At 36.0% G+C, this 106,724-nt stretch overlaps 2 protein-coding genes across 11 annotated transcripts; both read left to right on the forward strand.

Annotated features, from left to right (window-relative positions):
- The first annotated feature begins 1,644 nt into the window (after positions 1-1,644).
- Atg9 (autophagy-related protein 9) lies at positions 1,645-21,518 on the forward strand. The gene is made up of 15 exons (XM_028187264.2): positions 1,645-2,182; positions 2,724-2,994; positions 3,173-3,293; positions 3,470-3,594; positions 5,197-5,324; positions 6,157-6,341; positions 7,283-7,461; positions 10,629-10,760; positions 12,043-12,217; positions 12,649-12,795; positions 13,173-13,239; positions 13,890-14,053; positions 14,821-14,934; positions 16,295-16,510; positions 19,631-21,518. Exons 1-15 carry the CDS (start codon positions 2,011-2,013, stop codon positions 19,739-19,741), a joined length of 2,307 nt encoding a protein of 768 aa, XP_028043065.1. The 5' UTR covers positions 1,645-2,010; the 3' UTR covers positions 19,742-21,518.
- A 17,717-nt stretch (positions 21,519-39,235) lies between these two features.
- Positions 39,236-82,687, forward strand: LOC114252681 (uncharacterized). 10 transcript variants are annotated; one of them, XM_089730633.1, is made up of 11 exons: positions 39,236-39,356; positions 39,593-39,698; positions 69,621-70,295; positions 70,654-70,836; positions 70,911-71,578; positions 73,910-74,010; positions 77,712-77,833; positions 78,972-79,109; positions 79,584-79,758; positions 81,016-81,177; positions 81,981-82,687. In XM_089730633.1, the coding sequence occupies exons 2-11, from the start codon at positions 39,673-39,675 to the stop codon at positions 82,194-82,196; spliced, it is 2,466 nt and encodes an 821-aa protein (XP_089586759.1). In that variant the 5' UTR covers positions 39,236-39,356; positions 39,593-39,672; the 3' UTR covers positions 82,197-82,687. The 10 variants fall into 10 exon arrangements, with proteins under 10 accessions (XP_089586759.1, XP_089586756.1, XP_089586776.1 ...); XM_089730630.1 differs by having other exon boundaries at positions 77,715-77,833; positions 78,969-79,109; XM_089730650.1 differs by having other exon boundaries at positions 77,715-77,833.
- Positions 82,688-106,724: the final 24,037 nt, after the last annotated feature.

Raw genomic sequence — 106,724 nt, forward strand, 5'->3', positions numbered from 1 at the left:
TATATTCTTTCAACTGATACACTTTAGTTTAGGTTGCGTGTATGCTACCGCCTTTCAAAAATACATAATTTGTCAGTGATCTTTTTAGAACGGAGAACAAAATCAAATAAATTAAACCTATGACTGTTAATTTAGAAAATGGAGAAACTGCTGCTTAGTTATTTTTAGTAAGAGATGAGTTTAAGTTTCTCACGATAGTTGAAAATTTGGACAATCATTGTTCAAATACTAAAATTATAGCAAAGTGCTTGTATTAGCTTAAAGTACAATATGCAGATTGTCAAAAATAACGTGGCGCAGTTACAGCTCTAGAAATCGAAGTTATTAGTGAATATCTGCTTATGTAAATGTCAATTTCTCAGCTCCTTTTTGGTACCACTTCATTTTATATGAAACCAAACAGTGAAAAGAAAAGAAAGAAGAAAAGAAGAATTTTTAAAGGTGATCCCGAAATTATTATAGTAAAGAGTATTTTTTTGTTCTACAAAGAGAAGAGTTCACGGCTCTGGTTTTGACATGGATACCGGGTTCTATCGACATAGCATCGCGCAAGTCAAGTGGATAATACATAATAAATTAAGCCACGAAGTCGCAATGACTAGGAAAAGTTTTTTGATTCATGAGACTAACCATAGTATAATATTATTGAAACTAAATATACTAATATTATAGGTGATAGAAAAGTCAAATAACTAATATCGCACCTTTCTGTTGACTTAGATAATAATATTTCTTGTCTTCATAGCAAAAACATACGTACAATTGCGAATATGTTGGACGGTTAAATTTGAGGGAACTGGATTCTGTAGGTGAGAGGCGATTTAATAAACACTCTGCTTCATGATAAATATTATTGGAACGAAGTTCCTTATCGCGCGTTGTGAAAGGGGGCTAGACGGAAAAAATTCTTACGAAAAGTTGTCACGACACTTTTAGATCCGCCATTCTGACCAATCAAAGTGTAGGCGCTTATCGCGTGACATTGCTCGTATCCGATTGGTCCGCGTAATGAGTACAGTTTCTCGAGATAGCGTTTCAACAATAGTAATTTAGTTCATAGTATTGTTTTTTTCTTCTTCATAATGCCGTAATTTATTATTATAACTTAAAAAAAAATTACAATTCCTTCACTAATTAATCGAAAGGAACTTCGTTCCATCCGGGTGTCCCTTGACACCTCTAAAGTTTTTGGAACGAAGTTCCTTATTAAATTTATTTAATACCGTCGCTACTTCATTGAGCTTGTTATAATTAAATTACAAATACTTTGTACACTATTACACCATTATAAATATTTTATATTTTTATAAAACTCTCAGATGTTGCTCTGATCGTGTCTAGATGAGAAGTTCTTGTCTTCACAGACGAGAAGATAATTATATGTTTTAGACAATTAAAATAATTCCATCGAAATCTGTAACCTTTCAAACAGGTGTCAAGTGTTGCCGGCCATTACTTTTATATTCAAACTCCAACAGAATATCCCGGAATTGTGTCTATAGATTCAGAGATAAATTGTTGATTTATAGTTTTATGAATTATGAATACTGTTAATAAGAACTACATTAATAGTATTAATAAATTCATAATCATAACTTTTTGAGTCATTATATTCGAACTCCTATGCCTTAACTAGATTAGAAAAAATCTAGAGAAAAATATACAAAAAACACAGTTCAGCTGTCACTCGTGGTTTATTTTCGTCATTTCATTTGTTAAGTGTACATACACATTTCAACCTTTATTGTTCGGAGACTTACAAAATTTTTGTATCCTTGAAATTATTATGTTCGTTTTGATAAAGGTAATAACATTGTATAAAATTAGGGCTAATTACCAGTTCAAAAACAAAGGATTTGAATTTTTGTTTGAAATTAAGTCGTAATGTTTTGAAAAGTTATACTTTACGTTTCTGAAACGTAGTAAATAATGTGTAGATAGTACATGGCCTCTTTAAAACGCAATAAGGCGTCGTAATCTTAGTTAGACATAATAAAACGTAATTTAGCAATGGCTTACTTCGGAAGACGCGATGTTACGTATAGTGCCCTGAGCAACGAAATCACTCCACCTTTAGGTGGATTAGCTGACAATGTGAACATAACGTCGCCTAAGGGCAGTGTAGATGCTGATCATGAAGATTACAGTAAGGTGATCATCCACGAAGTGCCAAAAACGAAAGGTAAACCACATTGAAAGTCATTGTCTTTGTTCAATTTTTAATTAACAGCAAAATTTGCAGTATAATTAAATAAAAATTAAAATACAAAATCAATTAAATAGCTTCAACTGTGCTAGAAATACAATAATTTACCCATATTTAAGAAATGTGTTCTGTGCAGTGCTATTATGACAAAAACAAATTTCTTTAAGTTAACTAACATTCAACATAGAAATAGTTGCAGCAAATTAAATACAAAATGATTAAAGCTGTCCCTTTTTATTGCCCTTGATGACAGGCAACCATACAGCCCACCTGATGCTAAGTGCTCATTATTTCCCAAACTGACAACAGGTTCAACCAGTTTGCCTGACCGAAATATTGAGGATTGTATTTATAATCATTACATGGGCCCAGAGTACAAAATTAACTTACTTTTTAAACTACCACTTTAATAACATTGCCAGAAAGTTAAATGTTTATGGCAGTAGATCTATTTTGTACTTTTTATTTTCTAATTTACCTATCACCAACCATTAAACAATTAAATTATGTATTACAGGAGGATGGAATCACATAGATGATTTAGATTCATTCTTTGTCAGAATGTATAGATATTATGTGAGAGGAGGCTTTTATCCAATGATAATGTCAGATTTGTTTTGTCTGCTACAATTGATTTTTATCATGTGGTTCTCAACATTTCTCGTGCACTGTGTAAATTATCCCAGATTGTTCAGGAATGATGAAATCGCAAACCGAAGTGAAAAACTCAGCTTGAATGATGTAATATATCCAACAGATGAGTGTATTGAGAGCATATCATGGAAATGGTAAGTTGAAGTAACATCTAAAATGGCTTATATTCTCCGTGTTTAATTCTACAAAGTGGCAGAAATATAATACTAAATTGTTTTCTTTGTCATAAATGTAAAAAGACTGGGATTTGTTGTGATAACCTAGAAAAACATTAATATTAAGATTTTAATTTTGATTTTTTATTTCTTTTAGGTGGTGTCTCATTGTTTTATGTTCTGTCATATGGATTATGAGATTGTTCCTGTCGATTTACCAATTATACTATGCATATGATACAAAGCTATTTTACAACAATGCCCTCAAAATTAACGAGGTAACAACTGTGACTTTATTACCTACACGATTTACACTTGAAGTGTTATAATAGTAGTTTATATGAAGCTGTAATAGCTGGGAGGCAATTAGCTTAATTTTTTTTTGAAGCTTAAGTATAACCAATTATTTAATGTCCTTTTTCATAATATTATCTAATTAATATCCTTATTATAGAGTGATCTGGCCTGGGTGAACTGGTCAACAATACAAGATAGGGTACGGGAAGCGCAACCTGAACATCACATGTGTGTTCACAAGCAAGAGATAACAGAATTAGATATATACCATAGGATACTCAGGTGAGGAAAATATGCTAATATCGCCTTCTCGCATTAAAACTGTATAATCTCAAAACTTACTAAATATTACAGGAGAGTGTTTTAAAGGTTTAACAAGTGATATTTTTAATATTAATCATCTTTGCAACATTAATTTTTTTGTTTTTACCAGTTACTTTATTTGTCTTTTAAAGTAAGATAAAATTATGTATTAATTTTGTTAATAGTAATCAAAATATAGGTAAAGTAAAAAAAAAAAAACTAAATTTAAACTATGCTCTTTTGACAGTATTTATGAGAAAAATACTGGTGATACCAAACGATTCTGCATATTAACTGAATTTTGAATATTTTTGGAAATTGTACACTTTTAATGCGAAAAGAAGATATAAATTTAAGAGATATAAAGGTTTTTTTGTGAAGTATCTTGGAAAATAAATAAATGGTTCTTAAATGCCAAAAAGTTAAATTGTAAAGTTCAAATATGTTGAAAAAGAAATGAGTCATAACCAGATGATTCTATTATGTGTATGTAGTCTAGGCTGCTTTACACTACTACTATCATATCTCTATCATCAGTCTATAATTGTGTTTTCACATCTCCATTTTGAAGATTATGGGTAATCAATATATTAAAGCATGTGTTACAAATTGAGCTTTAATATCTATAAATGCCGATAAGGCCCATTTCTAGCAGTATATAAGTGTTTGCATATGATGACCATGATGATGTCTGTACATTATTTTCCAACATAATTGAATCTTTGAATTCAAGGATTCGATATTCACATTGTAGTGCCTGTGGGCCACATCATCAGCATAATAATGTAGTATTATTTTTATTTACTGATATTTAATTATTCACTGATTAAAATATGTATAACAAGTAACTATTGAAAAACCAGGCTGGGATCTGAATCTTATAAAGAGATTATAATTGTTGTATTGTAAATTCTCTATGTAGACAGAAGATCTTGGTGTTCCTGTGTTTAATGCATAATGAATTTAAGGTAACTAACTCTAAAGATACAAAATTATGTACGATTAATTAGAATTTAGTAGGTTCCATATAAATCTACACTCCATTAAATTGTTTATCTATACTAATATTATAAAGAGGAAAGATTTGTTTGTTTGTTTGTTTCGAATAGGCTCCGAAACTACTGGACCGATTTGAAAAATTCTTTTTCCATCAGAAGCCGACATTGTCCCTGATGAACATAGGCTACTTTTTTTAATTTTTTTTTAATTTTATTTTTTTGGTTTCATGTGTGTTTTAATGTTTCCGAAGCGAAGCGAGGGCGGGTCGCTAGTTACAAATATAATGAAAATACAAAAGATGATAACAACAATATATTCATATTGGTACCTTAACATTGAATTGTGGAGTACTTTTGTAAATTTCTTGTATTAATGTACAAGTGTCCCCTTATGTAATTTTTAATAGTTTAGTAAAGACTTGATACAATTTTTACTGATTGAAGGACGAAGATTCAATTAAATTATCGTAATATTTCTTTACCAAAGTTTGTGTTAATATTCTACAGCACATATTCGGATTTCGAATATGTAGTGTGTATCTTGATTACCAAATTTTCATTGGTTCAATTATCATTGTTACAGGTTCACAAATTACATGGTGGCAATGGTTAACAAGAATTTACTGCCATTGCAAATACATATACCATGCGTTGGTAACTTTCATTATCTGTCGAGAGGTTTGAAATGGAACTTGGAGTTTCTCTTGTTTTGTAAGTACAATGCTCTTGTTTACATGTTAACTCTGTACGTCATTAATCTGTTAATTAGTTTCCTTTTATAATATTCTTGTGCAAACTGCAGTTCTATCAACTCATCTGCCATAGACGCAACCTAGTGGATCGCGATTCCGATCCGGTAGTAAATTCGGCGAAGTACTGCTTTTGCTAAAGTTAGTGCTAGCAATTCTCCCAAGTTGAGTCGTGAGCTCACCTACCCGTCCGCGAGAAAGCCGGATTAGCCCCATAAGCTATCAGAGAGTAGGTAGGAAAACAAAAATCATCTTAGGACTCCTCTGTAAGTTAGATAAGAAATAATCTGAGCAACATTATTAGATATAAAATAAGTTCATTATATTTAGTTAGACCAAAATAATTTTTAACAGCAACAAACATAGCGTCTTCTTGCATTAAAACTGTATAATCTCAAAACTTACTAAATATTACAGGAAAGTGTTTTAAAGGTTTAACAAGTGATATTTTTAATATTAATCATCTTTGCAACTTTTATTTTTTACCAGTTACATTATCTGTCTTTTAAAGTAAGATAAAATTATGTATTAATTTTGTTAATAGTCGTCAAAACATAGGTAAACTAAAAAAAAAAACAATTTAAACTAAACTACACTCTTTTGACAATATTTAATTTTATGAGAAAAATACTGGTGATACCAAATGATTCCGCATATTAACACAATTTCGAATATTTTTGGAAATTGTGCACTTTTAATGCGAAAAGACGATATGTCAATTCTAGAAGTTAACATTTGCAAAAATTATTCTTTAAATAATTTTTCATGCATGTAAGTTATTTTTGTTTCAATAGCTAGTCCGTGGAGTCCATGGGAGAACTGCTGGCAGCTCCGTAGATGCTACAAGGAACATTCAAAGAGAATGATTCTGGCTCGACAACTCCAAAGGCAGATTGTTGTTCTTGCATTACTCAATTTTCTCCTTGCACCATTTATTCAAGCCTGGCAAATATTGTATTTCTTCTTCAACTACGCTGAGGTATGTATTGTGGATTTTTAGTATGATTTGTGTATGTATTGTATTTGTTGCAGCTTTGTGACGTATTTTACGTGTGACGTATTTGTGACGCATTCGCGCGTTTTGCTTGCGAAATTATTTTTTTTTGTTAGCTTTTTGTTGATTTATCCAGTTCCGTTTATTAAAAGAGAATTTATTATTTTTAATGTATGTACGCGCAAAAATTTTGAACTTAAGTTATGATGCTCTTTTTGCTCTTTGTTCTTTGATGACGATGTGCTGGAAAAAATATGTATGTTTAAAAAAAAATTGTGTGTGTATGTGTATTTACTATATTAGCTCTTCCTAAGTTATGGTATATTGAGTTTATAAAGCAGAAAAGTCTCAGAAAATATTTGATTTAAAACAAAAAAAGAAATTTAGAAAAGAGGAAACAATGATTAATATTGATACATTTAAAAAAGCCACATTTTAGTACCTCGAAAACCAACTTAAATGTTCCTAGCTGTAGCAATTTTGTTGCAATACGCGTGCTTCAGTTTTCATAGATCACTGCGAAATTTTAAAATAGGCACTTTCTAACGAAATACGTACTCAACAAACGTTCACGATTGACTTCCACGCTGAAGGAATAACATGGTGTAATAAAAATCAAACCCGCAAAATTATAATTTGCGTAATTACTTTACAGGTGGTAGGACCTCTTGTGAGTCCGCACGGGTAGGTACCACCGCCCCGCCTATTTCTGCCGTGAAGCAGTAATGCGTTTCGGTTTGAAGGGTGGGGCAGCCGTTGTGACTATACTGAGACCTTAGAACTATATCTCAAGGTGTGTGGCGCATTTACGTTGTAGATGTCTATGGGCTCCAGTAACCACTTAACGCCAGGTGGGCTGTGAGCTCGTCCACCCATCTAAGCAATAAAATATGTACATAATATATGTAAATCGCATGTTATTTCAGTTAATAAAGCGGTCGCCTGGATCGCTAGGGCTTCGTACGTGGTCTTTATACGCTCGCGTCACCCTGAGGCATTTCAACGAGCTCGAACACGAACTACGCGACCGACTGAACCGAGCCCACAAGCCCGCGACGAAGTACCTCGCCAGCTTCACATCGCCCATAACTACTGTTATAGCCAAGTAAGTGTTGATACGTATCGACACTTGAAAGGCAAACGCGACTAAGCGACAATAACTGCTTTGTACGTAAATGATAGGCAATAACCATACTCGATGCGCAAAATAAATATATTTCTAGGTCTATTAAAATCATTTCAATCCTACAGCTAGATTCGTTAAAATAGATTTTTTTCAGGTATTTCAACTTTAAATTAGTCTACTGTAAAGTTCACGCATTGTCGCTTAGTCACGTTTGACTTTCAAGCGTCGATATGTAGAATGTAACGTTGGAAGGTCACTCTTTCGCATTAGAATCCATCCGTGAACTATCTAGTATAAATTGATAGACCTCATAATGTGTACACCACTAAGTTTGAGATACACAAGATCGAATTCTTGTTTGCATAACCGCTGACCCACTCTTCGATTTCATTGCGGCAAAAGTAAGTAGGATGGTGGTACTAATTCGTGTGATCTTACAATAATTAACTTTTACATCATACGCCGTATTGTAACTCCGCACAGGTGAGTATTGCTGTCCTGCCTCTATCCCCGTCAAGCTTTGTGGGCTCCGGTCTTAAGAATGAGAGGAGTGATATTAATATATTTGAGACATCGATCTCATGCTTCCAGAATACAGTTTCATTTATTTAGGGCTCTGGTAACCACTTTACGTCAATTACGTCAAAAACAAAAAAAAAACAATCAGCCATTATTTTTTACGAGTGGTCCCCCAGAAGTCGAAATTCGATAATTATTAATTTAAATCATAAGTTTGAATATTATTATGGTTCTATTGTCAAAAACTTTACTTCTATAATCCATTATCGCCAAGGCTACACTATAGACAAATAATATTAAAGATCAACAATATTGGTCTCTTCTCAATCAGATCAAAGACTTAAACAATAAACAAAAGAGTATGTATGCGTGCGTGTGTGTATCAAATACAGTGTGTGTAATGTTTTATTTATTGATTTAATAATTTTTTATGCATAATTTTAAAAATATATTAGCCTTCTGCACTCCTTCTCTTTATCTATACTAATATTATAAAGAGGAAAGATTTGTTTGTTTCTTTGTATTGAATAGGCTCCGAAACTACTGAACCGATTTGAAAAATTCTTTCACTGATTGGAAGCTAGTGTGAGCCCCGAGTGACATAGGCTATAATCTTTTTTGAAAAAAATTAGGGATCCTTACTAAAACTCCTGTAATGTAACCCAAAGTGTAAAAAAAAATACCTAAAATATTATTTATATCGCGTTCCCTGCGAAAACTATTGATGATAGAATAAAATATGTACTACGACTTTGTAGAACACATTATTATTTACAAAAAGTGTCGCGACAGCATATGTCAGCAATCACGTTCAATATACTTTTGCTAAACTGTAGAATTAAATATCTTGAACTATGGGATTTCACGATTAATATGCTCGCTTATATCATTCTGCTTGATCGGGACTGCTTAAACAGATAAGTGTCAATCTCGTTATCTTATTTGCTATTTGTAAAACATTCATTTTCAGAGTTCATAAGTTATCATTTGAAGATAATTTTGTTTTAAAACAGGTCACTTTTGTGATTGTACAGTTAAATACCTAATCAAAACATTGCACACGCAATGTACGTATCAATCACATAATCAAATCCGACCCGCTTTGGTCTTTTGGCGTTTCGATTTTGGTTCGATCACCATCAAATTCACAGTATCACCCGCTAAGACAATCGAAATATTTCCTGGAAATTTCAACGAAATCGGCCAATAGCCGGACTCTATAGAACGCGACTTCGTCCGTGTGGAATAGTTACTGTGGCATAACGCAAAATTTTACCCCCTCTTCATTTACGTAGAAAGTGAAAATACTTTTGAATAATAGAATGATAAGGAACTATTTAAGGTATCAAAATCACGCTTTTTAACCGACTTCAAAAGAGGAAGTTATCAATTCGACCATAATTTTTTTATCTATGTATGTTCACCGATTTCTCGAGAATGCCTGAACCGATTCTGATCATTCTTTTTTCTTTTTTTTTTCTTCGAAAGGATAGTCTTCTGGAATGGTCCTGTTTACATCAAGATGATGATTGGATTTTGGAGAAATCCAGAAAAATCTGTAATTATCAAAGCCTATCTTGAAGTGATTTGGGTGTTTCAATGTTGTAATGAATAACGTATTTATTTGGATAAGGATTAATATCAATATCATCTTTACACCTTCACAAATAATGCGTTTTTTTTAGAACAATTTTGGTTAACATAAAAAACGTTATAGTGAGCCAACCTTAATTTATAGAAATATGCTGTCGCGGACTTTTTTAGATCTTTTGAAGGAGAACAATTCTCTAATACATTACTTTAGCGAAACTTTAACCGTTTCCATAGCGCAGGCATTGAAAGCTCCCAAAAGGAAAAAAAAACCCGATTTGACACATTCTTTATAGGTGCTCCGCTTGTATTGGTCTTAGCGTGATATTATATAGCCTATAGCTTTCCTCAATAAATGGGCTACTTAACATTGAAATAATTTTTCAAATCGGACTAGTAGTTCCTGAGATTAGCGCGTTCAAACAAAAAAAAAAAACTTCAGCTTTATAATATTAGTATGTAGTATTATGTATACTATAGTACTATAGTATGTGTAGTAGTATATAGTATGTATGTAGTAGTTTTGCTTCTTTCACTTATTTTATTTTAAATCGTGTACAAATATAGTAATCTATACCATACTAATATAATAAATGTGAAAGTATGAGTGACCTAAATCATGAAATATTTTGGCTCACGCTCAATGAATTTGGAAGAAATTTCTCATACAAATAATTTGCAACCTTGATCACACAAAGCATAGTTTACACGTACGATAGTGTGTTCATTGGTTCGTGATATTACGTAATGGATCTATAAATCGATTGGTAATTTATAGACATGGGAGAGTGACGAAAGCAAGTTTTTGTGTTGATATAATGCAACGTGTTTTATTTTGAATAACAATTTTAAACACAGATAAAACCGGCGCTTGCGTCTTGTTAAATATTTATTTTTTATTTATGTTATATTTTTACAGTATGTTACAGGTTTTATTGACGTTGTTGATCAGGCGTGTTTAAATCGCGTGCAGCTGTCATCAGCTAAAAACCAGGATGTCTAGGATATTTTAGAGATATTGTTTTTTTTTTTTACAGAAATGTAGTGTTTCTCTCGGCCAGCGTGTTGGGTGTTTTGGTCTTCCTGTCCGTCTATGATGAAGACGTGCTCACTGTGGAACACGTGCTCACTATCATAACGGTTCTCGGGTGTGTTGTGGCCGGCGCAAGGTAAGAGTAGTTAAATACTGTTTTATATACTTATTTATTTAGGCATTACTTGATTTCGTGCATACCGATAAATACTAGAAGAACATTATACATGTAAGGATCGCTTAATATCATAAAACCTTATGTACACTTAGATATAATGGATATAATTCCGTTTTTAGAATAATATGCGCTCCCTTGTTCAATAGCAGTAACAAAAAACAAACAAGAACCATGTGGATAAGAATTGTTTGTCCAATATTAAATAATTATGTGGGAACGAATCTAGATTTTTTTTTAAAGTTTTTCCTAGCCAGTCACCTGACCAGACAGTACAAGTATCCGTAGTCTCATTATAGACCACCTATTTTTTATGTGGGATGGACGGTATTTGAAAATGATTTAATAGGATATGTGTAATTGATGTGAAAATTATATCCATTTGGATTGAATAGTTTAATTTCTGTAATAATCCCTATGATCCCAATTCAATAATTCCAGTGCGCATGATATCTTATTTTCTCGTCAATTGTCTCAGCAGGATTCGAGTTATTAGAACTCAAGCCTCAAACATCAGCCACGGCCAAATTTAATTAAACTAGTGGTCCTGCAGTAGTCGAAATTCGACTATAATTAAATGAAATAATAAGTTTAAACATTATTATAGTTCTATTGTCAAACACTGTTATACTTCAATAATATAATCTTCCATAGATAAATAATATTAAAGACAAACAATATTAATCTATTCTCAATTTGACAAAGACTTTAAACAATAACTAAAGATTGACAATTGCCAATAAACAAAAAGTAATTTATGTATGTGTTGTGTCAAATATATGGTGGGGTGTGTAATGTTTTTTTTATTGATTTAATGTATTATTAATGCATAATTAAAAAAAAAATTAGCATTCTGCTCTCCTTCTCTATATTCGCTATAAGTGGGGGAAATTTCATACTCCTCCGTCCGCGCAATTTTCGTTAAAAAGAGGTACAAAGTTGTTGCTTCACGTATTAATATATCGACGCTTGAAAGGCAAACGTGGCTAAGCGACAATGCGTGAACTTTACAGTAGACTAATTTAAAGTTAAAATACCTGAAAAAAAACCTATTTTAACGAATCTAGCTGTAGGATCTGAATGATTTTAATAGACCTAGAATTTTTATTTTATTTTTTCGCATTGAATATGGTTATTGCCTATCATTTATGTATAAAGCAGTTATTGTCGCTTAGTTACGTTTGCCTTTCAAACGTCGATATAGATTTAACCACATGGATTCGTTTTGAAACGTGGTTTTTAGGGCTCTAATAGGCGACGAAGAACGTCTGGGCGGTGGTTGTACGGGCCCGGCTCGCGGCGAGGAGCTGTTTGTTCAAGTACTGGGACACGTTCACTATTTGCCAGCCGCGTGGCGCGGTAGGGCCCACACGAAGGACGTCGCTGCGCATTTTCAACAGTTGTTCCAGTTTCGGGCGGTACGTTGTTTTCCGAATTTATTATCGGTTTTTTTTTGTTAATTTGGATGCCTCCGCTCGAGACGGACTAACAGATCGGAAGTGTGAATTTCGATTGGACTGTGACCAATCTAAATAATTTATACCAATTTTTTTTCCTATATACTGATAGCCTTGTGCGGCTATTTCAGCGTAACCTTAACTAGTAGGTGAGCTCACGGGGCTCAAACCGGAGAGTTGCTAACACTGACCCTATCAAGGGCAGTGCTTCGCAGAATCTACCACCGGATCGGAAACGCGACCCGCTGAGAAGATCTGGCGAGAAACTCAGTGGGCTGTGTCTGAGGGTTAATTTACTCGTGGAGCCCTTCGTCGCAAGCGACGGATTCGAAATTGTTTAATGTGAATTTTTAATATCGTGTTTTTATTATTTATTATATCTTATACTGCAGGTTTACATAATATTCGAGTTGTTAAGTCCTCTGCTCTGTCCTCTCGTCCTGTTGTCGCTTCGAACTCGAGCACTTGACATCGTCGATTTTTATAGGAACTTCACAGTTAACGTGCTGGGCATCGGCGATGTGTGTTCATTTGCGCAGGTAAATAAATATCTAACTAATATATACATAAATAATATATATAAAAAATACGTTAGGAATATGTGGTAAATAACATTTAAACGTAATAAATTCTAGTTACGACGTTTTCTTTAATTTTTGCAAAAGCGCTCATATAGTACCCTATCATCAGCCTCCCCAAATTAAATAAAGATATTATTGCATAATCACTATAATTGTTATAAAAATATATACATAAATATAATTTTTTCCTAAAGAAGTTTGTCCTTAATTTTTCAGTTCATAAATTCAACTAAGTGTGAAGTCGGTATTATTTATATATTTATATGATAGAATTCGAGACAACATTCAACGTAAAAGTCATTTAAAAAGAAAAGCATTTTTGAAAATCGTTTCAGCTGGATATACGACGTCACGGTCATCCTGAATGGCAAACACCAGGGAAATATGCTGAAAAAATGAATGGTTCGTTGTGATTATTATTTTTTAAAATGAATAATAGAGAGGGTAGTCCACAGATGTTCAAATTTGACCATAACCAATGTGAATTGGAACTAAAATTTTTATTAGTTAAGTTTCTCGTTTAAAATATTTTTTGAAGATTTTAATCAATTAATTAAGTAATTTATTCCAGTCCAGTCCAGTTTTATTGCTCTTCTAGGTTAAGTGCTAATTTAATACTAAATCGTTTCTTGAAATTGTAAATAATCAGAGGGTCAGTTTCTACGCTGTGATTCTGTATAAAGTATGAATTCAATCAGATAGTAAAACACCATTTATTAAGGGATTTGCAAATTTATTTATAGAGGAAAAAAGTTTTAAACCATATTTTGCATAACTCATATTTCTGGTGGTATTACTGGTGGTAGGACCTCTTGTGAGTCCGTGCGGGTAGCATTTCTGCCGTGAAGCAGTAATGCATTTCGGTTTGAAGGATGGGGCAGCCGTTGTAATTATACTTGAGACCTTAGAACTTATATTTCAAGGTGGGTGGCGCATTTACGTCGTAGATATCTATGGGCTCCAGTAACCACTTAACGCCAGGTGGGCTGTGAGCTCGTCCACCCATTTAGAAATAATAATAAAAAAATCAAAATATTTACTTATCCCGATAGGCAGTACGCAGTACGATCAAGGTGAAGGTGGGAAGACTGAGTTGTCTCTGGTAGCGTTTTCATGTCGCCACCCAGGCTGGCAACCCACAGAGCCATCGCAGAGGTACTTCCTGAAATCACTGAAGCAGAGCATGTACCAAGCGATTCCTTCCAACAATCAACTCGTAAGTGTAATATTTTAGACTAAACACTTTACAAGCTTATTCTCTCAGTGTGTAAGCATATAATTGGTCGTATGAATTAAAATTAAATAATTAATAAATCTCAAATATTTTTAAGTGGATTAGAGTATAACACTATAATATATTATACTTTGTGGTTAATGAATAATATTAAAATATTATGAATATTTGATTTGAATACCAACAATTTAATGAAATATACACATCTATCTATTTATTTTGTATAACTTTTAAGAAGTAAATATATTTGTACAGCTGTCATCTGTACATCCAAAGTTTTAAAAAATAAAACGGATGTCAACATTTTCCTTTAGATGCTTAGGTACATTTTTTTCTGAATAAATGGACGTATCGCAAATGTAAGCTTTACAGAATGAACCTTCTGTAGTTTATATTATATTGTTAACACTTTCAAATAAATAAAAAATAATGCATTTTAATAATCTAGAATAATGTAAGGATACTAATGAATTGTTAATTGAATTAAACAAACATGAGACATTCGTTTGAATTCTTAGTTTATTCACGCGTGCTAAATATTTTTTATAATATTTACAAATATGTATGTTTACAAATTCTATAATACATATTTACAATGGAAATATAGCTTACATTTTAAATTGGTACAAAAAATTATAATAAAGTGATAACATGGAGACGATTAAATCACAAATTGATGCAAAGCATATTTTACTAAAGTCGAAGGCTGAATTTTTTTTTTTAACAAGAACATCTTTTTACACTTACAGAATAGAACCATGCTTGGTTCATATATCCAGCAGAGTCTGTTCGGTGCTGTAACTCCACTTCCAGCCGTACTCTCATATTATCCGCAACAGACCAAGCAGAACTACAGGTTACCAGTAAGTAAAACAGACAATAAATAATAGTTTAAGAAAACTAAAGAACACGCTTTATATAAAATTCAACTAAAAATAGGAAATAACGACTTTTTTTTACACTATTTTCAATTTAAATTTATTATAATTTATTTCAATTTTTTGAATATTGAATTTTATATAAAGCGTGTTTTTCAGTTGTTTTAAAGTATTATTTATTTTTCATTTTTTAGTTGAATTTCAATTTTGTAAATTTTTTTTTAATGTTGAATTGTCATCGATACTCGATAAATCTAGAAAGTTTGAATGAAATCTGGCCGTTTAAAGTGGTTCAAAGTCGCGTCTAAAGAACTCAGTTACAAACATACAAACATACATACAAGTAAAGCTAATAATATAAAGCGTGTAAAAATAGATTTAATTTCAAAACGCCCCATCAATAGTTAGCACTACACCGATCGGACTTTGTATCGAAGTTTGACTACACGTACAGGATCGGCGTGAAACGTAAGCTCTCGCTGATCACCAAACATATTACTGTAGAATTTGAATTTCATTGAATTACTACTAATTCTTATTGGAATAATTGAGTCTCATTCATCTGGCCAGAGATTAATTACTATATCAACGGTTTCAATAAAGAGCGGACGGTTATCGTGGTATGATGGACATGTGATGCGTATAGAGAAGATGCATGTGACTAAGAGATGTATGGAAATGGTAGTGCAAGGTATAGGAGGAAGAGGTCGACCGAAGAAGACATGGATGGAGTGTGTGAATGATGTTATGAGAGAGAGGGGAGTGAGTGTTGAGATGACGGCTGCTAGAAGAGAATGGAAGAGAAAACTTAGCTGTGCCAAACCCATCTAGACCCATCCCATTAATAAGGTGGAGAAAACGAAGAATATTAACGGTTTTTTTTATTGTTTAGCTGGGTGGACGAGCTCACAGCCCACCTGGTGTTAAGTGGTTACTGGGGCCCATAGACATCTACAACGTAAATGCGTCACCCACCTTGAGATAAGTTCTAAGGTCTCAGTATGGTTATAGCAACTGTCCCACCCTTCAAACCGAAACGCATTACTGCTTCACAGCAATCAATTTTTTTTCGAATAATTTTTATCGAAAAGTTGTAAAGAGCTTAGTTTTTTTTATTGCCTTTTTGGCAGACGAGCATACCGTCCACCTGATGGTAAGTGGTCACCGTCACTCATGGACGTCAGCAATGCCAGGGGCAGAGCCAAGCCGCTGCCTACCATAGAACATAATATTGAACATGGATAGAAAGATGTAAAGATTACGATATTTTCCCCTACCATCGATTTCAGTAAGAGCGAAATAACTGATAAAGGAGAGTATGTCTAATCGAAAGATACGTTTTCAGGAAATGGACGAGTTGAGTGATGAAGAGGAACCGCCGATCCCCGGGCCCGCTTCACGTTCCGCAGCTCGCTCGACGTCGTTAGGTCTCGCTGGTGTCAGTTCGGCTCTCGGAGTCAGCGCCGTGGGGCTCGCTCCCCAGCAGCAGCAGAAACCGGGCGATGACACGCACGACATGTCCGTCAGCACGCTACATCTGTACGACTTGCATCTGTCGAAGGTATGTGTCGTGGCGGGCAACCTCTTTGATAAAAAAAACCCTTTTAACAGGTCATAAGAACTACAATTTTTTTTTTAAGGGATTTTATGACCTGGTAACCAAGACCTTTAAGTCATGTCTTATTTTAATTTATATTCTTATATTTATGAAAAATGATAATATGGAGTGAAATGAAATGAAATGATAAGAAATGGTATGGGATGAAATATAACCTCAGTAAAATGGTGGTCGTTTACTGAAATTTTTTCAGTTGACTTTATGGAGGATCCCAAGAAGTTACATCCAGCGACTTTGTTTCATTTTCCCACATGTTTGCACTTTCACAGATATTAAACAGTTAATAAACCACCATTATTACACATTTAAACCTGAAGAAACACTAAACAGACAAAATAAAACAAATCACACTACTTCACTCCTCGCGTTCCCGCCAAAAAGTCCTAAGAACTACAATGACTAGACATAGACACAGATTAAGACAGACATTTGACAAGAATTCAAAAATAAAGAGTGTAATGGAACGAGGGCGTACGTGACTAGCGGCAGGTGGTACATTTTTTGACTTCCTAAAAGACGGACACAAACGAGACGACAAGGAATGAATTGACCGTTCTCATCTATACTCTATACTAATATATAAATCTACAGGGGTTTTTACGGATGTTCCGTTATAATTACTGAACCATGCATCCGATTGACTTAAAACTTGTTATTCATGTAGAAAATACATGTACTTAATGGACACGTTAATATTTATATGAGTGTTGGACTCTACACCAGTACAGTTGCGGGGGCGTTAATGATGAGAATCTTTGTGGGGGTGAGAAATAATAATGTTAAATTTAAATGCCCAGCGAAGCGGACGGGTACAGCTAGTATACATATAAAATAGTCGACAAAAGAACGAATCGACCGTTCAAGTGGTCCTCCGACCGTTCAAGTGATCCTTCGACCGTGCAGTATGAATTACTTTTCCTTTACCCGATAGTCCCAAATATAGTCCCAATAGCTAAAGAATCTGAGATGCTAAGACGATATAAAGATAATTCTCGGTACACGATTATGTCGCTTCTCGATTTATTCTCGAGAGGTCCGACTCAACTGACTCGTCTGTAATTCAGTTCTATGTATTAGACGAGATCACAGAAAATATATATCGAGGGGTGAAAGGCTATTTGATTTAAGCGAAATTTCGCTTAATACGAGACATTTATCTTTGTAATTAAACGTCGGGCTTTTTTCGTCGGGATTTATTTTTTTCCGTCAAAGGTGTCATTAGTACTATCGTCTGTCTTCATTTTTGGAAGCGGTCTCCTAACACCCAGTATATCTATATATTAATACGTGACGCAAAACTTTGTACTCCTTCTTACGAAAATTGCACAGACGAAGGAGTATGAAATTTCCCACACTTATAGAGAACATAGAGGAGTGCAGAATGTTAATATTGTTTTTAAATTATGCTTAAAAAATACATTAAATAAAATAAAAAATACATTACAGACACTACCATGTATTTGACAAACACACGCATGCATTCTATTTGTTTATTGCCAAACTTTTCTTATTGCTTATAGTCTGTGGTCAAATTGAGAATAGATTAAATAAGGTTTGTCTTTATTAATATTTTTCTATAGTGTAGTCTTGGCGAAATTTGTGATTACAGAAGTATAATAGTCTTGGAAAATAGAATCATAATAGTGTACAAACTTATAATTTCAATGAACTATAATCGAATTTCGACTACCGGGGGACCACTAGTATATACCTAGTCAGGTCATAAATTCTGTCACATGTTTAATGTAAAATAATTGAAACAAGTTTATTCATTATGTAACCATTCATATACTAAAATGAACTTAACAAAACATAGATTCTTATGACACTAAAGTTTATTCAAAATGACCTCCGTGATTTTGAATACAGGCCTTCAATCTGCGCGGCCTGTCGTCTATCGCAGCACGAACGAGGTCCATGTTAATATCGGCGGCTGCCTTAATCAAGGATGTCTTGAGTGACTCCAAATTGGGATGAGGCTTTGAGCACGCCTTTTCCTCCAAGTGTTGCCATGTCTTGTAATCTAACGGATTCAAATCTGGACTGGAGGAGGGCCAGTCTTCGTGCCGGATGAAGTCGATTTCACGCGCCGCCAGCCATTCTTGTGTGCTCTTCGCTCTGTGAGCTGGCGCCGAGTCTTGTTGGAATACCCAGTGCCTGTTATTGAACATGGTATGAGAAACAGGTTCCACAAAATTCGTCAGGACTGTATTTTGATACACAACTGCATTCGTTTTTACACCTTTCTCACAAAAATGTACCTCTGTTAAGCCCCAATAAGAAACTCCCAACCATACCATGAGCGAGGATGGAAAATGACCTCGTTGGACACGCGGAATACGGTTGCTTGCTTCTTCACTACTGTGTGCGTACACCTTATCATTTTGTTAGTTGTAGCTCTCTTCTACGGTAAAAATTTTTTCAGCCGAAAAAAGAATTTCCCGATATTTTTTTCCCGCGTACCGCTTCAACAAAGCGCGGCATCTCTTCAGTCTCAGTTCCATTAGACGAGCATTCAAACGATGTCCTGTTTTCGATATGCCCGAAGCCCTAAGTCTTCATTTAACACCCTTTTCACCGTGGTTCTGCTTAACCCCATCTGAAGGGCCAACAGTTTCTGCTTACGTTTGGGATTTCTTTGAATTCGCGCCTTCACAGCTTTTATCACTGCTGGAGTCCTAACAGACCGAGGGCGACCACTTCTTACCTGTCATCTACACTAGAGTCTTCATTGTATCGTTTGATGGTACGATAAACGAATCTTTTGGTTATATTCAAATTTTTCAGTATGTTAAAAATTTGAATTGGCGCGCAACCGCAACGATGCAACGCAATAACTGCAACACGGTCTTCTTTAAGCGTCCACTCCAAATTTTAAAAATGAGTAAAATTCTAAAAGTATACATTTTTATTTTCATGAACAATTCGAAATTCGAATTCAATAAACTTTTTTGTGGCCAGCATACTAAAAGAAAAGTTTTTACTGTGTGACAATACTTATGACCTGACTAGTTATATAAATGTGTGTGGTATATGAATATTAAAGTTATCCTAATATTTCAGGCTGGCCCAAGTGAATCCGCGTGCTGCACTAACAACTGCAGCGGGCGACAGCGTGACGAGGGCCCTTACCACTGGGGCACCGAAGAGACGCCTCTCCTACACCGTCCCTAACATTGGACCTTGTCCTCGCCCTGCGTCCCGAAGCATCCAGTCTGGGTGTAGAACATCGCAGCGCCGAGGCAAAATCGACGACCGGTATACTATGTTAGTGTCTATTTTAGATAAACATGAAACCGTTATTTGCGTTCTTTATGCCCTACCATACGGGTCTGGACTCTAATACTGTTTTTATGTAAACGGTAAAATGTGTGTTTTTGCGTTTGGATGCGCCATTATTTCATCGTTAGTCGTCTGATGTATGACGATTAATTTGGTTTATTCGCTGTTATGATACGACCGTTTAGAACGTAGCTGTGGTCTCGTTTGGATTAAAAAAGAAAAAAATATATTTTTGTTTTGTTAAATTTTCATTTATATAGACCGGTGGTAGTGGTGGCTAACAAGTTGAACGGTAAATGTTATTAAAATTATTAAAAACTGATAACTCGGGGTTAACGTTCGTACATGTGGGGGGGGGGGGGTAAGCATTCGCCAGCCTTCATGCGAAGTTCATTAACTGAGGTTGTTGACTTGTAGGTTTTGTACGTTTTCCAATGACCGCTCCGCAAAATAAAAAGTAAACTACCCTGAATGAATTAGTTGACTCCCAAGTTTTGTACGCTTTCCAATGACGGGTTCGCGAAATGAAAAGAGAAGTGATAATGATATCGATTTCTGGATTAGAATTAGTACTTTGTTTTCTTTTTTTTGTTAAGGTACCATATTACTTGAGTCTTGTGTTTAGGCCCGGTTTCTTTGCATTCTGCGTTTTAAAGGTAATACCAATATTGCAAAATAAAAGTTTAACCGTACAAACATTTAAAATCTGTAGCAAACGTATAAAAAAGCTAAAGCATTTTTATTGATACAAAATGAATAATTAACAGATTTCTAATTTTATTTCTATCAAAGTTGCCTTACTCTGACTTGTTGCTCGTCTTACCACTATCACTAAATAAAAACAAAACAGAATTGCACGTGAGCTCTTTATGTCAGATTCTTGTTTGTATTGCGAAGTGACGTCACCAGTTTTGGCCAACACATTGGTGAGCTTGGCCAAATCACGTCACCAAATTGATGGGATCGAGTATTTTTCTAGCATAATGCAAACGATACTAACAGGTCCGCATTCTAAAGTCGTATCGTAAAACAATATGTAACATTGATGAGGTTGGTTACAGATTTGCGCGCCCCTATTTAGAATGTGTTTGCGGATAAGCATACAAGTTTGATCCGCTTCGATTTGCCCAAAAGATTAATATATTTTTTGAGTCACATTGTGAGGTGATTTTTTACCATAAAAGTGGTCAAATGACGACGAAATTTCTATGAACCCAACCACGGATAGTAAGGTCGATTGTTTGTAAAGGAATTGTTGCATGACGTGGATTTGACATTTTGATGAATGCTTTTCAAAGCTGGTACTCAAAGCGCTTGGCTTTGTTTTTCTAAACACGTTATTTATGTATTTATGCAAATCTGTAACCACAGTCTGTATTGATAACATTTTGAAAAAAATGAAAAAAAAAAAATGAAAAAAAAATATATTTTTGTAATTGTGTATTTTTCGTAGGTTTTTGATTTGATGGAACGCATCTGTTGTTAAAATAGCGTATAACACAATATGACGTTTGCAAGTGAATACTCAATTCAAAGCCGGTTTGCATAATACATTCGTGTGTGCTAGCTCTTGGATGCTGATCAAATTGATTTATGAAACAGGATAAAAAATTAAAAAAAAAACGTTCTCATGATTAAAATGTGATAGAAAAAGTGAAAATAAAAAAAAGCATCTTAATATAGAATACGTAGTTGTTACATATTTTTCGTATACTTCTTTTAATATATATATACTCATTCCCAAAGAAGCGATGTAATAAAAATTATAAAAAATTACTAAAATTTATTTCTTTATATATTATGGCTTTAAAGAAACAAAAATGATTATTAAAGCAATATTAGTCTAAGTGTAGTTTTTTATAGTAGTACACGTATTTGAAAAGCTAAACATTGGCTCAGATTTTTTCACATTTCTTATTGAAGTGCGAATATTAGTAGACAATGCTACTCTTACATTCGTTTAGAATGAATATGTTTAATTTGTTTAGTTGAAAACCGATGCAGATTTTAATAGATAAAAGAATTTGATTACTGTACTTGGGAATTTTTAATTTTTCCGTTTTGTTTGATGCTCTATAAAATGTAAACACGTCAAGAAGTGGATTTAAGTAATTCGTTCCTTTTTTTACCCACAAAAATAAAGAATTCCTAATTTTCTAAATCATGAATCAAGTTTTTTTTTAGATCACTATCGCATTGTAAGCTACGTTTGCAAAACTAAATTATTCATATGTCAACCTCGTTCAGCATCAAGTCTAAGAACTAAATTGATTCAGGGATACAATATCCAAACAATGGTGGCCACAAACAGTCCTACTCCAGAGTAGGTTAATTTCTGGATCAGCACTTTCGCCGAAAATTTCCTCAAAGACATCACATTAACGTGCTACAGCTAATTCTTAACTAATTTTATTGCAATAATACAAACTTTTATTAAACGAAACTGATTCTTCGGCAACAATAACACTAATCACCAAATTAAAAATTGCTCCTTAGAGTTAAATCAGGATTACCACGAATTTCCGCGACAAAAAAAAATAATGGTGAACTATATGTGTGATATTGGTAGGCACCGAAAATTCGAGGGCTGTCGTCGAGGCCAAGTCTCTTAAAGATTAGACACTAACGATCTATTCCTTCTTTATAACACCATACTTGACACAATTAAGGCCATGAATGCCCACCTTTTGGTACTTAAATCGTCGCTATACCAAAAATACGGCACAAGTCAAGTTTGCTTACTTTTCAGCAAATAACCGAAGACACCTTTAAAGATTTTTCAAGTTACAAGTGTTTGCTTCTCAATAGGTAATGTAGCGTAATATTTGTTGAAGTGTTTGTCTCTACTGAAAACTAAGCAAATATGAGTGACGGGTTGATATTGTCAAAAATTTGCATCACAAGATGACGGAGTATTCGTTTCGATTTTTGTTCTAAAATGACACCTGTCAATAAGTAGAGATGTGCAAACGCATTTCTATAATACTATTATTATGAACTAAGAACCGATACTAAAATATATCTCCTCTGGTGTGTTTCTGCAGTAGGTATTGAGACAATATTTTTCACTCATCTCATGCTCTGTCGGTTGGCCTTATTTATTCGTTGTGATATTTTCAGTCGAACTTGTGATTTAATACTTATATAAATGAGTACTTATTCTACAAAGATCGGTTGGCAAACAAAGCGAGCGATTTATTTCAAAATTTTGCATATTATCGTGTTTATGAAAAAAATATGAATACTTATTTTTGGATACCTATGAATATTTTTCAAAATTTTTGCAATCTTGAAAACTTTGATAGTAAAAAAAGGTAAAGTTATAAAGGAAATAATATAAGAAGTTTTTGTGGAATTCCTTTTTAGGTCACAAATCGTGTTCATAGAATCTGAAGCAATGTTATATTAGGTGATTTTATTGATAATGTTAACTCTTTTTTATTTCGACACTTGGGAAAGAAATGATTGTTTGAACATCAGTAGGGAATACGTAAGAACGTAGGGTGTGTATAATGCTGCTTGCTCGCTTACGCTAAATGCTCTACTTGGAAATATAAAAACGATATCAAAAAATTAAAAAAAGAGGTATTTGTTCGTTTAAATATCTTTTTTATATCCATGTAAATTTTAGAAATATTTTAGCAATTACAGAACGAAAGTTATGTTTGAAAATTATTAAACAAAAACAGTGATTACGGGAACATTGTCAATTTCGATTTGCTAAGATGTTATAAAAAAAATAAACTTTAAAGCTACGTAGTACGAATATGCTTAGTTTACTTTTAAAATTTATAATGTAAGGTTGTGCTTAACAATATTTCAGTACAGCGAATATGTAATTGTAGAGAACACGAAACCAAATCCTATAAGATAAACATTTACGAATAAAGACAAGGAAGGGCTTTGAAGTATGTTCTTGATTCAAATTTAGTATTTGTGTAAATATAGTAATAAAAAAAATTTGATCGGGCATTATTTTAATTGGGCTGTGAATTATTTGATATCGAAGTTGAAATTTTACGTACAAAATAGCTTTATCTGGTATTTTATGAGACTTTTTATGTATTGGAAGTATAATGAAATGATAGAAATCAAGCTAGGGCAATCAATATAGGTGTTTCAGTGGTAAATTAAATGAGAGTATTACAGCTTCTGTGCTGATTAAAGATTAAAGATCTCTTTTTTTATTGGAACCCATGTTTGACGAAAATAAGTGCATTACTCTTTGAATAATAACTCTATAATTATTTATTTCCTTGCACTTATGCCTTATTGTTGTGCTGTTGCCAGTTCTCTCTAGAAATATTTCTCTTTAATATAGTAGTCTGTGGATTATTAACCTTAAAAGAACGATACTACATGACGTATTATAAAAAAAAAACTGTTTAATTTTGATTATGTTGATTTCGCAGTCTGTCTTTTTCTAGTAATGCACAAACGTGTTTATTCGTATATTTAGTTAGACATTTGGCGTGGAAGATTTGTAGTCGTAGTTTTATTATTAAAAAAATATGTACATTTTTATGTACTTAGTTGATTTTATTTTTATATTTTTTAACAATGTCATGTAATGGAATGGAAAGGAATGTTGTTTGTGATGTTTTATTTTTATTTTGTTGAATCCATGATGATGAAGTCCATCATTTAACTATGACGGGTAATTTACTAACAGTGTCTAATGTTAAGTAATTAAAAAGTTAGTAATATCTCGGTAATGACAAATTATAATAATACGAATATGTTGACCGTTACAGTTAAATTTTGAATCTCATCCTTTAGTTTTAATGTTGAGTGTCCATTTTAATTAAATATCTAAATATACATGCGCCTTTTATATCGAATTCTCCCTTTAACTAACGTAATGTATAATTATATTTCAATCTTAATTGTATATTTATAATGTTCTATGAGATTTATTGTAAAAACAATGTTCGAAAATTCCCTTAACTGAATTTCATAGTTACGGCATTGAGTCTTCTTGGTTTTAATCGGTTTATTAATTCAGGAATAGTAAAACATTTGTCAAATAAATTAAATTCGATGTTTATTGGCTAAAAGCTGAGCCGAGTAGGCATTACTCAACTACGCAATATTATGTTATTCAATGAAAATGAAAAATAACCAATCAGATTAAATTATGTACTTGCACGAATAATCAACTACATGAGCAATACGTATGCGCAGGCGTTTGACAGTATTGCCATATTCGTCGTTTGGAAATGTTTGTTGCTACAAGACAAAAAGACAAAAGTTGTGCAATGTTGTCTAATGTCAAAATTTGAAATGTTTAACCAAGTTAGTGTATATTGGCGATTGGTATATTATCAAATTAAATTATCTAAATTAGGTTTCGGCGATCAGTGAAAAAAACAACTGAACAATTTTGTTAACAAAATAACAAAATCTTTAATAATGTTGTTGTGTGCAGCGGCCGATCATCGCGAACTATGATAATTTAGATTGGGATTTAAGAACTTGAACGACCATGCCGTTTATAGATTGCGTTTTATTCGTTAAATAGCTTTCATCACATGTTTTCGAACGGTTATTCTTTGAAAGGCTACAAATTGAAACAATTTAGAGCTCTTTAAAAAAATAATAATTGAAAAGCTTTCAGTGTTGGTTACTTGCTTGGATTTGTCGAATCGCGCGCGTTATCACGAGACGTCAAACTTTTGAAATGTGACGTAAGAGTGGTGACGTAAGAAACGCGGGTACGGTGTGAGTAGCGATCAGGATAGTGGCTGACAGCATCAAACTTAAAGTTATCCGTGTGTGTTCATGTGGAATTAGCGGCGGACCGCGCGTCGTGACTACGGTGCTTTGTCATTTCAACCGGTTTGTTCTTGTTGCCTAACGCCTCGCCAAGAGCACAGCGCTCGCGATCTATACGCTACCAAGCACTTGAACGTAAACAAAAAAAGTATTAAATTATTTTTATGAAAATAACAAACAAAAACGACCAATTTCGAAATACATTTGCAATATTTAATCTACCTCTTTAACTGTACTAGATAGAACTATATTATATTTATATAATGACGTTTATGTATATTTTTTTAAATGCGTATGAGCGAAGCCCTATCCGATGTAGGTCGAGTCAGAGTACAATTAAAACGTCATAGAAACATATAAATACAAATATCGATAAAAACGGTTGTTGTGAACGTTTCATACACTTTTGGTCAAACATTATTAGTAATATATTCCGACATTTCAATTTAGAACATTATTTATATAGGAATTATTAAATTATAGAATTCACGAAGTCACATGCATGTGAAATGTTTAATGCATGTTGAAATATAATGTTAAAAACTTAACATTTAATTATTTGAGGTTATTTTTAGTGGTGATTTTATAAGCAATATTAGTTGGCGCTGTTTATAATCGTAATGTTATGCGTAGCTTATATTGACGTGGAGAAAAAAGAGGATTGTGGATTTAATAATAAAATGTATTTTCATTGCACCCGAATGCAGGAAAATTCATGAGATTGTTGTCTTTAAGCACTAAAATCCGATATAAAATTTTCGAGGGTAGTTGTCATTTCACAACAGTATTTATTTTAATATAAACGATTGACTAATACCATTTGGGCTGTATCAGCGATAATCTCTAGACGGCTGTCACAGTTTAATCGTATTTTGTATTATTTGTCGACGATATATTTAAAAATTTCATAATATTTTTCTATTTCTTCACTATAAACTTTGCGCTGTATGTACTCTCAATTTTAATAATTACAATTACATTTTTGTAGAGTACTAGCAAAATGTTATACTCAATAAAGCCATTTATCAAGCGTATTAGGTATTAATAAGAAAAAAAATATTTAGCGAAAAGCTATAAATAAATACAAAAAAAAAAAGATATGTACGAATAGCTATTATGGTTTGAATATTATATTATATTTATAGATTAGTCTTGTGATGTGTTCATTTTTAATATTTTAGTGCCATTTTACATTGGCACGTTTCTTATAATATGTGTGTAATTATTTAGTAATTTTCGTCGGTTAAACTGTCATGTATGTGCGATTTGTAAAGTTTATTTGTAATCAAACAATATTTGTGATTGAGGAGCGTCTAAACAAAAATCAAGACATCAAATATCGCATTATTTTTTGTAATTATAATATAAAATAATCTTCACATATCTTAAGAATTTTTGATTTTAATATGAACGAAATCTACCCGTTGTTGATAACACAGTTACAGATTCTTGATTCCGTAAAATTTGGATATTTATGTTCAGATCAGTGTGATGAGTACGTAAATACGGAATATTTAAATTGCCACAGTTAAAATTAAATGTCAAAATATAATTTGTCAGTTTTTGTTCCGACTCTCGTCAATATTACTACGTACAAGGCGTATTGGGAAGTGTTCTTGAATTCCTAACTGAAAATAAATTGGAAGTATCATTAATATAATAGAATAGGGATAATTCGTTTTAGTAAGATCCGGTGAGTTCGTGTATCGTAGTAACTCCAACCTAGGCGTATTCCGCCTCACTACGATCAGTTACATGACTTTCGAAAATAATAAAAATAGCATCAAAATAATAAAATTTACGATAATGTTTTTTGCAATCAACACTTTACTTTATTTTTTTATAAGAACCCACACCTTTCAATATACCCTGTATTATATGCACACCTATGTATTTAGTATTAATGTCTTATAATAACCAGATAGGTAATTTCAGTCAATCTAATTTTATGAAACTCGAAGGTGAAAAAAAGCAAATGTTTTGGTACCTTTGCGACGTTTTTTTATTTTATGGAATAATTTTGAAATTGACCCTTTTTTTTAAATTCCCCTTAAAATAAGGAAAATATGTATTATTGCACTTTAACGTAGATAATTCAAATAATATACATAAAATTAGTAATAATCATTCTCTTTATTGTCTCTGGTATTGCGTCATAAGGCTATGCAAAACTAAATGCTTTGTTTTACTCCGACGAAATGAAGGCGGTTATTTAATTTTTGAATGAAAAAAAATGACTGAACAACTTGAGATCAAACTTTACAAAAAATATTAAAATGAAAACGTTCAAGTACAAGATAGTAATGTGTGAATGGAAAGGAATTCTAGAAATTAATATTAACGAAAGAAAGATAAATAAATGAAAAGCCACAATTATGGTATTGTCCTTTTTACAGCGATATATTTACATAAAAATTCAGTTTCAGTAATTTTATTGTCTATTTGTTTTATTTTAATGTCAATTTTATTGACCGACTCAACGATTAATCCAAAATTGGTTTTGTATCATCTTTGATTGGAATCATTGATGGATGCGCATGAGCAATTATTACAAGTACAAAACTAAAATTGAGGATTTTTTTTGTTTTTGTTTTAACGTTAATGCAAATTGAAATCGTTAAACATTGCTCTCAATTAAAAAATATTAACAGTTTTTCGTTGATCACGTAGTGTTGATTGTATTGTTTGATTTCAAATTGTCGTTAAACTTTTTCATCCGATACCTGTAAATATTTAGCGCAATTTATTTAATTATAGAAAATTTAATAAGTTTATTGTGATAAAGATTTTTATTTCCGTGTGAGTTCGTCTTGTTTATAATATTAAAAAAAAAAGTAGAATTGTATTAAGAAACTTGAATTATTTTGGTAACAATAATACAATAGCATTGTCGCTATGTATCACGACGTTTAATAAACATAAATTATAGTAATATCGATTGTTTTTATTTTATTGAACCTTTCAAATTTTGCTCTTATATATTACCCACCCATGTACTTTATCGTCAGTTAGAATAAATCTATAATTCAGAATCTCAGAAAAGCGTTATAAGATGTTTTTGTTCTGAATCATTAGGAATAGTCATTTCGTATTAATTTTGTTTTTTTATAATCAACTCAGGTCACGAAAACGTATAAGCTCGCTTTGCCATTGATATTATGATGTCTCGAATTTGAAAAGAGATTTGATGCTTTATTCACGAAAAAAAATTTAAATTCAAGATAACTTTACTCAAAGACCTGCAAATGCATTATTTCCACTTCTGAGTCCCAACTTATTCACTTAGCAACGCGATTGTTTCTTGCAAAATATGTATTATTTTTATTGAAATCCATTGCAATTTTATCATCGATTTTTAGAAATTTCGGGAAAAAGCCTGGAGAGGAGTTATCTATGGTACGAATGATCTCTAAATAAGCATTGTGAATGAACAATGATGTTGAGTGGTAGTTCCTGGTAGTGCAGGAACAGTTATTAAAATTATTATAACGATATTATATTATTATTATTATCTTATTATTAAAACGAGATTGCATTGATAGACATAATTTCGACATCGAGGCTTTAAATATTTTTTTCATTGTAAGCACCAATGGATAATGTTTTTTCCTTTTTAATTATTTCCTTGTATAATCAAATTAACTGTATATTTTCAATGTTAGTTTTTTTTATTGCTTAAATGTGTGGACGAGCTCACAGCCCACCTGGTATTAAGTGGTAACTGTATCCCATAGACATCTACAACGTAAATAAGCCACCTTGAGATATAAGCTCTAAAGTCTCACTCAGTGTATTTACTACGGCTCCCTCACCCTTCAAACCGAAACGCATTACTGCTTCACGGCCGAAATAGGCGGAGTGGTGGTACCTACCCGTGCGGACTCACAAGAGGTCCTACCACCAATAGTTACGCAAATTATAATTTTGCGGGTTTCATTTTTATACACGATGTTATTCCTTCACCGTGGAAGTCAATCGTGAACATTTGTTGAGTACGTATTTCATTAGAAAAATTGGTACCAGCCTGGGATACGAACACCGGTACATCGTTCAACACGAATGCACCGGACGTCTTATCCTTTAGTCCACGACGACTTACAAGATTATGTTGTCAGTAGTAGCAGTAGTAGTAGTAGCGGTAGTACCTACACTATTTGCCTTTAATGAAGTAACGACACTTCATTTCGTGGTCTGTTGTTTAGTGGATGCCGGACGTCAAATAATTTACAGGATAAAAATGTCCTGCAAGTTCATCAATAATCACTGTGCAAACTTAATGAATGACGTTTCAATGGAATTCTGCAATCTCACCCGTTAGAGCGAGATTGGTTTCAAAAATTTTCTCGTTACCTCAACGAGCACTCAAAACTAATCGGTGTTGTCGCGCTATCATTTTCTCGTCCAGGGTTCTTATAAAACCTAGACAACAAACGATGTCGCGATTTAGTATTTATTTCCAGTGCCATCTATTGGCGGCATTCTCAATTGGCAAACGCTAATATTTTGGCTCCAAATCATGTAATGTTGTAATATTAAATATTATAATTATCAGAATTTTTATTGACTTGATAAGAAGAATATCCAGCTAACTTTACCCTAGATAGTTTAAGAACATTATGTGTGTTATTTAGTGCATTATAATAAGAATGTAGTTACTGGAATTGTCTTTTTCGTTAATTAACTGAAGATCCGGATTAAAATGTCACCTCGTATATAGTTGAATTCTCAATTTTTTTCTTTGCGTTCTTTTGTCAACATTCGGCAATTATTAATAATACTTATAAAAAGCACGAAAGGTCTTTGATTTATAAAATTTGTGATCGTCCTCATTTCGTCCCGAGCTCTAAAATAACTTTATTATTAATTTTAAACTGTCTCCAGATCGTCTAGACGAGAAAGTTCTCAAAAGAAAAGGACTGTGTTCGTTTTTAATTACTAAAAAAAATAAAAATTCACGAGATGAGGAATGTGTTACGTATAACTTACTGTATATTTTTGATAACGAGAAACTTAGGTACCAGAATATTTTTTGCATTTACTGTAGATTGGTTACGTAAATTATTATTAATTTTCGACTCAATCTTACATTGCTAAGAGAAAACAACTGTTATAGCTTAATTAGCTTATTACCAATACTTTTTAGTTCAGTTCACTGTTTTAGAATTGAATTACAAATCCTTTCAACCTGTCTAGTCCGGCGTGAAGGGCTGAGGGTGACCGGGGAGGGGACACCCTAGCCAGACAGTCGTCGGTACATGCCCTTTAATCGATTAAGTCGTGTTTAGAATTCCTAGCGCTCATGCTTACTAATTTTGGTTATCATTACTTTGATAGTAAACACTGCTTTGCAGTAAAGTATTATCACCGTCGCACATAAGGAAGTACAGTGCAAAAATATGTCCACAATGTGTATTCATTAAAGTTCTAAAGGGAAGTTCCTTATCTATCTATTTATTCAAGTATTTGTTGGTATAGGATTGGATTGATCATTCTATATAACCTTGGGAATTAGTTAATATCACGTTATGAAAAATGTGAAAATAGACACTTATCAATACTTCAACTTCGTCGTGCGTTCATTGGATTTTTGATCGTAAGTATGACAAGTATAGACTGGATATAGATTGGATAGTATAGATTGGAGTGAAATAATATTGGTATTTTATTATTATTGCTACGCAAAGGTGAAACATCTCGCGAACTCCAATTTATTAGTTGGTTAACCGTACCTCATGGACATAGCGTGTTTGTCTCCATTCATCTTGAGACACGAGGTTCAAGTACCAATGGTATAAACGCAGTCCTAGCCTTCAAACTGTAGCAGCACATTACCGCCACGTGGCAGAAATAGGTAAGATATAGGAACCTATCTCTAGACTAACAAAACAACATAGCATATTATTAATATCAGTGGTGTGGATTGGGAGAGGCCTATGTCCAGCAGTGGACGACTGTGGGCTGTTGATGATGATGATGATGACATGTGTATGTAGCTAAATTACTAAAAATACACGCTTCAATAACAAACCGATCTAACAATTAATGTTCTACCGATAATCATTTTTATCATTTTGATACTGGTCAGGATATTAGAGTAATAAAATTGCGGTATTGTGATCTGCGTTTGATTTGTGTGCAAATTTTCAAGTTAATAGGACTTCTTGAAAATGATCTTCAAAGGTCGCGTTACATATAGACAAACAAAGCAAACTTAGAAATGCGTTTTAGAAACTACTTCATACTACTGTGGATTATAGTATTACTAGATAAAAATTGCTAATAAAAATAATTTTTTTTTTTTTTTTTTTTTTTCATGTGTTTAAGAGTGTAATCTATATATTAATACGTGAAGCAAAAACTTTGTATCCCTTTTTACGAAAATTGCGCGGACGGAGGAGTATGAAATTTTCCATACATATAGAGAATATAGAGAAGAAGTGCATAATGCAATTTTTTTTTAAATAATGCATAAAAGATACATTAAATCAATAAAGAAAACATCACACACACTACATACCATGTATTTGACACACACACGCATGCATACTATTTATTGTCAAACTTTTGTTCTTGACGTCTGTTGTCAAATTGAGAATAGGTTAAATATTGTTCGTCTTTTTAATATTTTTTATAGTGTAATCTTGGCGAAATTTGTGATTATAGAAGTATAAAATACAATCATAATAGTGTACAAACCTACAATTCCAATAATTATAGTCGAATTTCGACTGCTGCGGGACCTCTAGTACAAATAAATTAAAGAGAGCTATATCACACCCAATTCTGAAAAAATGACTCACATAACAGAATGATGTCAACAAATATAATATCTAGATATTTTTTACCTCGGTTACCACTTGTCTGTTGTAATCTAGTCCATGAGACGTGTAAAGGCAAAGTTTTTGTTTTGTGCTTTTTGTAAACTAAAATGTGTTTGTGAATAATTTACAAAAATGAGCATGACTAATAGGTTTTATTGAGAGTGTCTGTGTGTGTAAAGGAATTGAAACTAAGGATTTTAAATTTTAGATATCTGCGAAGATTATTACTTTTGATTGTTTCTATTGTACTCAATTATATAAAATATTTTTATGGTGTTATCTATTATAGTATTATGTATTTTAATATGGCCGTCGCCGAAATCATTAACATGACATTTTAAAAGTGATGTATACTAGCTCCGAACAGGGCTAATGATGAAAATCTTCACGCTTTGGAAATATTCTTCAGAAAAACTTCATGTTGTTTACTTTGTAACTATGTCGCAAATAAAATTAAATGGTGAGGAAATCGACAATGGTCCCTTTTATTTCTAGCTATCTTCTAACGGTTACGATAGGCTATTCTGATTTCTCCTTTACTGGTGGTGAGCTCATGGGGTAAGCCCCAAGGCTAAGGCCTTAGAGATCTTACTAACATCTGCCCTAGCAAGAGCACTACTTCGTTAAGATAATAATTGTGATCCACTGAGAAGATCAGTAGTAGGCTGTGTTTATGGATTAACCCTAATAAGGCTAATGAAGAACTTTATTTCAAAGTTTGATGATTTTTGTTTTTTGTTGCCCTTGTAGGCAAACGAGTATACGGCCCACCTGGTGGTGAGTGGTTACCGTCGCCCATGGACTTCAGCAATGCCAGGGGCAGAGCCAAGCCGCTGCCTACCTCTAATGCTTTATTCAGAAATAAAAATATAAATAAGTCTACGGCCCTTTCGTATGAGATTCACAAGATATACCGCTGGACCTTTACAGGAATTTCGAACAATCGATCCTTTTTTAAATTAGTCTATTTAATAAAATACCCGTAAAACTAAATAAGTAAATACATCAATTTTAAATATCCATGTTTGCAACCACAAACCAATTTTGTTTTGTTTTATTGCATATACAGGACGTTTTGTCGTCTCAGCCAAAGCGGGTAGGTGCCACCAACCCGCCTATTCTTACCGCGAAACAGTAATGTGTTCGGTTTGAAGGGCGGGGCGGAATATTTAGTATTAAGTACTAGTATTTTTACAGACGATCATTGGATCCATAAGATTTGAACTAATCTTCTACATTACAATACAATACAAGCAATAAACAGCGTCTATGTATAGTGATTGCTTCAATTTGGGACTAATGTTCTTGAAGAGAGTTCGTTTTAAAGCTTTAGTGCTAGGAATAACTACTTACTAGACAATGAGCAGGCTAGATTTTACGATACTTACTTACCTATAACTTTTAATAAATTTTCTGAGTCAGACTGTCGCCATTCTCTGGAATATTTTTTGTAGCTATTAATCACCCACAGGATACGCTGTATGTACATGTCCTTATATAAATACATACATAATTGTTATTTTATTCCATACTAGCTGACCCGGCAGACTTCGTAGTCCTTCAATCGATAAATAAAAGACACATCAAAGGAAAAACAAAATTGTTTGTTTTTATGTAATTCCGAGCTTTTTTTATATTTTCTCACCTTTTAAACCTTCCCTGGACTTTCACGAATAATTCAAGATCAAAATTATCCAAATCGGTCCAGCCGTTCTCGAGTTTTAGCGAGACTAACGAACAGCAATTCATTTTTATATGTAGAGATTATTATGACTAGGTCTCTCGCTTTTAACATTACAATTTTGTAAAAGCATAGGTATTTGTTATGTAATGTCTAATAAAAATCCATTAATGATATGGAATATTTTATGGAACGCCAGCAGTACTGCGTTGCAAGTCATCAGAGAAAGCATGGTGGTGTCCACTCATGGGGACTGACAATAAGCTCTTCCATCACTGTAATTATGGAGAAAATAGGGGTACGGTGAGAAATAATTTTAGGAATACCACAGGAGTTGACCAGTCGATTTCCGTATCTCCTATTTCTTCCAGTGATTTCGACAAACTATTATCAGTATTAATAGAATTATCTGAGGTAAGTCTGGTACAAACGCTGTTATTTATTCGAAACAGGACCAGCTTCATGGAGAACATGTAATTTTATTGGAATTCACATTTTCTCTTTACTAGAATAAAAATGTTTTTCATTTTTTTTATATGTACGTACATACGTCATACTTGCCTTTAACAAAGCTGATGCGTTACTAAAAGGGTACCCACGTGTGAGCCACGAGAACACGTTTCGCATCATATTTCTGAAATACTGCAAATGTTCTGGTGGAGACTTGGATTTCTGACTAACGTTTCTTTGTTGCAACCTCTTGAATGAGAGGCAATAAATTAAAGATGACAGGTTTATTAGTCCTTGCAAAAATCTTCTTCGGTAATATTTCGTTTCGATCGTTTCACCGGTAATGTCTGATTTACAACATCTCATGTGCAGAACTCTTACATCAGACGACGTTTGGTGACACAGTTGAAGTCGGAGCCTGTAAAGTGAAATACTTCGTAGTAGGTTTTCACATCCTTTCCGTGAAACATGATATTTTTAGTTCCACGTACGTGGCTTTTTTTTAACGCTTGTGAATCATACTTTACGCATTGCTGGCCATGGGTATACGGGGAGTGTGTTTCAGACTCCGGCGTCTCGAATGAAGAAGAAGACACAGAAGAAAACGACCAAGGCTCCCTCAGCCAGACTGTGGCTAGACTTCCACGGGTGTCCCGCTGCCACTGGCTTGATTTTCGGCGCCCTCAGACGTAGCTGTATCTTCTTTCTTCCTTCTCGGGGGCTTGACGCAGACCTTGCCTCCGGAGACATGGCTCACCGCTTTCCCGTCAGAGACACAGATGATGCATGGTCAATATCGATAGATGAAATGTTGAAAATGCAATCTTTAAGTGTCACATAACCAGAAGTCAAGCTCGTGTTCCTAGTAAAGGATCGAGGCGACTCAATTATTATTAAATTATTTTAGTTGTTAGTTTTATATTTAACAGTTTTCATCTTAGGCCTTTTTCTTTTTTTTTTTTCTTGTAGAGGGCCGAACCTCCTACGAGGTCCCCGCGCAAAAGGGGCGCGCGGGGTATGTGAGACTCTACGATCTGCATGGTGTTGTGAGCAGACCGCGGGCCCAAGGATTTTAGGGCCCATCCACTAAACGACTCCCCTGCACTCTTACACCCGACGTCCGATCCCCTCCGAGGTCAGAACCCGGATGAGGTAGGGGGGCTACCGCGGTCAACACTACAACCAGACGGCGCGGCTCACCCCAAGGACGCCCAGCCGACGGAGCCTTCGAGGCGAATCGAAGGCTCTGAAACGTCGGCCGTCTCGGTACGGCAGCCCGTCGGGCCGCCTAGACAGTGCCAACCATCATGATTTTATTTAGTTTATATTTCTATGTACTATACCAGAATAAATGGTTGAAGGAAATTCATGTAACAGATTTTACAAACTCAAATCAATTTCTATCAAGTTGTTATGTCGTAAGCTTTAGATTTATTCTCTATGTTATTCTCTTGTATTTTTTATTGCTATAAAAATACATTCATAGCATTAAAATTTGTTCACAGCTACAAAAAAATAAAATCGATTACAAAAAGAAGAGAAAATGGTATTGAACTGTTCTGTCTTTGCCTATTTGTATATGGATTAGTCATTACTAAATTTGATTTGAACAAAAATTTACTTTTATTTGATTCGACCCATTTATATTTAGTTAAGTCGTTGAATTTTGGCCTAAATTATGGTATTAAAATCAAAACTAAAATTATTTTTTATGTAGATTCATTTTGAAGAAGACAATCTTGATTTCGCAATAAACAGTAATAATAAATAAAACATTATTGCCAAAAAAATTAATCTTCGTTTTAACCTTGGAATAGTTATAGCGAGTTACACCTATTACATTATGGTCAGTGCTATAGAAAGCCACAAAACACGTAAAATTTTCTAGTAAAAATAGTGATGATAAATTTTGATAGCATGTTTAATGAAATTCCGCAAAATTGCCAAATATTTGACAGAACTACATTCTTATTTTTATTATCTTATATTTTATATTTGGTTGCTCAATTCACAATTATATGCGATCGTAATATGGACTGCGATCTTGACCTTTCGATGAGCGAATCTCCTATTACTTCAGTACGTTTGATTATTAATTACACTTTTTTTATTTTAATATCTATTTTTAAACCCAAAAAAGCTATATTAAACAGCGGCTGGAGCGACTTTATTAATTGTCTTGAAAACAGTTTTTATAATTATTATTATAGTAGGCGATATAAATTATTTTATCGTTCCTTTAATATATTTTGTACCAACTAGTGTTTTCATAAGAACCTCTATATTACAGGTAAAAACTCATTGGAAATATCTTAAAGCAATGTTTATTGACGAATGACGAAATTATACATTAGGTAAGGCATTATGTCATTAGAAACTCATATCTTTAGCATTTTTATCACGTCACGCTTGTATTGTTAAGTATTTTGGCACATGGGAGCGTTAATGTCGAGATGTCGTTATGCTAATACAAACCGAAGAGGAACAAAACGAGTCTGGACAGATAGGCAGCTACGTCCGACCTTGACTTTTGATGCATTCACGTCTCGATGAAGCTATAAAAGTGCCGTATGTATTCTCGATTCTTAAATTAACATGGCTCTTGTGACGGGCATTTTAATTATTGGTTAATTTGTTCAATTTTGCTATTTTATTTATATATCGAGGTTTTCTTTGTGTTGCTACCTTTGCTTATACACATCAATGCATATACCTCCGACTCAGCCTAAGTCTCGAAGTCTAAATAAAACCGAACATCATTAGACCTTAAAACAATTAATTAGAGTATATTTTACAGCACGCGAAGAAAAACCTTGAGCTTAAGAAGAATCTTTCTCAGTAGACTAACATCAGCAAATCCGCTTGCTATTCGGCAATTGACAATACACAAACATTGTTTAAATCACGGTATTGTTTGTTTTAGATTTTTAGGGATTTATTTATTCTATTAATATGCAACTATTTGTGATTGAACAAAAAAGAAAAAAAATGTAATGACAGTCACTCAAGGGATCCGGGGTCGTTCACCTGTATAACCTGAATAGTAGCTGGACAAATAATATTTACAAAGGTACTTGATCAAATTTAAAAAAAAAACAACTAAAATTAGTATTTCTGAGTATTCGAATGATTTTATTTTGTCCGTGTCCAATCGGTTTTCCTTAAGCGAAACGTAACGACCAAAATTCGCGCAGTCAACTTGTACCTACATACGACCTTTAGAAATTCTCGTGGATTTTTTATAAGAGATCTTTGCGATAATTGATTCTGGTGTCCAGATGCTGCGGTGTTCGCATTTAGTGGTTGTTAAACTGGTTACAGCCCTCTCGAGCTTGGCTTGTTTTAAAACACATCTGCTTTCTTTATTAATACAAAATTACAACGAATCTACTCATTTGCTTTTGAAGCTCGATCGTTCAAGAATAAAAATAATTTTTGACTCGATCAATGCAAAAATTACGCGAACAAACCCCCAAAGGAGAAACCAATTTTTGCTTTCTGCGTATTGTACCTAAATGCGTGCCTGTGACACATGACTTTAACTATGATTGAATAGTGACGTGAATAATAATCAAAAGGTCGCAATTCACCATCAGATTACACTCGTCTTACTTCTAAAGTAATAGATAACGTTACTTGTCATAGGAGATATTCTTAGCTCGTACGCGTATGAGTGTACGCCATTATTGGCTCAAAACATACAGAGGCCGTTAAACAATACAGTTGAGACTCACGTTGTGATATCTAAGAACTACAGCAACTACTGAATATCAGACGAGTCGTGAGCTTGTGACCTGTAAAAATGACGCCTATACGTATGTACCTAGTACTGTGGTGACAGATTTTACCTTTGTAATGTTCAGAATATGAATCGAGCCTGTTCTGACAAACGAAGTGATGAGGTGTTTGACCTCTGATGATGAATTGTCGCTTTAAGGGCAAGCAACGCGTGGCACATTTGTTTCCTTGTTGCGAAACTGGGCGTTTGAACTTTGTATCCGACACGAATAATGCGGTAGGCACGCGATAAATTATCCTAACATTTTTTTTTCATGCCACTGCATAATGTAAATAAAATTACGTGATGTTACGGAAATTGCAATAAAAAAAATACAGCACTTGGATATTTTTTTTTGATACGTTCATAAAATTCAATGTGTTAATTGTTCTTGGTCGTGATTTTTATTAATCGTTACTGTAAATTGGAGTTTATTTTAAAACAATTATACGAAGTGAGAAGCGATGTTTTTTATAGTTACAAAAACAACAATGCATGTGCCGTAATAACGCATCGAATACTTTGACTAGATCGTGTGTAATTTATGAATGTTTGCGTTGGCGCGTTGAAGTCTTTAATATTGAACGCGCAATGCACGTTTATTGTGTGGCTATAAAACAAAAAGTGATTCCCGAATAAGAAATAAATCGTTGCATTGAAACGTGATTATGGTCACTGAAGGAATTTTACAGTTAAAACTATAAAAATATTTGTTGTTAAAATACCGAAAAAAGTACCCAATTTTTCATTTAAATTCGTCCAATTTAGTTCTTGTAAATTAAAACTTTGACTATTTGGAAAGATAATAGAAAAAGCTGTCGTGTAGCGCTCTGAAAGGCCTGAAGCTATCAGAAGGGAGCCTCGAGTCGGACAGGGTTATAGGAGAGGATCCAAGGGTGTAGTAGTTGGTGGGCATGCGGCTATAAGTAAGAGGTGCACGCGCGGCGGCGAGGTTAGTCGCCGTACGGCAGCGCGTTGGTGTCACTCCGTCACCCCCCTCCGGTGCGTTTCACCCCCGCGGCTCCCGCACGCACAGCCTTTCTCACACGATAACCGGCGATCTTCGCTTGCGCAACTTAACTAGAAACCGAAAGGTCGCCGCTATTGGCATTTAAGCGCAGTCTGACATTAGCGTTGCATTTAAATGTGCGATGCACAGCTTCCTCGTTGAGCATCACTGTCGCAACTGTGTGTCGTTTGGGAAAGGCGCGAGTGCTGACGCGAGGTCTCTGTTGCAGTCAGCAGCCCGATAGAGCCGGGCGCCGAGCGCGCACTCACCACTCCTAGTACCCGCACGACCTCACGTCACAACAACGACATGACCGCGTGGCCCGCCGTCGCCCTGTGAGTACACGACAAACATTAACTTATCCTAATACCCTGCATCATGTAACTAACAGATGTATTTGAAAAAATACACGATTTTAGGACCCGATATCACCTTGCGTGTGTTTTACTTGTGTGCCTGTCTGTTTGCTTGTTCTTTCGATCATCGAGATAAAAATGCTTGACCGGTTTTGACTCTGTGATCTGAATTAACGAGTGTATTTTTTGTCTTGCTATAACGAGCCCAATTTTTTTTTGTAAATCCACATTTTTACACAGACGAAGTTGAAACTATATTGCTTACTAACAAATAAATTGCTTTTTTTTATATAAACATTTAAGCCGCCAAAAAGGCAAATCATCTGTGAACATGAAAACTATAAAGTAATCGAAATCAATCATATGTAAAAAGTGTCTAAGGCGTTTGAATAAATTGATTTCAATTTGAACTACGACTCGCGATAATTTTCAATAAATACTAATTGCATAATCAAAAAATCAATGTATTATGTAGTAGTTATTAACGATCCGTTCTCTAGGAAGTTCGTAAATAGCGGACCCGCAATCTCTAGCGAAGGTTAGCGATCAACCGCTCCTCACGTCACCTAAGATGGTTGACACCGCTTGTCAACTGAATCTCATTCGCACTACATTGCCTACAGTCCAAAAAAGTACCAGTAAATATATTTTAGGTGACGCTTATTTTTATTTTATATGAATATTTCAGTTACTATCTACATTTTTAGAAACGTTTCCGATAGACTTAGGTACAATATTTTTTGCCATGAAAATCAACGTGCAGATGTAATGTGTCACTCGACTACTTTCTAATATTGACTATAATTATTATGTGCTCGCACATTGACCAGCGTACGGCTTGACTTGGCTGAGTCCGTCCTTGCGGCGATTCACTTTCAACTTCGGTTTGCATCTATGACGTCCGCGGCGTCGATGACACTGCGTTTCGTTTATAATAAATAATAAATATCGATAAAAATCTGTTCCGATACGATTTCTCGTGTGGAAATCAGGTTTCTGTTGCTCAACAACAGCCAGCCAACTGACATCACGAATGGGGGCGCGCATTTCTCAATGCAAAACATTGCTTATAAAATTATTCACGACTTGCGCCTGTAGTGTACGGATCGTACGCGTAACGCCGCCTGCTCTTGGTTGGCTGCTAACTCACGCGACCAAAATATTATTATTAACCCTCTGAAAATGTCTCGTAGATTCTCCATGGAACCTTAGTATAATTATGTACTTAATAGTTGAGAACAAGATATCAAATGCAAAAGGGTTTGTAGGTTTCTTCATTCTTCCGCAATGGAGTAACGAAACAACGTATTTTTCTGCAAAGGGATACCTTGTAGGCTGGAGAATATATCCTAGTATAGGATATCTTGTATATCAGAGAAATTGCTTATTATATAATTCTCAAATAGCACAGCGAAAACATCGGATACAACTCTGACCACAAATCTATTCACTGATTTATCTTGATATTGTTTTATCTAAATACATTCGGAAACATGGTTACCCATTGTGAGATTTCTTTCTCGTGAACAAATATTCATTTCTGTTCGTATATCAGTAAACGCGGCGACAGTATTATTATTCAAACAACGACCGCAAACAGCGCGTCTTTCACGCTGCGAAACACAACTTTCAACCAGACCCGGGGTGCTCTCGTCACGTTCCGATGTTGTCTCTTACAACAATGATAACATAAACAATATATAAATATAACTTACATCGTTTATAGTACAAAAGCGTTCGCATAGTCGGCATCTATCAAAAAGTATTCATTCCCACAGAAGAAATTAAAGCTTGATGTTATTCGATGTTATTCCTTCACTGTGGAAGTCAATTGCGAGCATTTGTTGAGTACGTACTTCATTAGAAAAATTGGTAACCGCCTGGGATTCGAACACCGGTGCATCGCTCAACACGAACGCACTGCACGTCTTATCCCTTAGGCTACGACGACTTATAAACTTCGAAGAGCGTTGACAGCTTGTTAATATAATTAATAATGTAGATTGGACCACCTAATATCACTAATGGATTTTTAATTAATTTGAATGTACAAAACACAGTTCCTAAATATTGCTGATCGCCCTATTATGTCCGATTCTTCTAAACCGCTTTGTAAATGACATATTTAGACGCAGGATACACGTGTCTAATGTGCATTATCTAACACGTTCCATTGTCAAAGCTCTCTCTGGTTGCGACACAAAGTGTTAAGTAGATGCGCGAATGTACCCACGTACGTTCGAAGATATCGCATTATAATAAATAATAGATAAAGAATACTTCTTTTGCATTGTGTGACCTAACAGCTTTCAGCTTGTATTCAGTCAAATAAGAGTAATTAAACTTAACACTTTTTTGTGAAGCTCACTAATTCAATACAAGTTGTAGTACCCTATAATAAGAAGACCCACGTTATATATAAAAATGAATTGCTGTTCGTTAGTCTCGCTAAAACTCGAGAACGGCTGGACCGATTTGGCTAACTTTGGTCTTGAATTATTTGTGGAAGTCCAGAGAAGGTTTAAAAGATAGATAAATATGAAAATCCTCGGAATTAAATAAAAATAACAATTTTATTTTTCCTTTGATATGTCCCCCGTCGGACGGATTCCTTTTGTTTGTTTTAAGTTTATTTTATACAAAAGTTTAGGTCTTTTATTTATCGATTGAGGCACTACGAAGTCTGCCGGGTCAGCTAGTCGTACATATAAAGCAATGCCGGTATTCAAATTCCACAGGTCGTTATCGACTGTTAAGAAATTAAAATTAAATAATAACGTAATTAACATGAAGTAATGACATAGTGTAATCAGAAATTAATGTAAAAAAAAATTCGTTTGATTATGACGATTCCATTACATTGTTTTATTATCTGCATCATTGAAGATAAAGGAGAGAAAATAATTTAGAAATTTAAAATTCAGCACTAGTTTACCTTCCGATAAAAGACGATGACAAAATCCCTAACTTTAATTTAAAGTAAAATTACGTTTTCGGCTATTTTAAGATAAATTCATAATTACATAGTATGTTTCAGTCATTGCTTTTTAAATATGTTGGGCAAAATAATTTTAATGGTTCTTTTTTTGCATATTTTTTTTTTATATTTTGTAATACATTTCAATGTTATTAGTGTCGGTCACGCTAATGCGGTCACGCTTTGTTATATTTATGACAAAATTTTACATGAAATTTGCATGCGTTCAGTATACCGACGCACTGCCCAACTCGTCATAAATTATTACTTCACTGGTGGTAGGACCTCTTGTGAGTCCGCGCGGGTAGGTACCACCGCCCTGCCTATTTCTGCCGTGGAGCAGTAATGCGTTTCGTTTTGAAGGGTGGGGCAGCCGTTGTAACTATACTGAGATCTTAGAACTTATATCTCAAGGTGGGTGGCGCATTTACGTTGTAGATGTCCATGGGCTCCAGTAACCACTTAACACCACGTGGGTTGTGAAATCGTCCAGCCATCTAAGAAAAAAAAAAAAAAAAAAATAGGGCCTATAGGAACTACAACATTATTACTGCTCTCCTCTTCGAGACCTGAGGTGGTATATTGTACTGTAGTGGTGTTCCACTCTTTAAGCAGCGGGAATGTACTACAAGTTTATCTTGAAGTTTATCTTATCTCCAGCATAACATAATTTTTTAAATGGAGCATCGAATACGAACAATTTAGTTCGAGATATAAAAAAAATTAGTAAACATATTTTATGTAATATAAAAATGTTATAATACTTTGTTTTATGTTTAATAAAAATAAATAAATAAAAGACATAAACCACAGATGCGATTACCTTAAAAGCAGTTGTCTGAATTACGGCTGATACAATCAGTTTCCTTTTTTCGTTCTAAACAAATAAGATTTTAAGATTTTATCTGATTTGTGTCGCCCACAGTAATAACTACAAATGGTCTTAAACCACACAAAGTATCATTTTTTTTTGTTTTGCCTGTCATAAAACACGGACCAAAACGTGATGTTAAGTAACGAAGTTTTTTTTTGTAAAACTCGAACTGCATTTACATCTCAAATTTGAAAAAAAAAGTATGTAAATCTGTTTAGAGCATTTCGAAAAATCCGAAAAAAATTATTAAAAATATTTTTCACACGAGGTCAAGTGAACTCTGCAGAAATATTCTATATCATTCTCTCGCAGATCAAAGCCTATAAACTGTCCATGTATGTCAACGATTGTCTAGTTTCATTTATTTTTTCATCTACGCTCAAATCACGACGATGATAAGAAGTTATCACTTTAAAAAACGTTATACTCCTTTACTTCAGTCTTGTAACCTAAAGGTGTGACTAGGTCATAACCTTTCTGTCAGAACCGATCATTGGAACAGTATTGTTACGAAATTCTGTCATGCAATTGTCAAATAATTTACGTAACCATGCTAATAAGTAATGACATTAAGAATGTCTTATAAAAAAATGTACAAGAGTAAATAGATTTAATTAGCAAGCCTTACTGTCGTTACGAAGAAAGTCTGTCGTGTATCGTGTGGCAATAAGCTGGTGTCGATACAATTATTTCAATGCGTCATGTATGTCCGTGTTCAATAAAACACCTAATTCAGTAGTTTCAACATATTTTTGTCGAGATTGCAAGGATTGTTTTCACTTTCCCTTTTTAAAAAAAAAAACATTTTGTTACGTGTCTTCGTAACTAATGCGAAATTCGTTTTGGCTTTTGTTTTTCGAATACAAATTACGATGTAGGAATTTCTCCGTGCTATAGATTTTCGATACGATGATAGAGCGGTCGTGAAGAAAAGAAAGTTGTATTTACTGAACGCATTTATATCGTTATTGGACGCGTGCTTCAACTTCAAACATTTCAATTTATAATGAGTAGCGGTGTCTTACGTTTCATGATTGTTATAGTCAAAGACTTCCTTCCTATAAAGAGTTTCACGTTTGTCTGCGTTACACATATACAATGTGAGATGTATTTCTAAATAACTTAAACCTTTCTAATTTTAGTGCGGTTTTTTCACTGAAATCATGTAATTTACCGTTTTCAGGTATATCATATGGCCATTGTCAAGTTTTAATTATCTCTTTGGCAACGTGTGCTTTCGTCATATACGCGTTGTCAATTTTTGTGCCAGCCCAGTAACCAAGCCGGGCTATTGTTTATGAGCTTGCTCTCATAATTAGTACGTTACCCAACGTGATGTTGCGTTGTCCGGCTCACTCAGACAATGCCCAGCAATGAGTTCCCGTGACGTCTGAAGGTAAAATTGTCTTGAGTTAAAAGACATTTATGATACGGACAATAATGGTTGTTTCATAATTCTTCTGACTAGTATAGTTTTACATTAAATGGGATATTGTTTTCTTATTTTATTTTGGTTGAAAGTAAGATTGTCATTGCTTGTTAAATAAATCGATTGATTAATTAAGTTTAATTTATAATTTGATCCTGTGAAATTGCGAGTTCAATATAGGTTAAAAATTAAAGCACTAATCACATGACAGCGATCGAAGGTAACGAACTATTATTGATGGCTTATAAAATAAAAAATAATAAAGACTCACTAAAAATAACGGGTAAGAAAACAGAGTTGTTGATTTAGTGAGCAGGATGTAGGTGTATATGTACCGGAGTGACCGGTCCGGTGCTTCGTCCACGGACGCGTCATTGCGATGATCCAAGACATCTTCGTGCGACCTTCACTTTCGCTTCATGAGAATTATTTATTTAAGCTCCGTTTATCTATACTTAATATTATAAAGAGGAAAGATTTGTTTGTTTGTATTGAATAGGCTCCGAAACTATTGAACCGATTTGAAAAATTCTTTCACTGTTTTGAAGCTACACTATTCTCGAGAGACATAGGCTATAATATTTTTTGAAAAATTTAGGGATCCTTACTAAAATTACAATAATGTAACCCAAGGTGTAAAAAAATTCCTAAAACATTCTTTACATCGCGTGCCCTGCGAAAACTATTGATGATAGAATAAAATAATGTACTACGACTTTGTAGAACACATTATTATTTACAAAAAGTGTCGCGACAACGTATGTCTAACTATTATAGTTATGCCGCAATTAGTGTTTTTTTTATTTAAAAAAATAAAACAACGTCAAAAATCGTTGATTTTTTTGTTAAAGACCCGAGCGGAGCCGGAGCGGGCCGCTAGTATTTTATAAAAACAGTCTGGTTCTTTTAAAAAAAATGTATAATAATATGTGCAATTGTATTATATTTTATCCGTTTCAATTAATTAACTTAATATTGCGTTATGTGTGTGTGTGTGTAAGTGTTTTTTTTAATTATGAATTTCGAGTGAGTGTGAGAAAATAGCGTAATTAAAGTTTATGTTTTTATGAGCAATTACAAACTATTCTTAACCTCAATGTAAACCGGACTTAAGATGGTTCGTGTGACTCTATGACCCCGTCGGAGTCGTTTCGAATAAGAAACTTGAAACTCTTGAAAGCTTTACAAGTTTTACTGTTGTGAAACCCGACTCTGCCTACATTGAACACGTTGCGTGCTATATAAATAATGTGGAATCCTTGATCGCTTCTTTCGGTCTTTTAGATTGTATCTCATTCTTTGTCTACATTTTTTTTCCAAAGTCGTGTTTTAAAAAAAAGGTTTTATGCCAAATGAAGTGGAATTAAATTAAATTAATTTGTTTGTAAAATTGTCCTATTGTTTTTTTCTTTCAAATGGATTTACAAAATCGCGTCTATGTTACTCCGTAATTACTTAATGAATTATATTTGTGTTAATGCGCTGAACGCGGATTGCGCATGATGTGTCTTTAGGGAAATGCATATTTCTAGCAGCGGACGTCTTCGGGCTGATGATGGTAAAAGGCCTATAAATTAATTTTGTTCCGTAAAAAATATTATAAATTTAAATTCATTAATTGTATCATAGTCTCGTCGTAGAAATCCCTTCGCCGTCCGATCTTATATCATCGACCGCATTTAGTCCGTTCTAAGTCCGACATCTCACAGATGTTACATCCGATCACAACTTTCGCTTTTCACATGTTACCGCAGGAAATGTTGCGTTACAAATACATAATTGCGAAGATTCTTATTGGATAGCGCGATTGTTTATGGGAATAAATCGAAATCAAAATCATATGCTAATCAATCGTAGGCTGTATGAAATATTCAAAAATAAATGTAAAAATAATTTGAAATTCTAGGGCATAGAACTAGAATAATTAAAAATAGTTTATTGCGTAAGCACAAAACAGTAAAATAATATACAAAAAATATATCATATAAACAATTAATTTAATGAAACTAAAAGAATATGCAAAAAACAAATATTATATCGATAAACTGGATGAATATGTTAAACCGAAAAAAGAAGAAGTACCTAAATAGAATATTTAGTATTATCCATTGTTAATATCAGTACAATATCATGGGAAATATACCTAACCTTTATAGTATATTATAGTTAATAACGGTAGTATTGAATGCAAGGTAAACAGCGGTAGGTTGGCACGTGGGAAGCGACATTGGACGTTGCTACAGAACTAAGTTGTTAGTGCGGGCCAGGGGCCTTTTCTAAGCTTTTCAAATTAATATTTAATTTAGTGCTCACGTGGAGTATATCCGACAACTCTCAGAAATACAAAAACAGTTTCGATCTATATGTTACAGTCAAAAATAAATGACACAGGACAAAAAGGCACTAGAAACCGTTTGAAAGTATTCTTGCAATTAAAGAGTAATTAGAATTTACTTTATGCTTCTCCAGTCGACAATTTTTGGTCGAGAAAACGTGAGCGCTTTGTGATTTGTGAACTCGTATAGGTTATGTTATTGTCGCTCTATTTCCGCCGCCAAGTAATAATGATCTGAAAGGATAGACGTTATTCTGCTGCTACAAAGACTTCGTCCTTGTTTTGAGGTGAGCGGTAGCATTCCTCACACGGTGTCTGGGCCCCGATAACTGGTAACATTAGGTGGACCGAGGAATAGTCTACACATATAGACTAATAAAAATACAAGATATGTCGTTTATTTCACAACGTGCGTCAAACATTAAGTGTCCTAATGTTTTTTCAGCACTATTGAGTACTACCGAGCAAGAGGCTAGGCTTGTTACATAGAGATCCGCCGGTAGCCGGTTTGTGCTAAGCCGAAATATCATCCGAAGTTTGGCGTCGAACGCTGATGCTTTGCACTTTCTACTTCATACTCGATATGTCAAGGGCAACTGTGGGTCACGACCTACCACCTATTCTCTTACTGTCGTTAATCGCTAATCAAATAATGAGTTGACGAAATATTCGACGAAACTTCAATGCTGTTCGCTTTCAAAAATTATGTGTCGTGGACTGAAGTTGAATTGTGTAATGCCTGATTTTAATTATTTTTTTGTTGACTAGAAGTTCGAATGACCTAAACATTTTAGTTCTGCTATTTTTTCTATCGAATTTACATGGTAATATCATATTGCGTACCGGCCACGATCATAGGGCATCAGTTTCAAAGCGCCTATAAAATATTCTCGTACTAGAACTAAACCAATTAGAAGGGCAAGGTAAAAGCGAAGATAATGTTCCGTGCTGCGGGAGGATTGGGCTTGAAGGTTAATGCAAGACTCGTGACTAGCACCCATGAATGGAGTGCACAATTGCTATAAATTTAGATCGAGAGCTCGGCGAAAGGGAGAGTCCATTCATTCTAACAATAATAACAATTTAGTAATTGGTCATTCGTGATTAAAAAGGCGTGTAACCGTTTAATTGTTAGACACGGCGTTACTAACGGTAGTGTAATTAAAATATAAACTTTTTTCGAATCTTTGAAATGCATCAAGGTTTTTGGACAGCAATAATTTAATTATGATCAGAAAGAATTTAAAGCTCATTGTTTTAAAGAAATATGCAATAATAATTATTTTTGATGTGATTAAATGTACAAAATATACCTACGTCTCCTCTTGTTGTGAAGCGATTTGGAGTCAATTTCACACAAAAGGCCCACATCTTGAAGTCATGAAGACGAAGTCCCATTTCGTAAAAAATAAGGGCAACCCTAGACCGTATTGCGTATGTATAAAACAGTAACATTGATCCTAGATATTATATCCGCGTTCGATTTGTAAAAATCTCATCAAAGAAAAATCATCACTACGGCTCTACGAATAAATAAGTCTACGGCTAACACGTTATTCGTTTTTGGTTTTTTTATATTTTGATCCGCGATGTTTTAAAACAGTCGACCAAAGCTATATATAGTCATATCTGATTGATTTGATTAGTTGCCATTTGCTTCGTGCATGACTATAAACCAAGCATATTTCTATTTTCTACTACCAGTTTATATAAGTATTTAAATGTATATATGTATACATATATTGGAGTTAAGAATACAAGACGGAATAGAATGCAAACCATAGTTTTTGAAATCGTATATTTTTAAATAGTACTAAATAGTTTTTATTTAAGTAGCACGCTTATTAGCGATATTCTATTCTGTAAAATCGAATTAATTATTTCGATATTACGAGTAATAATCGTATTCATAAATTTTTGTGACATTTGAACTAGACGGGTCGACTTGAACTCGGCAGGTTTTTCTAGTTATGTACAAAACAGATTATTATAATAGGATTTTTTTGTATTCTACGATGATTCTTGATGAGACCAGAATGTTAAGTAACTGTGATATTTCGCAGCAATAAAAATAAATTGTGTATTAAGCGATACGAAGGCCGTTCAGTACTAATGACAATAAAATGTCATTTTCTCGTAGATTATAACAACTACATATATACATATTCATTGACTTTACAGATTTTAATGTTATGACGAAAAATTTCGTAAGCCAAAGAAGGGAGAACCGTTAAGTATTAAGATAAAATCTCAGAAAGTACCCTATTCATTACATCAACATACACCGGATCTGGGTTTGATTTTAATATAATATTGTATTGATAATAATATTGTATTAATTGCTAACATATCACACATGGCCCCCAACTGGGATCCCCTGTAGTATGGGAACCATACTTACATACGTTAAAGTTATATAAATATGTTGATGTTAAACATCCAGACATTGAGCCAACAAACCTTTTCGTCTCATTTTTGTCCTGACGCGGGAATCGAACTCACGGTCCTAGGTCCAGCAGCCACAGACGCCAACCACTGTGCGACTTGGTCATTCAATAAGCTGTCAGCTTGAGTATAATCGTAAATTTATGTTCGTCTTCTGTTTTGTAAGAGCCACTTTCGTGTTCGTGCGGTTTCACTTTCCTGCCGATGACCTTTCGAGGAATTCGTTATGAGATAACCAATGAATAAAACATTATGTTTACTTAGACGTTGTAATTATGATAAGCCGTGCTGATCGACTAAAATACGCATTACTATGAATGTCCGATACCAATGGAGATTGGTCTATTTAGAACGTGTTCAATCTAGAAGTGGTGCAATATTTGATGACGTCATCGGGTATTTCTGCCCGATCGTGTTCGGTACGTCAGCCGTGACTAAGATCCTTCTTCAGCGAACTGCTTTTAGAACGCTGGTATCTGACCTTGGCTCTTTCTATGTCCGTGATCTGCAACGTATGTTACGAAATATCTATCGGCAGCTCTGATAAACTGGCCGTTCTATCGCTCAATCAGCGCGGCAGATTAAATATTCTTGGCTCATTGAATTGTTTGACGAAGCTTTTTAATGCTGTTCCGAAAATATTTATATACTAGCTGACCCGGCAAACTTCGTAGTGCCTCAATCGATAAATAAAAGACCTAAACTATTGTATAAAATAAACTTAAAACAAACAAAAGGAATCCGTCCGACGGGGGACACATCAAAGGAAAAACAAAATTGTTATTTTTATTTAATTCCAAGCATTTTCATATATACCTTTTAAACCTTCTCTGGACTTCCACAAATAATTCAAGACCAAAATTAGTTTTAGCGAGACTAACGAACAGCAATTCATTTTTATATACATTATATATATACATATATATATATCTATATAGAAGATTTAAGAGCGCCTTAACGTTTCATCGGTCGTTGTAGACGAGGAGCCCTCACATTTCGAGATTAAATTATGTGGTTAAATCGAAGAAGATATGAATGTACTAGCACCCGTATTTATGGTGTGCGGCTGCATGGCAGTTCCTGTGTAAGAAACACGTTTTAAGAGCCGTCATTGTGGTAAAAGTTGTATTTCGGCTTCGGGATCGCATTCGGCGAACGAAGGCTGGGACCTTGACATGCGGTTTAAAGACCTCCGAGTTCGATGGTTTTTTCGGGAAATTCACACGATTGAGACATTCGACACGACGTCCTTGCATTCCATACGTTTTCTATTTAGAAAATGTCATGTGGATCACGTTGAGTTTATGAATCGACAGTTAAAATATTCTGCGGTTGTGTGAAGGTAATATGTTCATGTCAGACGTGGACAAGACGGGTGCGTGCTGTGGATACCTCATTGATCCTGGACATGAGGCGCGTGATAAATGTACGTAAGTGGTGCTTATCGCGTTTTTGTCGCTACGATCGCATTGCAAGGCTGCCGAGAGAGACTACGCCCACAACTTAATTTAATAATTCTTATTTCTATATAACTTAACATATTATTATTCTAATAGATTCTTTTTGATTACGTATGTTTAAATATTAGATTCCACGCGCAACTATAATATAATCAACTGTAATGTACATAATACGTAATGACCTTTTGAATTATTTAATGTCATGGTGTTTTTGAAAGCCGCGTATTTTGACCTAAAGACATTTGAATATATCACATCACAAATATTTGAATTGCGTAAGTTTCAAAATTTAGCAGATGTATTTAAGCAGCTCGGTGTCTGTTTGGTCAGTCGTTTTAACTATATATAAGGAGTGCCGCTATGTTTTATTTTGTATATATGCATAATAGATATTCTTGATAGCGGTTCAGGGTCATGATGATCCATGTTAACATTTCGTACATGTTTTAGTGGTTTCATATTTGTCGGGGATCCTTATCTTTTTTTCCTACCCTTGCTGATAGCCTTGAGAGGCTATTTCAGTTCACGGGGCTCAAACTGGAGTGTTGCTAACACTGGCCCCAGTAAGGGCAGTGCTTCGCAGAATCTACCACCGGATCGGAATCGCGACCCACTGAGTAGATCCGGCGAGAAAATGAGTGGGCTGTCTCTATCTGTCTGTGATCTGGCTGTGTCTGGCTCGAACCAGAGCGACGGGTTCGCCAATGATGGTGACCGGTGCTTGAGGCTCCTTATCTTTAAGATCTTACGTGATCTTAGTTAGTTGTTCGCCTAGATGGGCCATTACTAGTGACATTCGGTGATTTAATTTTTAATTCGGTTTTTTTTTCGTTTTCAAATCTATTCGAGTCAGTCTAATCAGTTACGGGTATGCAATAATAAGAAATTTTACGTTACATTGCAAAGCGTAATTTATGAGTCGAAACCAAATCAGTTTTAGGTACGTATACTCATAAAAACTTAGCAGCATACTGACCTCGAAATATGAAGAATTATTAAGTAATCATATCGGATAAAACAAAAATCAATAGAATTGATTGAACGAGCTCAAAATAATGATTAAAGTAAACGATCAGTTTGGCAAAAGGCCACCAGCGAATTCCTTCGCGGATATCTTAGGAAATAAAAAATACTATGCTACCAACGATGGTATTATGAGTACTCAAAAATATGAATTGAATGGAAGGTTAAGGAACGTTTAAGAGAAGTATTAGAGGCCAGAGTCGGCATGTATAAAATAAAATACCCGTATTCTCTTATTAAGTTTTTTTTTATTACTTAGAAGTGTGGACTAGCTCACAGCCGACCTGGTGTTAAATGGTTACTGGAGCCCATAGACATCTACGAGGTAAATGCGCCACCCACCTTGAGATATCAGTTCAAGGTCACAGTATAGTTACAACGGCTGCCCCGCCCTTCAAGCCGAAAAGCATTACTGCTTCACGGCAGAAATAGGCAGGGTGGTGGTACCTACCCGCACGGACTCACAAGAGGTCCTACCACCGGTAAACGTTCTAGATAGACTATTATTTGAGGTTACTCGAAGGGAACTGGTAGGTTAGTAAAAACAACCGTGCATGGCGCTAAATATACTAACAATCATATCCAGTTCTTATCAATGTAAATGTAAAGAAAAAAAGTGAGCAATTTTCGCAGTAAATTGAAAGTTTCGTCAATCTGTTAAGGAAGCATTCGCTAGCGGTTCTTTTGTTCGTGTGCATCATGTACACTTCCTCAGTGTAAGTCACAAGTTAGAGGGTAACTCGCAAATTAAGAAATTAAATACATTAAAATTGTCCTTTGTCTCTATTGTTTAGAACAATCGTGATTAGGTATCTTAGGTCTTCATTGTCTGTGGTATACGAGTACCTACGTGTGTTTTGCCGTGAATTTAAAGGCATTGTGTTAACAAAACAACTTTTTATTTTTTTATTATTAAACCATAACATATGGCATAACATTTGTAATTAATACAACAAAAAAATCACAAAGTCTTCTATACAGTGAATGATTCCACGCGTTCACAAAAACAACACATCAAGGACTTGATAGGAAAGAGAAGGCTTTAAGTTTGTGCTTAAATTATATAGAAATACAAACTCCTTAGATAGCCCCCTGTTATCAGTAACGACGTAGATATGTACATAAAATTTTGATAGTTTAATTTTTATCACACGATGTTATGAAATTATGAAAGACATTATGAAAGTCATTAGTACCCACATGTAAAGTAAATCACGCATGTAAAATCGCATCATTTAAAACGTATAAGCCGGGCGTCTTATTCTTTAAACGGACACAAACAAACGTTTCACACGTTTATTTTAATGGGCATTTCAAAAACGGACTTCATTGACAAATCGATGCCTCCAATGAACACTACGCTAACTCCAAATTCGTAAGTTAACAGGAGAAGCGTTTAAACGAAAAAAGTTGATAAAATCTTCATTATTGCAGATGTATTTATGATTTTTTCTTGTGTAACTAGCCGATTTACTCTTTCTTCGAACCCCATCAAAAATGATTTGTAATAGTTTTAAAATAGTGAAGCGATTTGTGTGAAAACGAACATTTCAAAATTTTTAGTTAGAGTAGTGTTCATTTGGAGGCGTCGAAATAAGAGTCGATACAATATGATTAAACGTTCAGTCCACGGCTTGTACGTGATCGTAATACGATTTTCATTAGGGTTGTTGAACTACGTTACCGTTACGCATACATAAAGGATTACTGTACAAATAACTATCCACTCATATCCGCAGGACGGCGTATTACTCAGAAGATAATTTAGTAGTAGGCGAATCTGTTTAATAAGCCGTAACAATGTGGAATACGCTGGCCAAGTTTCATGAAACTGTTACGAATGCAATTACGTAATGGATTTTGTAAATAAAACCTAATACGCATTATCTATTCTTATTATTATTAAGCTTACTAACTAACTCAGTAAAAGAACAATAGAGTAATAATATTGCGCTGTGTATAATCTCAGCGTTAGAGTTCCAAAAAGTTAGTAAAACGTTGGTTCTATTCTATGATTAGTATAGTCTTGACTGGTAACTAAAAAACAACCGTAGGATATACATTGAGTGAGAGTTTGAAAACGTTTCACTAATAGCTCTGATGTTTTTAAAACTAAAACTAAATAAATCTCTTTATCCGTTTTCATTTTGTTATTTTGTGTGTGTGAATAATTTTAAGTGAATACCTAATAGAACCGATGCAATAACTTATTTAATAAAAGAATGACAAAATCAGCTATTTGTACAAAAAATAAAAAAAACAACTTCAATAATTTGATTCAAATGTCTTCTGTGTCAAAATATATACAGAATACATATAGATATACATAGAATATAACATCTTATGAGTCCGCACGGGTAGGTACCACCACCCGGCCTATTTATACCGTGAAGCAGTAATGCGTTTCGGTTTGAAGGGTGAGGCAGCCGTTGTAACTACACTGAGACCTTAGAACTTATCTCAAGATGGGTGGCGCATTTATGTTGTAGATGTCAATGGGCTCCGGTAACCACTTAACACCAAGTGGGCTGTGAGCTCGTCCACCTATATAAGCAATAAAAAAAAGAAAACAGAATGTATATGTAATTTTGATCAAAAACTATTGAAACGATTTTTTTTTCGTATCCGTTGTTTTTATTGTGGAAGCAGGCAGTGAAAGAGCAAGCCGTGTCCAGTCAGCTAAGGACTATTTGATTACGCTCGTATATTTGCTGTCGGACATTCACTGGTGACCTCGGAGCTCGCGTCACGAGCGGCTGTCGGACCTTGCGCAGGGACAAGCTTCAGACTAGCCCGTATTGTCACCGCGCTCCTATTAGGAAGTTTCCTTCACAAAAGTCACATGCACTCGAAATCAACTCTTACGTCTTTCTGTTTTAGGTAATTAATTGCATACTTTTCGTATTTGAATCGATTTGATAATCTATCGTATCGTATGTCGTATCACTCTTGTCAGAGCGGTCGTGGTCGTCATCCAGCATCATTGTTGTGGGCAGATGTTATGCGCCTCACGAGCAATCGCCATTCCTCCCGGTTTGTGGTGAGCCTGGTGCACTCATGCAAACAGCCGCCAACTGCCGACTTGATCTGGTCATTCCATCGCAAGGGCACCCTCCCACGCGGTCTGGTGCCTTCTACTTTGCCCTGAACGACAAAGCGATAATGATAATCTATACTATTATATAAATCTACAGCGGTTTTTACGGATGTTCCGTTATAACTACTGAACCAGGCATCCGATTGATTTGAAATCCATGTAGAAAATACATGTACTTAATGGATAGGCTAATATTTATATGAGTGTTGGACTCCCTACACCAGCTGCGGGGGCGTTAATAATGAGAATCTTTGTGGGGGTGAGAAATAATAATGTTAATTTTAAATGCCCAGCGAAGCGGACGGGTACAGCTAGTATTTGATATAAATGAACATGAATGTAAAACAGCACGACCCAATTTCAGCGATATCAGAATGTTGTGTAAACATTTAGTATTGGGGACACATTTTTGTATTTTTCCAGTTTACCTGTGTAATTATTATAATATAATGTTTCTTTTAAAAAAACACATAAAATCTGACCTTAACGAAATAATTGCTTGAATGCGTGAATCACACCGAATCTTATGCTTAAATAATAAATAGTTCTGTAGAACATAATGAAACGAAAAACTGTTTGTAAGTACGTTATAATGGTACTATATCTTATTCTGTTTTTAATTGTTTATTCTGTTTTATTCGTACATAATGCGTAAACTTACTTGTCAATCGGCAAGGAGTTACGAAATAAGTTCTTTGTAAACGCTTGCCCAATAACTATTTAGGTTTTTTTGCAATAGCGAACGTAATGTGTGCTACAAAAATGTACATTCAAATTAATTTTAAAAGGTACATACACAGCAACGACACGCAAGCAGTGTATTATTACAAAAAAAAATTCCGCTCCCACTCTATTCAAATCGATTTTGATGTAAAACTTAAGAAATATATAAATTTTAAAACAATCGATTAATTATGAATCGATGTTTAACATTTTGCTCACGTTTGAATGTAAGACTATGTTTGTTATTCGTTCTAGAATTTTGCAAAATGTACTTGACCAATTTTAATAAAACTTTGTCTATTTAAAAGCGTACGATGAGACATAAGCACTGGTTTATATCTTACGTCTCCACTGCGATGGATACTGAAGATAAAAAAAGGATTTTTACTACAATAAATCGTCTCCAATTTAAAGCGTGCGCTCATTTTAAGAAGTGAAGAAATAATGTGCATATTCTCATAACAAATTTTGAATGGTACAATGGCTCACACTTATTATCGCCCTACTGTGTTCAGTGCTTACTACATTAATCAAAGTTAATTTTCAAATAACAGAGCTTTAACTTAAAAAAAAACATGAATGATTAATAAATATCTCGTTTGTGTAAATCTGAATTATTACCGCTATCTTATCTTAAGTTATGTTGTTACTTAACATTTTTTTATTCGTAACCAGTTTGTTACGTAAACTTCAGCATCCGCCTAGAGAAATTATTATTAATCAAATCCGGGTCCCTCTGACTCACCGTTGAAAATATGAAATTACGAATAGCCTTGGCTCTTGGCTTGATTTAAGGGTGACAATAGATTCTTGTATGAATAACTTGTTTGTCCATTACCGGTGGTTGGGCGTATTATGAACTCGGACACATTGTAACTCGGATAACTGCCATTCTGATTATTTCTGACGCGTTACAGTCATGAGTTCCGATTTGAAGGGTGGGGTACACGTTATACAATACAATTGTTACGGCATCATGTCTCTCAAGGTGGGTGGTGGCATTTATATTGTGATATTTATTGGTTTCGGTAACCACTTAACACCAGACGGGCCATTCGGAGCCATATACGGTATAGGAAGAAATGGACACTAATTTTATGTTTAACCTGACTATGCCAACGGGTGTTATTGAATAAAATTGAGTGGTTTACGTAATGGATAATCGATAATCGATTATCGAAAGCTCGATGTAAAAATAGCTATAACTTTCTGTAATAAATTTCAGGAATGAAAATATATATATATTTTTTTTGTTATTGCTTAGACGGGTGGACGAGCTCACAGCCCACCTGGTGTTAAGTGGTTACTGGAGCCCATAGACATCCACAACGTAAATGCGCCACCCACCTTGAGATAAGTTCTAAGGTCTCAGTATAGTTACAACGGCTGCCCCACCCTTCAAACCAAAACGCATTACTGCTTCACGGCAGAAAGAGGCAGGGTGGTGGTACCCACCCGCGCGGACTCACAAAAGGTCCTACCACCAGTAAAATTAATAAGTAAATTAGTAAGCCAAATTAAACATTCAAAGTCCCCAAGCTAGAACGCTTCCTGTGTTGAGAATACCGGATAAGCTACTACTACTACCGGATACAAGAAACAAATGCACAATGTTCCCAATGCTGATCATGTTTTAACTGTCATGGACTCGAACTAGAACTGACTCTGGTAATCCGGACCACTCAACTGATAATAAAACGAGCACACCGAACAATATAGTCCAGCGGTCGGAGAACCGGGGTAAATTACCCCAAATGGGGTAAAATGAAATTTTGGGGGGTAAAAATGAAACTTTTGAGTAAAAAGTATATATTGAAGAGAAACTTCTTTAGAATCGTTAAATTTTTAGTTATTGTTTCCTTTTCAAAATTAGGTATCATGGGGGCTATAATATGAAAGATGCTAAAAAGAAGTGATTTTGGTTTTTTTTGTTCTTCGCCATGGGGTAATATTAACTTACACAAAAATATTTTGGGGTAATAATTAAAAAAGTTCCCCGACTGCTGATATAGTTGAAGCACCTCCATGTTATATTGCAATAAATAATGCACTAGGATCTTATGTAATGTACTACGCAACCACTCGAATCAAGACGAATAGCTTAATATCTTAATTCTGTGACCTTTAACTGGTTTTAGGTCAGTCGGACAATACAAGCAGGTTTAGCTTTTTGTTCATATCATTTACAATGTCAACTGGGGATCCGGCATATTCGAACCCTGGACTGTCTTTGCATAACTACGCCGTAAAGTATAAATGCTTTTTGTTTTGTGGGATAATAAACATGGAGATATCGATTTGGTCTTATACTACGACGTTTATGGTCTCTGCAAGGGTTTTACTCCGAAGAATCTATCAGCTCTTCCAAACCCATTCTTGTTGTATAAGAATGGCTACAATGACTCGTTCGCAAGTATTACACGTCATTTCGAATCCTCCCGATCCATTAACGGTGCTTTTAGGTACCACAAACACCGACCACCGTCCTCGTCGAGCCCGTCATTTGCGACGAAGGGCTTGACGAGTGAATTAACCCATAGACACAGCTCACTGAGTTTCTCGCCGGTTCTTCTCAGTTGGTCGCGTTTCCGATCCGGTAGTAGATTTTGCGAAGCAATGCTCTTGCTAGGGCCAGTGTTAGCAACACACCAGGCTTAAGCCCCGTGAGTTCGCCTACACACGTTAGGGTGAAGCTGAAATAGCCTCTCAAGGCTATCAGCATAGGTAGGAGAAAAAAACATACGCTTCATTGAATGAATTGTACTTCTGATTTATTTGTTTTACAAAATAAACTTATACGAGTTATCGGCAAAGAAGTTCGGAGTTGCGATATTCAACGCAATTATGCCCTGTGAATATGATTTTCCCGCGTATGTCTTTCGTGAATTGAATTTAGCAACATTAATATTACTTTTATAACATTATTGACAAATAAAAAAAAATCTTATTACTATTTCTGTGATATCTGATTCTGTGTTCAGTTAAAAGTGCAGTTATATAAGTATTTAGTCTATTTTATTTGTTTCTTGTTATGAACAAAAGTAATTAAGCGAGATTTTAATGATTTTGGCTGTGATTTGGGCTAGAATGTCACTACCCAAACTTTTCACGTGGTGGTCGTAAACGGCTAACCTTAGAATTATGCAGCCGGGTTTTCTGAGCAATATGTCAGGGTACGACTATATTTAACTAGCATTTACCGACGGCTTATTGTAAGTCCCCATTATTGTTTACCACGATTCTGCCTAATTCTGCCGCGAATCAGTAATTCGTTCCGGTTTTAAAGGTTGGGATAACAGTCATATGTCTATTGTTTTGTATATGTCTATGGTTTACGAGAACGCTCACAGTTCTATCCGCTCTTTGGACTAATAAGAAAAAAATGCCCTTTAGTTCTGTACCGATTTCGTATTAAATAAACCAGTGATTATAAATACAACAAGTTCAAACAAGCGCGCTATGTAATGTAAACATTACAAATAGTTCTTGCTTACTTCTTGGTTCGACCTGATTTTGTGTTTGCCTATTACAAATTTTTACTGAAAGTTAACCGACTCATTAGCAATTGAGATTTCACAATTTACACGTGCGGTAAAACGTTGGCTCACAAATATGGTTGTCATATTTTGGTTCAAGAAACATAATCTTTTATTACTGGTGGTATGACCTCTTGTGAGTTCGTGCGGGTGGGTACCACCCCCCTGCCCATTTCTACCGTGAAGCAGTAATGCGTTTCGGTTTGAAGGGCGGGGCAGCCGTTGTAACTATACTGAGACCTTAGAACTTATATCTCAAGGTGGGTGGCGCATTTACGTTGTGGATGTCTATGGGCTCCAGTAATCACTTAACACCAGGTGGGCTGTGAGCTCGTCCATCCAACTAAGTAATAAAACAAAATATTAAGGTTGAATAACGATAATAAATAGTAGAGAATAAATCAGTAGAGTATTTCATTTACTAGAGGGATTTATTATAAGGACTACCTACAAACATCTTTATTCAACTCATATGAATTCAGCCTAGAACATACAGTATATAAAGTAAATCACAGACTTTTGTATATTAGTCGCCTAAGCACAGACAAACATATAAAAATATTATTACAATTTATTTTATGTATACTTTCTCAAAACACTAGCTTGTTGTTTATTGAAAGGGATATATCGATTTAAAATTTCTTAAAACAGCAGGTAAGAATTTTAAGGTATACAATATACACATAATGCTGTTATTATTAGATAGATTCAGCGAAGCACTGTTCTTGCCAGGGCCGATGTTAGCAAGTTCCCTTCCCGTGAGCTCATCCACAAGTCGATGTGAAGCCAGAACAACTCTACGAGACTACTGGCAGATAGGACGGGAAAAAAAAGCTGTTAATGTAACCACGTCGCTGGCAACCTTAACTCAGAATACTTACAATTTTAAATGACCTTACTGGTCTACGCTGACCTGTTTGTTTCACAATCAGTTGCATTGTAACTACATAATACATGTTGCCGATGATCCGTTCAGGTCTGCGTTTGAAATGCGAACTCTCGTAACATCAAAGTGGTAATTTCTTGTTAGGTAACGGATACAGTTTTATTCGTTTGCCTTTTGTACACTTAGAGGAAGAAGGAAGTTATACATTGTAGATCTAATCGTCAAAGTAAGGTTTCAATTGTGTTTTAATTTAGAGTTACAAAAATATTTTTAAGCCGTTTTTTGTCACATGCCATACGTAACCGAGCCATTGTTAGGGCCGTGTTTTTTGTTTATTTGTGAATGTAACTCTAGTAACAAAAGCTCGACTTCGCGTATTCTAGAATAATAGAAAAAATATTAGAAGTACGTGGACCTTAAAGATCCGTTACCGTTTAATAGTAATACAGTTTGGGTATTTTAGTACAGTTTTATTGTGGTTTTTCCTGAATGCAACGATATATCTCTATTGTGAAGCTTAAGGAAGGGATTATGTTTCTATCACGATATAATATATGATTGTTTTTACGTATATTCCACCGTGTTTCCAGCAAGGTTTAAAAAAAAGGATTTTACTCAATCAATTCAATTTGATTAATTACTCTTAGTGTAATTCGATGAGTGTGTGAGAATTATTGGTTCTTGACCTAAAAGTATGCGATTCTCACATTCACAATTATTATTTTTTACCAGCAAACTCTTTGACATATTAACGGATAAATTAATTGAGAATATTATTACATATCACATATAATATTTTATAATTAATTGATTATTTTTACATGTATAAGATATTATATTAGTATTTATGAAGTATAGGTTGCCATTCTGCCCCGTATAAACTTGGTATGTTATCACCTTATTATCGGACACAATAGAAATCACAACATAAAGGACATGTCAATGTTTGAGATTGAAGTATCGATTACTTTGGAATATCGGCTATCCCATCCGTGAAATTCATTCTAGCCGTGGAGAAAGTGGACAATAATGATTCTTTAAAAATGAATATGTTCACACAAACAAACGCAATTAATTATTACAGTTTACACTACTTCACTATTGGGTATTTCCGGTGTGATAATGTCACATTATCTCACTCAAATTTTAAATCGAAGTAAATTAAAAAACACTGAGAAATAAGCTTACAACCAAAAGCATGTTTTCTCATTACAAACAATCTAAAACAATCAAACAAATTAAAAAATCTTATTGAAATGACAATTCGAAAACAAATCACTTCGTGGAAATTGCGTCAAAGCGTTCTGAGACAATATTGAGACAATATCGACAATATCAACGACGTCATTATGAAAATATCGTCATTTAACTTCTAATCAAACAAATAGGATTCTTAAATTACAATATAAACTTAAGCTTATCTATTAGCAATACCTACATTGTAATTATGTATGCTATTACTAAAACGAATTAATCACGGCTATCTTAAATCGTATTTTACTCATATTTATGACAAATAATAAATTAAGTTTCCGAATGATGTATCGTCTCTAATAGATCAGAATTTAAATAGTTGGGTACAGTCACGTCTTTAATCTTCATTAAAACAATTGTCGATGGAAGTTATTATGTTTGGCTTATGTCTTACTACTTGACAATTGGAGAGAGTATTCCAACTAGGATTTGTGTAGGATATCAACGCCATAGTCTTGCAGCCTTATATTACGAGAGGTTTCATTTTAAATTCAGTAATACTTATTGTAATAATACACAGTGCAGCAATAGATAGAGCAGCGGACTGTGTACTAAAAAATCATTTCGAACCATCAACAAAACTGTATTGTACGTACACACACATGTATGATGCATGTATTAATGCAACTATTGTATTCTCATTTCCTGTGACTTCGTGATTGAAACGTCTCTCGCGTTTCCTGTGACAATCTGAGGCGGGAGGAAACGGCAGTTTATTCGACCGGTCTGCAATATACACCAGCGTTTTGATTGACGCACCCTTCCATGCTGGCAGACAAGAATGATTAGAGAATTCCATGTTAGACTTCAATTCCTGACCGAGATCTTCCTTATAATATACTAGCGACCCGCCCTCGCTTCGCTTAGGAAACTGTAATTTATTACTGTCTCTTATCCTACTTATCTTCTCCACTTTTTAATGGAGGTTATTATACATATAAATCTTCCTCTTCAATCACTTTATCTATTAAAAAAACCACATCAAAATCCGTCGCGTAGTTTTAAAGATTTAAGCATACATAAGCACAAACAGATTTAGGGACAGAGAAAGCGACTTTGTTTTATACTATGTAGTGATTATTTCGACTATTACATTGGAATTTCCTAATATTTCATATTCTTATCGATAGATATTCCATTCCGCCTATTTTTGCCGCCAAGGAATCTTGCGCAACTATGACTTAGAGCTCATGTGTTATGGTGGGCATTCATGTTATGATTATCAATGGTTTCCGCTGTAAAACACTATACGTGTCTAGAGATTGTTTGCACTTTTAAATGGTTGTTGTTTTTTCTAAGTTTTTGCGTAATATGCATACTAGATAACAAAATGTTTTTTTCATTACGGCTACAAAAAGTATTAAATTTTAAGACTTTCACAGTCGTAAAGCTAACAGTGCATTTAATGTTCGGTGTAATAACTATAACTGCCAGATCTGCATATTATTTATACTCAGTATATAATTAAACTGAAGAATGTGGTGTGGTGGGTAAAACAGGATTTTAATATTTTCAGTTCGTGAGTAAATAAAACAAGACACGGGACAAGTATGGGACCTTGTGGCAAAACTTGTACCTATTGTAAATAATTATAAATATCGATTTGGGTTTATATATAAGTTTATAAGTGGGTTCGGGTTTTGAAAGAAAGAAATAGTCATATAAAATATATTTTTTCGACTACAAAGCAATTTTGCGTCATACGTTAGTTACATAGTGAGGCGCATATGAAAAAAAAGATTCCGTTACAAATATACATACTAACAAACATACGTCTGAAGCTAATAAAAGCGTATTAAAATGATATTCCGTGTCCACGTAAATAATTGATTTTAGGTTTCATGTCCACAAAATATATAGGGACTTGTAATAATGCTTTTTTTTCCTACCTATGCTGATAGTCTTGAGAGGCTATTTCAGCTTCGCTTTGACGTGTAGATGAGCTCACGGGGCTCAAACCGGGAGTTTTGCTAACACTGGCCCTAGCAAGAGCAGTGCTTCGTAGAATCTATCACCAGATCGGAAACGCGACCCATTGAGAAGATCCGGCGAGAAACACAGTGGGCTAGGTACTAATGCAATGAGTCCTCAATTGTATGTTTCAAGGTGGATAGTAACATTAAAGTACTTTTGGGTTCCAATACCCGCTTAACGTCAGTGGGCCTTGAGCTCTAAGCTAATAACAAACACCACCAATTTTTATAAGATATAGGTACTATTGACTGTTCTTTGTCAAAAAAAGTATTTTTCTCTTGAATATTTCACTGCTGTAGAAGACTTTCAATTAGTGTAAGTCATCGTGGCCTAAAGGATAAGATTTCCGGTGCATTCGTATCTAGCGATGCAACATGGCTCAAATCCCGCAGGCGGGTACCAATTTTTTTTTATGAAATACGTTGTTTCTAATAAATGACACAATTGACTTCCACGGTGAAGGAATAACATCGTGTAATAAAAATGAAGCCCGCAAAATTATAATTTGAGTAATTACTGGCGTTAGGACCTCTGGTCAGTCTGCACAGGTCGAACTTTCGGATCGAACGGATCGAACTTTCCGTTACCATAAGGAAGCCCGGAATAAAACGGATAGGTTCATAGAAAACGAAAATACACCGCGAAACAATAGACAACCCTGATGGGCTTTATTTAATTATAATCGATTCAGCAATCCTGTAGGAAACATAACTTGATAACGTTCTCATAGTATGTAGAAAAACGTGCATAAAATGCAGTATTCTTCGCTTTCTGTAGAACTGAGCCGCAAGTACGTACTGAAATACAACACTTTAGGGAGCTTTCGAGAAACATATATTGATATCTTATTCTTTGTAAATTCAATCAAGAATGTAATTTAGTTAAATCTATGCAGAATGTACATCGCACCTGGTGGTAAGACCCCTTGTGAGTCCGCAGGGCTAGGTACCACCACCCCGCCCGCCTATTTCTGCCGTGAAGCAGTAATGCGTTTCGGTTTGAAGGGCGGGGCAGCCGTTATAACTATACTGAGACCTTAGAACTTATATTTCAAGGTGGGTGGCGCATTTACGTTGTAGATGTCTATGGGCTCCAGTAACCACTTAGCACCAGGTGGCCTGTGACCTCGTCCAATAAAAAAAAAGTATCCGGCAACAAATATTGCATATCGACCATTGGAAAGAGGCCATCGACTAATTTCGGCTTCGCGAAGCCGTCATCTCTGTCTCAAATAGTGAACCCGCACAGATTGGTACCACAATCCTGTCCGTTTCTTCCATAAATCTCTTATAAACACCTACTAAAAATGACAATTTTATATTAGCAATATTTAGGATAGGATACATATTAGTATAAATTAGTGATTTGTTTTTCGAGAATCTATTCAATACTTCTATGTGCTTAGTGCAAGTTTTCAAAATTCTCGATCGTGTAACAGTTAACTCAACGTATCGAGTTGGAACAGTGCCCCTAGCGGCAAACGTAGGGCAAACTTTTACGCGATTGAGAACTTAAAAAATTCACATCAAGCACGCTGCTACTCTATAAAAAAATTAAGCAATTTTACTTATTTCTAATATTAATACAGATAATCAAATAAACTTCGAGCAATTAAGTTTCTTTGCCATTATTCGTTGTGTCTTGTTCTAAAATTCGTCTGATCTTATATAATGGAACGATTCATTTTCGTTTCTTTTCGCAGCAAACTCTTTCTTTTAAGCAATTAATACTAATTAATGAGTTAAAAACTAGCACCGCTGAGTAGTCGGTAGCCAGTTCGCTGCAGGAATGGATATTTTATGTCTTAATTGCTTTTTTTTATTTCACAACGGTTTCTTGTACAATGCATACAAAATACATTTTAATTTGCAATATGTTTGTTACTTACTACCTACAAAGACGTTAAATAATTACGTTTTTTTTACTTAGATCTTTTTTTTTTTTTATTGCCTTTGTAGGCAGACGAGCGCACGGCCCACCCGATGCTAAGTGGTTACCGTCGCCCATGGACTTCAGCAATGCCAGAAGCAGAGCCAAGCCGCTGCCTACTGCTTAATACTCTCCACAGGCCTCGTTTGAAGAAGGACATGTCACAGCGTTCGGGAAACACCGTGGAGGATTTGATATTGATATTGATCGTCGGACAGATTGACTATCCACCTGGTGTTAAGTGTTTGCCGGAACCTATAGACTTCATAACGCAAATGACACCTACTGCCTTGAGACGTGAGGTCGAATTTTGCAGTAGCGTTTATCAGCGTCAACAAAATACTACCCGCTTGTATGTGTTTATTTTCACGTTTGAATTTCTTTTCAAACTATAAGCAACATTCAATTTACGTTGGTTTTTTTTTTGCAATTTCCGATTTGATTATATTATTATTGTCACAAGACCGCTTCAAGTATTAAGAACGCGACTCGATACGATCACATAGCCTTGTGTCCGGCTCGACCTTACACCTAGTGAAATTCAACTGGCAACACGTACACTGAACTTATACCACTATATACTAACGATAACTATATACACTATATGCACAACAGATATAGGCTGTTACTAACAGAAAGGCATGAACGTTACCGCCATTCATTTTGAGACTGGTGGTGGGACCTCTTGTGAGTCCGCGCAGGTGGGTACCACCACCCTGCCTATTTCTGCCGTGAAGCAGTAATGCGTTTTGGTTTGAAGGGTGGGGCAGCCGTTGTAGCTAAACTTGAGACCTTAGAACTTATATCTCAAGGTGGGTGGCGCATTTATGTTGCGGATGTCTATGGGCTCCAGTAACCACTTAACACCAGTTGGGCTGTGAGCTCGTCCACCCATCTAAGCAATAAAAAAAAAAAACATGAGGTCTGTGGTTATTCACATAGCTGCAGTCGTTCAATGATGAATACGTGTCTGAAGTAAGCTTCACCGTGGAACACTCCTGTTCAGACTCGCCATACCGAAAGACACTTTAGTGATATATTTAAATTACGTATAGTTATAAAAGTGATCTAATAAGAATAAAAATAAAATAAAAGCATTTAAAATGATTGTATGGAAGTGGAAACCACAAGAAAACTGCGAACAAATTACAAACTTTCCGGTGTGAAAGTGATTATTGCAATAATTAGATCTGTTGTTTTGAACATGGTTGCGTTTTCTACCATATATATATATATATATTAAATAATATAAATATAAATAATAATACGTGAAGCAGAAACTTTGTACCCCTTTTTACGACAATTGCGCGGACGGAGGAGTATGAAATTTCCCACACTTGTAGAGAATATAGAGGAGAAGTGCACTATGCTAATATATTTTTTAAATAATGCATAAAAGATATATTAAATCAATAAAGAAAACATTACACATAGTACAGTGTATTTGACACACACACGCATGCATACTATTTATTTATTGTCAAACTTTATTCTTGACGTCTGTGGTCAAATTGAGAATAGATTACATATTGTTTGTCTTTATTAATATTTTTCTATAGTGTAGTCTTGGCGTTTGAAAATACAATCATAATAGTGTACAAACTTACAATTCCAATTAATTATAGTCGAATTTCGACTACTGCAGGACCACTAGTTCATGTAATAACGCGTGTTGTTCTAGCATATCTTATTTGCAATACAGGGTTGCGGTGTTGATCAAATATCGCAACGCTCATAATAGATGCTAAGTAGGTCACATTGGTCAGTAGCACGTGTAAAGTAACAATGTACACTAATTATTAACGATATCTGATTAACAATTAAGCAAAATAATAAAACCGGTTTCTTCATATTCACACAAGTGAAAAACCAAACGTCATCTTCAAATGAAATATATTGGCTTAAACTGTGTACATATTGTTAGGTAATAATGTGTTAACTTAATGAAACAGAAAGTGGACCCGAGTCGGTGACATTTCTCCTTTAAAGTATATAAGTACTTTTTATGTTTATTTTCGATTAACAAGTAAACAATTTCAGTCTGTTTACAATCCATTAAACATAGTTATAGGAATGTAAATTCGAAATACGTAAAAAAAATATTTCACTCTCTGCGTGTAGGTACACTGTTATGCAATAAAGCATTTTGAATAACCGACAATAGAACGCAGTTTGTTTGAAAGTGAAACTAAATAATTTATGGACGATAATAAATGAATAGCATTATGTACAAAAACCTTGATACTGTGTGTTTTCATTAAAATACAAGTCTGACCACCTTTTCTCGTGTATTTGCCGAACACAAGGACTCCTGGCTTCATTCTGAATATTGTAAAATGTGCAAATTTGAAATGACTTTTAAAAGGAATTAGAATAATTTAGTGTTGTATCCAAATCAAAAATAACCGAATAAGGCAATAAGTTATTGCTTTTTATATGCATTATAATATATTAATAGCTGTGGTATTTACGTTTTTCATATTAATCTTATACCTTTAAACGAGCAATTCTTCTATATATATAATCTGAATCTCGGAAACGGCTCCAACGATTTTCATAAAATTTAGTATACAGGGGATTTCGGGGGCGATAAATCGATCTAGCTACGATTTATTTTCAGAAAATGTTGTTTTATTCGTGTTTTCAATAATCACATCTTCCTGACATCTTTTGGCAAATAATAATACTATTTTCTTAATTGAGGGCAACTAACCGCTTTAAAGACACAATAAGATGGCGTTATCAAAAAAAAAAACCAAGCAAGGCTCGGTCATCATCTAGTGTTCTTTTATTAGAACTAGAACTATGAACTACTACTATAAGGGAGAAGTGTAATAAAACTAGAGGAATGTTTTCATACAAATTTAACCTAACCATTTAAGAATTTACAAATTATCTTTTTTTATATGTATTCTATTTTTTTAATTCGAATTCTTGAACATACTTTTTCCGAGAGTTCGTTATAGTAAGCCCTCGAACGATTTCCGTGTCGGACAAGAAATACTGCGGAAGCGAACAACACCTTCCGACATCGATAATTGGATCCGCTACTCGATAAACTTCCCAAGTTATGAATCACTGCACCTATTTATGTTTTTTTTTATTGCTTAGATGGGTGGACGAGCTCACAGCTCACCTGGTGTTAAGTGGTTACTGGAGCCCATAGATATCCACAACGTAAATGCGCCACCCATCTTGACATATAAGTTCTAAGGTCTCAAGTATAGTTACAACGGCTGCCCCACCCTTCAAACCGAAACCATTACTGCTTCACGGCAGAAATAGGAATATTAGTTTTTGCGTGCACAATAAACTTCTTTCATTTCATCTTTCATTTTCGTTCAACATTATTAAGCGTGTCGTAACATTCATAATTCTCGTGAGAACAGTTCTGAAGGCAAAAGTGATCATCTTACTCCGCGTACGTTGCCTCATCGATCCGAGACAACAAACTTGCTCGGTCTCAAACAAACATACGCGTAATTTACACCCACGTTCCGATTATCGCAGTCATTTTCTCACATCACTTTACAAAGTATTGCACTGTTCTAATACCAGTAACGTTTGATCTGTAGTTAGTTAGTTAGTTAATTCTGATTTTCACACAATCTAATTGAGCTGCCACTACAGAAAATTCGTTGGTAACCAAATCGATCAGTATTTCGACACAAAAGTTGCAAAAATTCGGGCCTACGCGTGTGCACGTTGAAGTTTCATTGAAATACGAAATATGTACGTAACCCAACCAGTATGTGGGTAGACGCAAAACAATGGTTAGGAATTCGGTGATGAAACAAGCAGATGAATCACAGCTCCTTGGTTCGGGTCGAGTCTGTCGGTGTTTGTAGGCGCAACCAGATTTATTGCTGACTCACGCCGTCGACTCCAAATGCAGCAACCAAACTTTCGAAACACCTTATCGAGCAAATAATCTGAAACGACAATTCCCTTTGTTACAGATGTTTACTGGTGTGCACGTCCCAATGGGCGTCCGCTGATGTGGAACTGATCACAAAACCACGACCGGGCGAAGAATATGTTATTGTCAGTTCGGGTCAACAGCCCGCTCCAGTCAAGGCATCCGCTAAACATGAAAACAAAATACCTTATAAGCACAGACAAAAACCGTTGCTCACTACTGTAGCACCCGCAACGGACAGCAAAAACTTTGATTACATTCCTATTAATTTCGATTCTATCGACGATATAAACAGTGGTCTGTTAACATCAAACGTTAACTTTGAGCCAGCCGGCACAGAACAAAAACAGCATTCCAGAATCCAAATTAAGAAGGGGCCTAACGGACAAGACTATGAATACGAATACGTTTACTATTACTATGATGAAGAGGATGAAGTCAAAAAAGAGGGAAAAAACAAAGACAAAGACTCTACCACTTCCGAGCCTCTAGTTCACAATTCTCATGACGGTCCGCTTAAATCCGACACAGATAACCACATCGGAAACGAAAGTAAAACAAAATACACAACGGTAGATAGGTCTCGAACAACAACCACTACGGCAGCTCCAGAGACACAAAACGAAGTCCTGCCGCCGTCAACCAGAGGTCGCGGACGTGGTCGGAACATAGCTCCTCCACCAGTCGAGGAAGAAGTTGAAGAAGACAATACTAGGTAAATAGCACATCTAACAACACCTATTTCTTTAATACAATAGTAAAAATACATGCTTACTGGTGGTAGGACCTCTTGTGAGTCCGCACGGGTAGGTACCACCACACCGCCTATTTTCTGCCGCGAAGCAGTAATGCGTTTCAGTTTGAAGGGCGGGGTAGCCGTTGTGACTATACTGAGACCTTAGAACTTATATCTCAAAATGGGTGGCGCATTTACGTCGTAGATGTCTATGGGCTCCAGTAACCACTTAACACCAGGTGGGCTGTGAGCTCGTCTACCCATCTAATTAATAAAAAAAAATGCTTTGAATTTCGTATTATAAAAGTTTTGAGCTTAAATTAACGTATATCCTAAGTGGCAGGTTCCCCTCGAGCACACGGTTCCCTCCTCGTGGTCGCAACTTGGCATCAGCTACTAGCACTACTACTTATGTACCGGAAGTTTCTTCGGAAACTGTGAGGCAGCGCGGTCGTCAATCAGACAGTGTAGCTGATGAGTCCATTGGTCAGACCAGAAGCAGGACCCGTGCGCACATCAGGTACATATCCTCCTTTGAAAGAAAACTAAACTCTAGGACATTTGAGGTTTAATTCGTCCTCTTGTTCTTTTCAGGCGCCCAAGTTCAGAGTTGGTCGACCTCGACAGCTTCAAAACGAACTCTGGTGACATCCCACTTCAATACAAAGAGCCCCCGACGAGGTATTCTTCCGAGAGCAAAACAACTACCGAAGAAATTCCCGCAGCCGAGACCAGTGACGAAGAATCTGCTAATCACAAGGAGCCCACCAGAGAAGGTCACAGCTTGTTAAGTGGAATAAAATTCGAGGAGATTGTAGATGATTCGAAGCTGCCCGCAGACTACAAGCCGACGACGACGTTCGAGCAGGATACAACTGAGTACACCACCATGACGGCGATGGAAAAGGTCGCTCTCGATCTATACGCGTACTTGGCGGGCGAGAACTTAAACAACGAGGTCAACCCGACCAGCGGTGACCTGATCAGCTTCGACGGCACTACAACTGTTGACGATGAAGCTGCGACCACCGAGGAGCTGAGTACCACTGAAGAGGCTACAACATCGACAACTACTACCACCACGACCACCACGACCACTACCACCACCACTCCAGCTCCAACTACAACCACCACGACCACTACGGCTGCTCCGTCTACTCGGCCCTCAAGGTTCAAGGGACGCGCCGGAGCTAGGTCTCGTGTTTCCACCGTTTCTACCGCCGCTACCGAAGCTCCAGCTGAAACCTCCACAAGAACTAGAGGTAATTCGATCACTCAACTTCGAAAGAAATAAATAAATCACCTTATATTCGAAAATATATATGTACAATATTAATATACAATGAGAGAAGTGTATGTGCGCAATGAGTTCCATGAAATATCCCATTTTGTGTTGAATTATGAATTTACTCATGCCGTATCCTAACTGGTTCATTGGCGGCGAGTAAGTCACCGTGAACTACATACAATCCTGTTTGAGATTCTCCGACTCCACTAGCGAAATTCCATAGTGAAATAACCATTCTCAGTAGTACCTATACTTTAAATAAATTTTCTTGTTTAATACTTTTAAAAGCAGAAATAAATTTGCGAGCACATTAGCGGTTATTTATATGCACATTTGCCAGTTGAGTCGGAAGTATTTAAAATGAAATATTTTAGATAATATATTATAATGCTAAAGCGAACGCGTTACGCAATGCGAGTTTCATTTTTAAGCGAAATTTTATATTGTTCAGCTCAGCGTGTAACATTGGATTCATCCACAAGCGACATCATTCTAAATAACTAATAATTTAAAAAGAATCTTTACATTTATTTTAACAATCAAGAGCTCCATTAATATTTAAAATTCGAATGATTCGCTGGTTGAGTTGTTATTCAATGACTTATTGAATCTGCGTAATAAGCGGATTATGAATTAATGTGGATCGAAGGTGAACATTAGTTGATATTTTCGTTCAATTCTAGTATAAGGTCTATATAAAACCGGTTGTCACTGAATGCTGGGCCGCATGGTTATGCTAAAACACTAACGATTTAGGGTCACGATACATGAACTGAATTGATATTGAAGTATCTTGTATTTGTGTTTAATCTAATAAATAAGACCGCAAAAAATACGTGCTTATCACAGTGATAGTTTTTGTCTATGAATGTTAATTGATGTAAGTCATAGGTAATAAATAATTAATAAGCAAGTAACCTATTTCCAAAAAATCGTAAATAATATTTAATCTATATTATAGTGTTTTTAAGTTGGAAAACATAATATAGGAAAGAGTTCGTTTATTTTTTTAGTTGCACCAACAAAGTGATCATCAATAAAAATATTGAGAAATTGACAATAAGTAAATTACACATGTCACCTCAATTGTACTATAGTTAGAGTGAGAGTTTTAATGACTTTAGAAACGATTACTCACCAATGTTTTTACTTAATACAAAATCTCCATTTCAGTATTGAAAATCAAATTAAAAAAAAAACGTGAAATATGACTATAGTATTTTTGTCAACACCTAGTTATGCAGAACTAGCAAATAATGGCTTCCAAATATTAATATTCAAAAATCAATCATTCAATCTTACTCTGGCTATACACAAGTACCTATATTTTTAAGGCAGTGAAGATTTTTCCTAATCCATGAATCTAGTAGGTGCTGAAATCCTACTGAAACATCAAAATCTCAAAAAAAAAAACTGGTGCATATTTTTTGGTGCAAAAATTTACAGTTTATTCAACGTTCGTTGTTTACAAACGGTATCTACGATGGAAAAACAAAAAAAATTGTGAACAACTTTTCCGTTTTTAGTACAGTTGTTTTTATTCTTTATTTGCAGTTACAACCGTATTATTAGAGGTACGAAAAAAATATAACGGCAATCTAATTCAAGATCTACTCAACCAGTTAAATTGGTTGTTTCTTTTTAAATTAGAAATGTCTTGATTGGCCTTTTGTAAGTCATTGATCGTGATCAAAAGTATTGAAGTTTTCTTATCTTGAATTCTAAATCATTTATCTATTTCAATAATGTTTTGATGATTTTAATTGTTCAGTCTGGCTCAAACATTTAAAAGTATGAATCATCAACTTCTTTCCCGAAATTCTGCCACAGCAGTACTGTTGGAAAGCCATTTAATATAAATATGATAAATTGATTGTGTTCTCACATTTATTAGGTGTCGTTTTTGTTGATTTTAATAATTTTTTTTCGTTAGTCGTTGTTCAAATCAGTTCAAGTATCGTTCATTACACATCATAAATAATTGAGTCATAAATAAACACACAGTCATTCTACGTCTCTATATCCTAAGCGTAAGTTCACTCAGAGCTTATGAAATTATTTTTTACTAGCGACCCGCCCTCGCTTCGCTTCGGATAATGTAATTTATTATTGATTTCTCCACTATTTGATGGATATATACATATAAACCTTTCTCTTCAATCACTCTATCTATTAAAAAAAGCCGCATCCGTTGCGCAGTTTTAAAGATTTAAGCATACATAGGGATATAGGGACAGAGAAAGTGACTTTGTTTTATAATATGTAGTGATGATAGTGATGTACAGCACCACTTTCTTTTGTTCAGGTCGATTCAGTAAGCCTGGCGTGGGTCGTCGGACTTCTGCTGCCGTTCCCGAAGGTACAACAGTTGCACCCGCCGCCGCCGCTGACAAGCCCACTACGAAGGTTTGTATTTTCAATTTAATTTCTATATATTATTTTCGGAGATCATATTAAACAAAACATAACTCGTCATAATTATACTTTAGCAAACAATTATCCCGAGATTTATATTTCCAAAACGCTTTAAAGTGATCTCTGAAAATTCTTTTTTATAGCAATATGGTTAGATTTAGTATATTATACAAAGCGATTGTGTTGCCAAAGCGAAAATATGTACTTATTTGATTTAATTTTTTGTTTGTTAATTTAGCATTCTGAACAGTAAAACTGGAAAGTGTTCTTTAATTTATATTATCATTGTGTAATTTATTATCCATAATTAACTATTAATTTTAAAATAAAGTAGGTAGAATAGCGGATATTACGATAATAACATAATAACTATTTCAGGTATTTCAGGTAGTGTTAAAAGGTAGTAGCTGGCTAACTAGGTTGCCTTGAACTTCTGCAAATTAAAACATATCAGAGTTGATTAAAATGAAATACAAAATTAAATCTGCATCCTTCAAGATAATTGCCTCTAAACTTTTGAGAGAAGATAGTTGACACGTATTGAGCTTCTGCTTTACCTCATCGATAAGTATAGTTTTATGTTTATGTTTGAGTGGTAATAACATTGTTCTTGCTTCCGTTATATACTCTGTAATTATAATCAGTCTTGCAATTATACCTACCTATTTCTGCCGTGAAACAATAACGCGTTTCGGTTTGAAGGCTGGGGCAGCCGCTGTAACTATACTTGAGACCTTAGAACTTAGATCTCAAGGTGGGTGGCGGATTTACTAGATGTCTATGGGCTCCAGTAATCACTTAACACCAAGTGGGCTGTGAGCTCGTCCACCCATATAAGCAATAAATAAAAATAAAATTGTTTAAGCATTGAAGCGTTCGCCCGTGACGCTAATCCGTGTACAAATTTTACTTTTGGTCTGTAGAATACGGTGTGTCGATCTTAACATTGACGAATACTAATAAATCTAGAAAGGAGATGAATTAAAAATAGGAAAAGAACACAATTCCGAGTTTTTTTTTTAATTTCCTTCTGTCTGATGTTAGAAGCGCAAATCACCCGAACTACTGGAAAGATTTTCAATTAGTTTCCACAAGCACACAGGGACTATTTTGGAGCACAGTATAAGGATTTGTTTCATTAAACTAGGATGTTTCAAAATAGATGCTCTAGAATAAAATATTAATTTTACTATGGCGGGGCTTAATATGTTGATATGAATACAAAACCATATAATCGATTTTCGACGAATTCGAATGGAAATAGTTGAAATCGTGGGAAAGAATATAGTCTCCCTTATATCTTATTGCTGGACAGGGACTTAGAGCAACGCGATATAAAGTGTAACCCAGGTGAGCGAAGTTGCGTGCAGAAAGATAGTCTATTTACATATATGTCTATATATTGATTATATATGTAAATAGTCTAGATATGAGTCCATTAGCTAGTCCATTAATAACTAATAATTGAAATGCGGAACTGTGTGTAAAATTTAATTTAAATTTTAAAATTCTGATTTCCAAAAATTTTCGGCATTTGATAATTCAAAACTAGTTGAAAATTAATTCGGTAAGCCGTCTCATATAAAAACAAATACGCAATTCCCACTGACAAATAGGTTCCTTGGCTATTTCTTTATCAAAAAATGCAGACAAACACATACATAAAAAGACTAAATACTTAGTTTATAAAAAAAAATTATTATGATCTATGTAAAGATAAATAAACTCAGATACGATATCAAGAACTGGACAGAACTTTTGTTGTCATTTTTTTTTTATAAAACGTCCAAGCTCTTCTATATTAAGTCAATGCATTTGATCAATATGTTGCTCACGTGGGACATTGCGTGACAATAAATGAAATCGAATCAAACACCATCGCGTATGATTAGCCGGACGATGGTATAAACCTAGCAAATATATACAGGTTGCCTGCAAAGTTTTTGCGTTCAGGCAATTTCTTTTATTATTTCTAGATTAATAAGTGAAGTAAAAACTTTGTACCCCTCTTTACGAAAATTACGCGGACGGAGGAGTATGAAATTTCCCACACTTACAGAGAATATAGAGAAGGAGTGCAGAATGCTAATATTTTTTTTAAATAATGCATAAAATATACTTTAAATCAATAAAGAAAACATTATACACACTACCTTGTATTTGACACACACACACATAATAATATATGTTATACTCTTTGTTTATTGTCAAACTTTTGTTATTGCTTAAAGTCTGCGGTCAAATCGAGAATAGGTTAATATTGTTTACCTTTAATATTATTTGTCTATAGTGTAGTCTTGACAAAATCTGCGATTATAGAAGTATAATAAATAGTCTTTGACAATAGAACCATGTTAATGTTCAAACTTATTATTTCAATTAATTATAATCGAATTTCGACTACTGCGGGACCACTAGTCAGTGTTTAAATCGTATTTTCAATTAAATTGACAGTTCTAATTATCATTTACAAGTTCATGACCTACAGTAACAGTTCTCACACGATCATTGAGCTGGATAAACATTGTTTAAACGTTATTAAAAATGACATTCAAGTGTTTTGTTATCTGAATGTCGGTTTTTTATTATGTGAACAAAGTCTAGATTGGGCTATTTTATTGTCTCTTGTGACATTGCCAAATATATTTTATTTTATCGATATACATATATATATATTTCCATTTTTTTATCGTACTGTGGCTCTTTACGCTGGTGGTAAAGTTGCGTTTAGGAATATTATTGAACTATAACGATTCTTTTTGATAAATAATATAATATAAAGACAGCGTGAAACATTTTTTTTATGTAAAAAATACTTAACTGCCTAAACACACGGATAATTGCGGCACAAGTAGAACATTTTTTATGAATCCATCCAAGTTTAGTTAATACTGTACGATACAAACTATAAAAGTTTTAATATAGCTTCTATCTGTCAAATAGGAATGTATCCTCGCATATCTGCAGTACATAACATAAGCACCATTTGATTATCCTGTCAATTGAATTATGATAATTATGTATGTATGGTAGGACGTTTTGTGAGTCCGCAGAAATAGGCAGGGTGGTGGTACCTAGTGTAAGTACCACCACCCTGCCTATTTCTGCCGCGAAGCAGTAATGAGTTTCGATTTGAACGATGAGGCAGCCGTTGTACTGTTAAAACTGAGACCTTAGAACTCTTGTTTTTTAGTTGAATTGCGGTATTAAGTTGTAAATAACAATTTTACACCAGGCAGACCGTGAGCTCGTCCAGCCAGCAAACCAATAAGAAAACCTCTATATTTATTTGTGATTAGATTTACATAATGCAATTAAAAATATGTTATTCGTATTATTATTATTATTTTTATAGATTAGATGGGTGGACGAGCTCACAGCCCACCTGGTATTATGTAGTACTGGAACCTATAGACATCTACAAGGTAAACGCGCCGCACACATTGAGATATAAGTTCTTAGGTCTCAGTATAGTTACAATGGCTGCCCCACCCTTCAAACCGAAATGCGTTACTGCTTCACGGCAGAAATAGGCAGGGTGGTGGTACTTACCCGCGCGGACTCACAAGAGGTCCTACCACCAGTAAATAATAAATAATTTGGATATTAAGCATTACAAAGGTATGCTAACATTCGTTTGCTCTTATAAATACCCTTCATGTGGTTAAATGAAAACGTCGTAACTTTGTTAGCAGGCATTCGGTCGTCGTGGTTTGTTCGCAAGCCGCACTCGTCCCAGTTTCACTACAGCTGCCCCAGCGTCTGAGGATGGAAGCGTAGCAGCGGAAGCCAACGCTGACACTCCTGCACCAAGGTAAACACACACTTTCTGTAGTCTAGTACAATCGCTGTCGAGGCTGGAGGTCTATATAAAGTGGCTGAAAGGAAGTCTATAGACATCACAACATAGACACCTAACTCCCGTATGGGCGTATCTGGAATAGCCCCCTAGACTACCGGTGAATAGGTAGGGAAAAAAAATATCTCACAAAACCTTTAGACATGAGGTCAGAATCTTTAATAATAGTTACATTTTGAAATTTTAGCAACTTTATTTCTCTGTTACAAAATTATTCCTTTTTTTTCCTATCTAAGCTGATGGTCTAGAGAAACCATATCAGCGTAACCTCAACTAGTAGGTGAGCTCACGGGGCTCAAACCTGACGATGTTGCTATCACGAACCCTAGCAAGAGCCGTGCTAGCAAGAAACTCGACCCACTGAGAAGATCCGGACATTCTTTTACGAACATCTGTTAGCTACTTTTATACCTACTTATAAATATTGGCTTATTTGGTCCCATACTTCTTCGCAGTAGATAATGTTCAAAATACCGAATGCCTGCCCCTATTCGTCTTTCTTGACAACGCAGAAGCAACGACACCGTATTATATAGTATAAGTATATACTAATATATAAATCTACAGTGGTTTTTACGGATTTTCCGTTATAACTACTGAACCATACATCCGATTGACTTGAAACTTGGTATCCGTGTAGAAAATACATGTACTTAATAGATAGGCTAATATTTATATGAGTGTTGAACTCCCTAATAATAATGACAATAAATAATAATGTTAAATTTAAATCCCCAGCGAAGCGGGCGAGTACGGCTATATAGTATTATTATAGTATTGTTTCACAGCTCCTCTCTTCAAATATCTATTAATCATCGTCCGGTCGACTTACGCAGATCTCTGGTTACTTACTATACATCCAAAACCGAATTAGGCTAATCGTGTAAAGTGAGATGATCGCAAAACACTACGAATCATCCTCACATTCTTTCAAGAGTAGGCAACCTCAATAACCCATTTATGTTTATCACAAAACTCTACGAATTATCCTCACATTCTTTCAAGAGTAGGCAACCTCAATAAGCCATTTATGTTTATCACTCATAAAGTAATAATAGGCAACGTTTATGTGAACTCCGTGCTATCACAGCAGGCCTCGTCTACGTCCCGGTCTCAGAAGGACCTCAACCACTACAACGACAGCCGCCAGTGCAGCATCGTCTGAAGACAACACCGGCGCTACCTCTGGAGAAGTCGTGGAAACTACTCCCACCCCAGGAAGGACCCTAGGGTAAGCTTCAATTGAAATTCAAAACCTATTAATTTCAAATTGAGCGTTTGAAAGAAGGATGCCTATTTCCTTTTTTTTTTATTGCTTAGATACGTGAGCGAGCTCACAGCCCACCTGGTGTTAAGTGGTTACTGGTGGTAGGACCTCTTGTGAGTCCGCGCGAGTAGGTACCACCACCCTGCCTATTTCTGCCGTCAAGTAGTAATGCGTTTCGGTTTGAAGGGTGGGGCAGTCGTTGTAACTATACTTGAGACCTTAGAACTTATATCTTAAGGTGGGAGGCGCATTTACATTATAGATGTCCATGGGCTCCAGTAACCACTTAACACCAGATGGGCTGTGAGCTCGTTCACCCATCTATGCAATAAAAAAGGAGAATTAAAACAGGGCATGGTATTTTCAATCGCTTATTAAAATAGCTTACGACAATCGAAATAAAGTTTGACTAAGTTTTGCTTTTCCCTCAACTTACAGTCGTGGACGTCCTGGCCTTCGACCGGCTTCTCTCCGTCCAGGCCCAAGGCTTAACTTGAGGCCTAACCCTAGACTCCGTCCTGGAGTTGCCACTCCCGCGCCTGCTGAAACCGCTTCCGAAGCGCCTGCAGAGACAGCCGCTCCTGAATCACCCGTAACTGAGGCGGATTCCGAAGTATGGATTTTATGCTTACCCTATTTTACTACTTACCTCTTCCCTACGTCTTCCTTGAGTAAATATGGTGGTAGACGGTATGTAATTTTTACTGTTTAGCAGGAGTCTAGTTGGTGATGTTTTTGTCAAATTTCGATTTGAAAAATTGAATATTTGTTCTGTGTAAGAACGTTTTGAGATTTTGCGATTCCATTGTTACAACTTTAAATTACTACATCTCTATATACACAAAACAGCAGCTATATACTTCTGTTTGTCAACCTCTTTATTAAGAATTGACGATGTGTGTTATCTATAAAAATATTTGGAAATAGCTTTTTTTTTTTTCAAATATAATCAAAAATACAAATGAAACATATATTACATACCATAAAGTAACCTAAATATTCGGGTATTACTGATTAACTGAATTGACTGATCGAATTTAGTTTATTAGGTGAATTATTAAATCAGGCATTCGTTCAAATATCACGAAGCAGTGTGTACTCACATAATTTTAGATCAAAATTACTGTACGTAGTATGTGGCTTCATTAGGTTCAGCTGTTCTAAAACCCTAATTTCGTTTTAGAGTAAGTATTCCAGGTACATTTTTAACAATTGAGGTTTTTTGTCTTCAAATATTGCTGTATCTGTTTTATCGAATATTTCTAGATAAAAGCAGCTCATATTCTTGCAAAATAGTAACTGCGTTCATGATAAACTTGAGACCTTTTGTATCAAGGTGACATTGTTGTTATCACGTATTGTTTTATTATCACTCAGGTATAGTATAAAATCATTATTCAATTTAGTTTAATACAAATATTTCAATTGGTTACATTCGGAAAAAATAATATTTCAAATTAGCAGCGACCGTATGTTTGAATAACTAAATTTATGAAGGATTAGCGACCCGCCCTTGCTTCGCTTCGAAAACGTTAACTTTATTATTGATAGCTGAGTCCCGCGATGTTATCCCGTGGTACGACAATCAGCTACCTATCAGTGAAAGTCTGGTCAAAATCGGTCCAGCTGTTCCAGAGATTAGCCGGAACAAACAGACAGACAGACAGACAAAAATTGTAAAAAAATATATTTTGGTGTACGTACCGTATATACATTTATATGCATGTAGTAAAAAACGGTTATTTCAATATTACATACAGACACTCCAATTTTATTTATATGTATAGATTCTATAGGAATATCGTGCATTTTGAAATATATCCACATCCAACATGGGTGGCACGTATAAACTTTTTTTTTTCTCACATAGAGCTCATCTCCGACAACTGCTCCGGAAGCACCTCGTGGTGGAGTTAGACAGCGCAATCGTCTTCAGGTGTCCCCGTCGCCTAAGCCCAGGGTTGTGGTGACACCTCCAGCGCGTAGGCCGAACCCACTACTTAAGAGGAAGCTTGCTTCTCCCTCAACAGAGGTAAGTTAGTAGGACGATATGAAATAGACATGTGTATTGATCGCTAGTTACCGTGAAGTTTCTTTATTAAAATTAGGGTTACACTCATATTATAAAGTAACTAGAGGATGACCGAGCTTTGCAAAGTTTTTTTTTTTGATAAATTGTGTTTTTTAGAAATTATATTTAAATACGAATTACATATTGATATTATATTATACTATATGTTACTGCCTTTCAATAAAAAAAATATGTTTAAGTTGTTTATCAATAAAGTTGATTATTGAAAACACGAATAAAATTACATTTTCTGAAAATAAATCGTACCTAGATCGATTTATCGCCCCCGAAATCCCCTGTATAATACAAAATTTTATGAAAATCCTTGGAGCTGTTTTCGATATTCAGATTATATGTATATTTATATACAAGAATTGCTCGTTTAAAGATATAAGATATGTTGATACAATATTTTTGGGCATTAAGTTAAGTTGACTTTAAGCGAGAGAGAGATCCGAGATAATCGCATTGATTTTTAAATATTAATTTTCATTAAAAAAATGTTACAATGCTGTTTTGCACTGAGTCAGATGGACATACAATAAGCACTTGACTCTTTGGGGTCGAAAATGAATATGCGGATGCTCATTTAAACATTTTTTAATTATCAAAATTAGTATATCCCTCCTTCATAATACCAGGGTTTCTATTTCAAAAAAATTAAAAGAGTCGACTGACGTTCTCTGACGCATGTCTGCCTAATTATAAGACGAATTAACAAACATATTGTATTGGATTTCGGCTCAATTAATATTTGTATTCAGGCTACAACCGAAGCACCTAAGAAATCAACGGAAACTACCGAAGAAAGCACCAGCGCTGAGAAAAGTGAGACGGAAACGGAACCTCAGCCCGCAGAAACTACACCGGCTCCTCCACTCCGTGGTCTGGACGCCCTCATCGCGAGGAGACGAGCGGCCGGCGGTATAGGAGGTCGACCAGCCCGGCCCGCGCGAGGAGCTTTCTACCACCCCAAATAAACCACTAAACAACCTACAGTGATTCTAGGTGATATCAATGACGTGATGCTGATTTATTTCTAACTAGCTGACCCGGCAGACTTCGTAGTGCCTCAATCGATAAATAAAAGACCTAAACTTTTGTATAAAATAAACTTAAAACAAACAAAAGCAATCCGTCCGATGGGAGACACATCAAAGGAAAAACAAATTTGTTATTTTTATTTAATTCCGAGCATTTTCATATTTATCTACCTTTTAAACCTTCTCTGGACTTCCACAAATAATTCAAGACCAAACTTAGCCAATTCGGTCCAGCCGTTCTCGAGTTTTAGCGAGACTAACGAACAGCAATTCATTTTTATATATGTATATAGATCCGACGCAAATGTTCTTGTAAACTATTCATAAATGCTTGCCCGTGCTTGAAAAAGTGTTTCTCGATATGCAAAAAAAAGACATTTTCCTAACACGAAAGTATGTCTCGTTCTGTCACTGACAAAAGAGTATTCGTAAAGTAATATAAAATAAAATAAAATTTTAAGTAATATAAAGTAAAATAAAATTTTAAGTAATATAAAAAAGTATTCGAATTAATGTCTCACGTTAACAGGAAAGCAGGTGGTTCAATAAAATTCAGCATCAAAGTCGTCATTGTTGATAGTCAATTTACACCCCAAGCTGTTTAGTTTTAGCTCGTAACGTCTCTTCATATTATCACAGTTGTAATTATGAAATACGCGTAATTAGGTTAAGTTTTATTTTTCTCAAGTGTAAGTACAGTGCCGAATGGTACTCCCAACTACTTAGTCCATTCCTGTTTGAATATGTTATGTAAATATTAGTGTTAGTCGTTTATACGAATTAAGAATGAAAACTTTGAATTGAATACTCATAAAATAAATTGGAAACATTAAAATTAACTACTTCATTACTAAATGGATGTAATTGAGTTATTTTTTTTCGGAATGATATTACTGTTTACTACTATAATTTTAATAAAATAATTGCCTCTTGCATTATATAGTTTCACAATGATTTTTATAAACGTATATTTTATGAATCACTTACCAAAACCAATTTGTAGGTTTAAAACGCTACTTTACGTATGACTTTATATCCTTATAGGCTTTGTAGATACACTCGATGATTGTAATTTCGCACGTGCAAAATTTACTCATTAATATCTTATGTATTTATTTATTAATTTAACAATTTACAAGCTCATTTGTATGATAATGGTAATCAATCACGTTTGATTTTGAAAAACTACAGAGCCGAGGCCAATTTATATTAGTTGACTTTAAAAACAAACCAAGAACAGAGAACTAATGCAACTTTCAAATTTTTTCCTTTATGTTCACGGAGCTTGTTATGTTGTGATAAATATGAAATATCCTGTACTTATATCCATAAAACACTATGACATTGTATTTTTCAGTTAACTGTCGAACTTTTTAAATTATTTATAAAAATATGTAGTGTATACTATTGATAAACTAAATAACGCAATAATGAGTTATCACATCACTTTACTCTTTTATCACGCAGTAATGCTACAAAACAACAGATATATTTTTCAATAGGATAGTTAATTGGCCGAAGAATGACACAGGCTAGAATTACGATTTACCTATTTTATAAATGAGCATTATTAGTTTAAGTTTTTAGACCATCAAATCATTAAAACGCATAAATCAGAAGAAGCACTGAATGTAAGTGCCATCGTGATATGTTTTTGTATCTGTCGTAAGTGTGATACCTAATAAAATATTAATAAGTTTAAATCGAAATTGGTGTTTCATTTTTTTTTCTTTGCCTTTTTTCAAGGTGGGTGGCGCATTTACGTTGTAGATGTCTATGGACTCCAGTAACCACTTAACAACAGGTGGGCTGTGAGCTCGTCCACCCATCTAAGCAATAAAAAAAAAAAAAAACTTGTGATTTACACATACTCAAATTGAAGATCTCATTTTATCAAATGAGCTAGACTCCTAATTATATTTGTATAGCCTAATTATACCTACCACCTCTGCGAAGTAAAATCTCATTTCATTCGAATAATTTTTCATGAAAGTATTATCTTTAATTTGTACTTATGGTTTTTATTATTATTTGAAAGACATAACGACGATTGAAAGGCAAACGTGACTAAGCGACAATAATTTCTTTGTACATAAATGATAGGCAATAACCGTATTCGATGTTAAAAAAAATATATTTCTAGGTCTATTAAAATAATTTCAATCTTACAGCTAGATTCGTTATAATAGAATTTTTTTCAGGTATTTCAACTTTAAATTAGTCTACTGTAAAGTTCACGCATTGTCGCTTAGTCATGTTTGCCTTGCAAGCGACGATAAGATGCGAGTCTATATTAAAGTAATATTTAAAGAAAATGTACTATTACAAAAATAAATTTGGCGTAAAAAACGTTTGACTGTTAGATATCTATCTACTTGCTCTTTCTCTCTTTGTTTTTGCAATCTATCTATAAAAGTCGATACGTGTTTGTTTGTAACTCCCAAACGGCTGGACTAATTTCAACTAAATGTAATGTAACTATACTGAGACCTTAGAACTTATATCTCAAGGTGGGTGGCGCATTTGCGTTATGGATGTCTATGGGCTCCAGTAACCACTTAACACCAGGTGGGCTGTGAGCTCGTCCACCCTTATAAGCTATAAAAAAAACGAAATCAGGAAATTTTCAGATCAGTCTAGCCGGTAACCCCGTAGCTGTATCGATATAAAGATGGTAACGATCGAATCAAAGTTAAACCAATGATCGGAAGGACGGGTTCGAATATTGGAAAAAAATTTTTTTTATTTGTATTGCGTTTGCTTACATGAATCACGAGGACTAAGTGGAGACAGCACTGAAGTCTCATTTTGTAGTTTAAGGACGGTTCGTGGTGATTGAGATTGATTTGGTATATATATTTCAATCGACAGGTACACCGTGCGTAATTTTTCCTAAAGTCATTCTTGTTCACCTGATGGTCGCCTGAAAGAGATCGCTCTTAGCGAAAAGATCGCCCATTGTATTATTTTATATTTAATGTCTTTTCTTTTTCTCTCTCTCTCTTCCTCTCTCTATATTCATAAATAAAGCTTAAACGAAAACGTTCGTTGCAGCGAAAGAAACAGTTGACATCGCGTTGTGGTTACTGTTAAATACCCACATCGCGAAATCCGTGGCGTGACCACAACGCATTGTGACAGAAAGAAGACAAGCCACAACACGCTCTTACAATGGACAGCTCATTTTATTATTAACAGTAACATTAATCCATCAGGTTTCTATCAGTTAGGAAATGAGAAACATCGCAGTAAAATTTTTTAAAGTACTTATGGAAAATGCAAGTCGCTGTTGTTCGAAATATATATATAAAATGTAATTCAAAATGCCACAAACTTTTGTACATACTGATTATTTCAGCGACGAAGTTATGCATTTTTTTATAGCTACTGCACTAAAACAACAACCTTGAGACATCATTCATATGTCTCAAGGAAGATGGCGGCGTACGCTAACCACTTAATTCTAGACAGGCTGTGAACTCGTCCACCAATTTAAGCAATAAAGAAAGAAAAGTCTCAATATCTATGGGCTCATTAAACGAATTGTCAGTCCATTTAAGTATGTCAACAAAAACACAACATATCTGTTTTTTTAATTGTTGATTAGAAAATGATGTATTATTATGCCACGGTTGCTCAAATAAGCGTTTTCTTGTCATTTTTGTTTAACAACACAATTGATGGTGATGCAACTCAAAGTTTACATAAACATTTATACAAGAATATGTATTAGTATTGTCCTTCACCGCAATAGCTGTTATAAATTCATGAGATTTTAATGTAAAATGGTTAGGAAAAACAACGAACTACTTCTTGGAATCGAATTGGTTATAAAGCTTGTATAATAACACAACAATACCTACAACTAGTTTTGTAGTCCTTTTTTAGGTTCAGATTTGACAATAGATTTTTTTGAGATACACTGAAAAAACTCACCGATGTTAATTCAAAAATTTATAGGTACTTTTAGGTGTAGTTTTTTTAATATTCATTAGTCGAACTTGGTGATGCTACGCTGTGACTATTATTGATTGTACAAAAACATTGATTTCTTGCAACTACTTGCGCGCCCTCTGTCTTGTCGCATTACAACAGATTTTTTTTCTGCTGCCAACAATATTAGTGGTGTTCGCCCCGAGGCCCGTTCCGTGCCCCCAAAAAGTGGTACGACGACCCTATTATTAGCCAACACATTAACAATCATTTAGGAATGCATAGACGACAACAAACATTCATTTTTGTTTATATTTTGACGGATGAGATAGATACTGTAAATAGAAAGATCAACAAGCATCATTTATTTAGAAGATATGATTTCCTTTTTATTTAATTTTATTTTTTTCTACCTAAGCTGATGGTCTAAACTCTACAGAGACCATATTAGTGTAACCTTAACTAGTAGGTGAGCTCACGGGGCTCAAACCTGACGATGTTGCTAACACGAACCCTAGCAAGAGCCGTGCTTAACCGAATCTATTACCGGATCGGTAACGCGACTCACTGAGAAGATTCGGCGAGCAACTCAGTGGGCCGTGTCTATGGGTCAATTTACTCGCCGAGCCCTTAAGAAACTTATAAGCACCGTTAATAGATCGGGAGGATCCGTAATGACGTGTTTAGGGTGACTTCGACTGTTTACAATTCGGTACACAGGATCGGGTATGTGATTTCCTTAATTAGTCGCAGAAATCTCACTCAATTTTACGGCCCTTTGTCACTATACTAAGTATTGGTGGGAGGGCAATTTTTTTTATTGCTTAGATGGATGGACGAGCTCGCCGCTCACCTGGTGTTAAGTGGCTACTGGAGCCAATAGACATCTACAATGTAAATGCGCCACCCACCTTGAAATATAAGTTCTAAGGTCTCAAGTATAGTTACAACGGTTACCCCACCCTTCAAACCGAAACGCATTTCTGCTTCACGGCAGAAATAAGCAGGGTGGTGGTACCTACCCGTGCGGACTCACAAGAGGTCCTACCACCAGTAGATTGTTAAGGAAGGTTGTTAAGGTAGGTAAGTTGCAAACCCCCGGGACCTGGACGGGCCCCCCGGCGCGCACTCTGCGTGGCCGGGGGCTCCGTCTGTGGGGGAGTTGTGCTGAACTCCCACCGGGCGCATCCGTAGGTGGCGGATAACGGGATCCTCTGGGCGATATTCCCAGAGGTATCGTCCGATCTTTTTCGTTGCAAGGATTCTTAGGTGTAGGTTAGGATTAGGTTTAGGTGTAGGTGTAGGATAGCTTAGTTAGGCTTTGCAACGAAAGAGATCGGATGACGCGGACCAAATCAGCACTAGGAAGAGCGGAAGTCCAGCGCCCTCCACACTCTTCACCAAGTGAAGAGTGCTCCTTCTGGAGAGCGCATTTTCCGATGGCACTGGTTCGCCGGCGTGCCGTGAGCGGTGGCACCCTGTGCCCCGTTGTCGAGGAGTGAGCCGCAGTTGCATTTCTGCGACTGCTGGCCGCTGGTTGCCATGTCCCCGGCTTCGGCTACAGAGGATCGCCCCTCAGATATGAGGGGTACCGGTTCACCGGCGTAGCTCCATGGTTGCTCGTATCGAGCGTCGGGCGGTTGTTTACTGAGTTGCCCTGTGCACTCGGTAGACTGCCGGCCAACCCGTAATCCCCACTATGTGGGAAACGGTGGCCGCTGCCGCAAGGCACGGGGCCGCGAGGACGCAAACCTCTATAAAAAGTACCCCAATCCCAAGCTCTGATGCCCGGTGAGGGGATGAATGGCTGGAGGGAGTCCAGTCCCAAGGGCATCACCCGATCCCAGGGGACCTCACCCCTGGTTAAATAATAAAGGAAAAAATATGAAATGGATAGTTGTAAAGAGATAGTACCCCAGGAGGGTACCTCCCGCTTGGCGGGAGGAGAATCCCTCCGTGCCTCTGAGCAATCGGAGGCACGCTGCCCCTCGTATTCTGGGGGGGGCAACAACTGCCACGAAGAAGAGGTCGGTAGCACGAGCCGCGAAAGGGAGAGAGTCCTATTCGTGCACCCCGAACGCTGTGACAGTGCGCTCTCACTGCGCTCGGCGCGAAGCTCTGCAAGGGGCTGCGCTTCGAGCGGTTGAGAGTCGCCACTGTTTGCCCGGGACAGTACCGGACGATTTGTGAAAAAAAAAAAAAAAAAAAAAAAAAAAAAAAAAATTGTGAGCCGGAACAAGGCTGATCCGAGGACTCGGAGAAAGCGGAAGACGGCCAAACGACCAGCGACTCCCACTCTCTCCGACTCCTCGGAGATTGAGCTCGCGCCTGCCAAATTTTTGGCAGTCGAGGATGGGCCAGCAAATGCTACAGGATCATCTGCCAAAGAACGCGGTCGACAAGATCTTACGGTGACCTACGGAGAACCGGCTGTCGCCACCTCGGCGCGGACCGGAGCCTTCCGCCGTAAAGAAGCTGGTCTGGTGAGAGAAGGCGAGGTCGAGCGACTAACCCGCTCCCTCACAGAAGTGGACACAATGGACCCGCGGAAGGGGGTTGAAATTTCGCTGGAAATAGTTTCCATGGTGGCGACCAAATCAGGCGTACGTGCGGGCCCTGAAGTGCGTGGCTGCCGCTGTGGAGAAGCTATTGGACGAATTTCTACGGCGCACTAGCACGGAGGAAGTAACCTGTCTGCGGTCGCAGCTGGAGCGACTGTTGGCAGAAAACTCAGAGCTTCGAGCGGAGGGCGTGCGGGTGCGGGAAGAGATGGACGAAATGCGTGCATCCCTTGACGGTTTCTTGGGACAGCAGGGTAGATTAGCCTCTCCGTCGCCCCCGTCCCCATCAAATGAAAGAGCGGAAAATGAGAAGGACAAGGAAATAGAGGAACTGAAGAAACGAATAGCAATACGGGCGACGAACCGTCGAGGCGATCCGCCCGGTCCTCTCGGACTGGGTGAATCGCGACCGAGGACATCTTACCTTCCGAGCGACGCAGGTGCTCACGGGACACGGCTGTTTCGGTCGCTACCTGCACCTCGTCGCCCGGAGGGAGCCGACGCCGAAGTGCCACCACTGCAGTGGCTGCAATGAGGACACGGCGGAGCATACGCTCGCATACTGCCCCGCTTTCGCGGAGCAGCGCCGTGTCCTCGTTGCAAAAATAGGACCAGACTTGTCGCTTCCGACCGTCGTGGCTACGATGCTCGGCAGCGACGAGTCCTGGCAGGCAATGCTCGACTTCACCATCGCGAGTCCACCATCTCGCAGAAGGAGGCAGCGGAGGGCGTTTGTCCAGCTCCGGCCCCCATGAGGAGGCAGTCTCCTCCCGGTGATGGTCACGGGGCGACCTAAGGGGGTTGAGGCTGCGCCGCACGCTACCGTCACTCTAGCGCGCTGGCACCAGGAGGACGGGGCGGCGCGTCGGCGGCTGCGGACTGCGATGCGGTCCGCATTTTCGTCGTCGCTGTCGTCGCCGAACATACTGTTGAAGAGCAACCCGGTCGGCGGTGTATCGCGTTCCGACCCGGCAGGCTGGTTCTGGCCCAGCGGGGTATCCCGGAACACCAGCGGCACCGCCCGGGCGGCCTGGTAGGGCCGCCGTACCGCGGAGACCGACGTCGTTGGTCGTCGACTATCGCCTCGACGACCCGTCGGTCGGGCGTCCTCGGGGTGGCGCCGCGTGTCTGGTTGTAGTGTTGACCGCGGGAACCCCCCTACTCTGACCGGGTTCTGACCCCGGACGGAGATCGGATGTCGGGTGTAAGAGTGCAGGGGAGTCGTTTAGTGGGTGGGTCCTAAAATCCTTGGGCCCGCGATCTGCTCTCAACACCTGCAGATCGTTGAGTCTCACATACTCCGCGCGCCCCCTCGGCGCGGGGACCTCGTAGGAGGTTCGGATCCCGGCCCGAAAAAAAAAAAAAAAAGGTAAAATGCAAACCCGGTTTACTGTCGAAAAGTACTGTTACTCTTTAATGTCGAAAAAAAATCATAATGCGCTTTGGTTTCAAGTTTTAAAAATGAAGTAATCGAGATCTAAAGGGATGCGACTATGTTGAACAACATTCAACTGTTTTTTTCTAAAGTTAAACTTACTATACATGAACGACTACGAACAAAAGAGAAATAACATCATGTTACAAAAAAGCAAACCCGTAAAATGTATATAGATATTAAGTGAGCCCGCATTAGAGATGCCACCGTTCTGCCTCTATTTGCGTTTCGGTTTGAAGGGCCAATTGTCCAAAACAATTGAGACTTCAATAATGTCTATGGACTCAAGTACGAATAACTACTTTACGTCGGTTCGGCCGTGACCACCCTGCCTATTTCTATCGTGAAGCAGTAATGCTAATAAAATGCTGTAAATATACTTGAGACAGAACTTATATCTGAAGGTGGGTGGCGCATTTACATTGTGGATGTCTATGGGCTCCAGTAATCACTTAACACCAAGTGGGATATGAGGTCGTCCACCCATCTAAGCAAAAAAAAAATGCGTTTCGGTTAGAAGGGTGAGGCAGCCGTTGTAACTATACTTGAGACCTTAGAACTTATATCTCAAGGTGGATGGCGCATTTATGTTGTAGATAAATAAATATTTACTAACAATCACGCCACGTTAACTGGTCCCGTGATAAGTTCGTAAAGAACTTGTGTTACAGGTACCAGATAACGGATATAAATGTAAGATTTTTATTATACACATACATATATTTAATACACATCCATAACCCTGGAAAAGACGTTTATATTTATCATACAAATATCTTCCCTTGGCGGGATTCGAACCCGCGACCCCTTGTGTAGTGACCATGTCACTTACCACTACACCAGACGGCCGTTAAAGATATCTATGGGCTCCAGTAACCACTTAACACCAGGTGGGCTGTGAGCTTGTCCACCCATCTAAGCAATAAAAAAGAGCTTTGTTTGTGTGTTTGTTTACAACTAAGATCTTAATATTGGACTCGACGAGAGCAGAAATTCCAGGTGTTCTATGGGCTCGGGTCACCGCTTAGATAAAACAAAAAAAACACCGTAACAACTGTGGGAGCTCGTGGACATACAAACTTTACTTAAGACATGTATCTCTCTCTCTTCGATCGGTTCCTCACTGCTGAGGATCGTGACTCCGTCCGATTCCGTCAACCAACTGTCTCCATCGATCCCGCCCTGCAGCCCGGTGGAGTGCGTCGCTGATAGGTATCCCCAGTTCCTTCATATATATTCATATTCATGTATAGTTTTAGTAAAACTGAATTCAGCGATCAATTGTAAGGATCAGGAATGAATGGATATGTCTCCAGGAATTAAATATCGAATCTGAAGCAAAACAATTTTAGGCGATCTTGTACACCATATTGTGTTGTAATTTTTTTTTATTGCTTAGATGGGTGGACTAGCTCACAGCCCTCCTGGTGTTAAGTGGTTATTGAAGCCCATATACATCTACAACGTAAATGCGTCACCCATCTTTTACTGGTGGTAGGACCTCTTGTGAGTCCGCGCGGGTGGGTACCGCCACCCCGCCTATTTCTGCCGTGAAGCAGTAATGCGTTTCGATTTGAAGGGTGGGGCAGCCGTTGTAAGTGTACTTGAGACCTTAGAACTTATATCTCAAGGTGGGTGGCGCATTTACGTCGTAAATTTCTATGGGCTCCAGTAACCACTTAACACCAGGTGGGCTGTGAGTTCGTCCACCCACATAGAATCAAAAAAAAAAACTTCAGATCTAAGTTCTAAGGTCTCAGTATAGTTACAACGGCTGCCCCACCCTTAAAACCTGCCTGCCCCACTCTGCTTCACGGCAGAAATAGGCGGGCGAGGTGGTGGTGCCTACCCCTGCGGACTCACAGGGGGTCTTCCCATCAGGTGTGATGTACATTTTGCATAGATTTAACTAGATTATATTCTTGATTGAATTTACAAAGAATAAGATATCAATATATGTTTCTCGAAAGCTCCCTAAAGTGTTGTATTTCAGTATGTACTTGCGGCTCAGTTCTACAGAAAGCGAAGAATACTGCATTTTATGCACGTTTTTCTACATACTATGAGAACGGTATCAAGTTATGTTTCCTACAGGATTGCTGAATCGATTATAATTAAATAAAGCCCATTAGGGTTGTCTATTGTTTCGCGGTGAATTTTTGTTTTCTATGAACCTATATCCGTTTTATTCCGGGCTTCCTTATGGTAATGGAAACCTCGACTTCATGTTGAAAGGATAGTGGTGGCATTTACGTTGTGATGTGTAAGGACTTCTCGTCCTCCTTGCGTCTTATTCCTCAGTGCGTGGGTCGTGACACAAAAAAGAGTTAGATGCGTTAGTAAAATACTACATACTACAGATATGTAGTTTGTATCTATTTACTGGTGGTAGGACCTCTTGTGAGTCCGCACGGGTAGGTACCACCTCCCTGCTTATTTCTGCGCGTGAAGCAGTAATGCGTTTCGGTTTGAAGGGTGGAGCAGCCGTTGTAACTACATTGAGACCTTAGAACTTATGTTTCAAGGTGGGTGGCGCATTTACGTTGTAGATGTCTATGGGCTTCAAGAATCACTTAACACCAGGTGGGCTGTGAGTTCGTCCACCCAACTAAGCAATAGAAAAAAAAAAAACCAATGCCTACTTACAATACGTCCCAACCTAGAAATTAAACAAATTACTTAATTTTCCATTTTGACTTTCACAATTACACGTTGTTTTTACGTTATCGTTTTTAATCGTGAACAATGTGCAAACTACGTACTGTTTTTAAAAAATATGGTACCTACCTGCGGGACTTAAAAACCGGTGACGTCGCATCACGCAAATGTAATAAGTACTTCCCGATCACTATGAACTTATTTTCATAAATTAATGAGCAGCAGCCCTAATGAAAACAAAGCTAATTTGACTATTCAGCTACCGGTCCGCGTTTCCTTTGAAAATTGATTATCGTCTACAATTACGTTTGGATGCCGTCACTACGACATCTAAGAACTATGGGAACGCACCAAGTGCATTACGTTCCTCAGAATATACGTCAGCATAACAAGATATCTTTGTTTTTCAAGTATTAATGCTTTGTACGTGCAATTTTATCTTTATACTAGCTTTTGCCCGCGACTTCGTCCGCGTGGAATAAATAGTTCACAAATAATGCTTTATTTTAGAACAAATTTGGTTAGCATAAAAAACGTTATAGTGAGCCAACCTTAACATATAGACATATGCTATCGTAGACTTTTTTTTAGTTCCTTTAAAGGGAAACAATTCTGTCATACATTATTTTAGCGAAACTTTAACCGTTTCTGCAGCGCACGCAGCGGAATCTGTCAAAAGGTAAAAATAACCCCGATTTTGAAACATTCCTTATCGGTGCTCCGCTTGTATTGGTCTTAGCGTGATGTTTAATAACATATAGATTTTTTTCAAATCGGACCAGTAGTTCCTGAGATTAGCGCGTTCAAACAAACAGCTTTATAATATTAAAGTATAGATGAAGTCAATATCTCAGTACCGTAAAGAAATGAGCCTGAAATTAATATTAATTTGAAATTTTCTTTCCATTATTCATGACCTTTAATTGTCTAAAAGGATAAAAGGACGCCGCTTAATTACTACATTTTTTTTTCCTCATTAGATAGATTGTTTTTCCGTACATTAACAATTAATGAAACGCTAAACGTCTCGAGTATGATCCTGAAAGCATTCGTAGCTTAATAACGTTTCAGAACAATCGAATTATTGATAATATTTGTTTATATATGTTTTTATATGTATATATTTATGATATGTATATATATGTATATCAATATAATTACGTAGTAGTATTTATTTAAGTACGAGTATTTGTATATATAAATATTATGTATGTTATATATACACATGTTTAAGTAATATCACCTTCACACTACACCTACCAAGCTTCATCTCTGCACTCCCCTAAGGTAGACTGTTAGAGAATGCCTATAGCATTAAGTCCGCCTTTATACTTTCCAGTATAAGAAGTTATAAATAAATAAATAAATTAATGAAACGCTAAACGTCTCGAGTATGATCCTGAAACCATTCGTAGCTTAATAACGTTTCAGAACAATCGAATTATTATTAAATACGTAATTTTCGTAGTTAAACGAGCATAAGAACATATTGAAATCACTGAGATGATGGTGATAGGAATATTACACATTTATTATATGTAATTATTATATATAATATATAATTATAGTATTATTATCAGCTGTAGCTAAGCGTGTGCACTATGTCAGTATCATTCATTTTTCATTATTATTTTTATTGTATTTTTTGACTTGTTTTTTCCTTTATTGTAAATATTTTTATTTATTTAAAAAAAAGAAAATATTTGAGAAAAAACAAAAAAAAAGGCCCTCTGAGTTTGTTTCGCCGGTTCTTCTCAGGACTGTGGCTTTTTTTGGAACTGGTGGTAGAGTTAACATTGTTATTTATATTTTGACATTCAACAAGTGTGTCTTACTGACATCTAAGTTGAAATAAATGATTTTAAATTTGAGTAGTGTGTATCAATTGTACACCTTTTTTTTTTATTGCTTAGTTGGGTGGACGAGCTCACAGCCCTCCTGGTGTTAAGTGGTTACTGGAGCCCATAGACATCTACACCGTAAGTGCGCCACCCACCTTGAGATATAGGTTCTAAGGTCTCAAGTATAGTTTAGTGGAAAAGTAGTATAGTTTAGTGGAAAAAGTTCAAAAAAGTTAAGTAAGTTCAACAAAGAAAAGAGTTGTCTTTATTTGTTTGAGTCATAGATTTCAGTGTCAAAAGTGCGACGCTATTAGATAGTATTTTAGGGAAAATTAAAATCGGAAACGGTTTCATCAAGCAGCTGGTATCGCTATCTAGACGACGGTCCGAATGCTTTTGGAATGAAGAAAGGATAACTGGTGACCCGGAGGCCTTTTCTATTTCACCAGGACAGAGTGGCGAGCACGGTTTTATTTATTTATTGCCTAGATGCTTGAACGAGCTCACAGTCCACCTGGTGTTAAGTGGTTACTGGAGCACATAGACATCTACAACGTAAATGCGCCACCCACCTTGAGGTATAAGTTCTAAGATCTCAGTATAGTTACAACGGCTGCTCTACCTTTCAAGCCGAAACGCATTATGATTCACGGCAGAAACAGGCAGGGCGGTGATACATAGCCGCGCGGACTCACAAGAGGTCCTACCACCAATAATTACGCAAATTATAATTTTGCGGGTTTGATTTTTATTACACAGTGTTATTCCTTCACCGTGAAAGTAATCGGGAACATTTGTTGAGTACGTATTTCATTATAAAAAATGGTACCCGCCTGGGGTTTGAACACCGGTGCATCGCTCAACATTTTTTTTTATTTTTCTACCTATGCTGATAGCCTTGAGAGGCTATTTCAGCTTCACCCTAACGTTTGTAGGTGAGCTCGTGGGGCTCAACCGGAGAGTTGCTAACACTGACCCTAGCAAGAGCAGTGCTTCGCAGAATCTACCACCGGATCGGAAACGCGACCCACTGAGAAGATCCGGCGAGAAACTCAGTGGGCTGTGTCTATGGATTAATTCGCTCGTCGAGCCCTTCGTCGCAAGCGACGGGTTCGACGAGGACGGTGACCGGAGCTTGTGGTGCCTAAAAGCACCGTTAATGGATCAGGAGGATCCGTAAGGACGTGCTTTGGGCGACGTCGACGGTTTACCATTCGGTCTACTGGTTCGGGTATGTAGTTTCCAGCGGCTACCATGAGAGGGTTCTCAAGTCGTGCCGCCTTCTCAAAATGGCGCAGCGATGCCGACTGCAGATACTTACTAACAGAATCGAGCTCCAGATCATCGTGGAGATCCACGTTCCTCAGGAACCATGGTGCTCCGACGGCTATCCTGCAGAATCGGGATTGAATAACCTGAAGGGATTTCAAGTGGGTGCGGGACGCTCAACACGAATGCACCGGACGTCTTATCCTTTAGGCTACAATGACTTCAACGGGTCCAACCACGGGTTCAATCAGGTGGTGTGGAATTTGCTAACAGCTACCGGAGCGCCTCCAAAGGATACTTAATAGTTCAATGGCAGCTGCTTCGCGAATGTATCTACTACCGGATCGGAATCCCGACTCCCGACTAAGAAGATCCGGCGAGAAAGTCAGCGGACATTCCGAATGTTGTTGTTCATAGTTTATCTGTATGCAAATTTATTTTGAAATATTGTTAGCACAACTTATGTGTTTGTCATATATTATTTAATGACAGTTATCGCTACATCACCACTCTCCGTGACCGAGGGTCGTAACCTTATTTCCTGGAATCTCTAAATGAATTTAAATTCATCCTAGGTACCGATTTACACAAGCTCTTTTCAAATACCATTTCAGTCAAACAAGTACATTATACACGAGTATGGAATCGTATTACTCTACGCTGTGGGAATCGTATCAAATGCTCTTTCCTACCGAAATGTCAACCTAATCATTTTTATATAAATTGCATCAGGGCTGTCAACTGTTCTGCTGTAATCTCATAGATACTAGTATTCAAAATTCAGTCTTTTAAATATTTTGGAATTAGTTTTATAGTGGCTTGACAATGCTATATTTCTCTTGAAGTAACATTGCATTGTCGGAAATTTGTGCTGACTTGAAGTGTTATTTGAAAGACTACAGTAATTCATCTAATGACGCTTTAGCTTTGAACTGTTGTCAAAAGATTGCTACCCGCCTGTCTATTTTTACCATTGATCACTATTTATCATTTTAAAAACTTCAAAAGCCATTTGCGTAATCAACTAATTCAATTAATTTAAATTATAGAATTTATTTATTATGAGAGGGCATCGTGATGTTTGTAGACCACGTAAACTTTAATATTCGTCTATACTAATCTATACTAATATATAAATCTACAGTGGTTTTACGGATGTTTCGTTATAACTACTGAACCATGCATTCGGTTGACTTGAAACTTGGTATCCATGTAGAAAATACATGTACTTAATGGATAGGCTAACAGGTATTTGTATGAGTATTGGACTCCCCATACCAGTTGCGGGGGCGTTAAAGATGAGAAATCTTTATAGGGGTGAGAAATAATAATACTAATTTTAAATATCCAGCGAAGCGGACGGGTACAGCTAGTCATTTATATTAACCAACATGATACCTACTAAATCATAAAATATACTATAAGGCTTATAATTTATAATTCATGAAATTCATAAATGATACTTTAAACTTTGAAGGTGCCGTATAATACACTGTATAAGGTTTTGATGATGTGTGTGAAAAATATATACATCGTGACAGGCAAAAAGTATTGAGTGGCAGCCCTAGTAGATAGTTACAACCAATTTGATTATTCAGATATTACTCGTAAGTACGACTTGAGGTACCCTTGAGGTACTTATAAGCACCGTTAATAGATCGGGAGGATCCGTAATGACGTGTTTAGGGTGACTTCGACTGTTTACCATTCGGTACACAGGATCGGGTATGTGATTTCCTTAATTAGTCGCAGAAATCTCATTAAATTTTACGGCCCTTTGTCACTATACTAAGTATTGGTGGAAGGGCAATTTTTTTTTATTGCTTAGATGGATGGACGAGCTCGCCGCTCACCTGGTGTTAAGTGGTTACTGGAGTCAATAGACATCTACAACGTAAATGCGCCACCCACCTTGAAATATAAGTTCTAAGGTCTCAAGTATAGTTACAACGGCTACCCCACCCTTCAAACCGAAACGCATTTCTGCTTCACGGCAGAAATAGGCAGGGTGGTGGTACCTACCCGTGCGGACTCACAAGAGGTCCTACCACCAGTAGATTGTTAAAGAAGGTTGTTAAGGTAGGTAAGTTGCAAACCCGGTTTACTGTCGAAAAGTACTGTTACTCTTTAATGTCGAAAAAAAAATCATAATGCGCTTCGGTTTCAAGTTTTAAAAATGAAGTAATCGTGATCTAAAGGGATGCGACTATGGTGTTGTTCAACTGTTTTTATCTAAAGTTAAACTTACTATACATGAACGACTACGAACAAAAGAGAAATAACATCATGTTACAAAAAAGCAAACCCGTAAAATGTATATAGATATTAAGTGAGCCCGCATTAGAGATGCCACCGTTCTGCCTCTGTTTGCGTTTCGGTTTGAAGGGCCAATTGTCCAAAACAATTGAGACTTCAATAATGCCTATGGACTCAAGTACGAATAACTACTTTTCGTCGGTTCGGCCATGAGCACCCTGCCTATTTCTATCGTGAAGCAGTAATGCTAATAAAATGCTGTAACTATACTTGAGACCTTAGAACTTATATCTCAAGGTGGGTGGCGCATTTACATTGTGGATGTCTATGGGCTCCAGTAATCACTTAACACCAAGTGGGATATGAGGTCGTCCACCCATCTAAGCAAAAAAAAAATGCGTTTCGGTTAGAAGGGTGAGGCAGCCGTTGTAACTATACTTGAGACCTTAGAACTTATATCTCAAGGTGGATGGCGCATTTACGTTGTAGGTGTCTATGAGCTCCAGTAACCACTTAACATCAGGTGGGCTGTGAGCTCGTCCACCCATCTAAGCAATAAAAAAAGAGCTTAGTTTGTGTGTTTGTTTACAACTAAGATCTTAATATTGGACTCGACGAGAGCAGAAATTCCAGGTGTTCTATAGGCTCGGGTCACCGCATAGATAAAACATAAAAAAAAACACCGTAACAACTGTGGGAGCTCGTGGACATACAAACTTTACTTAAGACATGTATCTCTCTCTCTTCGATCGGTTCCTCACTGCTGAGGATCGTGACTCCGTCCGATTCCGTCAACCAACTGTCTCCATCGATCCCGCCCTGCAGCCCGGTGGAGTGTGTCGCTGATAGGTATCCCCAGTTCCTTCATATATATTCATATTCATGTATAGTTTTAGTAAAACTGAATTCAGCGATCAATTGTAAGGATCAGGAATGAATGGATATGTCTCCAGGAATTAAATATCGAATCTGAAGCAAAACAATTTTAGGCGATCTTGTACACTATATTGTGTTGTGGTTTTTATTTATTGCTTAGATGGGTGGACTAGCTCACAGCCCTCCTGGTGTTAAGTGGTTATTGAATCCCATATACATCTACAACGTAAATGCGTCACCCATCTTTTACTGGTGGTAGGACCTCTTGTGAGTCCGCGCGGGTGGGTACCGCCACCCCGCCTATTTCTGCCGTGAAGCAGTAATGCGTTTCGATTTGAAGGGTGGGGCAGCCGTTGTAAGTGTACTTGAGACCTTAGAACTTATATCTCAAGGTGGGTGGCGCATTTACATCGTAAATGTCTATGGGCTCCAGTAACCACTTAACACCAGGTGGGCTGTGAGTTCGTCCACCCACATAGAAACAAAAAAAAAACTTCAGATCTAAGTTCTAAGGTCTCAGTATAGTTACAACGGCTGCCCCACCCTTAAAACCTGCCTGCCCCACTCTGCTTCACGGCAGAAATAGGCGGGCGGGGTGGTGGTGCCTACCCCTGCGGACTCACAAGGGGTCTTCCCATCAGGTGTGATGTACATTTTGCATAGATTTAACTAGATTATATTCTTGATTGAATTTACAAAGAATAAGATATCAATATATGTTTCTCGAAAGCTCCCTAAAGTGTTGTATTTCAGTACGTACTTGCGGCTCAATTCTATAGAAAGTGAAGAATATTGCATTTTATGCACGTTTTAGTTTATTGTCACCTTTCTATTATCATCATTTCTATAATAATAATTGTTCTATAATTAGAGATGTCGCCAAGGCTACACTATAGACAAATAATTAATATTAAAAACAAAAAATATTAATCTATTCTCAATTTGACCACATTGATTGATAAATCAATAAACAAAAAAACAATAAATGCATGTGTGTATGTGTGTGTCAAATACATGTGTAAGGTTTTTTTATTGATTTAGTTTATTATTTTATTGTTTATGCATAATTAAAAAAATATATTAGCAATCTGCACTACTTTTTTATATTCTCTATAAGTGTGGGAAATTTCATACTTCACCGTCCGCGCAATTTTCGTAAAAAGGGGTACAAAATTTTTGCTTCACGTATTTCTTAAAATATAGTTTCTTGATAATAATAATACATAAGTGTTTTGAAATATAAAATTAATTATCTTAATTTTTTTAGTTATACCACTTCAATTCTAAGGGTGCTATTTCGTAAACAAACTTTGCCGTAATGGCGTAAAACTGCCCAGCATAAATTTGATTTTTTAGTAACTTTAATAGAAGTATTAGAATTAGAGATTTATTATAGAATTTAATTTAATTGTAATTACATATTTAGACATACTTAACATAATTAACCTTGAAATAGGTAATTATTTCAGCTTTTTTTAATAAAGAAATTATTTTTTATAAAGAGAAATAGGTTTAATCATTTACCTGTTGAACGTTTATAAAATGATTGTATTTACGGTAATAGTGTTCATGTTCTTCATTAGGTGGCTCAAATACACTAAAATTATTACGAGCATCCATCCTTATTTAAAGAAGCAAAATTATTAATTATTACATTGTTCAAATTTCTATATTATTTATAAATATATATCTGTATGTATGTTATTTGTATTTATGTATGTTTGTATGTGTAAATATGTATAAGTATGTCTATATGTGTATGTACCTACATATATACATAATATGTATGTGTGTGTATATTTCAATAGATAGGTACACCGTGTGCAATCCATTTCGAAATTATTCTTGCCCACCTAATGGTTGTCTGGAAGCGATCGCTCTTAGCGATAAGACAAAGAATTGTACCTACTCTTTTTTTGTTACTATTGTTTCGCAATATTTATTCATTTTGTGTACAATAAAGAATCTCTATCTCACTCCCTCTCTCATCAAACAACTCTTAAAAAAAACAATGATTAATATTTACAACTAACTAGACGTCGATAAAAATTTCTAACCGAAAAAATATATGTGTATAAACCATTAGAATAGATAAAACCTTAAAAAACAATATTATTATTAAAAACGAAAGAAAAAATCTTGATATTGTATTGGTTTCACGGCAAAATGTTTAGTGACTACGTAACTTGCTTGAAAGTGAAGAAATACTCTCAAAATCCATTAATTTGTAACTCGCACTCGCACATACAATAATCGAGAGACTCACTTCGGTAAAGCTATTCGATACATGAGACAGCAACATTAGCAAACCTTCTCTCTCCCACAAAATGGGATAGGTGGCACTGATACAACCTCACACAAATTAAACATAACATTAACATCGTCTGAGTAATTAAAAAAACTCGCACTAAGCACAGGTACATTACCCATTACCCGACTAATTATAAATATCGTTAGAAAGCTTGGCATTTCAATTAAACGCTTTAAAAAAAACCTTGCATGCTACCAATATAAAAGAAAAAATTATTGCTTCTCAAGATGGGCATCGCTGCGCCATTTTGAGAAGGCGGCACGACATGAGAACCCTCTCATCGTAGCCGCTGGAAATTACATACCCGACCCAGTAGACCGAATGGTAAACCGTCGACGTCGCCCAAAGCACGTCATTACGGATCCTCCTGATCCATTAACGGTGCTTTTAGGCACCACAAGCACCGGTCACCGTCCTCGTCGAACCCGTCGCGGCGTCGCTTGCGACGAAGGGCTCGACGAGCGAACTAACCCATAGACACAGCCCACTGAGTTTCTCGCCGGATCTTCTCAGTGGGTCGCGTTTCCGATCCGGTGGTAGATTCTGCGAAGCACTGCTCTTGCTAGGGTCAGTGTTAGCAACTCTCCGGTTGAGCCCCGCGAGCTCACCTACTAAAGCTCCGCACGTTTCACCGTGAAGAGCGTACATTCGATGCGAGTCATTCGATTCGATTTTTGAAACTCGCACTAAGCCTACTGAAAGCATTCGTAGCTTAATAACGTTTCAGAACAATCGAATTATTGATAATATTTGTTTATATATGTTTTTATATGTATATATTTATGATATGTATATATATGTATATCAATATATTTACGTAGTAGTATTTATTTAAGTACGAGTATTTGTATATATAAATATTATGTATGTTATATATACACATGTTTAAGTAATATCACCTTCACACTACACCTACCAAGCTTCATCTCTGCACTCCCCTAAGGTAGACTGTTAGAGAATGCCTATAGCATTAAGTCCGCCTTTATACTTTCCAGTATAAGAAGTTATAAATAAATAAATAAATTAATGAAACGCTAAACGTCTCGAGTATGATCCTGAAACCATTCGTAGCTTAATAACGTTTCAGAACAATCGAATTATTATTAAATACGTAATTTTCGTAGTTAAATGAGCATAAGAACATATTGAAATCACTGAGATGATGGTGATAGGAATATTACACATTTATTATATGTAATTATTATATATAATATATAATTATAGTATTATTATCAGCTGTAGCTAAGCGTGTGCACTATGTCAGTATCATTCATTTTTCATTATTATTATTATTATTTTTATTGTATTTTTTGACTTGTTTTTTCCTTTATTGTAAATATTTTTATTTATTTAAAAAAAAAGAAAATATTTGAGAAAAAACAAAAAAAAAGGCCCTCTGAGTTTGTTTCGCCGGTTCTTCTCAGGACTGTGGCTTTTTTTGGAACTGGTGGTAGAGTTAACATTGTCTATACTAATATTATAAAGAGGAAAGATTTGTTTGTTTGTTTGTTTCGAATAGGCTCTGAAACTACTGGACCGATTTGAAAAAATATTTTTCCATTAGAAGCCGACATTGTCCCTGATGAACATAGGCTACTTTTTTTTATTTTTATTTTATTTTTTATTTTTGGTTTCATGTGTGTTTTAATGTTTCCGAAGCGAAGCGAGGGCGGGTCGCTAGTTATTTATATTTTGAAATTCAACAAGTGTGTCTTACTGACATCTAAGTTGAAATAAATGATTTTAAATTTGAATTTGAGTAGTGTGTATCAATTGTTCACCTTTTTATTTTATTGCTTAGTTGGGTGGACGAGCTCACAGCCCTCCTGGTGTTAAGTGGTTACTGGAGCCCATAGACATCTACACCGTAAGTGCGCCACCCACCTTGAGATATAGGTTCTAAGGTCTCAAGTATAGTTTAGTGGAAAAGTAGTATAGTTTAGTGGAAAAAGTTCAAAAAAGTTAAGTAAGGTCAACAAAGAAAAGAGTTGTCTTTATTTGTTTGAGTCATAGATTTCAGTGTCAAAAGTGCGACGCTATTAGATAGTATTTTAGGGAAAATTTAAATCGGAAACGGTTTCATCAAGCAGCTGGTATCGCTATCTAGACGACGGTCCGAATGCTTTTGGAATGAAGAAAGGGTAACTGGTGGCCCGGAGGCCTTTTCTATTTCACCAGGACAGAGTGGCGAGCACGGTTTTTTTTATTTATTGCCTAGATGCTTGAACGAGCTCACAGTCCACCTGGTGTTAAATGGTTACTGGAGCCCATAGACATCTACAACGTAAATGCGCCACACACCTTGTGATATAAGTTCTAAGATCTCAGTATAGTTACAACGGCTGCTCTACCCTTCAAGCCGAAACGCATTACTGATTCACGGCAGAAACAGGCAGGGCGGTGGTACATAGCCGCGCGAACTCACAAGAGGTCCTACCACCAGTAATTACGCAAATTATATTTTTTTTATTTTTATTACACAGTGTTATTCCTTCACCATGAAAGTCAATCGGGAACATTTGTTGAGTACCTATTTCATTAGAAAAAATGGTACCCGCCTGGGGTTCGAACACCGGTGCATCGCTCAACACGAATGCACCGGACGTCTTATCCTTTAGGGTCCAACCACGGGGTCAATCAGGTGGTGTGGAATTTGCTAACAGCTACCGGAGCGCCTCCAAAGGATACTTAATAGTTCAATGGCAGCTGCTTCGCGAATGTATCTACTACCGGATCGGAATCCCGACTCACTAAGAAGATCCGGCGAGAAAGTCAGCGGACATTCCGAATGTTGTTGTTCATAGCTTATCTGTATGCAAATTTATTTTGAAAATATTGTTAGCGCAACTTATGTGTTTGTCATATATTATTTAATGACAGTTATCGCTACATCACCACTCTCCGTGACCGAGGGTCGTAACCTTATTTCCTGCAATCTCGAAATGAATTTAAATTCATCCTAGGTACCGATTTACACAAGCTTTTTTCAAATACCATTTCAGTCAAACAAGTACATTATACACGAGTATGGAATCGTATTACTCTACGCTGTGGGAATCGTATCAAATGCTCTTTCCTACCGAAATGTCAACCTAATCATTTTTATATAAATTGCATCAGGGCTGTCAACTGTTCTGCTGTAATCTCATAGATACTAGTATTAAAAATTCAGTCGTTAATTATTTTTTTTCTTGCATATATGGATGGACGAGCTCACAGCCCACCTGGTGTTAAGTGGTTACTGGAGCCCATAGACATCTACAACGTAAATGCGCCACCCACCTCGAGATACAAGTTCTAAGGTCTCAGTATAGTTACAACGGCTACCCCACCCTTCGAACCGAAACGCATTACTGCTTCACGGCGGAAATAGGCGGGCTGGTGGTACCTACCCGTGCGGACTCACAAGAGGTCCTACCACCAGTGATTACGATGTTATTCCTTCACCGTGGATTTAGTTTTATAAATTAGTTTTATAGTGGCTTGGCAATGCTATATTTCTCTTGAAGTAAGATTGCATTGTCGGAAATTTGTGCTGACTTGAAGTGTTATTTGAAAAATTACAGCAATTCATCTAATGACGTTTTAGCTTTGAACTGTTGTCAAAAGATTGCTACCCGCCTGTCTATTTTTACCATTGATCACCATTTATCATTTTAAAAACTTCAATAGCCATTTGCGTAGTCAACTAATTCAATTAATTTAAATTATAGAATTTAGGTATTATGAGAGGGCATCGTGATGTTTGTAGACCACGTTAACTTTAATATTCGTGTACACTAATCTATACTAATACTAGGCTGCACTAAAAGTATCGGGAATGGAATATTTCCACTGTTCCTGTCATATTAAAATCTTTTTAATTGAAAACTCCTTGGTTTTAAAAATCGAATACAATTTATTTATTTAAAAAAAGATTCTCGGTCTTGTCACGAGGTTTTGTCAAACTTGTTTAGTCGTTGAGAAAATGGAATTGACTCGAGAAAATTCAAGAGCGATGACTTATTATGACTTTCGAAGTGGTTTAACACAAAAACAGTGTGTTGACCGGATGATTTCTGCATTTGGTGATGAAGCCCCATCCAAAACCACAATTTATCGCTGGCTTGCTGAGTTTCAACGTGGACGTGTCAAGTTCAGTGATGATCCCCGTCAAGGTCGTCCAAAAACTGCAGTCACCCAAGAAAACGTTGATGCTGTGCGTAAGCTGATTGAGGAAGATCGACATGTGACATACCGCGAAATTCAAGCAACTTTAGACATTGGCATGAGTCAAATACAAATAATCTTGCATGAACAATTAGGTCTAAAAAAGTTGTTTTCCCGATGGATACCGCATTCGCTCTGTGAAGAGCAAAAAGCGGCTCGCGTTACTTGGTACGTCAGAACTCTCGAAAGATTCCACGCAGGATCCTCAAATGCTGTATACAACATTGTATCAGGTGACGAATCCTGGATATACGTGTACGAACCCGAAACAAAAAACCAGTCACGAGTTTGGGTGTTCGAAAATGAGTTAAAGCCAACAAAAATTGTTCGTTCACGGAGTGTTGCAAAAAAAAGGTGGCCACGTTTGTCTCCAAAACCGGCCATGTTACGACTATTCCTCTTGAGGCACAAAGAACGGTTAATGCAGAATGGTATGCAAGCATTTGTTTGCCACAGGTCGTTTCTGAACTCCGTAAAGAGAACTGCAACCGCCGCATCATCCTCCATCACGACAATGCGAGTTCTCACACCGCGCACAGAACAAAAGAGTTTTTAGAGCAAGAAAACATAGAATTATTAGACCATCCGCCGTACAGCCCCGACCTAAGCCCTAATGATTTCTATACTTTCCCTAAAATAAAGAATAAATTGCGTGGACAGAGATTTTCATCACCTGAAGAAGCTGTGGACACCTACAAAACGGGCATTTTGGAGACCCCAACTTCCGAATAGAATGGTTGCTTCAATGATTGGTTCCATCGTATGGAAAAATGTGTCAAATTTCGCGGAGAATATTTCGAAAAGCAATAAATACATTTTTAAATAGTAATGTTGTGTCACTTCGTTAATTCCCGAAATTTTCTCGTATATAATAAATCTACAGTAGTTTTTACGGATGTTCCGTTATAACTACTGAACCATGCATCCGATTGACTTGAAACTTGGTATCCGTGTAGAAAATACATGTACTTAAGGGATAGGCTAATAGGTATTTATATGAGTATTGGACTCCCCACACCAGTTGCGGGGGCGTTCAAGATGAGAATCTTTGTGGGGGTGAGAAATAATAATGTTAATTTTAAATGCCCAGCGAAGCGGACGGGTACAGCTAGTCAT

The sequence above is a fragment of the Bombyx mandarina genome, chromosome 01 (genome assembly GCF_030267445.1).
Source record: "Bombyx mandarina strain Sakado chromosome 01, ASM3026744v2".
NCBI classification, from domain to species: domain Eukaryota; kingdom Metazoa; phylum Arthropoda; class Insecta; order Lepidoptera; family Bombycidae; genus Bombyx; species Bombyx mandarina.

Coding starts and splice junctions, on each gene's coding strand:
- Atg9 (XM_028187264.2), top strand. CDS start 2,011: ATGGCTTACTTCGGAAGACGCGATGTTACGTATAGTGCCCTGAGCAAC. Junction 2,183..2,723: donor CGAAGTGCCAAAAACGAAAG/GTAAACCACATT, acceptor TATGTATTACAG/GAGGATGGAATCACATAGAT. Junction 12,218..12,648: donor AGTTGTTCCAGTTTCGGGCG/GTACGTTGTTTT, acceptor CTTATACTGCAG/GTTTACATAATATTCGAGTT.
- LOC114252681 (XM_089730617.1), top strand. CDS start 39,673: ATGACCGCGTGGCCCGCCGTCGCCCT. Junction 39,699..69,620: donor GCGTGGCCCGCCGTCGCCCT/GTGAGTACACGA, acceptor CCTTTGTTACAG/ATGTTTACTGGTGTGCACGT. Junction 79,110..79,583: donor ACCCCAGGAAGGACCCTAGG/GTAAGCTTCAAT, acceptor CTCAACTTACAG/TCGTGGACGTCCTGGCCTTC.